Here is a 144179-nt window from a genome sequence, read left to right on the forward strand (position 1 = left end):
AGCCAGGTGTGGTGGTGGGTGCCTATAATCCCAGCTACTTGGGAGGCTGAGGCAGGAGAATTGTTTGAACCTGAGAGGTAGAGGTGCCAGTGAGCTGAGACCATGCCACTGCACTCCAGCCTGGGTGACAGAACAAGACTCCATCTCAAAAAAAAAGAAAAAAATAGTTTTATCTGAGATTTCTCCTATGGAACAAAGTTCCATCAAAGCCAATTTAAAAGCCTATGTAAAAATAATTATTCTTGCTGAACTGTATACAAATAATTAGGCCAAGTATAATAAAGCAAACTAGTCCGACCATGATTTGTCTTTAGTATGAGACAGAGAGAGAGAGAAATGAGAGAGAAAAATTATGTCTCAAAACTATGCATCTATTGTAGATTCTAGTCTTGCCTAATGATTGTCTTCTACAATTTGGACCAATTCTAGATTTTTTTGGCTACAAGTCTTCAAAATAATGTTTTCAATTTTTTTCCTTGTTTTTTTCTTATTTTTCCTAATTTGGAGTCACTGAAAACTAAGCTATGTTTTCTTAAAGTCCTGTGAACCGAAGCCAGACAACTTAAACTTCAGAAGAAAATAACAACAACCTATTTACATGCATAAGCCACTTTCATACCTGCCCACTAATGTCTGGACTTCAGAGTAATGTGACCTATATCAATTATTCCAGGATTGTTCTTTTGTTTGTTGTTGTTTTTCTCCCTTCCTCCCCTATTGCGGGATCTGGCCAGCAGCCCACAATGCAATGGGGCTCTCTCTGTTCCCAGGTGGATCGGCAGGTTGAGAAATAATAGACACACAGAAGATAGTGAAAGCTGGGTCCAGGGGGGTCACCACCTTCTGGTCCCACAGTGCCAACAATGCACTGGATATACCAGCATTTATTATTAAATTTAGTGAGGGCAGGGGTAGGTTAGTGAGGGATTTAGGGTCATTTGATTATGAGGTGAGACGGTCACATGGGGATAAAGTAATTCTTTAACATAACATTTGTATGTAGAAGTACAGTACATTTGTATGTAGAAGTACAGTATACAGAGATAAGAATTTACAATATAATGTGTGCATCATTAATTTCTAACAGAGCCTTAAAACAGAAACACAATCTTTCTGTAACCTACGATTAGCAAGATATTAATCAGCAGTAACAATTGCAACAAAAGCTGGTTACAAACAATCCATGGAAACAGGAGGTGAAGCTAGACAACCGGTTAGACCAGAAATTCTCAGAAGGGAGTATGCCTTAACCCTAAAGTGGCCTAGAATAGCCGTGGCAAGATGAGGGCATTTATAGCCCTATCTTATCCATATGGACAGGACCCCTGCACCATGCATCCGTTTATAGGCTCTCCACAAGGGTCGCATTCCATTCCAAGATATGAACATCTGCTTTTCTGGGACAGGAATCTTGGTGATGTGAAACCTTCCTGACTGCACGTCCATTCATAGGCTCTCTGCAGGGGGAAGCACATTGCACGCTGTTGGCTTGTTCTGGCAGTCCAACCTGGCATTCTCTTTACACAATCCTGTGTACAATTTTGTATTTACAATAATCAGGAGCATTTCATCTTTATTCCATAGCAATAGTTTCAGGGGGTCTCCCTACACTCCCCCTATTTTCTCTTCATAGGACATGAAACTTCACAGACTGCTAAAAATGAGCTTTCGGGACCTAACCCATCTATGAATGATTTCTTTATCCACTCGTTGAGTGATGGGCATTTGGGTTGGTTCCACGATTTTGCTGTTGTGAATTGTGCCACTCTAAACATGCGTGTGCAAGTATCTTTTTTGAAGAATGACTTCTTTTCTTCTGGGTAGATACCCGGTAGTAGGATTGCTGGATCAAATGGTAGCTCTACTTTTAGTTATTTAAGGAATCTCCACACTGTTTTCCATAGTGGCTGTACTAATTTACATGCCCAGCAGCAGTGTAGAAGTTTTCCTTGTTCACTGCATCCATGCCAACATCTACTGTTTTTTGATTTATTGATTATGTCTATTCTTGCAGGAGTAAGGGTATTGCATTGTGGTTTCGATTTGAATTTCCCTGATCATTAGTGATTTTGATCATTTTTCCATATTTTTGTTGGCCATTTGTATATCTTCTTTTGAGAATTGTCTGGTCACCTCCTTAGCCCACTTTTTGATGGGATTTTCGTTTGTTTGTTTGTTTTTTCTTACTGCTTTGTTTGAGTTCATTGTAGATTGTGGATATTAGTCCCCTGTCAGATGCAGAGTTTATGAATATTTTCCCCCACTTTGTGGATTGTTCGTTTAGTTTGATGACTGTTCCTTTTGCCATGTGAAAGCTCTTTAGTTTAACTAGGTGCCAGGTATTCATCTTTGTTTTATTGCATTTGCTTGTAGATTGCTTTTAGCAGTATGGTGATTTGAAGTCAGGTAGTGTGATGCCTCCAGATCTGACCTTTTTGCTTAGTTTTGCTTTGGCTATGCAGGATCTTTTTTGGTTCCATACGAATTACAGAATTGTTTTTTCTAATTCTGTGAAGAATGCTGATGGTATTTTGATGGGGATTGTGTTTAATTTATAGATTGCTTTGGCAGTATGGCCATTTTCACAGTATTGATTCTACCCATCCATGAGCATGGGATGTGTTTCCATTTGTTTGTCTACGATTTCTTTCAAAAGCATTTTTTTTCAGCTATTGTAAAAGAGGTTGAGTTCTTGTTTTGATTCTCTCCTTGGTTGCTGTTGGTGTATACAAGAGCTACTGATTTGTGTACATTAATCTTGTATCTGGAAACTTTGCTGAATTCTTTTATGAGTTCAAGGAGCCTTCTGGAGGAGTCCTTAGGGTTTTCAAAATAAAGGACCATATCGTCAGTGAACAGTGACAGTTTGGCTTCCTCTATACCAATTTGGATGCCCTCTATTTCTTTCTCTTGTCTGATTGCTCTAGCTAGGACTTACAATATTATGTTGAAGAGGAGTTGTGAGAGTGGGCATCCTTGTCTTGTTCCAGTTCTTAGAGGGAATGCTTTCAGCTATTCCCCGTTCAATATTATTTTGGCTGTGGGCTTGTCATAGATGGCTTTTATTATATTAAGGTAAGTCCCTTGTGTGCTGATTTTGCTGAGAGTTTTAATCATAAAGCGATGCTGGATTTTGTCGAATGCTTTTTCTGCACCTATTGAGATGATCATGTGATTTTTGTTTTGAATTCTATTTATGTGGTGTATCACATTTATAGACTTCCATATGTTAAACCATACATGCATCCCTGGTATGAAACCCACTTGATCATGGTGAAGTATCTTTTTCTTTTTTTTTTTGAGACAGAGTATCACTCTGTCACCCAGGCTGGAGTGTAGTGGCGCTATCTCTGTTCACTGAAAGCTCTGACTCCCAGGTTCATGCCATTCTCCTGCCTCAGCCTGGCAAATAGCTGGGACTACAGGCACCCGCCACCATGCCCGGCTAGTTTTTCCTATGTTTTAGTAGAGACAGGGTTACACCGTGTTAGCCAGGATAGTCTTGATCCCCTGACCTCGTGATCTGCCCGCCTCAGCCATCCCAAAGTGGTAGGATTACAGGTGTGAGCCACTGCACCTGGCCTGGAGTATCTTTTTGTATGTTGTTAGATTCGGTTAGCTAGTATTTTGTCAGGGATTTTAGCATCAATGTTCATCAAGGATACCGGTCGGTAGTTTTCTTTTTTGGTTATGTCCTTTCCTGATTTTGGTATTAGGGTGATGCTGGCTTCATAAAATGAGTTAGGGAGGGTTCCTTCTTTATCTTGTGGAATAGCGTCAAATGGTTGGTACCAATTCTTCTTTGAAGGTCTGGTAGAATTCTGCTGTGAATCCATCTGGCCTTGGACTTTTGTGTTGATAATTTTTTAATTACCATTTCTATCTCACTGCTTGTTATTGGTCTTTTCAGGTTATCTAATTCTTCTTGATTTACGCTAGGAAGGTTGTATTTTTCAAGGAATTTATCCGTCTCTTCTAGGTTTTCTAGTGCCTAAAGGTATTCATAGTAGCCTTGAATGAACTTTTGTATTTCAGCAGTGTCACTTGTGATATCTCCTGTTTCATTTCTCAGTGAAGTTATTTGGATTTTCTCCCTTCTTTTCTTGGTTAATCTTCCTAATGGTCTATCGATTTAACGTATCTTTCCAACAAACAAGCTTTTTGTTTTATTTATGTTTTGTATATTTTTGTTTCAATTTCATTTAGTTCTGCTCTGATCTTGATAATTTCCTTTCTTCTGCTGGGCTTGGGTTTGGTTTGTTCTTGTTTCTCTAGTTCCTTGAGGTGTGACCTTAGAATGTTAGTTTATGCTCTCTGTTTTTTCTTTAAGCTATCTATTCCCTTGAATATTTCTCCTATCACTTCTCGTATCATTTTTTTGGATTTCCTTGCATTGGGCTTCTCTTTTCTCTGGTACCTTCCTGATTAGCTTAATAACTAACCTCCTAAATTCCTTTTCCAGTAAATCAGGGATTTCTTCTTGGTTTAGATCCATTGCTGGTGAACTAGTGTGATTTTTCCGAGGTGTTAAAGAGCCTTGTTTTGTCATATTACCAGGCCTGGTTTAATGGTTCCTTCTCATTTGTGTAGGCCCTGTCAGAGGGAAGGCCGAGGGCTGAAGGCTGTTATTTAGATTCTTTTGTCTCACGGGGTGTTCCCTCAATGAAGTACTCTCCCCCTTTTTTATGGATGTGGCTTCCTGTGGACCAAACTGCAGTGATTGTTGTCTCTCTTCTGGGTCTAGCCACCCAGTGAGTCTACCTGGCTCCGGGCTGGTACTGGGGTTTGTCTGCACAGAGTCTGGTGATGTGAACCGTCTATGGATCTCTCAGCCGTGGATAACAGCACTTGTTCTGGTGGGGGTGGAGTATTTAGGGTGTCTCCCAGGTCCTGCAGGAGCAGTCCCCTTCCTTCATAGGGTCTGTGGGTTCTCTCGAGATTGCTGGTTTGTTCTTACAGTTGATCTGGAGCTAAAATTCACAATGCAAGCTTCCGCAAGCTGCTGTGTCCAGACCTGCAATCTAGTCCTGCCTCCCATCTGCCATGATGATCCCCTCCCAAACTCAGTTTTTCAAAAAATGACTTTAATCAGTTGAGTCACTGACAAGTAAATGATCTTAATCACCAACATCCCACACAGCAAACAGTAAGAAAGTGAAGGGAAGGTAAGAGGAATGAAGGGGAGATAAGGTAAGGTAAGATAATGTAAGGTAAAAAGTAAAGTTAAAGTACAGAAAAGTGATTTTTCCTTTATTTTTTAGAGATGGTCAACAGAAAAGGGAATACTTTGCTTTACTTTGCATTTTCATGAAGGGATAGTCACGTATTTTCTATTAAAAATTTATTTTTCTAAGACTTTGTTAGCTTGATATATTTCCTGTAGTTGAGAAATTAGAGCACATTCAATCAAACAAAACAATGAATAGAAAAGTAGTAAAATCACGAAATACTAAATTAGCGAAGTGATTAATGAAATGGTAGATCACCCTTTCCCCTCTAGTACAACCTTCTTAAAGAGAAATCTTTTAAAAATAAATGCTAGAGACTTCTGAAATAGCCTTTAAACTGGTAAATATTATAACATTTAACACAACAAAATTAATAAGCATGAGTAGGATCCTATAATACTACAAAATGTTATTATAAACAGTAATAATTAAAGATTAAATAACAAATGCTGTGATGTGGTCAGAATCTATAATTAAAATTATAATTAACTAGACATGATGATATTATAAGTCTTCTCAACCTCTATATATTAACCATGAAGAAAACAATGTGAATGCTATTGGATTCATTAAAAAAAAAAGGACGCATTTTAAAAGCAGGTTTAGGTGCACAAAAAAATGAAGTAGGAAATATAGAGTTTTCCTGTGTCCCTTTATTTACCTTGCCCTCACACTGCAGTGTTCTCCATTAATAACATTGTGTGTTAGGATGGTACTTTTTTTATACAATTGATAAGCCAATACTGATACATTATTATCAACTATAGTCCATAGTTTACATTATGGTTCACTCTTTGTGTGAAGTTAACAACAGTGCTAACTATGTGCATATATTCTATGGGTTTTAACAAATATGGAGTGACATGTACCCACTATTCCAGTATCATATAGGACAGTTTGACCTCCCTCAACCTGGAACCTTAGCAACCACTGATCATTTCACTGTCTTCGTACTTTAGCCTCTTCCAGAAAGTCACATAATTAAAATTATACAGTATGTAGCACTTACAGATCAGTTTATATCACTTAGCAATGTGCATTTAAGGTTTTCCCATGTCTTTCCAGGCTAGAGAACTTTTTTTTTTTTTTTTAATACTTTAAGTTCTGGGCTACATGCGCAGAACATGCAGTTTCATTACATAAGTATACATGTGCCATGGTGGTTTGCTACATCCATCAACCCGTCATCTACATTCGGTATTTCTCCTAATGCTATCTCTCCTCCAGGCCCCCACCCCCCAAGAGGCCATGGTGTGTGATGCCCGCCACCCCCCACAGTGTCCATGTGTTCTCATTTTTCAGCTGTCACTTATGAATGAGAACATGCAGTGTTTGGTTTTCTGTTCTTGTGTTAGTTTGCTGAGAATGATGGTTTCCAGCTTCATCCATGTCCCTGCAAAGGACATGAACTTATCCTTTTTTATGGATGCATAGTAATCCATGGTGTATATGTGCCACGTTTTCTTATCCAGTCTATCATTGATGGGTATTTGGGTTGGTTGCAAGTTTTTGCTATTGTGAATAGTGCCTCAATAAACATACTGTGCATGTGTCTTTATGGTAGAATGGTTTATAATCCTTTGGGTATATACCCTGTAATGCGATCGCTGGGTCAAATGGTATTTCTAGTTCTAGATACTTGGGGAATTGCCACACTGTCTTCCACAATGGTTGAACTAATTTACACTACCATCAACAGTGTAAAAGTGTCCCTATTTCTCAACATCCTCTCCAGCATCTGTTGTTTCCTGACTTTTTAATGATCACCATTCTCACTGGCATGAGATGGTATCTCACTGTGGTTTTGATTTGCATTTCTCTAATGACCAGTGATGATGAGGTTTTTTCATATGTTTGTTGGCTGCATAAATGTCTTCTCTTCAGAAGTGTCTGTTCATATACTTTGCCCACTTTTTGATGGGGTTGTTTGTTTTTTTCTTGTACATTTGTTTAAGTTCTTTGTAGATTCTGGATATTAGCCCTGCCAGATGCCAGCCAGAGCTCTCCTGTAAGAGGTGTTTGTCATCCCCTTCTGGGAGGTGTCTCCCAGTCAGGATACGTGGGGTCAGGGACCCACTTGAAGAGGCAGCCTGTCCCTTATTAGGGCTTGAATGCTGTGCTGGGAGAACCACTGCTCTCTTCAGATCTGTCAGGCAGGTATGTTTAAGTCTTCAGGTATGTTTAAGTCTACTGGAGCTGTGCCCACAGCCACCCTTTCCCCCAGGTGCTCTGTCCCAGAGACATGGCAGTTTTATCTATAAGTCATTGACTGGGGTTGCTGCCTTTTGTAAAGAGATGCCCTGCCCAGAAAGGAGGAATCTAGAGGAGCAGTCTGACTGCAGAGGCCTTGCTAAGCTGCAATGGGCTCCGTCCAGTTCAAACTTCCAGGGGGCTTTGTTTACACTGAGAGGGTAAAACCGTCTACTCAAGCCTCAGCAATGGCGGTTGCCCCTCCCTCCACTAAGCTTGAGCATCCCAGGTTGACCTCAGACTGCTGTGCTAGCGGCAAGAACTTCAAGGCAGTGGATCTTAGCTTGCTGGGCTTTGTGGGGGTGGGATCTGCAGAGCCAGACCACTTGGCTCCCTGGCTTCAGCCCCTTTTCTACAGGAGTAAATGGTTCTGTCTCGCTGGCATTTCAGGTGCCACTGGGGTATGAAAAAATAAAGTTCTGCAGCTAGCTTGGTATCTGACCAAATGGCCACCCAGTTTTGTGCTTGAAACCCAGGGCCCTGGTGGCATAGGCACCAGAGAGAATCTCCTGTTCTGCCAGTTGTGAAGACTGTGGGAAAAGTGCAGTATCTGGGCTGGAGTGCACCACTCCTCCCAGTACAGTCTCTCATGGCTTCTCTTGGCTAGGTGAGGGAAAGCCCCTGACCCCTTGGGTTTCCCAGGTGAGGCGACACCCCACCCTGGTTTGGCTCACCCTCCGTGGGCCGCACCCACTCTCCAACCATTCCCAATGAGATGAATGGGGTACCACAGTTGGAAATGCAGAGATCACCTACCTTCTGCATCAGTCTCACTGGGAGCTGCAGACTGAAGCTGTTTGGCCATCTTGCCAGCAAGAACTTGTTTCTTTTAACTGCTAAACAATATTATAATATTTAAACGTATGGATTACTAGGCTGTCTATTTATGTATTAGAAGATATCTTAATTGCTTTCTGGTTTGTGTAATTAAACATAAAGCTTCTGTAAGCATTCCTGTGCAGGTTTCTGTATGAACATAGGTTTTAAAATCATTTGGGTAAATACCAAGGAGCACAACTGCCAGATCATTTGGTACAAGGATGTTTAGTTTTATAAGAAGGTGCTAAAGTGTCTTCCAAAGTGGCAACACCATTTTGCAATTGGCTTTACTTTTTAGTGTAATTTAAAATATTTTCTTGTTATGTGATCATACCATCAGTGAACGGTGACAGTTTGACTTCGTCTTTAGCAATTTGGATGCCCATTACTTTTTTCTCTTATCTGCTTGTTCTGGCTATGATTTGCAGTACTGTGTTGAATAGAAATTATGAAAGTGGACATCCTTGTCTTATTCCAGTTTTCAGGGTGGAATGCTTTCAACTTCTCCCTGTTCAGTATAATGTTGGCTGTGGGATTGTCATATATGGCTCTTATTTCCTTAAGGTATTTTTCTTCTATGTTGATTTTGCTGAGGGTTTTAATCATAAAGAAATGCAGGATTTTGTCTAATGTTTTTTTCTGTACCTATTGAGATGATCATACAGTTTTTGTTTTCAATTCTGTTTATGTGGTGGTGTGTCACGTTTATTGACTCATGTGTGTTATACCAACCCTGCATCCCTGGAATGAAACCCACTTAATTATGATGTATTATCTATTTGATGTGTTGTTGGATTTGGTCATCTAGTATTTTGTTGAGGATTTTTGCATCTATGTTCATCAGAGATATTGGTCTGTAAAGACTCCTAAAAAGCTCCTAGATCTGATAAATGAATTCAGTAAAGTTTCAGAATACAAAATCAATGTACACAAATCAATAGCATTGCTATGCACCAACAACATCCAAGCTGAGAATCCAATCAAGAACTCAATCACTTTTACAACAGCTGCAAAAACAAACAAAAATACTTAGAAATATACCTAACTAAGGGGGTAAAAGGCCTTAAAAATGAAAACTACAAAACACTCCTGAAAAAAAAAATCATAGGTGACACAAACACATAGAAACAAATCCCATGCTCATGGATGGATAGAATCAATATTGTAAAAATGATCATACTGCTGAAAGCAATCTACACATTCAATGCAATTCCAATCAAAATACCACCAGCATTCTCCACAGAACTAGAAACATCAGTCCTAAAATTCATGGAAAACAAAAAAAGAGCTCGCATAGCAAAAGCAGGACTAAGAAAAAAAGTTGGAGGCATCACATTACCCAACTTCAAACTATACTATAAGCCTATAGTTATTGAAACAGCATGGTACTAGTATAAAAATAAGCACATAGACCAATGGACCAGAATAGAGAATGCAGAAATATAGCTAAATACATACAGCCAACTGATCTTTGACAAAGCAGACAAAAACATAAAGTGGGGGAAAGGACACTGTATTATACAAATGGTGCTGAGATAATTGTCAAAGCACATGTAGAAGAATAAAACTGGATCTTTATCTCTCACCTTGTACAAAAATCAACTCAAGTTGGATCAAAGATTTACACCTAAGACCTGAAGCCATAAAAATATTCTAGAAGATGACATCAGAAAAACCCTCTAGACTTTGGCTTAGGCAAAGGCAAAGACTTCATGACCAAGAACCCAAAAGCAAATACAACAAAAGCAAAGATAAATTGATGTGACTTAATTAAACTAAAAGACTTCTGCACAGCAAAACAAACAATCAGCAGAGTAAACAGACAACCCACAGAGTGGGAGAGAATATTCATAAACTATGCATCTGACATGGGACTAACATCCAGCATCTACATGGAACTCAAACAAATCGGCAAGAAAAAAAACAAATAATCCCATCAAAAAGTGGGCAAAGGAAATGAATAGACAATTGTCAGAAGAAGATATACAAATGGTCAACAAACATATAAAAAGGTGCTCAATATCACTAATTATCAGGAAAATGCAAATCAGAACCACAATGGGATATAACCTTACTCCTACAAGAATGGACACAATTTAAAAATAAGAAAATAACAGATGTTGGCATGGATATGGTGAAAAGGGAACGCTTTTACACTGCTGGTGAAAATGTAAACTTGTACAACCATTTTAAAAAATAGTAGGGAGATTCCTTAAATAACTGAAAAGTCGATCTACCATTTGATCCAGCAATTCCACTATTGGGTGTCTACCCAGAGGAAAAGAAGTCATTACATGAAAAAGACACTTGCACAGGCATGTTTATAGCAGCATAATTTGCGATTGCAAACGTATGGAACAAGCCCAAATGCCCATCAACCAAAGAAAATGTTTATATATATATATAAACATTTATATATATATAAACATTTATATATATAAAATATAACATTTATATATAATATTTATATTATATGTAATATATAATAAATATATAAATTTATATATAAATGTTATATATACATACACACACACACACATACACACACACATATATATATATATTATATATAGAGAGAGTTCCCTGTAACTTGCACAGCTTGCTTACTTTCTTGTGGTCTCTGCTTCTTATTCTTCATGTGTTCGTGGTTTATTCTGAGGGAGACATCTAATATTAAGTTATATGCAACTCTATTTTATAGATAGATGTATATATAATGGAATACTAAGCCATAAAAAGAAACAAAATAATGGCATTCACAGCAACCTGGACAGAGTTGGAGACCATTATTTTAAATGAAGTATTTCAGGAATGGCAAACTAAACATCGTATGTTCTTACTTATAAGTGGGAACTAAGCTATGAGGATGCAAAGGTATTAGCATGATAAAATGAACTCTGAGTATTCAGGGAGAAGGGTGGCAGAGAAGTGAGGGATAAAAAGATTACATACTGGGTACAGTGTACACTGCTCAGATGATTGGTATATCAAAATCTTAGAAATCACCACCAAACACCACCTGTTCCCTGAAACTATTGAGATTTTTTTTTTTTTTAAAAAAAGAAAGAACCATCAAATAAAAAAATAAAAAAATAAGTTATTTTCTTAACGTGAATTGGATTGAATTAGCCGGCGGGCACCTGTAATCCCAGCTACTCGGGAGGCTGAGGAAGGAGAATCGCTTGATCCCGGGAGGCAGAGGTTGCAGTGAGCTGAGATTACGCCACTGTACTGCAGCCTGGGCGACAGGGACTCTGGCTTAAAAAAAAAAAAAAGGGAAAGGATGTTACAGAAACTCAAGATACTATTACCCTCCAGTGGTCTGAGTTGCGCGGCGCTTTCCCGCCTGTCCGGTAGGGGGCGCCGCGCAGAAAGCCGCAGTCCCTCTGCGGAAGGCGCCGCTGTTGGCTTCGGCGGCGCCGCTGTAGCTTGGAGGCGGTACTTCCCCCAGCATTTGCCGCGAGTTATTGGCAGGTTCCCCCGCAGTCGTTTGGGCTGTCGCTGTGGCTGGTTCTGTGGTGTGCGGCCAGCCATGGAGCGCTCTGGGCCCAGCGAAGGTGGGTTTCATGAAGCGAGTCCGGGCGGGGTGGGCCGTGTCGGGGGAGCTGGGGCGCTGCACTAACTAGGCCGCCTCTCTTTTCCTCTTGCTCCAGTGCCAGGCTCAGACGCATCGGGACCGGACCCGCGGCTTGCGGTCACCATGGGCTTCACGGGGTTCGGTGAGTAACTGCCCCAGGCAGAGACCCTCTTCCTTTTGCAGAGGTTTGAAGAGCCGCAGAGTTGGAGGGGAGATCGAGCTGTCAACTCGGAATTACTGTAGCTCGGGTGCATACCTTGCAGTTTGTCAATATTCTTCTCCCATTTGTCTTCTATTTTGCGTATCCGTTGGAACCAACTCAGGTGACAGTTATGAGAGTCCTGGAGAGAGAGGAAGAGAAAGGATTTTTCTAATTTTAAGTGACCAATAATGCTAAAATGAACATTTTTGTAAATAACAGCATTTGTACGAGGATTTTTAAAAATATGTAATTCTGTAGGGTAGATTTCTAAGAGAGCCTAGTTTATTCAGAAGTATAAATACTTAAAAAGCTGAAAAATTGGGTATGTGCCTTTTAAAGCTTCTTGATGCTTACTGCCGTAACACCCATCAAAAAACTTGTTTCAGGTTATACCAAAGTTAACAGAATTTAAGAATGCCATTTTTACCATATCCCTACCAACACAGAGTAGGTATTATTATTTAAAAAGAAAATTATCTAAAAAATGAAAACAAAACTTTAGTAGACTGATACATGAAAAATGATTTCTCTTTATTTTGCATTTTAAAATTATAAATGCTGTTCGTCCAAACATTGGGATTCTAACTTCCCTGAACCTTTACTCAAGGTCTTGTTCTCTTTTGAGCAGCATGTATTAATTCTATGATAGTAATTAAACAGTAGACTTACACATATTGGCCTTGGGTTGTGTTCACACATACTAGTTCTGTAGTTTTTCTATTCATTCTTTTTTTCTTGGGAGACGGAGTCTCGCTCAGTCGCCCAGGCTGGAGTGCAGTGGCAAGATCTCGGCTCACTGCGGGCTCTGCCTCCTGGATTCACGCCATTTTCCCGCTTCAGCCTCCCGAGTAGCTGGGACTACAGGTGCCCGCCACCTCGCCTGGCTAATTTTTTTTGTATTTTTAGTAGAGACGGGGTTTCACCGTGTTAGCCAGGATGATCTCGATCTCCTGACCTCGTGATCCGCCCGTCTCGGCCTCCGAAAGTGCTGGGATTACAGGCGTGAGCCACCGCGCCCAGCCTTTTCTATTTTTTTATTTTTTGAGATGGAGTCTCGCTCTGTCACCCAGGCTGGAGTGTACTAGTGCGATCTTGGCTCACTGCAGCCTCCTCCTCCCAGGCTTAAGCCATCCTCCCACCTTAGTCTCCTGAGTAGCTGGGACCACAGATATGTGCCACCACACCTGGCTAATTTTTTATACTTTTGGTAGAGACGAGGTTTCACCATGTTGCCCAGGCTGATCGATCTCCTGAGCTCAAGCAATCCGCTCACCTGAGCCTCTCAAAGTGATTACAGGCATGAGCCACCCCACCGGGTATAAATCCTTCATTTTAGTACATCATTCCTTTACTCAGGAGTGAGAAAGGTGTCCATATGTTTGTGCCAAATAGGGGGAAATTTTAAGAGTTTTGATAAAGTTACTGGGGGAGGAGGAGAATGTTTCCATGCTCATACAGTTCCTTGTTATAGGGCTGAGATTTCTGTTTCCCTCTTAGCTCCTTAAAGTACCTGCATTACTTCTCATGTTGCCCCTTTCGTCTTCAAGCCAACTATAATGCCTCAAATTCTTCTCAAACATTGGATCTCTCTGACTTCTTCTGCCATAGCTGTTGTGCATCTTTGCCTTTAAGGGCCAACTAGGATAGTTTCCCTATTTAAAAGTCCATAACCTTAATTATATTTGCAAAGGGTAACTTTTGGGACATTCTCCATTCTGCCTCCCACATTAGTGTTGTTGTTTCATAGGGTAGGGATCTAGAGGAGGATGGGAAAGTTGCCTGGTTAATAGTACTTAGTGAAGGGATTGTCATCAGAAGTTTTCTGTGACTCAAACTCCTTCTGTGATATTTTATGGTTATATTGGAGCCATGCTATAAACTAGACAAAGTAAGTGTTTATTGATCAGTATTGATCACCTAAAGTTTGGCCAACTTACTGCAAGACAATCACAGTCTCCCATTTGTTCATGTTTTAGGTAAAAAAGCTCGCACATTTGACTTGGAAGCAATGTTTGAACAAACTCGAAGAACAGCTGTGGAAAGAAGTCGCAAAACACTGGGTAAGAAGTTCAGATATTTGTCGTTTTATTGGTTTAAGTACTATGTATACCTCATGCAAGTATATTAAAAAAGAGAAAAGAATGTTGGCTGGGCGCCGTGGCTCACGCCTGTAATCCCAGCACTTAGGGAGGCCAAGGCGGGCAGATCACCTGAGGTCAGAAGTTTGAGACCAGCCTGGCCAACATGGTGAAACCCCATCTCAACTAAAAATACAATAATTAGCTGGGCATGGTGCAGGGGCCTGTAATCCCAGCTAGTCGTGTGGCTGAGGCAGTAGCTTCGGTTGAAGTCGGGAGGTAGAGGTTGCAGTGAGCTGATATCCCCCCATTGCACTCCAGCCTGGGGGACAAGAGTGAAATTCCATCTCAGAGAACAAAGAAAAAAAAGAATGTTGTTATGCTACTTGTCACTGTTGGTTTTTTTTTTTTTTTTTGAGATGGAGTCTCGCCCTGTTGCCCAGGCTGGAGTGCAATGGCATGATCTCGGCTCACTGCAGCCTCCACCTCCCCAGTTGAAGCGATTCTCCTGCCTCTGCCTCCCGAATAGCTGGGACTACAGGCACATGCCACCACGCCCGGCTAATTTTTTGTATTTTTAGTAGAGATGGGGTTTCACTGTGTTGGCCAGGCTGGTTTTGAACTCCTGACCTTGTGATCCGCCTACCTTGGCCTCCCAAAGTGCTGGGATTACAAACGTGAACCACCGTGCCCTGCTTTTTTTTTTTTTTTTTTTTTTTTTTTTTTTTTGGAGATGGAGTCTCGCTTTATTGCTGGGCTGGAGTGCAGGGGTGCCATCTTAGCTCACTGCAACTTCTACCTCCCCGGTTCAAGCAATTTTCCTGCCTCAGCCCCCCAAGTAGCTGGGACGACAGGTGTACGCCACCACGCCCAGCTAATTTTTGTCTTTTTAGTAGAGATGGGGTTTCACCATGTTGGCCAGGATGGTCTTGATCTCTTGATCTTGTGATCTGCCTGCCTCCTAAAGTGCTGGGATTACAGGTGTGAGCCACCACACCCGGCCCAGTTTATCATTTTAAGACCAACAATGGGCCAAGTGTAGTGGCTCATGCCTGTAATCCCAGCACTTTGGGAGGCTGAGGCGGGTGAATCACCTAAGGTCAGGAGTTCGTGACCAGCCTGGCCAACATGGTGAAACCCCGTCTTGACTGAAAATAGAAAAACTATCCGGGTGTGGTGTTGGGCCCCTGTAATCCCAGCTAGTAGGGAGGCTGAGGCAGGAGAATCGCTTGAACCTGGGAGGCAGAGGTTGTGGTGAGCTGAGATCGCACCATTGCACTCTAGCCTGGGCGACAAAAGCAAAACTCCATCTCAAAATAAAAAAAAAAAATAAAATAAAATGGGCAACAAGAGCAAAACTACATCTTAAAATAAGAAAATAAAATATAAAATATAAAACAAAATAACTAAAATAAAAAATAAAATGTTGTACAGCAGCAATATCCAGTATTTGGCAGTGTGCCTGACAAAAAATATTTTCAGTCTTTGGAAGAAAACTTTTTGTGGTGAAAAGAAAGCCATCTACATGTACTATTTTTTGAAAAAACCTTTCATTATTTGTTTTATTTGAGATGGAGGCCTGCTCTGTCACCCAGGCTGGAGTGCAATGGCGTGATCTCAGCTCACTGTGACCTCCGCCTCTTGGGTTCAAGTGATTCTCTTGCCTCAGCCTCCTGAGTAGCTGGGGTTACAGGTGACCACCACCACGCCTGGCTAATTTTTTTGTATTTTTAGTGGAGACGGGGTTTCGCCATGTTGGCCAGGCTGGTCTCCAACTTGTGACCTCAGGTGATCCGCCCGCCTCGGCCTCCCAGAGTGCTGGGATTACAGGTGTGAACCACCATGCCAGGCCAAAACCCATCATTATTATTATTATTGTTATTTTTTTGAGATGGCGTCTCGCTCTGTCGCCCTGGCTGGAGTGCAGTGGTGCGATCTTGGCTCACTGCAAGCTCTGCCTCCCGGGTTCATGCCATTCTCCCGCCTCAGGCTCTGGAGTACCTGGGACTACAGGTGCCTGCCAACACGCCTGGCTAATTTTGTTTTTGTATTTTTAGTAGAGATGGGGTTTCACCGTGTTAGGCAGGATGGTCTCGATCTCCTGACCTCGTGATCCACTCGCCTTGGCCTCCCAAAGTGCTGGGATTACAGGTGTGAGCCACTGCACCCAGCAAAACCCTTCATTATTATGTGAAATTTCAAACACGGAAGTATAGTCATGAACTACCATGTACCTATCAATCAGATTTAACTACTGTAACAGTTCATGGCTAGCGTTACTTCTGTTTCCCCTTTCAGATGATTTCGAAGCAAATCTTGGACATCATTTTACTCATAAATATTTTTGTATATACCTTAAAACAGTAAGGATTGTTTTAAAAAAAGCTTAACCAAGATACCTGTAAGAGATAGGAAAAACCAAGTTGTTTCCTATCCTCTAACACTCCTCTCAGTACTTTCCCCTTTTTTTTTTTTTTTTTTTATTTGAGACAGGGTCTCACTGCTATTGCTTAGACAGGTGTGCAGTGGCATGACCTTGCCTCACTGCAGACTCCACTTCCCAGGCTCAGGTAATCCTGCCATCTCAGCCTCCCAAATAGTTGGGACTATAGGTTGGTGCTACCACACCCCACTAATTTTTTGTAGTTTTAGTTGAGATAGATTTCACCATGTTGGCCAGGCGTGGTGGATCACGCCTGTAATCCCAGCACTTTGGGAGGGGCGGATCACGAGGTCAGGAGATTGAGACCATCCTGGCTAGCATGGTGAAACCCCGTCTCTACTAAAAATACAAAAAATTAGCTGGGCGTGGTGGCGGGCACCTGTAGTCCCAGCTATTTGGGAGGCTGAGGCAGGAGAATGGCGTGAACCCTGGAGGCTGAGCTTGCAGTGAGCCGAGATCTTGCCACTGCACTCCCGCCTGGGCGACAGAGTGAGACTCTTGTCTCAAAAAAAAAAAAAAAAAAAAATTTCACCATGTTGTCCAGGCCAGTCTTGAATTCCTGGGCTCAAGTGATCCACCTGTCTTGGCCTCCCAGAGTGCTAGGATTACAGGTGTGAACCAGTACTTTATTTCTGACACCAGATATGTAGGAGTTTTCCCCCACACATCAACCAGTTCTCCAACTGGGTATCCGGTAACTCAGTTTAATTCTGACACCGTCTGCCTGGAGACTACCACAAGACTGCCTTCTCTCAGACACTAATCTCAATTCACAGGTTGTGACCAGTGCTTCTAATCTACTGGCTATAAATCAGGGTTCCCATGACCGCTCTTTTTGGTTTGATAATTAGCTAGGACGGCTCACAGGGAAACACTTTACTTACGTTTAACAGTTTATTATAAAGAATATTATAAATGATACAGATGAACAGCCAGATGAAGTAATGCATTGGGCAAGGTATGGGGTGGGAGAGGTGCAGAGCTTCTGTGCCCTCTCTGGGTGCACCAACTCCCCAGCATACCCCTGTGTTCAGCTACCCTGAAGCTAATCACATCTAGTGGTTCAGGAGTGTCTAGGCTGGGTGCAGTGGCTCACACCTATAATCCCAGCACTTTGGGGGACCTAGGTAGGAGGATCACTTGAGCCCAGGAGTTTGAGATAAACCTGGGCTAACACAGTGAGATCCCATTCAAAAAATCTTATAAAAATTAGCTGGGCATGGTGGCGCACACCTGTAGTCCCAACTACTTGGGAGGCTGAGGTGAGAGGGTCAGTTGAGCCCAGAGGTTGAGGCTGCAGTGAGCTATGATCATGCCACTGCATCACAGCCTGAGTAAAAAAGCGAGAGCCTGTCTCAAAAAAAAAAAAAAAAAATTTCTATAGATCTTAATTTTCAGCTTCTCCAGAGATTGGTGGGTGGGGATTGAAAGTTCCAGTTATCTAACCCGTCAGTTTTTTAAGTGAGCAGCAGTCCCATCCTGAGGCCTAGGGGTCCAGCACTAAGTCACTTCAATAGCATAAACTTAGGTGGGATCCAAAGGGGCTTCTAATGAATAACAAGAGACAGCTCCTATCACTTAGGAAATTCCAAGGGTTTCAGAAGCTCTGTGGCAGGAACCTGAAACAAAGACCAAATATATATATATTTTTTTGAGACAGAGTCTCGCTCTGTCGCCCAGACTGGAGTGCAGTGGTGCGATCTCGACTCACTGCAAGCTCCACCTCCCGGGTTCACGCCATTCTCCTGCCTCAGCCTCCTGAGTAGCTGGGACTATAGGTACCAGACACCATGCCTGGCTAATTTTTTTTTTTTTTTTTGTATTTTTAGTAGAGACAGGGTTTCACCCTGTTAGCCAGGATGGTCTCAATCTCCTGCCCTCATGATCCGCCCCCCTCAGCCTCCCAAAGTCCTGGGATTACAGGAGTGAGCCACTGCACCTGGCCAAATATATTTCATATTATACCACAATATCATCACATCAAAAAACAATTTTAATATCCTCAAACGATAGACAAAGACATGCTATCTGAGGCATTTACAAATGTTTTAAACAATTTAGTGAATGTTTGTACTATCACAGTATAGGTACCTTGTATTTACCATTTTAAGCATATAATACAACATGTTTTGAACAAGGATTGTCTTATTTGGCTATGTCAGCTTTTTGTTGTTATTTACTTATTTATTTTTTTGAGTTGCCCAGGCTGGAGGGCAATGGTGCAATCTAGGCTCACTGCAACCTCTGCCTCCTGGTTCAAGCAATTCTCCTGCCTCAGCCTCCCCAGTAGCTGGGATTATAGGCACGTGCCACCACCACCTGACTGACTTTTGTATTTTTAGTAGAGACAGGGTTTCACCATGTTGGCCAGGCTTATCTGAAACCCCTGAAGTCAAGTGATCTGCCTGCCTCAACCTCCCAAAGTGAAGCTTTTTATTTTTAATTTTTTTATTTTTAATTTTTGTGGGTACATAGTAGATGTATATATTTGTGGGTATGTAAGTTTTATAGCCCCTAGTACTTTGCTTTGTAAAATAGGTTCTCAGTAATATCTTGAGAATATTAAATTGAATTTAGACCTGTAATACTGTCTTGTTAAAAAATGAAATCTTGCTGCTTTGGAGAATGTTTTAAAATGGCACAATCTGGGCTGGGCACGGTGGCTCACGCCTGTAATCCCAGCACTTTGGGAGCCTGAGGTGGGTGGGTCACCTGCAATCAGGAGTTTGAGATCAGCCTGGCCAACGTGATGAAACCCTGTCTCTACTAAAGATACAAAAATTAACCGGGTGTGGGTGGCGGGCACCTGTAGTGCCAGTTACTCGGGAGTCTGAGAGGCAGGAGAATCGCTTGAACCTGGGAGGCGGAGGTTGCAGTGAGCCTAGATCGTGCCATTGCACTCCAGCCTGGGCGACGAGAGCAAAACTCCGTCAAAAAAAAAAAAAAATTTGCACAATCTGTTGGAAAGAGCTTGGGATTTGGAATTGGGGGACCTAGGTTTAAGGCCCAGCCCCACAGTCTACTAGATGAGTAACATTGGATGGATTTTCCAATTTCTGATCCTTCATAACCCTGTTGTGTGTGTATCATCTACCTTGGAAGTTTCTTGAAGAGATTAAGATGTTGGGTGTAGTAGCTTATAAACAGCAAAGTACTTTATAAATATTATTTTAAATTCTTGTAATTTTTCTTAGTAAAGCATGTATACATTTTACCTAAGAGGAACTTGGGGGGTTATTAAATTTTTAAATTTTTGAAAAATTGTCTCAAGACTATGATCTCCTTTGATTTTTGTGGACAAATTATTGAACTTTCTTGATTTACATCTTTGGACTGCAATTTCTACCTCTGATCTAAACACATGAATCTAAACTGATTATCTCTTTGAAAGATCTACTTAGCTTTAGCATGTAAATAGAAAATACCATTGGGATAATTTATGGAAGTAGTATTCATCATTACATGGGAAGTTATTCATAAGAGTTTTTTTTTTTTTAGTGTTCTTCCAGACTTGGCAATTAGATTACATTTAGACTGTGGAATTAAAAGTGATTCCCTGTGAGCTGTCCTAGCAAATTATGAAATTGAAGAGAGGGGTTGTGGGAACCCTAGTTTCCTACCATGAGACAGTTTGACTTACTTTTCTTTAAAAGTTGAAAATTCTCATATGGGCATTATTTATCTCATGCTTGGTATTGGAGTCTTTCCCTGGGTATTGATAGTACACTTGAGGAAACTAAGACTTTGACCCTTTTAATAACAAGTTTGTCTGTATATGGGGGTATGAGCTGTCTTGGTTGCTAAGTGCACTAGTGGAAAGGATGAATTACTGTAAAACCCCAATAAAATATGTGCTGTGAAGGGTCTGGAAATGATAATGGTACACATTTTTTTAAATGTTTTTTATGTTCTCGAAAGCTATAAGTATGTGTAGGACATATGAAATACAATTTTTTTTTTTCTTTTTCTTGAGACAGAGTCTCTCTCTGTCGCCCAGGCTAGAGTGCAATGGGACGATCTCGGCTCACTGCAACCTCCTCCTCCCAAGTTCAAGGAATTCTTCTTCCTCAGCCCCCTGAGTAGCTGGGATTACAGGTGTGCACCACCATGCCCGGCTAATTTTTTGTATTTTTAGTAGAGACGGGGTTTCACCATGCTGGTCAGGCCGGTCTCGAACTCCTGACCTCGTGATCTGCCTGCCGCAGCCTCCCAAAGTGTTGGGATTACAGGCGTGAGCCACCACGCCCAGCTGAAATACAGACTTTTTTTTTTTTTTTTAGAAGTGTTACACTAGGCTGGGGACAGTGGCTCATGTCTGTAATCCTAGTACACTTTGTGAGGCTGAGGCAGGTGGATTGCTTGAGGCCAGGAGTTTGAGACCAGCCTGGCCAACATGGTGAAACCCCGTCTCTACTAAAAATACAAAAATTAGGTGGGCATGGTGACTGGCGTCTATAATCCCAGCTGCTCGGGAGGCTTAGGCAGGAGAATTGCTTGAACCTAGGAGGTGAAGGTTGCAGTGAGCTGAGATTGTGCCACTGCACTGACGCCTGGTGACAGTGAGACTCCATCTCAAAACAAAAACAAAAAGAAAAACTAAGGAAAAAGAGGGAGGACTGGCATGGTGTGGTGGCTCACATTTGTAAATCTTGAGGCAGGAGGATTGCTTGAGCCCAGGAGTTCAAGACCAGCCTGGGCAACATGGTGAGACCCCCGTCTCTATTAAAAAAAAATAGTAAAAAAGGGGGAAATGGCAGCTGAGTAGGCAGCCTCAATATCTTTTCCTGATTAGTAATGTAATTGACTGTAAGACCTGAGGGAGAAGATGAGCCTAGAGTACAAATGCTGCTGCTGCCACCCCCCGAGGTCTGGAGGGATTGGCTGAAAAAACAGGGTGAACTAGGAGCTAAGCAGGCCCATTCTTTTTTTTTTTTTTTTTTTTTCGTGGAGATGGAGTCTCACTCTGTGGCCCAGGCTGGAGTGTGGTGGTACTATCTCGGCTTACTGCAACCTCCGCCTCCCGGGTTCAAGCGATTCTCCTGCCTCAGTGTCCCGAGTAGCTGGGACTACAGGTGCACACCGCCACGCCTGGCTAACTTTTTGTATTTTAGTAGAGACAGGGTTTCACCATATTGCCCAGGCTGGTCTCGAACTCCTGAGCTCATGCAAGCCACCCGCCTCGGCCTCTCAAAGTGCAAGGATTACAGGTGTGAACCATCACGCCCGGCTTCAGGCCCATTCTTTTTTATTTATTTATTTTTTTTGAGACGGAGTCTTGCTCTGTTGCCCAGTCTGGAGTGCAGTGGTGCCATCTCCGCTCAGTGCAAGCTCTGCCTCCCGGGTTCACGCCATTCTCCTGCCTCAGCCTCCAGAGTAAGCTGGGACTACAGGCGGCTGCCACTACGCCTGGCTAATTTTTTTGTATTTTTAGTAGAGACGGGATTTCCCCGTGTTCGCCAAGATGGTCTCAATCTCCTGACCTCGTGATCCGCCTGCCTGGGCCTCCCAAAGTGCTGGGATTACAGGCGTGAGCCACCGTGCCCGACAGGCCCATTCTTAAATCTGGACACTATGCTTCTTTTTAATTTTTTTCCAGTTTCTAGCCTCAGAGTGCAGAATTGTTGACTCTTGACCCGCCTCAGCCCAGAAGACACAAAAAAGTCAACATGATCTAGCACCGTAATATTTGCCTTACCTCTTCCTGGAGGGTTTTGTCTTCCATATTTGACATGAAAGACTATGTAGTTCCTTGTTGATGTTTGCTGGGTAAGCTTCTTCCTCATCCTCCATGTCCCAGCAACTAAAGACCCTAAAGAATACAACATTCCACTTGATAAGTGTCCTTTGCTGCTGCTCAACTTGGATTGTATTGTATTTCATTATTAAGTGAAGGAAAAAAATGTTAAAGATTATCTCAGGTTATTGAGGATGGTGGCAATTGAGAACCAAACTATTCATACATAGTCCTTTTTCTTCCTAGTGCCCCCACAAGTATAGAGTGAGATTATCAGAGGGAAAAAAGTTAATATTTTAAATATTTTTTTGTCTTTCTAGAGTAAACAACTCTAGAAAATTAATGTAGTAGTTTTTTTTTTTTAAATATAGTGAAAACAAGTTTATTAGGAAAGTAGAGGAATAAAAGAATGGCTACTTTATAGACAGAGCAGCCTATAATATAAATTTTTTTTTTTTTTTTGGAGACCGAGTCTCACTCAGTCGCCCAGGCTAGAAGGCAGTGGCACGATCTTGGTTCACTGCAAGCTCTGCCTCCCGGGTTCACGCCATTCTCTTGCCTTAGCCTCCTGTGTAGCTGGGACTACAGGCGCCCGCCACTACGCCTGGCTAATTTTTTTGTATTTTTAGTAGAGACGGGGTTTCACCATGTTAGCCAGGATGGTCTCGATCTCCTGACCTCGTGATCTGCCTATCTCGACCTCCCAAAGTGCTGGGATTACAGGCGTGAGCCACCACACCTGGGTAGTATAAATTTTATTATGATTTTGATAGCTAGTCTCTGACCAAAATTCTAGTGTAGGAAATTCAGAAAAAAAGTGCTGTTATTTTTTTTTTTTTTTTTTTTTTGAGATGATGTTTTGCTCTTGCTGCCCAGGCTGGAGTGCAATGGCGCAATCTCGGCTCACCACAACCTCGGCTCACCACAACCTCCACCTCTCGGGTTCAAGAGATTCTCCTGCCTCAGCCTCCCGAGTAGCTGGGATTAAAGGCATGCGCTACCATGCCTGGCTAATTTTTTATTTTTAGTAGGGATGAGGTTTCTCCATGTTGGTCAGGCTGGTCTCGAACTCCTGACCTCTGGTGATCTGCCCACCTTGGCCTCCCAAAGTGCTGGGATTACAAGCATGAGCCACTGCGCCTGGCCAAGAAGTGCTAAATTTATGTTTTAAAACATTAGAAAGTTAATTACCTAAAATCTCACCTTCGAATACTTTTTAAAAAATATATCACCATCTACATTATGCTAATTTTGCTTAGCATATCTGTTAATATTTTCCCAGATTTCTGTTTTCTATCACTATTTTTATTATCTGCAGTTAATATTATATTGCTATGCAGTAATTTCATTCAATTCTTTTACCACATTGGCCATTTAGGTTGATAAATTTTTTTTCTAATTTTAAAAATTGTTATAAAATACACATAAAATGTGCCATCTTAATATTTAAGTGCATAGTGTTGTGCATCCATCACTACCATCCATCTCTATAACACTGTTCATCTTGTAAGACTGAAACTCTATACATATTAAACAATTCTTCATTCCCCCTCCCTCTAGCCTCTGGTAACCACCATTCTACTTTTTGTCTCTGACTTTGACTACTCTAGATTACCTCATGTAAGTGGCATTATACAATATTTGTCTTTTTGTTTTTCTGTGAGTGGTCTATCTCACTTAGCATAGTGTCCTCAAGGTTTATCCAAGTTGTAGCATATTGCAGAATCTCCTTCCTTTTTGGGTGAACAATATTTCATTATGAGGATATACCACATTTTGCTAATGCAGTTATCTACAGATGGATACTTTGGTTGCTTCTACATTTTAGCTGTTGTGAATGATGTTCTTATGAACATGGGTATACAAGTATCTTTTTTAGACTGTGCTTTCAGTTTCTTTGGATATATACCAGAAGTGGAATTGCTGGATCACGTGATAATTCTATGTTTAACTTTTTGAGGAACCACCATACTGTTTTCCAGTGGCTGTGGTTGATAATTTTTTGCTATTACTGCTAACACTCTAAGTTATATCTTTGTGACTATGTTAATTTTTAGCCTTTCTAATACTAACATATTTTGAATTGTAACCGTTGGAATTTTTTTGTTAATCTTTTTTTAATCTTTTCAGAAGCAAGAGAAAAAGAGGAAGAAATGAACAGAGAGAAAGAATTAAGAAGACAAAATGAAGATATTGAGCCAACATCCTCAAGATCAAATGTGGTCAGAGATTGCTCCAAATCATCTTCCAGGTGCCTGATTTTCAGAAGGACTTCTATTAAACTATCAGTTTCTAGGTGTTTATAGAGTTTTTTTTTTTTTTTAATTTTTTTGAGACGGAGTCTTGCTCTATCGCCCTTTGCAGTGCAGTGGCGTGATCTTGGCTGACTGTAACCTCCACCTCCTGGGTTCAGATGATTCTCCTGCCTCAGCCTCCCAAGTAGCTGGCATTACAGGCATGCGCTACCACCCCTGGCTAATTTTTGTATTTTTAGTAGAGATGGAGTTTCACCATATCGGCCAGAGTGGTCTCGAACTCCCGACCTCAGGTGATCCACCTGCCTCAGCCTCCCAAAGTGCTGGGATTCTAGGCGTGAGCATCCTGAGTAGCTGGGACTACAGACGTGCACTACCACGGCCGGCTAATTCTTGTATTTTTAGTAGAGACAGGTTTTACCATGTTGGCCAGGCTGGTCTCAAACTCCTGACATGATCTGTCCGCCTCATTCTTCCAAAGTCCTGGGATAACAGGTGTCAGCTACTGGGCCTGGCCTCCAGTTATTACTTTTTTTGAGATGGAATCTCGCTCTTTCGCCCAGGCTGGAGTGCAGTGGCTTGATCTGGGCTCACTATTAATAATATGAATGATAAGTGCCACCCCCTCCACTCATAAGAATATTAGGAGTATAAAATGAGACTATACATTTGAAAATTTACTTTAAGTATTATTGATATATGAAATAATTTTGCCATCTGAAATTATAAAATCAAAGGAGTAGATGAAATTCTACACTTCACTGGAGGACTTTCAGTTTTTTTTAGTAATGTTTAGACTTAAATAGTTTGAGGTAACTGAGTTAGCCATATTATTTTTAAGGAAATTTTTCCTTAAATTTGCTTAATATTTTTAAGGGAAATATTTCAGGGAAGGAAATTGCCTCAATCAGAAGGGATAGGATGCTTTCAGCCCAGGTGGCCAACACCTGTTCTCTTACTGAGGGAACTAAGGATCTGTGTTCTGCCCTAAGAATCATGTTGAGAAGAAACATTTAAAAGGAATTGTGGTTGGGCAGTTAAGGTGTCCGCCCAACAGGTTTCATAACAGCTAAAAGTGTTTAGAAAAAGTTCCCAGTTTTTGTGTGGTAAAACAAAAAAGGACAGTCTTGCTTATTACACATGGTATTAGGGGAGCTGAGCAGGCAGATGCAAGAGAGAAACAAGAAATCCTAAATTTTGTTGTATATCAGTGGCTTGGAGTTTTTGTTGACTTTGTATTCCTAAAATCTGACCCATTAGAGGACTATTTCTTTTACCCACAGAAAAATCATTCATGTTCTTTTATAGTGAAATTTCTGTGGACACATTTTGATCTCTTCTAATACAAATTTTCCCTTTTGATATTAATTTTTTTTTATCTCATAGTAGAAATGTTCCACTCTTGAAAACACTTAGAAATCATTTAGTCCCACTCCCTCGTTTGAAATGTAGGTAATTGAGGCACACAAAATATACATGACTTAATCATTGGAGAGAATTTTTCATGTCAATTCTAAGATCAGTTTTAGTGATTACATGATCTCTAATTTTGTCTTATTTTATTTTTTTGCTGTAGAAATGCTCCAAATCACATGGAATTAACATCGATTCGTAAGCCAACTGATAAAAAGAAAATGTGTAATCAGAAAGAAAATCCTACAAAGAAAGAAGATCATGAAAAGTTATCACAAAATACACTTCCTGTAATAGGTGTTTGGGAATTTGAACGTGATGATGATGAATATATTAAATTCCTTGATCTGTTTTTGAGTTACATTCTTGAAAGAGACCTACCTTATTCCAGGGATGCTGGCATTCCATTTCTAACTAGTTTTTCTGGAAAGCTTAGAGAACATGAACTTAATTCTTTACTTTTTGATGTACATACAACATTAAAATGACGTCAGAGCAAAACTAAAAGCCAGAATGTGTTTAGAGCTGGTTCTTGCTTTGTTGTTGCTCCTGAGTCCTATGAATCAGAAAAATCATCCTCTTTAAATGATGAATATGGCATGCATTTAGAAAACCAGGAACTTTCATCATCAGTACTGGTTAATCAAGGGATCAAACCTTTTTTACAATATCCTTCGAATGAAGTCAATAAGAATGAAGGAATGAGTGGATTATTTGGTTTAAAACAAAAGTCAATTTACAAAATACAAGATGACACTAGAGAGAAATGTCTAATCCAGAGATCATCAAACCACATTTTTTGGACTCCCAAGTCCATTAAAACTAGAAGATGTATTTTCAAAGCTATTCAGTGCAATGATATTAACCCTCAAGAAGATCTTCCTTTAGCACTAAACACATTTGGCAGTATAGGAAGACTGCTGGAATGGATGATAAGGTGGTCTAATAGAAGGCTACTCTGTGATTCTGGTATAACTGAGTCATCCTCTGAGTACAGTCCAGTAATTCGTGTAAAGACCTCTGCAGCTGCCATTCTTACATCATTATGGCTTTTGGAACAACCCTATTTTGCTACATATAAGGCAAAAAATGCCATTATTAAGGTAAGCATATCAATTGTTTATTACTTACAAATGAGAATTCTCATTTTAGATTAAAACTATGTTTACATTTCCCATCTATTAAAGAATCATTAAATAATAGAAAATTAATGACAATGTTGATTATAATCAGTATCTCCTATTTTTTTCTTCCAGTGGTTCCTTTAATTCTTAACAATAAAGTGCTTTCAGAGAGGCTGTGAGGTTTTGAAGTTTTATGTGTATTTATAAAAAAGAAAAAAGGGAAGGAGATAATTTTTAGTGATATTACAAGTGGTATTACACGTATATTATTTCTCCTTTCAGTTTCAGGTTTTGGTTCAGGTGAAGAAGGACTAGGTGGCTCTGTAGTTTTAATTACTGATGTCTCATCAAGTCCATTAGGGGATAGTTTTTCTTACACTCTCAGGCCAGAAGAGGTTGGAGAACCAAACACAGAAAGGCAGATGGGGGAGTCAGTAGAGGAGTTAGTGTTTAATTAACTATTCTTTCTTCCCTAGTCAATGGCAAGTGCTTTTATTCTGAAGTAGTTTATTCTAGGCTGAAGGATGTGAATGTGTGTGTGTATGCGTGTGTGTGTGTATGTGAATATGTGAATTTGTTTTATTTTTTACTTATTCATTTTTTGAGACAGAGTCTTGCTTTTTGTTTTGTTTTGTTTTGTTTTTTGTTTTTTTTGAGATGGAGTCTCACTCTGTCACCCAGGCTGGAGTGCAGTGGCGTGATCTCAACTCACTGCAACCTCCGCCTCCTGGATTCAAGCGATTCTCCTGCCTCAGCCTTGTGAGTAGCTGGGACTACAGGCGCGCGCCACCACGCCTGACTAATTTTTGTATTTTTTAGTAGAGATGGGGTTTCACCATATTGGCTAGGGTGGTCTCAAACTCCTGACCTTGTGATCTGCCTGCCTCGGCCTCCCAAAGTGCTGGGATTACAGGTGTGAGCCACTGCGCCTGGTCCAGAGTCTTGCTTTATCACCCAGGCTGGAGTGCAGTCTTAGGATCACAGCTGTCTGTAGCGTTGACCTCCTGGGCTCAAGTGATCCTTCCACTTGAATCTTCCAAGCAGCTGGGACCACAGGCTCATGCCACTATGCCTGGCTAATTTTTAAATTTTTTATAGAGACAGGGTTTCCCTTTGTTACCCAAGCTGGTCTCAAACTCCTGGGCTCAAGTGACCTTCCCGCCTTGGCCTCTCAAAATGTTGGGATTACAGGTGGGAGCCACCACACTAGTCCTTTTTTTTCCTTGAGATTGGTTTCTGTTATCATAAGGTATACAGTTTATGTGATACTGTGATATTGGTCATCCTTGAAATGTGTATTTCTAGGTAATGTATATGGAAATTTTAAGTGAGACAAAAAGGATGTACCTTGTGTTTTTAGCTGCATGTATTTTTGTCTACTATGTCATTTTGAAATAACTACTGAATGTCTTTATGATATAGCAAAGGGAATGAAATGAGAATATTATAATTTTTTTGCCACTGTTTTGTGGCCTGAAAACAATGACAATATGCCTTACAAATTTGTAAGGCTGATTTCTTTTGAATACTATTTAGGTAGTCAGATTGGCTTTTTCCAGTTAGAATAAAGACTTGATCATTGCTTCAGCAACAAATATTGAGTTGTAGAAATGCAGTAAATATTTGATAAATGAATAAGAGGATTATTCAGAATTCCTGTAGAAAGAATGAATAATTTTAAAATATGGTGAAAAATAAAGGGTTCAAAAATACTAAATACTTTAAATGGTTTGCTTTAGATGGTAGAGAATCGTGACACTGGGTGTCAGATTGGACCCAATATTGAGAGGGAGAGCAAATCAGATGCTGGCGGTTCAGTTGCAGTAGCAACTCCAGGTGGAACTGAGGAAAGAAATGGTCAGAATAAATCTTGTCAAAATATCTTGAAGTAAGTTCCTGATTATACTCTTCTTTTCAATATAAGACACGTGGTTTGATGGCATTTCGGCTTAAAGGGAAGATCAAACCCTTGAAAGTTAAAGGAATGAGCATTTTTTGAAGTAGAGGAGCAGGCAGTGAGCTTTCTGAGGTGCTTTAACAATTCATTGCAAATTGTATTTCTTCCCTCTTGGTCTAGCTTATATCTTCTGAGAGAGCAATTAATTCATCCTGAGGGATTCCTTTATCAATTTATTTCCCATATCAGAAGTTGGACTAATCCTTTCATCCATTTTTATATATGAAGCAATGCTAGGAGTAACATAGCTTTGAATACCAAGGCAAAAGCCATTATAGCATGAAGAGTCCTTTGTGAGAATGATAATTTTAGATAAGTTGAAATTATTCCAATCATTCGAGTAAATAAAAACTATGATGTTTAGTTATTTACTGAACAATCTTTACCTGAGCTTCTGTGTATCAGAATTTTTTAAAGAAAGATTTTATAAATATGAAACCGAAGTTTGTTCTTTGCTTTTAAAAAACTGAATTAAGCCGAGATTGCGCCATTGCACTCCAGCCTGGGCGAGACTCCATCTTAAAAAAAAAAAAAAAAAAAAAAAAAACCCGAAAACTGAATTAGCTCTTTATCTCCAAGAATAGTTGTAATTTTAGTTGCTGCATTTTTTTCAGTAGAATGCCAACTGAAGCAAAAAATCCTGATATAAAAGAAATCAATGATGATATTATTTCCGTCACTCATAATACTAAAAAAGAATTTATAGATATTGATGAGAATCTTTTAGAAGTAGAAGCATTTACAGAAGAGGAAATGGATATGCACATATCAGACTATGAAGGTCAGTTCATTTAGATAATCTATTTTTTTGGCTTTATTAATTTGAAATTGGTAAATAATATTATCTGAGGTAACTTATTTAGTCTTATACCTAAGTTAGTATGTTTACAGTAGCCTAAAATAAAAAATTAAGAGAATTAAATATTTATGAAATATTGAGCATATTAACTCTAGTTTTGGTTTTAATAAAACCAAGAAGATCTAAGGTATTTTTATGTTGGTGCTCTTTTACAATTGTTGGGCCTCTTGTGCTGCTTATATAATAATTATGGTCTGTTAATTTCTGTGAAGCAACTCTATAAACCTCTCCCCAGCAGTCTTCCTTAAGACAGAAACTCTCAGAGCACTATGTGGAGTTAAACATACTGAATAATAAGGCCTCTCAAGGCTCATCTGGGATTTACCTGATGAAGATGGAATAGACTCCAGGTGTTTTCAAAGACTGTCTTTATAAAAAGGATAGAAAATATTTCTGTCATTGTATTGTTTCTGGTAATATTCCCTGAGCCCCCTAAAAAGTCAATAGCTTATTTTTTAAATGATCAGTTTTCTCTTCATCTTCACTTATCGCTAGAAGACATTGAAGAATCTGTTGGAGGTTTCAGAAGTCCCAGTCTTGCCATTTGCATGATGACTTCACCACAGCAGTTAGAAGAAGTAAGTCAATAAATAGTGGATACAATTATTCTTCTTTCATTTTGTATAGTGTTTAAATTATACATGTTTTTATTCATTGGTATTAAATATATCAAAGCAGGGCTAGCTCTTAAAAATGCACTATGGGTTGTAGAATATAGCCATGCTGTGTGGCATTTTTCTTTCCCTGAAATTCTAGTACAGGGTAGTAACCTGTCCAATAATTTCAGGCAATGAAATTTTCACGTCATGAACTGCTTTAGCAAATTTATTTAATCAAGAGTAGCAAATGTGTCCTTTATTTAAAAAGTATGGAAGTATGGCCAAGCATGGCAACTGATACCTGTAATCCCAGCACTTTGGGAGGCTGAGGCGGGAGGATTGCTTGAGGCCAGGAGTTTTAGACCAGCCTGGTCAAGAGAACAAGACTCCATCTCTACAAAAAATTAAAAAATAGCCAGGCATGGTGGCATGCACCTGTAGTAGTCTCAGCTACTTAGAAGGCTGAGGTGAGAGGATCATTTGACTCCAGGAGTTTGAGGCTGTAGTGAGCTGTAATGTGCTACTACATTCCAGCCTGGGCAACAGAGTGAGACCCTGTCTTTTAAAAAAAAAAATTAAAAAGTATAATTCAGCTGTAGTATACTTTTTATACATATATATACTTTTTGATAATATTTTTCTCGAAACTCTATACACTGAATTTCCAGGGGGAACATAGACATTTCCAATTATTGTAACAATTCTGTGTTTTTGTTTTTGTTTTTTTTTTTGAGATGAGGGTCTTGCTCTTTTGCCCAAGCTGGAGTGCAGTGGCACGATCATGGCTCACTGCAGCCTGGAATTCCTGGAATAAAGTCATCCTCTTGCCTCAGCCTCCCAAGTAGCTGGGTCTTACTATAGGTGCACACCACTATGCCCAGCTAATTTAAAAAAAAAAACATTTTTGTGTAGAGACTGGGCCTTGCTATGTTGCTTAGGCTGGTCTTGAACTCCTAGCCTCAACCTCTCAAAGTGCTGAAATTACAGGTGTGAGCCACCATGCCCTATCTGTTGTAACAATTCTTTTTTATTTTTATTTTTGAGACAGTCTTGCTCTGTTGCCCAGGCTGGAGTGCAGTGGTGTGATCTTGGCTAACTGCAGCTTCCACCTCCCAGGTTCAAGCAATTCTGCCTCAGCCTCCCAAGTAGCTGGGACTACAGGTATGCGTCACCATGCCTGACTAATTTTTTGTATTTTTTTGTAGAGACAGAGTTTCACCATGTTGGCCAGGCTGATCTTGAACTCCTGACCTCAAGTGGATCTGCCTGCCTTGTAACAATTCTTTTAAAAAAGATTCATTTTTCCTGGTTTTATAGTTGTTTTTACAGGGAAATGAGTAATCATATAGTGTTAGGTGTATATAATTTACAGTGTGTTAGTCTACTGACACAATCTTGTCTTTGTAACTTAGCATGCTCAATAGCCCAGTGTGACAGACTGGAGGCAATTCACACAGTATAAAGATTAGGTCAGAGCAGGACTGGGAGTACATTTTACTGTTTGATTTCTCACTTGCTTGTAGACTGTTGTTACTCTGGCTAAGTGGCTAATATGGGACTCAAAATACTCAAGACAGTAATACCTGTTTGTTTTACCTGTTTTCTTTTTGGGTACTATTCATTTTAACAGGAGTTCACAGAAGAGGTTCAGTGTCAAAGGGAAGAACCACTGGAGACAATTATGGAGGAAAAATCGACTGAACAAAAAGGGTAAGGGGAAAAAAGTGTGACAGTGATTGTCACTGGTTACCTCAGTGAAGCTTTCAGCTTTTTTCCTTCATAATTTACAATACATGATTTAGGGTGGTATTGTGTTTCTAGTGAAACTGTAACTTCAGTTTATAGTTATGGTAAAATGATTTTTGGTAAATGTTATACTTCTATGTATTGATAGAGTGAAATAAATAATGATATCTAAAATGCCTTTTGTTCTCTCATCACTATCAGCCTTATCAAAATAAAGCTGTAAATAGGCCAAAGCTTATTTAGCTGCTAAGTAGGGAACCACTTTTCATACTTATTCCATTTTTATTGAATCAAATAAAGAATGATTATAAATTATTTTATGTATGTATAAAATCTTTCACTGTTGTGATGATTACTATACACTATTCATTAGGGCTATGATGTACATATACACTGCCGGCTAGCTTATTGCTTCAAGGAGAGCTGAAGGCAGTTTTCATGTGTTGCAGTTTGGACATGATTTCTAAATCTTTAGAATTTTAGAAGTTCTAAATTTTAGAATTCCCTTAGATAAGAAAGGCAACATGGCCAGGCGTGGTGGCTCATGCCTGTAATCCCAGCATTCTGGGAGGCCGAGGCGGGTGGATCATGAGGTCAAGAGATCAAGACCATCCTGGCTAACGCAGTGAAACCCTGTCTCTACTAAAAATACAAAAAATTAACCGGGTGTGGTGGCAGGCGCTTGTAGTTACAGCTACTCGGGAGGCTGAGGCAGGAGAATGGTGTGACCTGGGGAGGCAGAGCTTGCAGTGAGCCGAGATCGGGCCACTGCACTCCAGCCTGGGCAACAGAGCAAGACTCCGTCTCAAAAAAAAAAAAAAAAAAGGCAACATAATTAGATTTTCTTTTTCTTTTCAGTATGCAAATTTTGTTAGTTTTTCTATGGACAGTTAAAAAGAATATATTTAATACTATGGGCCTTTACAAGTAATTTAGATACTTCTATTCATAAAAATGATTCCTTCGGAAAATTACCCAAGAAGAGAGAGAGAGAAGACAAACACTAATCTTTACAGTTTCTTTTTTCTTTTCTTTCTTTTCTTTTTTTTTTTTTTTTGGAAACAGGGTCTTGCTCTGTTGCCCAGGTGTGCACCACCATGCCTAGCTAATTTTTTCGTATTTTTTTTAGAGATGGGATTCGCCATGTCGCCCAGGCTGGTCTCGAACTCCTGAGCTCAGGTGATCCGCCTGCCTTGGCCTCCCACAGTGCTGGGATTACAGTCGTGAGCCATCGTGCCCAGCCTCTTTACAGTTTCAAATGTGACAATGGGCTCTAGGGTTCTGAGCATAGTGTCTCCCTCTTCTATAGGTGAAATTTGGGTCTTAACTAACCTCATGTCCCCTCATTTTGGGTTCTGTTGTTTTCATTGCTGAGCAGTCAGCAGTATTTAAGTGGTGTTTTAAGTCATCCAGACATATTTTTTTGCTTTTGCTTAGATCTGTTACTAATTGTTATGGAGACAAATGTAAACATTGTAATTATGAGCTAAACATTATAGAAGATTAGAGGATGTTTAGACTCTTAGATGGCTGAGCATAGATCACTCATACCTCAGATAATGCAAAGAATATCTTGCTTACTAATCACCTGTTAATTTTTATTGATAGTATGATCGAAGCCTTTTCACATCCTGAGCATACCACTCCTCAATCAATGCAAGTAGATACAAGTTCAGAAATTTCTAGGTAAGAAGTTTTGCCTACTATACCATTTAAAAATCGTTGTGTTTTACAAATCACAGAGTGAAAGTATGCCGACTGTACCATTTTTGAAACAATTGCTACATTTTGACTAAAAACTAAGAAAATAAATGAAAGCAACATAAAACATTGAAAGAGCAGCATAAGCACACAGATCTGACATCTTTCATTACTGAGTTTCCACTAGCAATTGTATTTTAAAGTTATACAGGAACTATGTTAGAACAGTCTTTTCTGAAAAAAAGTAGTAATATATTATTGAAAGATGAAGTTGTTGCTCATTTTCAGCTTCTAACTGATTTCTTGTAGTGTTTGAAATGCTTTTAATTCTCTCATGGAACAGACTCATCCGGTTCTTTTGAACAGAGTGCTTAGTGTTTAGAAATCTTGCCGAAATAGGAAAATATAGCGCAGCTTTACCTCAGAAAAAAATTTTCATAGTTAGAATCGATCTCCTTGAGACCTGTTGAAAGCAAAGCCCAATAAAGTTGTTTTAAAATGGGCAGATCTGTTTGTGCAAGGAGACCTTCTTCACAAAATGTTGTTGCGTCTGCATGAGTCCTCATACCCAGATCCGGCCCTTTTGCTACACTCAGTTTAAAGAGCTTCTGAGACTGGCCTGGACTGTGCACATCCAGCTGTCCCTACAGCTCAGTTTACCCCTACACCTGCCCCTACTGTCCCAAGGCCTTCTTGAGTGCCAGTCACTTGTGCAAGCATGAATGCACCCACCCTGTGCCCAAGGGGACCTCTACAGCCCTGGAGCCCCTTGTGGCTTTACTAGGAATGCCTGAAGAGGGGTCAGCCTGAAACCCATTCCCCCTTCCATCACACTTCAGGAAGCCAGTCGCCAGAGGGTGCCTCCTAAACCTTCTTTGGCTCCGCTCACTCTTTAGATTCCAGATCCCTGTCACTGGGCAACTAACTCCCTTGTCACCCAGCTAAGAAAGCTGGGGACAGTGGAGGCTGGCAGCAGCTGTGAGAAACATGATTCTCAAGGAGCAACACTCAAAGCTTTCACTTTGGCAGAAAAGGAAAAGGTAGATCAGTTGTAATGCCTATTTTTTGTGAATTTGCCAAATAAAGTTTTTTTATTGGGTGTGTTAAGATGCTCGATAAAAGGCAAATATTATTGCCAAATGGGAATGAGTGTAAACCTAAATAAGTCTATATGAAATTTAATATGTTCTTTTCTTTTTTGGAAACAGTGATCTGTTTGAATCTGATAACTGCCTGCTCCCTTGCTTAGTTTATAAAATGTAGAAAACTTTGAGTATCTGCTATGTTTGAGGAGTCATCCCCCAACAGTCATTTTGTTTTTAAAAAAAAAAAAACCTAAACACCTTGCTTTGATCCTTAATTTTTATTTGTAAATAAGCATTTTTTATTAGGGTTTATGGTACATTTAAACTCTGAGGTTTGCTTGGAAATGAAATGTTCACAGTACTATTGTTTCACATTTAATGATGATAAACAGTAGTTTTCTCTACTGATCCTAGAATTAAGTTTTTTAAACCCAGTTTTTCCCTAGTTTTCTTAACTCTATGCTGGATCATTAATTTTAGTCAAAAACATATTTCTAAGCCAAATTACAAATTGTGAAGTCTGTACAGCTAATCAGAATGATTCCACAGGTCTCAAATTCAGATGTCCACAGGGACCAGGCAAGTAAAATATATGTCAGCTCTTGGGTTTGCAACACCCTATGAAGCAGCCCATCACTGACTAGACAATCCCTTAATAAAGATGAAAATTGAGCTGATGACGAAAGTGTCTTGGGGGCTGACGGGCACTAGAGAGAAAGGCTTTAGGGTTTAAATTTCTAGAAAACTACTAGAATAACCTTTAAATTGGAAGACAAAAGTGGGATCAAATATTCTGATCATAGACATTCAATTTGTTTTTTGTCAATTTAATGCATGTTTTTTATTTAAATGCTTTCCACGCAGTGCACAGATTTCTACATATAAAGACAAATCTTCCTCAGTTCCACTTCTGATATCAAATGGAGTCAATGTTGCTTCACAACCACCTGTTCCAACACCTCAGAAGACCCAGAGAAATGAATGCACGGCTCAGTTACCAGATTGTTCGGAGTCTGTTAGGCAGATGCTGCAAGATGAAATGTTTAAATTAGTTCAGGTAAGCACATCTCTGTATAAGTAAGTAAATCTACACATAGTGTACATGTAGGGTTTTAAAATATTAATAGATTTCCAGAAGTTGACAAGGTAAAATTATATCGCAAGCATTTCTCTGCTTTGGGTACTTTTCATTCAAGTGTTTATAACTGGTTGGGCGCAGTGGCTCACGTTTGTAATCCCAGCACTTTGGGAGGTCAAGGTAGGAGGATTGCTTGAGGCCAGGAGTTTGAAACCAGTGAGACTGAGTTGGCCAACATAGTGAGACTCTGCTAGGAAACTCTACTAGGAAAAAAAAATTCTACTAGGAAAAAAAAGACCTCTGGGGCCCAGAGGTCTAGGCTAAGCTACCTACTTCTCACAGTGACCTATTTTTACTGAGCTCTTTGGGATGCAGCTGCTCACAAAAGTGAGGTGGGGAGTAATCAAACCAGATTAGTGGGCTCCTACTCAAAAGTATCCAAGGTTTATTTTCCAGCTGACACTATCACATATTTCTTATCCATATTTCTTGTGCTTGAGTTGAAACTGTCAGCTGCATTTCAAATTACTGTTCACTTTGACTTTCATCATACCTGGCTATCCTTTTTTTCTGTTTACCAACAATGGTTAATTATTTACCTTTTTAGAAACATTAGTTTCCTTCAGATCTAAACCTCTGCTCATTTGTCCTACATTCACTTCCATATCCTTTTATGTGATGTAATATATACCATTTCCATATTGATGATTCTCGGCACTAATTTTCTTTTTAAAAAATTTTTTTATATTTTTATTTTTTGAGATGGAGTCTCACTCTGTTGCCCAGGCTGGAGTGCAGTGGCGCGATCTCGGCTCACTGCAACCTCTGCCTCCCAGGTTCAAGCGTCTTCTGCCTCAGCCTCCTGAGTAGCTGGGATTATAGGCATGTACCACCTTGCCTGGCTAATTTTTATATTTTTAGTAAAGATGGAGTTTCACCATGTTGGCCAGGCTGGTCTCAAACTCCTGACCTCAGGTGATCTGCCTGCCTTGTCCTCCCAAAGTGCTAGGATTACAGGCGTGAGCTGCTGTGCCCAGCTGCACTAATTTTCTCTTTGAACTTAGGGGCCTTGATGAGAATAGTTGTTCAGCGTGTCCCCCTGTCCCATGAAACTTACTGAAACTAATTTTATTCTTGTTCTCCCTAGTCCCTTCTTTCCTTTTTCTGTTTAGTAGCACCACTGATTCTACCAGCTTAATGTTTTAGAGACATCTCTCAAACCGTTAGATGGATTACTTGGGGACTTCACTGGTCACTGTCCTATATATTTAACACATTATCCAGATAATTCTGATACACACAAAAGATTAAGAATCACTATCTTCAAAAGTCATCTTTGCCTTCTTTCACAACCCTTACCCAGTGTTTTACTATGCCCTCTTGAATTTTTTGCCCATACTATATGTCGGTAATAGCCACTTGCTATTTCTATAGCAGTGGCTAACCTTAGCTTCTTAGTTTCATTCTTCCATCGTCTTCTATATTCTAGGACACTTTCTTCAGGTATTATTTTAATGATAATAATCTGAATGTAAGAATCAGCTTTGGTGCAATTAAAAAGTATGCATGCTTAGGTCCTGTACTCTGGAGATTGATTCAGTATAACTGTAGTGGAACTTGCCTTAACTCCTGCAATTTGTATTATTTATAATAAAAGGCTCCACAGGTAATTCTAATGGATTTCTTCACAGTCTAGTTGTGCTGTTTACTTAATCACAGTTGGGGTCATAGGGTAACTTAGGGTACCTCTGCAGATTATGATCTGTATCATGTCTCATGGATACCTAAGGATATGGGATATTGCTTATAAAATATCTTATTAAAAAAAGGGAATGAAATTATTGCTTTTTTATGATAGTGAAGCCACTTTAAAGGTTTCATATACCCTTTCATATAGCTCAGAGTTAATATATTTTGATCAGTATTTTATGAAAAAATATTTTTTCTATAATATGTGCATGTTAATGTCTCTGAAGCATTAGTGTTTAATTTCTTTTGAAGATGGCATGGCAGAGGCCATAAGCTCGTGGTTTTTTGAATCTTGTTCATTTTTATATCCTTGTAGTGCCTGAATTAACTATACCTATTAAATCATAATCATATTCTCAGAAGGGCCATGAACATGTAGATATTCTGGAAACTGAGCCTGTAGCTCTGACAGTTTTTTTTTTTAATCAAATTTAATTAATTTATTTTTCAATCCTGTTCCTTCTGTAAGTTATTGCTTTTATTATTGAAACTTTATTATTTAGTATCAGGAGCCTTGAAAATGTTCATTTCCTTTACACTCAATAGCCTTTTAAGGATTCTATCCAGAGGAAGTAATGAAAGATTTGGACAAAGCTTTATGCACAAAAATAATTATCACATTAGTACTTATAATTGTGGTTTTCTGAATGTGTTGGGATTACTGCTGGGGGTGTGGTATGGTGAGATGGGGTCCCTCCTATCAGTTTTTGGCCAGGTCAGCTCTGTTTTTATGTTAGGCTTCCTCAGAGCTTTCTCTTGATGAAAGAGTTCCAAGTCTGAAAATGTTTGAAAATACCAACGTATGTAAAATATTAGAATAATTAGGAAGAATATAAATACCTAGTAATAGGGAGAAGGACAAGTAAATTGTGTTGTGGTCATGTAGAATGTTATGAAGTCACTAAACATGTTTAATAAGGGTTTTTAGTAGCACTAGGAAAGGATGTAAAACTGAATAGACAGTATGATTTCAGTAATTTAAACAATAGATATGTGTGGAACAAAGTACTCCCATTGCTTGCTTCTAGATTGTGGGAATGAGGATAATATATATTTTTTTGCCTTATACTTTTTTTTTTTTTTGAGACAGACCCTCACTCTTGTTGCCCAGGCTGGAGTGCAATGGTGCGATTTTGGCTCGCTGCAACCTCCGCCTCCCAGGTTCAAGCGATTCTCCTGCCTCAGCCTCCCGAGTAGCTGGGATTACAGGTGTGAGCCGCTGTGCCTGGCCCTGACTCATACTTTTTTATATGTTTCCAGTTTCCACATTGACCATAACTGTGCCCATAATCAGAAACAATTATTGGTGCTATAAACAGTTAATTGTCCCTCATTATAAAGCAATTATGACCTCAATTCAAAAATCTAGAACAGATTAAAAAAACCCAAAGGAAACAATATTGAACATGAATATAGAATAAGTCTTAAGTACTAGTAAATAAGCTTATTTTTATTTTACGTCATCTCAAAAAGGATTTAACGGACTGGTCGCAGTGGCTCACGCCTGTAATCTCAGCACTTTAGGAGCTTCAGGCAAGAGGATCACTTGAGCCCGGGAGTTCGAGACCATCCTTGCCAATGTAGTGAGACCCCCATCTCCACAAAAAATAAAAAAGCCAAGTGTGGTGGTGTGCATCTGTAATTCCAGCTACTCAGGAGAATGAGGTGGGAGGATCACTTGAGCCTGGGAAGTCAAAGTTGGAGTGAGCCATGGTTGCACCACTGTACTCCAGCCTGAGTGACAGAGTGAGACTCTGTCTCAAAAACAAAAAAGAATTTAATGAAGTGAAATGCATAGATTAGGAAGAAAGAAGGGAAACTGGAAAACTAAGGAAAACAAATTAAGTTAATTAATATAAAACATGAGAAACAGAGTCTTAAATACCAGGCTATGGGTAGGCCAAAAAACCTAGTTGCCATCATTCCTCTCTTTCCCTCATACCTCACATCCAATCTCCAATCCATTAAGTCTTACTAGCTCTGTCTTGAAGGCATATTACCAGATCTCTCCAATTCTCTGTCTCCATTACTACCACTTTAGTCTAATCCTATATCACTTCAGTGTTAGTAGCCACTAAAGTCTCCCAGCTTCCATTCCATTCTTGACTGGACTACTATAGTAGAAAAAGGAGCAAAATATAGATACAGGGATGCAATATAGAATCGTGATTAAGAGAGTGAGTTCTGGAGCCAGATAGGGCTCCTTCACTTTAAAGCTGTGTGATTTTGGGCACATTATTTAACCTCTCTGTGTCTGTCTTTCCTCCTCTATAAAATGGGACTGATAAAATTCTCCACTCAGATTATGTGGATGGATTAAATGAGTGAATGAATGTATAAAGAACCCTTAGAATAGTATCTGGTATTTAAAGTGTTCAGTGTTAGCTATTATCATTAAGGTCATTTATTTCAATAGGATAGCAAAAGAGGAATTGAAAAACAAATTTAACATGATATCTAATAAAAAACTTAAACTAAAAGGAAACTTTCATATCATTTGAAGGAATTCACTCATGCATCATACCAACAGTCAGTGTTGTACATAATTAAGGAGCAACAGAGGTAACAATCATATTATTATTTAATATTATCCTAGACATTTTTGCCAGTTAAACTAAAATGATCAAGACTGCATTATAAGGAAGAGGTGGGAATATTGGTGTAGTTTATATGACTCTACCTGAAACAAAAGGAACTAACCAAAACTGTTAGATTCATTTAATAATGTTCAGTTTAAAGTGTTAAATGTGAAAGATAACTTTTTCACAATAGGAATAACAACAAATAATTAGGTGTAGTCCAGGAGTTTGAGATTGCAGTGAGCCAGCCATGATCTTGCCACTGTACTCCAGCCTGGGGACAGAGTGAGACTGTCTCAAAAGTAATAAAGTTAGGGAGAGATGGGCCTGAATATAAAGAATAGTATAAAGCTTTTCAAGACATAACATTTAAGTAAGTCAGGCCGGTGTAGTGCTTACACCTGTAATCCCAGCACTTGGGGAGGTCAAGGGGGGCTGGATCACCTGAGCTCAGGAGTTCAAGAACAGCCTGATCAACATGGCGAAACCCCATCTTTACCAAAAATACAAAAAATAATTAGCCGGGTATAGTGGTGAGCACCTGTGGTCCCAGTTACTCAGGAGGCTAAGGCAGGAGGATCACTTGAGCCTGGGAGGCGGAGGTTGCAATGAGCTAAAAATCATACCACTGTACTCCAGGCTGGGTGACAGTGAGATTCCATCTTAAAAAAAATTGAAATAAGTCAGAACCACTAAATAATTGGTAAATATTTCTCAAATTTTTCCCACAGAGGTTAAATAATTAGTCCAATTTATTTATTTGCCTACTTTAGCTATTAAGTGACAGAGTTGTTATGCACACGTAGGCTATCTGTGCTTTTTTTTTTTTCCTTTTACGCTTTTTGTCTGTTTTTGTAGAAATGGGGTCTCGCCATGTTGCCTAGGCTGGTTTCAAACTTCTGGCCTTACGAGATCCTCCTACCTTGGCCTCCCCAAGTGCTAAGATTAAAGGTGTGAGCCACAGGCAGGTGAGCCACCGTGCCCAGCCTAACCATGCTTTTACAGTATGATGCTGCCTCCCATACTTAGAAGCCTGTGGAATTGAGTGTGGAGCCTGTTTTAAGTGTATATTAGTTAGTGTATTATTAATTTGGCTGCCAGTGACAGAAAATGCAAAACAACAGTGGCTTAAACAAGATAGAAGTCTTTTCTCTCCTTCACATTAATGAATAAGGAGTTAAATGGAATAGAACTAGTTTGCAGGTCCAGGATATCTCAGATCTCGTCTGCGTCTGTCTTTTTTTCTGCCATCTTTAGTACACAGGCTTCAAGTTAGATGCTGTAGCTGTAGCCATTAATTTTGCATTTTTGTCAGTAAGAAGGTAGAGGGACAAGGTCAAGCGCAGTGGCTCATGCCTGTAATCCCAGCACTTTGGAAGCCTGAGGTGGGTGGATCACCTAAGGTCAGGAGTTTGAGACCAGCCTGGCCAACATAGTGAAACCCCATCTCTACTAAAAATATAAAAAAATTAGCCAGGTGTCGTGGCACGCGCCTGTAATCCCAGCTACTCAGGAGACTGAGGCAGGAGAATCACTTGAACCTGGGAGGTGGAGGTTCCAGTGAGCCGATATCGCACCACTGCACTCCAGCTTGGGAGACAGAGCGAGACACTTGGCTCAAAAAATTGAAAAAAGAAGGTAGAGGGATAAGGATAAAGAAGCCTCCTCATTTTGAACTTTGTATCTTTGTTTAACTTGAGAAGTGTAATAGTTTCTCTTTTTTGGAGGCCAGGAGTCTACCTAAAATTTAATGCTTCCAATACAAAGAATGGATGATAAGGGGCAACTAGCAACTAAGCAGTGAGTATCTATATTCAATATTTGTTGCTTTCAGTTATAGCAATGAGAAGTTATTTATTTACTTTGGATTTTTTTTGGGTCTTTTTAGCCATTGTGAATGGTTCTTTAATATTATGTGTGTGTGTTTGTGTGTGTGTGTGTGTGTATTATATATAATATATATAGCATGTGTGCTTATTTGATTTTATTTCATACTCGTGAACATTAGCTACCTTTCTCCAAAGGAATAAAAAGTGTAAAGTTTATTGGTACTAATGCAATCTTTAAACTCTTAAGATTTGGTCAGAGTATTAACATGCATGAATTTCATTTTTATTATTTTTTTTTAGATGGAGTTTCATCTTGTTGCCCAGGCTGGAGTGCAATGGTGTGATCTTGGCTCGCTGCAACCTCCGCCTCCTGGGTTGAAGTGATTCTCCTGCCTGAGCCTCCCGAGTAGCTGGGATTACAGGCACCTGCCACCATGCCCAGCTAATTTTTGTATTTTTAGTAGAGATGGGGTTTCACCATGTTGGTCAGGCTGGTCTCGAACTCCTGACCTCAGGTGATCCACCCGCCTCGGCCTCCTAAAGTGCTGGGATTACAGGCGTGAGCCACCATGCCTGGCCGAATTTCATTTGAATTCTTTTGTGTCTGGTTCTGCTGTGTAGTTATTCTACTGTTTCTCTTCGGAAATGAGATGTTATCTTTTTGGTTTATTTATTAAGGGAAGATTCCAAAAAACTAGCCTCAGCCGAGATTTTTGTCAAGCTTGACTGTGTATCTGTCAGGTTTGTTTATACTGAGGATCACTGAAGCACTCATAAGGAAAATGAAGGTATAGAAACTGCCTTTTTCCTTGCTCCCACTAACAAATGTGAGAAACTGGCCTTACTTTTTTTTTTTTTTGGAGATGGAGTTTTGCTCTTGTTGCCCAGGCTGGAGTGCAGTGGTGCGATCTCGTCCCCCTGCAACCTCTGACTTCTGGGTTCAAGCGATTCTCCCGCCTCAGCTTCCCGAGTAACTGGGATTACAGGTGTGCGCCAGGATGCCCGGCTAATTTTTGTATTTTTAGTAGAGACGGGTGTTCACCATGCTGGCCAGGCTGGTCACGAACTCCTGAACATCAGGTGATCCACCCACCTCGGCCTCCCAAAGTGCTGGGATTACAGGCGTGAGCCACCATGCCCGGCCGAGAAACTGGCTTTTTTTAAGAGAATGTTTTAGTTATTCACTCTTTCCCGTTATTTTTCAGAACTATTATAATTCGTTCCTCAGTTAGCAGTGGCTTTATCAGTAATTCAGAATATTTTTTCAAAGACATGTCAAATCTTTCATCACAATAGGCAAATATATAGAAGACCTGATGCATAAATGTTTCAGACTTCACCAATCTCTATTTTGCCCATTCATTTTCTCTGAGAAAGGGGTCCACTAGTGTTTTTTTTTTTTTTTAAGGGATAGGGTTTTGCTATGATGCACAGGCTGGTCTAAAACTCTTAGGCTCAAGCAGTGCTTCTGCCTAAGCCTCCTGAGTAGCTAGGACTACAGGCGAATGTGAGTCCACCCAGCTTGGAGTTTGTTAGGTTTTTTTTTTGTTTTGTTTTTTCTATTTTAGAGACAAGGTCTTCCCATGTTGCCAAGGGTGGTCTCGAACTCCTGGGCTCAAGAAATCTGCCTGCCATGGCCTCCCAAAGTGCTGGGATTATAGTTGTCAGCCACTGTGCCTGGCCTGAGTCTGCTAGTTTTGACTTGAGTACTGATGAAAACTTTAATGCTACTTTCTCATTCCTCCAGTTTCTGCTTGTTAAAATTCTGTGTACCCTTTAGGGACCATTTGAAATATAATTTCCTCTAAGCAACCTCTCCAGATGCTAGCTGCATTTGCTACTTCCCAGGCTTGGTTTCTGGCTTCTTGTTGTTAAATCGTTATTTGTGTGCTTGTCCTAACTCCCTTACCTTTCTTTTCCAATCATATATTAAGACCTCAAGTACAGGAACTTTTGTATGAAAGGTATGGTGGTTTTTTAAAAGTCCTGTGTCTTCTAATGCAATACCTTATAAATGGTATGTGCAGAGTACATATTTGTTAAATGGAATTGAACATTTTTGGTTTTTATAAATGAAAAGCTTGTGACATTCAAATGTGTTTTTTCTTTATGACACATAGCCCTTAGTTTCTATATGGAAAATGGAAGTAGGTATGGAAGTGTGAACAAAGGAAATGTGAGCATAGAACTGTAAATAAACATCTATTTCCATAAGAACCGTTATACATGCCTTGCCCTAACCTTACAATTTAGATACATTATAGTTTAATAATTGTAAGAGCTGCCTCAAGATAGAGATGACTTAGTTAATTAAATTTATAGATTAAAACTTTATTCTCGCTTTAGTTTGATAACTTATGAACCTACCTGGCAAATGAATCAGAAAAAGTTGTAGTTTTCTTTCCTTAAAACAGTTACACAATACTTTCTAAAAAGTGTGATTGTTTTTATTAAGGTGTAACTATTTGTTTTTTTGTTTTTTATTTTTATTTTGTGGAAATAAGGTCTTGCTGTGTTGCCCAGGTTGGTCTCAAACTCCTGGCCTCAAGCAGCTTTCCTGTCTCGGCCTCCCAAAGTGCTGGATAACAGGTGTAAGCCACCATACCTTGCTTTTAAGGTGTTATTTAATATAATAATGTGCACAGATCTTAAAGGTTCAGTTTGGTGAGTTTTGACAGTTGTATATATTATGTGTAACCACCATCCCAAATAAGGTACAGAACATTTCTGTCATCTCTATCGTTCCTTGTGCCCCTCCTAGTTACAATACTGTTTAAAAATGATTTTTTTTTTTTGGCCAGATGCAGTGGCTCACACGTGTAATTCTAGCACTTTGGGAGGCCAGGGCGGGTGGATCAGTTGAGGTCATGAGTTCAAGACCAACCTGGCCAACATGGCCAAACCCCGTCTCTACTAAAAATACAAAAATTATCCGGGTGTGTTGGCACACACCTGTAATTCCAGCTACTCGGGAGGCTGAGACATGAGAATCGCTTGAACCTGGGAGGTGGAGGTTGTAGTGAGCTGATATCATGCCACTGTACTCCTGCCTGGGGTACAGAATGAGACTCCGTCTTGATTTGAAAAAAACAAAAAAGATTTTTTGATAGCTCTAAAATTGGAAGCAAAATTACCAGAGTACTTACTAGTAGGTACGTTATAAACCACACTGTCCCAACTGTGATTAATTTTTTTGTTTCTTATATGTATTTTACTTCAGTTACTAGTTAGTAGTTGGATTTAGTTTTACTGCTAAAGGCACTATATTAAAAATATTAATTATATTATAATTTCTTTTTGATAAACTTTTTTTTACTTATTTTATTCCATTTTGTTTATAATGGTAATAAAATTGTTCTTTCCAGTAGAATTTGAAGGATTATGATTATTTTTCTTAGAACTAAGTAAAAAAAAATTCAAGTGGGAAGTATCAGAGAAAACAGGTGAAAAATCATCTTTTGGCTGGATGCTATGGCACATGTCTGTAATCCCAGCACTTTGGGAGGCTGAGGCGAGCGGATCATCTGAGGTCAGGAGTTCGAGACCAGCCTGGCCAACATGGTGAAACTCTGTCTCTACTCAAAATAGAAACATTATCCGGGTGTGGTGGAGCACGCCTGTAATCCCAGCTACTTGGGAAGCTGAGGCAGGAGAATTGCTTGAACCCGGGAGGTGGAGGTTGCAGTGAGCCGAGATCTTGCCATTGCACTCCAGCCTGGGTGACAAGAGTGAGACTCCATCTCAAAGCAAAACAAAACAAAACATCTTTTAACCATTTCTATTATCATGATTCTAATTTTTTTTTTTTTTAGGGATGAAGGAGGTTCTAACTCATAATTAAATGGAAACTTTAGGATTACTGAGGATTTTCATTATCTTTGCTATCCTGTTTCCCATTACTACAGAAAATAGAAAGTTGGATTTTTATGACTGTAACTAAGGGCTGGATGTAACAGCAGCTTTCTAGTTGTGAGCACCTGTTCTCCATGAACTCTGTCTGACTCCCTGGCTGGCACGTTCTGTGGTGGGGAGTCCAAGTTTGGGCCACCACTGTGTTGCTTTGTCTTCTGGTCTGAGGCATCTCATCCCCTTGGCCTTGATCATTGCCAGCCACCTGTATCAGTCAGTCTCTTTCCCTGATACATGGGGAGAGGCTGAAGAATTCAAAGCGGGAGAAAACTATCTTTTAGTTCTCAGGAGTTGATGTAAGAATAAGATGATTCATGTAAACATGCAACATAGGACTCATACTAGGCACTCAGAATTGCTGGGTTTTATCGTTGTTTTCATCATCAATACCAATATTTGATCAATAACCAATTTAAATTTAATTGAAGTTGACTTCAATTAAAGAAGAAAAGTTTTAAAAAATTGGTATGAGAAAACTTAACTATTTTAACTTCAAAGTAGAATTAATGTCCTTTAAAACAGAGTAATTTAATTACACCTGCAAGGTTATGTCAGCAGAGGATGCTAGAAGCTGTGTTCCAAAACCCAGTGACTATGTTCCTTAGGGTTTTGAAACTGCTAATGTGTGAAAATGGGCACTAGGGGGCAATAGAAGCTCTTTGGCAAGCATCCAGTTTTTCGCTTTGCCTGTCTATAGTGGAAGGAAAAAAAAGAATCTTTTATAAATAATGTCTTCTACAGACTGGAACAAGTGAGTTTGAGATTGAGATTAGTGTTGGAATAATTACTTTTTATTCTCTGAAGAAGAATGCAGAAAAATTCTCTCAAATATATTTAAAATTTTATCTTGAGCTTTTTAGGTAAGTAACAGAGATTCCTGACTGGGCGCTGTGGCTCACACCTGTAATCCCAGCACTTTGGGAGGCTGAGGTGGGCAGATCATGAGGTCAGGAGATGGAGACCATCCTGGCGAATATGGTGAATCCCTGTCTCTACTAAAAATAGAAAAATTACCTGGGCATGGTGGTGTGTGCCTGTGATCCCAGCTACTTGGGAGGCTGAGGCAGGAGAATCATTTTGAACCAGGGAGGCAGAGGTTGCAGTGAGCCGAGATCGCACCACTGCACTCCAGCCTGGCGACAGAGCAAGACTCTGTCTCAAAAAAAAAAAAAAAAAAAAAAAAAAGAAAGATTCCTATGTGGGAGTTTTAAGGATAGCTTCCTCATACTTTAATATTGAAGTCTATAAAGTTGAATAAGGTTTATTTCTGTGATCATTAGTCTAATCCAAACTTTTGAAAATATATATCAGATCTTGCTGGGCACAGTGGCTCACGTCTGTAATCCCAGCACTTTGGGAGGCCAAGGCGGATGGATCACCTGAGGTTGGTAGTTCAAGACCAGCCTGACCAACATGGAGAAACCCTGTCTCTACTAAAAATACAAAATTAGCCAGGCGTGGTAGTGCATGCTTGTAATCCCAGCTATTTGGAAGGCTGAGGCAGGAGAATCGCTTGAACTCAGGAGGCGGAGGTTGCGGTGAGCCTTGATTGCGCATTGCACTCCAGCCTGGGCAACAGGAGCAAAACTCTGTCTCAAAAAAAAAAAAAAAAAAAAGAAAATATATATCAGATCTTGTCTGATATATATATATATAAACCTCCGGTTTCTTCCTATCACTTCAGGTTCTTTGCCTTGGCCTGTGCAAATCACACTGACTTTATCCCCTTCTACCCCCTGGCTTGCTCACTCCTCTCTAGCCACATTGATCTTTCTGGTTTTCTTTGGAGACCTCTATTCTTATTCCCACACGGAAACTTTCTATTTACTCTTTCTTCCGCATGGAATAATACCCAGAACTTCACATGGCTCCCTTATTTTGCTTGGATCTGTGCTCAAGTGTTACCTTCTCTGTCCATCTTATATAGGTCCCCCTTGCTCCCCATCCCACCTCTTTTCCTATCACTGCTTTATGGTACTTATCATTATCTGATATTTTTGTGTATTGGTTTATTGTCTTTCTTCACATAAGAATGTAAGTTCTATGAGGACAGTCTGTTTTTTTTTTTTTTTTTTTTTTTTTTACTGCTGTATCCTCAGTGGCTTGACAGATACCTAGCACATAGTAGGTACTCAAGAAATATTAGTTGAATGAATGGAATGGCCATCCTTGGCTGTGGGCATGGCTACTTTCTTCCTAAACATTTCATTGAATCAAAGTTAGCTTCTGAACTGGTCACAATTATTCTTTTTTTTTTTTTTTTTTTTTTTTTGAGATAGTTTCCCTGTGTCACCCAGGCTGGAGTGCAATGGGGTGATACCGGCTCACTGCAAGCCCCACCTCCCAGGCTCAAGCGATTTTCGTGCCTCAGCCCCCTGAGTAACTGAGATTACAGGCATGTGCCACCATGCCTGGCTAATTTTTGTAATTTTAGTAGAGTCAGGGTTTTGCCATCTTGGCCAGGCTGATCTCAAACTCCTCAAGTGATCTGCCAGCCTTGGCCTCCTAAAGTGCTGGGATTACAGGCATTAGCCACCGTGCCCAGCCACAGTTACTCTTTAGAAGCTGAGAAGCTAATATTCCACTTACACATTTCTAGGCTAGTCCTCCACAGTTATGTCAAAAGTGTGCAGTCTTTTTAAAGCTCCCTTTCCAGGTAAGCTTTTGTATCCTCTCAAGGGTTGTTTCTGCCTCTGAGCAGTGGTTTTTATTTTGCTCAACAAATATTTTGTGCATCTGCTATGTGAATGGACACTGCTAGTATGGATCAAAATGAGGATACTTTAAGGAAGATGGACTAAGTTATGCAGATAATCCAAAGCATACTTTAAGTGCAGTGACAAATATGGGGGTACTTTTTATCTGACTTTGATTATAGTCTCTTTACTTACAAGTTTTTGTTTTTTTCTTTTTTTGAGACAGGGTCTTGCTCTGTCACTCAGACTAGAGTGCAGTGGCATGCTCACTACTCAACTGCAGCTTTGATCTTCCAGGCTCAAGCAATCCTCCCATCTCAGCCTCCCTAGTAGCTGGAACTACAGTGGGCGCCACCATGCCCGGCTAATTTTTCTGTGTTTTCTAGAGATGGGGTTTCCTCATATTGCCCAGGCTGGTCTCGAACTCCTGGGCTCAGGTGATCTGCCTGTCTCAGCCTCCCAAAGTGCTAGGATTACAGGTATGAGTCACTGTACCCGGCCACCACCCCCCCCCCCCCCCCGACTTTTTTTTTTTTTTTTTTTTAAGAGACAGCGTATTGCTCTGTTGCCCAGCCTGGAGTGCAGTGGCACAATCATAGCTCACTGTGACCTCAAATTCCTGGGCTTAAGTGATTCTCCTGTCTCAGCCTTCTGAGTAGCTGAGACTGCAGGCGTGCATCACCATGCCGAGCTAATTATTTTATTACTTTATTCTTTGTAGAGGTGGAGTCTTGCTATGTTGCCCAAGCTGGTCTTGAGCTCCTTGGCTCAAGTGATCCTCTTGCCTTGGCCTCGCAAAGTCCTGGGATTATAGACATGAACCACTGTGCCCAACACAAGTTATTTTAATATCCAGGTATTCAGCATTAAACTCTGGTAAACATCTGTCAATTTAGTGTATACATAGCAAATTGCAAAACTTGCAGATTTAAGTAAGTGTGCCATTAAGTAAGTGGAAATGATGTTAAAGAAGTTCTCCACTCCACCCAAAGCATTGTAAAGTGAGGAACTGGTTGAACTAGAGCAGTTAGTTCCTGATTGGAAAAGAGAAAATTGACAAGAATGATACGTGATTTGAATATCATAGGATTTTGAAAAAATTGAAGAAGTTTCTATAAAATAATACTTGATTCATTCTTTGTGGATTCTAACATTTACTATGAGATTTGTTATGACTTAAATTTTGAATTATGAATTTTATTTTATTTTATTTTATTCAGGATTAAATAAACCTTGACCTAAAAATTTTAATTTTATTTTAAGATATTTTAGTGTAATCTTTTTATACCCCCTCTTCAGTGAAAATTTGAATCTCCTGTTTTTTTGAGATGGAGTCTCGCTCTGTCGCCCAGGCTGGAGTGCAGTGGCGTGATCTCGGCTCACTGCCAGCTCCGCCTCCCGGGTTCATGCCATTCTCCTGCCTTAGCCTCCCGAGTAGCTGGGACTAGAGGCAACCGCCACCACGCCTGGCTAATTTTTTCTATTTTTTAGTAGAGACGGGGTTTCACCGTGTTAGCCAGGATGGTAATCTCCTTTTCTCCTTTTTAGTTGACTACTTCTCTTATAATCATGAAAAAAGTTGGGATGTTCTCCTTTGTATCATTTATCATTTCTTATAGCCATATACCTTCTTCTATATTCACAGAACTCTTGTTCAGTTTTCAAAAATCTCTTGGCATATCTAGTACTTTCTAAAAACTTTTTTTCTGTTACCCAAGGATATTTACTATCATCAGTAATTTTTCTTCTTCTTTTTTTTCCTTTTGAAATGGAGTCTCTTTGTCACTCAGGCTGGAGTGCAGTGGTGTGATCTTGGCTCTGCTCACTGCAACCTCCGCCTCCTAGGTTCAAGCAATTCTCCTGCCTCAGCCTCCTGGGTAGCTGGTATTACAGGCACCTGCCAACTCGCCTGGCTAATATTTGTACTTTTGGTAGAGACAGGGTTTCACCATGTTGGCCAGGCTGGTCTCGGACTTCTGGCCTCAAGGGATCTGCCCGCCTTGGCCTCCCAAAGTGCTGGGATTACAGGTGTGAGCCACCATGTTGGGCCCAGTAATTTCTGTGAAGTAATGGAATACTCATTTTTAAAAATCTTTCACTTTCATTTCTCTTTTCCTATTTTACTTCCTTATGTCTTCCTGTATAAGCCCCCACCTCTTTGCTGTTTAACTCATGTTTCATTTTACGTTAAAGCGTTTCTTTTTTTTGTCGAGACAGAATCTCACTCTGTCTTCCAGGTTGGAGTGCAGTGGCGCAATCTTGGCTCTCTGCAACTTCCGTCCTGGGGTTCAAGCGATTCTCCTGCCTCAGCCTCCTGAGTAGCTGGGTTTATAGGCGCCTGCCACTGTGCCCAGCTAATTTTTGTATTTTTAGTAGAGACGGGGTTTCACCATCTTGGCCAGGCTGGTCTTGAACTCCTGACCTTGTGATCCACCTGCCTCAGCCTCCCAAAGTGCTGGGATTACAGGTGTGAGTCACCGCGCCCAGCTGCTTTTCTTTTTTTAAAAACTGAATTTAGGCTGGGCATGGTGGCTCATGCCTGTAATCCCAGCACTTTGGGAGGCCAAGGTGGGTGGATCACCTGAAATCAGAAGTTCGAGACCAGCCAGGCCAACATGGTGAAACTCCATCTCTACTAAAAATACAAAAAATTAACCGGGTGCGGTGGCAGGTGCCTGTAATCCCTGCTACTTGGGAGGCTGAGGCAGGAGAATTGCTTGAACCTGGGAGGTGGAGGTTACAGTGAGCAGCGCCATTGCACTCCAGTCTGGGTGACAGAACAAGACTCTGTCTCAAAAACAAAAACTGAATTTAGTGCAATTATATTTTTCGCTTTGTTTGTTTCTCTCAGTTTACTATTTATTAAATTTATTTTGGGCTACTTTATTTATTGATTACATTTTTTTTTTTGAGATGGGGTCTCACTGTGTTGCCCAGGCCAGTCTTGAATTCCTGGGGTCAAGTGATCTGCCCCCCTCAGCCTTCCAAAGTGCTGGGATTACAGGCGTGAGCCACCATGCCTGGCCCATATTTTGTTTTCTACCTTAACAGCTAAAGAAAGTATTCTTGGTCGGCCACAGTGGCTCTCATCTCTAATCCCAGTGCTTTGGGAGGCCGAGGTGGGAGGATTACTTGAGGCTGGGAGTTCAAGACCAGCCTGGGCAACACAGACCCAGTCTCTACAAAATAAATTAATAAATAACTAAAAAGAGAAAAAAGTAAATAACTAAAAAGAGAAGTAAGAATCAGGTAATTATTTTGTGACTCCTCTAAATATTAATGAAGACAGCCAGAGGAACAGACCAATCAATTTGCACGTTAGTAGTTGTAACACAGTGTTTGAAAGTAAAATAGTTTCCTTGATCTTTCACCTCTTGTTGACGTGTATACAAGTAGATTTGCCTGTGCCAATCTTGAAAAAGATTTGTTTTTTTCTTTTTTCTTTTTTAGACACAGATTCTTGCTCTGTTGCCCAGGCTAGAATATAGTGGTATGATCATAACTCACTGCAACCTTGAACTCCTGGGCTTAAGTGATCTTTCTGCTCTAGCCTCCTGAGCAGCTAGGAACAAAGGTGCATGCCACCATGCCCAGCTATTTTTTGTAGAGATGGGGTCTTCATATGTTCCTCAGGCTGTTCCCGAACTCATGGCTTTAAATGATCCTCTCACTTTGGGAGGATGACATGAGGTTGAGAGTTTGAGACCAGCCTGGCCAACATGGTGAAACCCCGTCTCTACTAAAAATACAAAAAAATTAGCCAAGTGTGCTGATATGTGCCTGTAGTCCCAGCTACTCGGGAGGCTAAGGCAGGAGAATCACTTGAACCCAGGAGGCGGAGGTTGCAGTGAGCCGAGATCACGCCACCACTTCAGCCTGGGCAACAGAGTAAGACTCTGTCTCAAAAACAAAAAATAAAAGAATTATGATATGAAATAAGCATATGCACTATAGCACCAACAGTTCAACAGTTAGCGGGTCCTTCTTTTGTGCAATTTTCTAAACAATTAAGATGAATTAACTCATATAATCCTCCTACTGCTCCAGTGAAGTGGAGGTACAGTTATCCATCCCCTTTCGACAGGTGAGGAAACTAGTATTCGGAAGTGCTAAGTTCTCTAAGGCCACGCAGTGGTAAATGGCGGAGTCAGGTTTCAAATTTAGGGAAGCTACTCCAGAATCCATGTGCTTAACCATTATGCCCTACTACACTACTGGTTGTGACCTGTTCTGCTTCTCAGGGTCATCTCGACTCTCCTACATTTGCCTCATGCCCTATCTGTATAAACTGAACAGTCTTTGGTTCTGACTGTTTCATGCATTCCAGAATACTTTTTCTTCTCTCTGGATGCTGATCAATACTTAGTACACCTCTATTCAGTGGCATTCTACGTAAGCTGTGACCCTTGTAAGGTACTTTGTGACAGACCTATCTCTTTCATCAAGGAAGACCTTTTTCATTTTTCAGAATTATTTTTCCGTGTGAAAACAGAGCATTTTCTCCTTGTGAAAATCTTCACTGACTCACAAAAGTGGTGTTGAATACCTTCTCTTTTGTGCTACCTCTGATTTGTTATATTCCTGTCTTACATTTTTAGTAACAGAACTGTGGAGATATCAGGGTGAAGTGTATATTAATCTTTATTCTACTTCTAAAAAGATGCTTTGTTTCCTAAATGAATCAATCAACAAATATTCTTTGTAGAGAGAAGGCTAAGGATTTGAGGCTTTGAGAAGACGGTTCAGGTTGTTAATTTGTGTGCATGAGAATGGGGTATACATGAGGTTGGTATTGCCACTGACATCCTAGATGAGGGACTTTTTCAGGAATAGGAAAAATGGTGCAACTCAGACCCAGCTCAGCAGGTGAAATTCTCCCTCTCTCTTGGTGGTTGTAAAAGAAAGTCTTCTCGGCCGGGCGTGGTGGCTCACGCCTGTAATCCCAGCACTTTGGGAGGCCAAGGTGGGTGGGGCTCACTTGAGCCCAGGAGTTCAAGAATAGCCTGTGCAACATGGCAAAACCCTGTCTCTACAAAAAATAGAAAAATTAGCTGTGCGTGGTCATGCAAGCCTGTGGTCCCAGCTACTCAGGCGGCTAAGGTGGAAGGATCATCTAAGTCTGGGGCAGTTGAGACTGCAGTGAGTGAGCCATGATTGTGCCTCTGCACTCCAGCTTGGGTGACAGAGTGAGACCCTGTCTCAAAAAAACAACAAAAAAGATAAATATAAACAATAGAAAGCTGTAAGTGCTATAGGGAAAGGGAACATGTAGAGCACGATAACATGGATCAGAAGTGTTAACTGGGAGACAGGTTGTAATTTAAACTAGGGCGGTCAAGTTAGGCCTCCTTCAGAAGATGACCTTTGAGAAGACTTGAAAGAGATTAGGAAGTTGACCATGTAGATATCTGGGAGAACGGTGCAGGCATAAGGAACAGCTAGCGTAAAGGCCCTAAGGCAGTAATGTGCCTGGCACGTTCATGAAAAAAGCTCTTAGGCGAGTATGGCTGGAACAGAATGAACAAGAGGGAGAGAAGGAGGAGATGACTGACATCAGAACACTAACAGGAGGACCTGTAGGCAATTGTAAAGGCTTTTCCTTTTATGCTGTTTTTTTTCTTTTTTCCCCCTAAGCCTTAGTTTGTCTGTAATTATAATGATTTTGAGCATGATTTTTGAGTAATGGCATAATTTGAAAGATGCTTTTTAGGAAGAATGGAAATGACTTGGTAATTGATTATATAAGTGTGGTGAGAGGGACTCATCAAGATTATTAGTTTTGTAGCTGGTAGATAGTGGCAGTAGTTGCTGAGATAGAAAGCAGGATGAGCAGAATTTGGAGGCTGAGTGATAGGGAAGATTGTAAATTCAATTTTGGACAATTAAGTTGAGGTATTTCTGAGACATCCAGGCAAAGCATCCTGATGACTGCTAGAAATATAGGTTTGTTGTTGAGAGACATCTAGCCTGGGATTATAGATTTTAGAGTCATCAGCATATGTTTGGCTATTGAAGCTCTGAGAATGAACAAGATGAGCAGAAAGCCTAGGACAGAACCCCGAGGGACAGATAGAGAAGGAAGATCCTGCACAGGTGGCCAAGAAGGAGGTAGAAGGTAAATCAGGGTAATAAGTGTCATGGAAACCAAAAGGAAGATTGTGATAGGAAAAAAATGTGTGGTCAATTGTGTCAGAATTAGATGAAGTAAAATGAGAAGCATCTTTATTATATTTAATGACAAAGTGTAATTATTTTAACATTAAGCAGTAATTCAGATTATATGAGATTATGTCACAGTTTGTTTTTTTGCCAAATCAAAACATCTTTACTGTTTTAGTTATCTACTTCTATGTAACAAACCACCTTAAACTTAGTGATTGAAAAGAATAGCCAGTATAATTTTTCTCATGACTATAAGTTGACTGGAGGTTAGCTGCTTCTTCTGGTCTTACTTTGAATCTCTCGTGTAGCTGCAGTTAGCGTATAGCATGTTCACCATGGCCTTACTTACATAGCTGGTGCCTTGGTGGGACAGCTGGAAGGCTGGCTCCGTTGAAACTTGGGGAAAGCACCTTCCCTTTCTCTAGTCTTTCCAACAGTGTATCCAGACTTCTTACTTGATGATTCTGCATGGAAGAAGACAACAAGGGTGTGAATATTGAGAGATGTGATTTCTTGAGGCCATTTTTGGAGACTAATTAACATATCCACCTAAAAGTAGTTGCCTTAAAGCCTAATCTAGGTTCTTTTTTTTTTTTTTTTGAGATGGGGTCTCTCTTGCCAGACTGGAATACAGTCACGGCTCACTGTAGCCTTGACCTTCCAGGCTCAAATGATCCCACCTCAGTCTCCCGAGTAGCTGGGAATACGGGTGTGCACAACCATGCCCAGCTAATTTTTAAATTTTTTTAGAGATGGGGTTTCGCTGTATTGCCCAGGTTGGTCTCAAACTCATGGGCTCAAGTGATATTCCTGCCTTGGTCTCTGAAAGTTTTAGAATTACAGGCATGAGCTACCACGCTCAGCTTTATCTAGATTTTTGAACTCTTTAAAAAGAAACACGTTGGCTGGGCGCGGTGGCTCACGCCTGTAATCCCAACACTTTGGGAGGCTGAGGCGGGTGGATCACGAGGTCAGGAGATCGAGACCATCTTGGCTAACACGGTGAAACCCCGTCTCTACTAAAAATACAAAAAATTAGCTGGGCGTGGTGGCGGGCGCCTGTAATCCTAGCTACTCAGGAGGCTGAGGGAGGAGAATGGCATGAACCCGGGAGGCGGAGCGGAGATAGCTCCACTGCAGTCCGGCCTGGGCGAAAGAGCGAGACTCCATCTCAAAAATAAAAAATAAAAAAAAAAGAAACACGTCATTTCATTGATTCATATACACATGCACACATAGATGTGTATATGTACATACATGTGCATGTACACACACATGCATAAACACATGCACACATGCATGCACACATACATTTCTCTTTTTATTCCTAATAGGATTCTCAGTATGTAACTGTTCAGGATAAAAGATACATTTCCCAACTGGGCATGGTGGCTCACACCAGTAATCCATGCACTTTGGGAGGGCGAGGTGAGTGGATCGCCTGAGGATCACCTGAGGTCAGGAGTTCGAGACCAGCCTGGCCAACCTGATGAAACTCCGTCTCTGCTAAAAATACAAAAAATAGCTGGGCATGGTGGCACGCGCCTGTAATCCCAGCTACTCAGGAGACTGAGGCAGGAGAGTCGCTTGAACCTGGGAGGTGGAGGTTTCAGTGAGCTGAGATCGTGCCACTGCACTCCAGTCTGGGCAACAAGAGTGAAACTCCGTCTCATAAAAGAAAAAGATACATTTCCGAGCTTTTCCTGTTGCTAGGTATGGTGGCTCTGTGGCTTAGTTCTGGGCAGTGAAATGTAAGTGCAAGAATATGGACAACTTTTGAGAGGAAAATTAATGGGAAGAGATGTATCCTCCTTTTTTTTTTTCCCCCCCCTGCTGTCTGGAAACCACAGCAGCCTTTTGGACCATCACCTAGACTTGTTGAATTTATGAGGGCAACAAGCTGTGGTCCTGATTGTCTTAGACATATGTCAGTCCTGACTTTATTTTGGGTTTTTGTTACAGCCAAAACTAATTCTATCAGGCTTTTGTTTTGTTGTTGTTGTTTTTTTTGTTTTTTCATTAAAAAAAATACCAGTTTTGCTTTTCTGCAGATATCAGCAAAAAAAGTAAAAATTAGTTTTATCGAGGTATAGTTTACACACAGTAAAATGCAACCAATTTATGAGTATAGTTTGTGAAATTTTAAAAATGTAAGCATCTGAGTAATCACTACTACAATCAAGATTTAGAACATTTCCAAAAATGTTTCTTTCAAGCCACCTTGCTGTCAATCCATTTTTCCCTCTATTTACCCCTAAACCCAGGCAAATCTGTTTTATGTCACTATAGGTTAATTTAGCCCATTCTAGAATTTTATATAAATGGAAACACTGTACAAACTCTTCTGTGTTTGACTTACTTTGCACAGCATAATGCTTTTGAGACTTGCCCATCTTGTCTCGTGTTAGTGCTTTGTTCATTTTTATTGCTAAGTAGTAGTATGTTTATGAATCTACCATAGATTATTCATCTTTTGATAGACAAATAGCTTGTTCTCGGTTTTTGGCTATTCTGTATAAAGCTACTGTGATCATTCTTGTACAGGTCTTTTTGTAGATATACGTTTTTATTTCTCTTGGAAGCAAAATTGCTAGATCACGTGGTAAGTGTATATTTATAAGAAACTAGCAAACTGTTTTTTAGAGTGATTATTGCCATTTTACACTCTCACCTGCAAAATTGGAGAATTCTGCCTCCTCCATATCCTTGCCTACACTTGGTATTGTTGATAATTTTAATGTTAGCTATTCCAGTAAGTGTGTAGTGCTGTTTAATTGTGGCTTTAGTTTGCATTTGCTTGTTGACTGACATTAAACCTCTTTTCTTGTGATGAGGTCTCACTGTGTTGCCTAGGCTGGACTCAAACACCTGGGCTCAAGCAATTCCTTCTGCCTTAGGCTCCTGAGTGGCTGGGACTGCAATGTGCATCGCTATGCCTGGCTAATGTGTACATCATTTGTGAAGTGTCTGTTCAAATTTTTTGTCCATTTGAAAAATTCGGTTGCCTTTCTATTGAGTTTTAGAGTTTAGAGTTTATTTTGAGCTTAAATATTTTGGATAGAGGTATTTTGTCACATAAATGTATTGTAAATATCTTTGTCCAGTCTGAGTCTGCCTTTTATTTTCCTGATCATGTCTGTTGAGGATAGAAATTTTAAATTTTGATAAAATATGTCAGTTTTTTTTTCTTTTTGGTGTGTATTTTTTGTATTCTAAGAAATCTTTCCTTACCAATGATTGCAAAAAATTTTCCTATACTTTCTCATTGTTTTATAGGTTTAGTTTTTACGTTTATTATCTGTTTCAAGTTAATTTTTATGTATGGTGTAAGGAAAGGATTGGAGTTCCTTTTTTATTTTTTCCAAATTGATACCCAATTGTTTGAGTATTGTTTGTTTAAAAGGTCTTCTCATTTTGATTATCTTGGCATTTTTCTTGAAAACAAATTTATATATGTGTGGGTTAATTTCTGATTTGTTTATTTCATTGATATGCCTGGCCATTCTTACTCTACTATCACAATGTCTCAGTTACTGTCTTAGTTACTATAGCTCTATACATGAAATCATGTAGTGTACAGTTCTCTGACTTGTTTGTTTTGAAAACTGATTTGGTTACTCTGAGTCTTCAAATTTACATATACATTTTAGAATTAGCTTGTAAATTTGTAGAGAACTGCCTGCTGAGATTTTGGTTGAGATTGTATTGAATCTGTAGATTAGTTTTGAGAGCCTTACTTTCCTAACAATATTAAGTTTTCCAATCCATAAACACTATATATCTTTCTATTTATTTTAAGTTCTCCTTAATTTTTCTCAGTAACATAGTGTTAAGTGTACAGGTCTTGCACATATTTTAAAAAATTATTTCTAAGTTTTAATGTTTTTTGTTATTATCTTAAATGGCGTGAACCACTGCACCCAGCCTGTTTTGAAGTTTTATTTGTGAACTTTCCAATGTCATAACTAATATATCTCTTAGAGGTAAACCTAGTTCCAATACACCTTTTTATAAAATATCTTTATTGGGATGTAAGGTCAGAGAAAGGGAGTGATAAGATGAAAGTGAAGTGGTCTACTAATAAGGTAGAAAACAGTGTGACTGAGTGTGATCTGAAGAGAGAACTGTTGTAGTTAAAGATTTGGATATCTTGGTTTGTGGTTTTAGAATCAAAGCAGCACTGGGTGTCAATTAATTCTAGAATTGGACATGAGGGTAAATGGCTGAATAATGGTAAAGAAAATGAAAGACTAGTGTATTGAATGCGTTTTCCGCATTGATTAAAATCACCCTGTACTAATGAAGTTTTTACTGTTGTAATTAATTAATACTTTGTGTATAGATTTTTTTCTTTTCTTTTTTTCTTTTTTTTGATATGGAGTCTCGCTCTGTTGCCCAGGCTGGAGTGCAGTGGCATGATCTCAGCTCACTGCAACCTCCACTTCCTGGGTTTAAGCGATTCTCCCACCTCAGGCTCCCAAGTAGCTGAGATTACAAGCCTGCGCCACCACACCCAGCTAATTTTTGTATCTTTAGTAGTGACGGGGTTTCACCATATTGGCCAGGCTGGTCTCAAATTCCTGACCTCAAGTGATCCACCTGCCTCGGCCTCCCAACTGCTGGGATTACAGATGCAAGCCACCGTGCCCAGCATGTGTATGTATACAGTTTTTTTTTCCTTCTATCGTCCAGGTTGGAGTGCAGTGGCGCAATCTTGGCTGACTGCAACCTCTGCCTCCCGGGTTCAGGCCATCCTCCTTCCTCAACCTCCTGGGTAGCTGGGACTACAGGCTTGTGCCACCATGTCTGGCTAATTTTTGTATTTTTACTAGTGATGGGGTTTCACTATATTGGCTAGGCTGGTCTGGAACTCCTGACCTTAGGTGATCAGGCTGCCTTGGCCTCCCAAAGTGTTGGGATTGCAGGCATGAGCCCCTGTGCCTGGCCATATATATTTAAAGTTCTGACTGTCATTGGATTGCAAGATTCGTGAAGGCAGGAACCTTCTTTCTTTAAAACCAGAATATCATCAGTGCTAGGCATAGTCAGTACTCAATAAATATTTATTGAGTAGTTAATTATAAGAGTGACATCAGGGCTTTGGGTGGAGAGTAACAGAGCTATCTTTATTTCTTCACATCTTAAGTCCTTAAGATCTCTTATATAATTCCTCTTTTTTTTTCTTTTTTCCATTCCCACTGTATTATGTCAATTCAGGTCCTCTCTGGATTATTGCAAGAATATTTTAATAGGCTTCCCTGTGCTTACACTGGCATTTACCTTATACTGGTAATTTCCTAGTTCAGCCTCCACACCACAGCCTTGATGATTTTTTAATTATTAATTTTATTGTGCTAAAAACACATAACATAAAGTTTACCATCTTAACCATTTTTAAGTGTACAATTCAGTATTGTTACATATATTCACATTATTGTACAATCAATCCCCAGAACTTTTTCATTTTGCTAACTGAAACTCTGTATCCATTAAATAGCAACTCCCAGTTTCCTCCTGCCCCCAGCCCCTGGCAGCAACCATTCTGCTTTCTATCTCTATTAATCGGGCTGCTCTAGCACATATAAGTGGAACCATATAGTATTTGTCTTTTTGTAACCGATGTATTTTACTTAACATAATGTCTTCAAGGTTCATCTGTGTTGTAGCATGTGTCAGAATTTTCTTTCTTTTTAAGATGGAAAAATATTCTGTTTTATGTTTATGTCACGTTTTGTTGATTAATTCATCCATCAGTGGATACTTGGGTTGCTTTTCACCTCTTGGTTGTTGTGAATACTACTGTGAACGTGGATGTACAAATAGCTCTTCAAGATTCTGCTTTCAATTCTTTTGGGTATATACCCAGAATTGGAATTGCTGGATCATACAGTAATTATATTTTTAATTTTCTGAGGAACTACCAAGCTGTTTTCCATAGTAGCTATACCATTTTACATTCCTACCAACATTGCACAAGGATTCCAGTTTCTTTACCTCCTTACCAACACTTGTTATTTTCTGTTTATTTGATAGTAAAAGTTTTTTGATCCTAGTGTGAAGTGATATTTCATTGTGCTTTTAATTTGCATTTCCTTAATTATTAGTGATGCTGAGCATCTTTTCATGTGCTTATTGGCCATTTGTTTACCTTCTTTGGAGAAATGCCTATTCAAGTCTTTTGCTCATTTTATTTTTATCTTTGAGACGTAGTCTCGCCCTGTGGCCCAGGCTGGAGTGCAGTGGCGTGATCTCGGCTCACTGCAACCTCCACCTCCCGAGTTCAAGCGATTCTCCTGCCTCAGCCTCCTGAGTAGCTGGGACTACAGGCGTGTGCCACCACGCCCGGCTAATTTTTGTATTTTTTTTTTTTTTTTTACTAGAGATGGGGTTTCACCGTGTTAGCCAGGATGGTCTCGATCTCCTGACCTTGTGATCTGCCCACCTCAGCCTCCCAAAGTGCTGGGATTACAGGCATGAGCCACCGCGCCCAGCATTTGAGCCACCGCGCCCAGCATTTGAACCACCGCGCCCGGCCTTTGAGCCACCGCGCCCGGCCTTTCTGGCTAACTTTTTGTATTTTAGTAGAGACAGGATTTTGCCATGTTGGCCAGGGTGGTCTTGATCTCCTGACCTTCCTCGTGATCTGCCTGCCTTGGCCTCCGAAAGTGCTGGGATTATAGGCATGAGCCACCGCACCCGGCCTTTTGCTCATTTTAAAATGAGGTGGTTTGTTTTTTTCTGTGTTGAGCTGTAGAAATTAAAAAACATATATAATCTGGATTTTAATCCCTTATATATATGATTTGCGCAAATTTTCTCCCATTTCTCTGTAGATTGTCTTTTTACTGTATTGATTATCTCTTTTGATGCCCAGAACACCTTGGCGATATTTTAAAATCTCAGATTTTTTTTTGTTGTTGTTGAACAGAGTCTCAGTCACCTGGGCTGGAGCACAGTGGCACGATCTCGGCTCATTGCAACCCTCACCTCCTAGGTTCAAGCAATTCATGTGCCTCAGCCTCCCAAGTAGTTAGAATTACAGGCGTGTGCTACCACACCTGGCTAATTTTTGTATTTTTAGTAGAGATGGGGTTTCACCATGTTGGTCAGGCTGGTCTCAAACTCCTGGCCTCAAGTGATCCGCCTACCTTGGCATTCCAAAGTACTGGGATTACAGGTGTGAGCCACCGTGCCTGGCCTAAAATCTCAGACTTTATCAAATTACTTTCTATGACTCAGAGCTTAAACTTCTGTTTTTTGGAATCGTATACAGCCTGATTTGGAACTCTCTGTCTGGCTTTTATGTATACAGTTGGCCCTTTGAGAGGAATTGGCTCCAGGACTCTCCTGCTGATCCCCAAATGCAAGGATGCTGAAGTCCCTTATATAAAATGGCATAGTGCTGTATATGTATAACACATACACCCTTGCTCTATTTTCTGCCTAGCAATTCAAACTCTAGTAAGGGAAAAATACTTGAAGTTCAGAAAGTGTCAAGATTTATAGTATTCTCTCCTGAATGTTCATCATATTCATCTAGATAACCTCCATTTTTTGAAAGATACCAGAAATCTCTTTTCTAACCACCTACTTTCTTAGGCAGAATGGAATTGAGCACTGAATCCTGTGTATACTTCTGTTACAGCAACTGAAACATTTTCATTTGCCCATTTGTTTACCTGTCTTATTTTGCTTTTCTGGACTGACAGTTCTGTGTAAGCAGAGTCTTTGTTAATAGTTCTTTTATCATTAATCTAACCCAGTTTGTGGTATGTAATTAAATAATAAATGTTTGTTAAGTGAATGTTTAGTGAGTAAATGAAGGTATTAGTTCATTCTCACACTGCTATGAAGAAATACACAAGACTGGACAATTTATAAAGGAAAGAGGTTTAATTGACTCACAGTTTCACATTTCTGGGGAGGCCTCAGGACACTTACAATCACGGCAGAAGGCAAAGGAGAAACACCTTCTTCATAGGGTGGCAAGACAGAGTGCGACATGCAAGCAGGGGAAATGTCAAATGCTTATAAAACCATCAGATCTTGTGAGACTCACTCTCAGGAGAACAGCATGAGGAAACTGCCCCCATGATCCAGTTACCTCCACCTGGTCCTGGGAATGTGGGGATTACAATTCAAGATGAGATTTTGGGTGGGGTCACAGCCGAACCATATCAATGAAGAAATGAATTAATGTTAAGTTAGTGTTATTAGATCTCCGTAGTTGCACTAGAATAGACTTTAATTCTGGTTGCCTGCACTGGTAACTGTACTTCAGTGATTTCTGGGAGAAAATAGCACTCATTTTCAAGCTTCTTTTTGGCAGTCCTTAGTGTCTTCCCCCAGCACCCAGCAACTTTGTAGCAGATCTTTGTTATTGGGTAGAGGTTTTATTATGGCTTATAGTTGTATGTGACCTTAGCCTAGAAGGGTTGTTTCTGATTTGTAAGTCATTTGAAATCTCTGTAAGGATGTTCATCAGATAGAATTGCTCATATTATTTTAGATATATTTACCATCATTGTTGTTATTGGGGGTAGACCACAGAGCCTGGGAAATAATCCTTTGGTTGGTTTTCAAAATTAAGCCAAAACAAAAAATGGTATATTTTCCTCTCTTGCATTAGGACTGTAGCTCTTGTTATGAATTCTGGTAATAAATTACTTCATCGAAGTCAAATAGTTTATGATGTTCCTTGGCAGGAAAATCTTGAAAATATTTTACTGTTATAGCAAATTTCACACTAAGCTATATTTCAAAAAGTCATTAGTAAAAGTTCTGGAAAAAGAACAGTCACCATCAAGTGATGTGCTACCAAAAGATGGATTGCTACTATTTTAGATGATTTAGCTGTGCCAATTATATGGGATTTTTATGAGTTATGCCATGCATGACTTCCAGTAAAACTTTGATTTTAAATGTAAACATTTATTTAAATGGTTAATTCACTCCTAATATAAATACTAAGTTGTATGTCCTTGTAAATTTTTTTAAGTGTTAGAAATTGTCTATATATAGGCACATTCTGCATTGAAATAAATGAAATAATTTTCATCCTATCTTTTTGGTGACAGTATTTCTATTTGCTGAGTGATGAAAAAGTAGTTATGAAATGAGGTACAAACTATGATAGATTCTTCTGTAAGTAGAACATTTCAAGTATTATCTTGGTTCTTGCAAGAATATTTAGCACTTACAAATGAGTTTTCATTATGTTCAAACGTGGTCAGCTGCAAAGAGAGTAGTGACTCAGATTATTCAGTGTAGGAATAGTCCAGAATTTGACCTTTAAATTGTTTTGGAATTTGTGTTTGAATATTGATATCTCTGAAAGAGGTATGTGCAGCACTTTCCACAGTATAGTAAACAAAACAGTAATGTCTTTGTCTTGAAAAAAACTGCAAATTCCCCAACTGTTTCTTTACAATCTAAAACAAAACTACCTTTATTTCTGTATTGTTGCAATCTTCAATCTGCTTTTAGTCTGGGATATAATAATTTGGTCTTAAAAGGTTTTCAGCTTTTGAAAATCTTAGTTATCTCTTGCCTCTCACTTACCAGGCTGGCCTGATGTGATAGCACCTGCTTTTCTTTATGGACATAATCATTACTCTAAAATTTGAGAGTTAATTAAAAATTACAATCTAGTGTGATGAACAAGGTAGACAGTGGGCCATTTATTCATTTCTAAAACCTCTGTGTGTGTGTATGTATGTCTGCCATATACCAGCTTTTTTGTGCATAGGGGATCCAGAGATGATAAACAGATATAGTCTTTGAGAAGCTTATATTTTGCAGTTTGATAAGGGGGTGGTGGTGGGGGAGATAGGTAAAAAATCACAATGTATTATCATAAGTTCTGTGACTGAGATAAGGAAATGCCATAGAAATGCATAAGAGGGTCATTTAACCCAGTGTTTGAAATGTTGAGAAGTGCTTTGAGCAGCTGGTCACATCTGAATTGAGTTTTGAGGGATGAATAAAAATTAGCCAGGTAAAGAGGAAAAGAAGCCTGGAAAAACACTCTAAGATGATGTGACCAATATAGGAGGTAAGCCTTGGAATAAATAGTGGCTATCATTTATTGAGCTCTACCATGTGCCAAACTCTGTTAGGAGTTTGAAACCACTTCACTGTAACCTGTGGGGCAGGTGCTATTATTCATAGTTTGCAAATGAAACTGAGAGTCATAACTTCGCTGAAGTCATCACATGGTTAATTAATGGCATTGCTAGTTTAAAAAACTCTAGCATTTCTGGCTTTTTCTGCAGGCTATTTCCTCCCAGCAAAGGACAGTTTCAAGATGGAGGAGATAAATAGTTACCATGCTGTTGAAAGTTCGTGTATGTAGATTAAGTTCTGTAAAGTGTGCAGAGGGATTTATAGTGACTTGTTTGTTCATTTAGAACTATTTACTGAGAGCGTCTTATGTGCCAAGAACTGTGCTAAGAATTAGGAATAAAATGATAAATGCCAAAATTGAGGTAGAGGGTGAAAGAAAGTGGGGACACTGAGTGAAGCCATAGTTTGAAAAAGTGGGATTGCAGAAGAAAAGATAACGATTGAGCAATAAATTTTAGGGGAAGTCAGTAGTCTTAGTTTTTGTTTTTTTACTATGGTAAGTATTAATACTTTGTTTATATGCTGAAGAGAAAGAGCCATAGCAGGGGAAAGATTGAAGATAGAAAAAGCTGTTAGGTCACATGTTTAATTAAGTAGATGGTGAGATGATTCTTGAATTTGTAATAGACATATAATATTAGTAGGATTAGCCTGCTCTTGAGTAATGAGACTTGAATAAATAATGAAAACTCTGATTTAAATGATCACTGTTACCTCTTATGTCTGATTTATGCATTCCTCTTTACTGTCCCTCAGTTGTTCTGCCCATACTCCTGTCTATCATAGCATTCATTATACTGAAGTAGAGCCGTTGATATCTCCCTGTCAGACCATATGCTTCTTGTGTGGGAGGGATGAGAAGAGACCGTGTCTGCTGTCACCTAACAACTGGTATAATCCCACTTCAGTAAATGCTTATTGAACCAGTGAATCAGTGAATGATTTGGAGTTTCTTATTTTTACCATTTTTGAACAATTTTCTTTTTAACTTTGAAGGGTTAAAAGGTATATAGTTAACCTGTGAAGGTTTTGTTGTTTGTTAGAAATTAAGTACTTAACACTTTAAGGTATGCCCCAGAATAGATAAATAGAGAACTTTAAAAATTTTTGATGTTGAAAGGACCTTGTTGGTTATTTTTTAGGAAAATCTGTAATTATTATTTTATACATAGGTTACAATATGCTTAAAAATAATTTTTGATATTAAAGCATGGTAAGCAGATATCAACCTTTTTGCTCCTCTTGATAAACTGATTTAAAGGAAAAATAAATTTCTAGTTTTTCTTTATGAATTATACTATTAACAACTACTGACTTATTTTTACATTTGGATTAAATTAAAATTTCAATTTATGTTGACAATAAGAGATAATTTTATAGAACCTAATGAGTTTCTTAGGTTTATCCTTTTAGAGATTTAAAATCAGTTTATCATCAGAGACCCATTGTAGTGTATCTAGAAGTGTAGAAAAAAGATACTCTCACACTTTTTTGCTGTTTTTTTTAAGCTTTGTGTTTAAAAACCAATGATACAATTTTAAAAAATTGTATTTCCTATGAAATGCGTTGTGTAGTTCCCCACAAATATGTTATTTTACCGTTAATGTCATGGGGTTTTCTTGTTTCAGAATCCTGTTCACAAGATTCCTGACTCGCATGAGATAACGCTGAAGCATGGCACTAAAACAGTAAGTTTAAAAATCTAGTTTTTTCCTCTCTCAAATCACAGGGCTGTCATGGAAAAGTGAACTGATAAGATACATTTGTATTAAGGCTAATTATACAATCAACTGATGACATAAAAGCTATAGACATTAAGGAAAAATAGATTACTTTTATGTTCAGTCAAAATAGCCATTTCCTTTTAGTTAAAATAGGAACACTTATTGTCACTGTTATTGTTGGCTTTAAAAATCTCTTATTTTTTAATATAGGAACATTATAAGTGGAAGAAAGAAATGAAACTCAAACACAATTTTGCTTTTTATGGTGTGGGAAAATTTCTTACTACCTTTAGCTTTACTTCTGTATCAGTAAAAGGCATGAATTTGTTCATTTTTCAGATGAATGTTGAGATAAGAAATGAACTTTCAGTAGTTACTGTATGGGTCTAAGTATTTATTAATACTTAGTTTACAGATTGCATGTTTATATTGTTATATTTACTTATGTTTGAGTAATCTAAACTATTTAAAGATGAATAATATAAAATATTTGAGATGTAAGGTGAAATCATTGTATCTTATTGCAAAGCCACTAAAAAGTAGTAGTTAAATGAGTGAAACATTCACATGAAATGAAAAAAATTATCTTTCCCTTTTCAGTGAAACTACTTTTTTCTAATTGACATGTAAAGAAGTAAGAAAATACATCCCATAATAAGAGGGAAATATCAATCAATAGAGGTAGACCCAGAAATGATATAAACAGGGTCATTCTTACAGTTTTTCTTTTGAAAATATTGTTTTCATAAAAATATTTATGTTAAATATAATGGGTTTATTGTTATTTTAAATGAAATGGAAAAGATGTAAAAATCTCTTAGTTTTAATTTCTAGTGGAAATAGTGATACATATAACTCACATAAACAAAACCTCTTTGGAGTCCTCATTCGTTTTTTGTTTTTTTTTGTTGTTGTTGTTGTTTTTTTTGAGACAGAGTCTCACTCTGTCACCCAGGCTGGAGTGCAGTGGTGTGATCTTGGCTCACTGCAAGCTCCAACTCCCGGGTTCATGCCATTCTCCTGCCTCAGCCTCCTGAGTAGCTGGGACTACAGGTGCCCGCCACCACACCTGGCTAATTTTTTTGTATTTTTGGTAGAGATGGGGTTTCACCGTGTTAGCCAGGATGGTCTCGATCTCCTGACCTCATGATCTGCCTGCCTCGGCCTCCCAAAGTGCTGGGATTACAGGTGTGAGCCACCGTGCCCGGCCTGGAGTCCTCAGTAGATTTTAAGAGTGTAAAGAGTCTTGAAATGAAACTATGTGGGAATTGCTGCCTTAAGACATCATTTCCATCTAATTCTTAATATATTTATTTTTTCTTAAATCAGGTTTTTTATATTTTTGTTTTGAAATTATGATGGAATTCTACTTTTTGTGTTTTTAAGTAAATAAGGAAAAATTGTAGACTGAGTATTTAAAAGGAAGCTTTTCTGTCATCTAGTCTGGAGAATTTTACAACTGAGAGATGGGTCATGAGTTTCACAAGTTTGATTTAAATATTCCTTTTTTTGTAAATCAAGTTTTATCTTACAGAGAAACATAACTTAAAAAATACTCCAGTATGTTTTACACATTGAAAATCAGTTAGAGTGTCTAATTATACTCTTGGCTTAACTCTTTTTTTTTTTTTTTTTTTTTTTTTTTTTTTTGCAATCCTGCCTTTGTTCTACATGCAAATAAATTTATTTTTAAATAAATGTTGGATTAGAAGGTGACTTTTCTATCTGATCTTTTTTTCTTTTAAATGAGTTATTTTAAAAAGGTCCATAAGGCCAATCTTATTTCTTTCCTATATACTTTACATTTTAGTCCCCCCGTCCCCACCTTACAGGATTATTTAAAAGCAAATACCTGACTTCATATGATTTCATCTGTGAATATTTCAGTATGAATCTCTAAGAGATAATATTGGGCTGTTTCTGAATGTGCACACATATACTCTTTCTGAATGTGCACACATACACTCTTTCCTACATAATACCATCTTTATATATCTATTTTTTCAATAATTAATTAATCTAATATCTCATTAGTGTTCAAATTTCCCCAGTTTTCTCATACATCTTTTTAGAGTCAGTTTGTTCAAATCAGTCTCTTAATGATGTCTGATGTACTCTTAGGAGAATTATCATCATGTTTATTTTTTATATCTCTATAAGATTTTGTGCTTTTTCTCCTTTTAGTGAATATTTAGTGAATATACTTACTATGGCATAATAGTCAACTGAACCCTTCTCACTGAATGTGATGATAAAGTCTAAAGCTTTTTGAAAGGAGGAGAGGGTGATACACACTCATTCTTTTAATATAAATGTTAAAACTGAAAATTTGTGCTCATTCTCAAGTTGGAACAAGACACTTTTTTTTTTTTTTGAGACAAAGTCTTGCTCTGTCACTCAGGCTGGAGTGCAGTGGTGCCATCTCGGCTCACTGCAGCCTCCACCTCCCAGGGTTAAGCGATTCTCCTGCCTCAGCCTCCCGAGTAGCTGGGATTACTGGCGCTCGCCACAACACCGGGTAATTTTTGTATTTTTAGTAGAGATGGGGTTTTGCCATGTTGGCCAGGCTGGTCTTGAACTCCTGACCTCAGGTGATCCGCCTACCTCGGCCTCCCAAAGTGCTGGGATTACAGGCGTCAGCCACTGCGCCCAGCCTCTGAGCTCTGTTTTCTATTTTTCTAATTACCTCCTTCATATCCTTTTGGTAAATGATGAATCATATATACAGTCAGCAGCAGAGATCCTGATACTTCAGTGAATGGTAGCATTGAAAGCTTCATTTTGTAATTTTGCTTTTTAATTTGTCATCTTTCTTCTTAGTTAGGAGAACAGTCAAGTTTGCAATTTATTCTGTTCTTCCTTGATAAAAAGGAATTTGTCTCATATTTGTCAGACTGCATGTTTGTTTTACATAAGATTTAACAATTTTTAGTTCTCCTTTCTTTTAAACAAATATTTAGTAGAGTTTGTATTTTGTGCCAGGTTCAGTGCTGGGCACAGACAAGGTCTCTGTCCATATGGTGCTTATACTCTTGAGGGAAGGACAGATACAGAATAGAGGAACCGCAAATGAAGTTGTAATTTTATATTGTGTTGTAGTGAGATGAACACTGGTGGGGTTAGCTTTATTAGGAGGAGAAATAACTTTTAAATTGTAATAGGAGGGAAGAAGGATAGCATAATGAACGTAGAGGCAAGTGAGTTTGTAGGTGGTGGTAGCAGAAGTCACTTCTAGATTTTTAAAACTACTATTCATTTATTTTTGTTTTTGATTGTTTTTTAAGACATTATTGTTCGGGCATAAAAAATGACTTTGTTTTCACTTGTATATTTTCCTTGACATCTTTAGAGTTCATGTCTAATTTTAACATAAGTATTATTATTTATGTATGATTCCCTTATATTATGAAATCAGTATTTGCAAGTGCTAATTGAAATGAATATGTTATTTTGTCAGTATCTGACTTATGTAATTATAATTATATTAATTACATTTCAAGTCTATTTATTAGGAGAACTGATTTATAGAAACTTCCTTTATGTAAAACGTTGACTCTGGCCAGGTGCCGTGGCTCACACTTCTAATCCCAGCTTTGCGAGTCTGAGGCGGGCAAATCACCTGAGATCAGGAGTTTGAGACCAGCCTGGTCAACAAGTGAAACCCCTTCTCTACTAAAAAATACAAAAATAAGCTGGGCGCGGTGCTACGCGCCTGTCATCCCAGCTACTTAGGAGGCTGAGGCAGGAGAATCGCTTGATCCCAGCAGGCAGAAGTTGCAGTGAGCCGAGATTGCACCACTGCACTCCAGCCTGGGTGACAGAGTGAGACTCTGTCTCAAAAAAAACAAAACAAAAAAAACCTTTGATTCTTTTACTGTGTCCAATGTATGGTAATCGCATTAAATATTCCTAATGCAGTTCTTTTCTTCTTAGAGGGCAGTAGATCTAGGGACTTTCTGCTTTGAGAGAAAGCTACATATAGCTTAGGAACAATGAGTTACACATTGGATATTGACGTGTGAATTGGACCTAGGAAAGTTCACAGGGAAAGCAAGTGTTTTTTTTGTTTTGTTTTTTTTTTTTGAGACAGGGTTTCACCTTGTTGCCCAGTTGGAGTGCAGAGCCGCGATCGCAGCTCATTGCAACCTCTGCCTCCCGAGTTCAAGCAATTCTCCTGCCTCAGCCTCTCAAATAGCTGGGATTACAGGCATGTGCCACCATGCCTGGCTAATTTTGTATTTTTAGTAGAGATGGGGTTTCTCCATGTTGGTCAGGCTGATCTCAAACTCCCAATCTCAGGTGATCCGCCCGCCTTAGCCTCCCAAAGCACTGGGATTACAGGCATGAGCTACAGTGCCTGGCCTGCAAATTTTTTTTTTTTTTTAAGACAGAGTCTCGTTCTGTCACCCAGGGTGGAATGCAGTGGCACGATCTTGGCTCACTGCAACCTCCGCCTCCCAAGTTCAAGCAATTTTTGTGCCTCAGCACTACAGGTGCATGCCTCCACACCCAGTTAATTTTTGTATTTTTAGTAAAGATGGGGTTTCTCCATGCTGGCCAGGCTGTTCTCAAACTCCTGACCTCAAGTGATCTCCCTGCCTTGGCCTCCCAAAGTGCTGGGATTACAGGCATGAGCCACCGTGCCCGGCCGAAAGCAAATATTTTATGGAACCAATATAAGTACTATTATAATGTGATTAGTCACTTAAAAATTCAGCTTTAAAAATAATTGTTTAAGGTGAATATACCGAGCCATTTGACCATAAGGGACAGATAATTCTGCTTTGTTCTACTTTGTTAAATAGATTTCTTAAAGCTCCCTTGGTGTTACTCATTTTGGTAATTTGAGATTCATATGGTTTTCATTCAGTTATGATTATCTTAAAAGTTTTCCTCAGATTGTGTGTTGAAAATGCTGAATTATTGTAATTATTTGTAAGATTTTTACTTGTACACTAAAGCAACTTAGTTTATCTTATGGAATTGCAGTGATAGCTATTCTGAGTACATGGTTGATGTTTTGGGACAAAATTGTCAAATAGATTTAAATTATTTTTCTTTATTGCAAAAGAATTAATATAGTAACAAAGTCTAATAGTATGGAAGGCAACCATCCATTCCCGCTTTTCAGAAGTAACAATAGTTGGTGGTTTGTGCTTCCAAGTCCTATAACATAGGGGGTGGGATTAAAGAACAGAAATGGGAGGTTATAATTGACCATATGTCATTTTGCTCTAGTCATTTTATTTTATTTTTTTAAAACCAGGTGTCTGCTTTGGATCTGGATGCCTCAGGTGCCCGTTTGGTGACAGGTGGATATGACTATGATGTTAAGTTTTGGGATTTTGCTGGAATGGATGCTTCTTTTAAGGCATTTCAATCCCTTCAGCCCTGTGAGTGGTATGTATTCACTTACTTAATATCTTCATATTTGACTTAATATCTTCACATTGGAAGACAGTGCTGTTGGCTTTGGAATCCCATCTACAATGATTTGTATCAAAATACATTACATTTATATGACTGTATACTGCCTTCATAATGTAAATGAAGTAAAATGAGCCTTACATTTCTTTTGTTTCATAAACTTATATTTTAGGCTGGGCGCGGTGGCTCACACTTGTAATTCCAGAACTTTAGAAAGCCGAGGCAGGCGGATCACCTGAGGCCTGGAGTTTGAGACCAGAATGGACAACATGGCAAAAGCCCGTTGGAAATGGCCATCTTCTCTCAGTATCCTCACATGGTAGGGAGAAAAGCAGCTCTAGTGTCTCTTCTTATAAAGGAAGTAATGCCACCATAGGGGCTCTATTCTCATGACCTCATCTAAACCTAATTCTCTCCTAAAGGCCACGCCTCCCAATATCCTCACCTTGGGGGTTAGGGCTTTATCATATGAATTTTTTTTTTTTTTTTTTGAGACAGAGTCTCGCTCTGTCTGTCACCCAGGCTGGAGTGCAGTGGCACAATCTCGGCTCTCTACAAGCTCCGCCTCCTGGGTTCATGCCATTCTCCTGCCTCAGCCTCCTCAGTAGCTGGGACTAAGGCGCCCGCCGCTGCGCCCGGCTAATTTTTTGTATTTTTAGTAGAGACGGGGTTTTACCATGTTACCCAGGATGATCTCGATCTCCTGACCTCGTGATCCACCCGCCTCGGCCTCCCAAAGTGCTGGGATTGCAGGCATGAGCCACCGCGCCCGGCCTATCATATGAATTTTGAGGGAACACAAACATGCAGTCTGTAGCAGATGGTAATAGGCTGATATATTGCACTTGTTGATGTAAATCTGATAGGTTTCTTTCTCTCCAAGGACAGCTTTTTAAATATTTAACAATACCAATAATTTTTCAGGTTCTGTGACAATTTTGTAATTTATAAGTTGCAAACTTAAAATAATCTATAATCTATTTTGTCCTAACAATTACAAATATATTTTTTATTTCAGATTATATATATTCCTACCAGATGGAGATAATTACAGCTTTAAAAATTTTTATTTTTTCATTTTATTTCACATATTGACATTAAATTTTTATTGACACATAATAATTGTACATATGTATGGGGTACAATGCGATGTTTTAATACATGTACTCAATGTGTAATGATCAAATCAGGGTAATTTGCATGATGATTTTTCTGTAGGGAGAAAATTCAAAATCTACTCTTCTGGCTATTTTCAAATATATAATATGTTATTGTTAACTATACTCATCCTACTATGCAATAGGACACCAGAACTTATTCCTGGGTTCTACATCTGTTTATGAAGCCAACCAAGGATTGGAAATATTGGGGGAAAAAATTGCGTCTGTACTGAACATGTACAGACTTTTTTCTTGTCCTTATTCCTTACACAATATAGTACGATAACTATTTGCGTGACATTTACATTGGATATTATGAGTGATCTAGAGTTGATATGAAGTATATGGGAGGATGTGCAAAGGTGATGTGCAAATACTATGTCATTTTATATCAGGGACTTGAGTATCCTTTGTTATCCTCAGGAGATCCTGAAACTAGTCCCCCATGGATACTGAGGGCTGACTGTATAGTCCTATCCTCACGGAACTTTCATTCTAATGAGGGAAGACTGACTATAAACAAAATATATATAATAGGTGGTGGTAAGTACCGTGGAGAAGTAACAAATGGGGCAAAGTGAGTTCTACAGCTCCATTCTTAGAAACCTTGGAGTACTTTTCTTAGTTTATACTCGTGGTGGTTTCCTTTTGTCTCCTTTATTACATGGGACTCTGACATGTGCCCATAGCTAGGGTGGCAGTAGGATCTACCCGAAAAGCATCCTGCTGATACAGGACCAAAGCATCCTGTTGTTCTCCAGCCTATAAAAAGAGCTAATGGTCTTGCTTCTCTTAACTGTGGCCTCCTACACTGTGTTTTGGACGATTGGTGATGTCTTGGATATTCTGTTTCTTTGGAACTTTGAATATACAACACTTTACTAGGGAATTAGCAATGGAAGCAGAGCAAAGATGTACAGAGGAAACAATGCATAACTCTGATGGAACTGAAGTCATGAGGCAGCAGAGAGCTTAAATTACAGCTTTAAAAATCTTTATTTTTTAGAGGGAGTTTAATTGGGAGTAACAGCAGTAATAGTTAACGGAGCCAGAATGCTTGAGTCATATAATTGGAAAGCAGAGTTGGGAGCAACAGATGCTAAAGAGTAGTTGCTGTAGTTCCTCTTTGGGTCGTAGGAGCAGTTGTCATATTACTATATAGCTACCGAATGAAGAAGAGTTCTTAGTGAGGCCTGGGTGAACAGCTCTTCTTCGTATTCAGTGTGACCCCATTTGACCTTTTAACAAATCTCTAAGTAAATAAATAGCCCCTAAGGTAAACTAAGTTTTTCTCTGCTATTTTTTTGCTTGAGAGAGCTATAACTGTAATAGACTTATATTTCTGAACATTTTAGTGCTTGCCAATATTGGGTAATATTTATGTTTCCTATATTTGTAATGAACATTCTTCTTCCGGTACATTTTTTGTTAAGTTATTGTTTCATGCATAAAAGTTCACGTCTTATTGTATAAAATTGACTCAGATTAATTTATACACATTGACAATGGGTAAATAGAATTTTTCAGATTATTAAAAGCTGAAGGATGCCCATGTAAGCAAAACAAACAAACAAAAAAAAACCAACAAAAATAAACCCAAACCCCTCAAACAATTTCGAACACAAAACATTCTTCTCATGCCGGCATCCCTGCTTGCAGGTGTGAAGGGGGCAGGAATCAGCGAGGTGACCTGGGCTGAGTCCCGGGAGTGGGAAGAGGTGGCAGGAAGGGGATCTGAGGAGGAGAACAGGGGTCCTGCTGGTCTGTGCTTCTTCCCAGACACGGGAGCTGTAGAGGGGACCTCTGCAGCAGATGCTAGGGGGGCCACTAGGCCCAGGCAGTCTTGGGACTTGGGTCTGTCCTGCTGTGCATCCATAGTGGATGCTTTAGAAACGGGAGGCCCACCCGAAGCCCCTGTTGCAAGTGAGGACAAAGTGTGGGAAGGCCGTGAGGGTCTGCAGTCCGAGATGGCCTTGTCCTCAACGTGCGGTGCACTGTCGATGCGGGGCCTAGAGGCCTGGGATCTGGGGGAGCCACCCCTTGGGGCGAGTGTCTGCCCTGGTGCTGTATCTGCCTTCTTTTCATAGCGGTTGTGACCCGAAGAGACATCCTGAGGTCCGTCCTCAATCACTGTCTTTGAGGAACTGTGTGCCAGCTGGCAGCGGGATGAGGCTGGCCCCCTCCTCCGCGTTAGTTCCGGGAGGCCTTCCGTAGAGCTGTGGGAGCTCGAGCTGGCATTTCGTTTGCGGCACGATCTGGTCCGGGAGGTCTGGGATCTCTGCTTATATCTCACTTCTGACCTCCGGGCACCTGCTGCAGCTGTGGCTGAGGCCCAGAAATATGAGGGGCTTCCATCCACTGCATTTAGTAACCTCACCCTGGCGATCCATGTGGAGGGGGGAGGGGCTGCTGCGGCAGCTGCAGGAGCCGACGTGCCAGGCCTTGTTCTTCTCATGCCGGCATCCCTGCTTGCAGCTGTGAAGGGGGCAGAAATCAGCGAGGTGACCTGGGCTGAGTCCCCGTAGTGGGTAGAGGTGGCAGGAAGGGGATCTGAGGAGGAGAACAGGGGTCCTCCTGGTCTGTGCTTCTTCCCAGACACGGGCGCTGTAGAGGGGACCTCTGCAGCAGATGCTAGGGGGGCCACTAGGCCCAGGCAGTCTTGGGACTTGGGTCTGTCCTGCTGTGCATCCATAGTGGGTGCTTTAGAAACGGGAGGCCCACCCGAAGCCCCTGTTGCAAGTGAGGACAAAGTGTGGGAAGGCCGTGAGGGTCTGCAGTCCGAGATGGCCTTGTCCTCAACGTGCGGTGCACTGTTGATTCGCTGAAATGCCGCCTCTTTTTCCAGGTGCAAGTCTTCAGCCATGACCCGATACCCCAGCTCTAAGGGAGGTGGCAGCATCAAAGGCTCCCCTCGCCTGCGTGGCAGCAGGGGAATCTTGCGTCTACGGGGCCTAGAGTCCTGGGATCTGGGGGAGCCACCCCTTGGGGCGAGTGTCTGCCCTGGTGCTGTATCTGCCACCTTCTCACACCGTGTGTGACCCGAAGAGACAGCCTGAGGCCTGTCCTCACTCACTTTCTTTGGGTAACTGAGGGTCAGCTGGCAGCGGGATGAGGCTGGCCCCCTCCTCTGCTTTAGCCCCGGCAAGCCTCCCGTGGAGCTGTAGGAGCTGGAGATGGCATTTCGTTTGTTGCTCGAGCTCCTCCAGGAGGTCTGGGATGTCTGATTATATCTGATTTGTGAGCTCTGGGCATGGAGGTCTGTCTGCTGAGGCCTGGGCCTGAGCATAAAGGGAGAGAGGCCTCCATTGTCCCGCAGGGGCCGAAATGCAGACCGTGCATCCCCGGTGACCTCGGGGACCGTTCTCTGATCATCAGGATTTTCTTGGACTCTGGGGTCCTTGTCCTGCTCAGGCATCCCTGTCCCACTCTCCTTGAGGGCCCTCAACACTATCTTCCCTGGACACAAGTCTGGGCACAGCTGAGTGTTGTGGACCCCAAAGGGGTGACTACCTGCTCCTGGGCCCCACGGAGTCCTTGTGCTCAGTGTAGTGGCTGAGCTGGGGGATTTCCTGGAACTTGGAGCACACAGCACTGGCTTACTGTGGTACCTGTGCAGTGAAATTGAAGGCAGAATCACCAGGATGGAACACAGGTCTTGCAGGATCAGGGAAAAGCTTCTTAGAGTTGTCTTGATGCCACTGATGTCGAGTGTCCGGGTGCTTGTAGGATGGCCTGCCACTCAGTCCAGGGGCAGGAGCAACGGGGAGATCCCACAAGCAAAGTGAACTGGGGGATGGGCTGAAGGGGCTCCAGGCAACTGAGGCCTACTCGCAGGTCCTCGGCCTTGGCCCAAAAAGGAATGAGGGGCACAGAGTGCCCGGGTAACCGCTCCTGGGAGCAGTGGGGAACCGTCGGATGCTTGAACTCTCGAGAGCTGGGCTCTGAGCGTCCTCATCCAGCTGCCAACTCGGCCAAAGGCTAAGCCAGCAGACTCTTCTGTTGCCGGGCAACGCGCCTTCTAAACCTGAGGGAGTGGGCACGTGAGCACATAATGGTACCAGTGACAGAGCGACCATAATGGATTAATAAGCACAGCCAGGTACCCGCACAAGGCACTTGCTGGCAATGGCAGGAGGCGGACGTGGGGGGTCGTGCAATAGGTACTGGAGGGAGAGACGCGGGCACAAAGGTCGCGGGAGGAGCAGGTGCCCACGATGGCTGCAGATCTGCCCGTGGATCACTGAAGATTCCTGCTCTCCTGCTGAGGTGGAGACTGCAGTGAGCTGAGATCGCACCATGGCACTCCAGCCTGGGCAACAAGTGCAAAACTCAGTCTCCAGATAAAAAAAAAGAAAAAGAAAAAAAAGAGGCTGGGTGTGGTGGCTTCTGCCTATAATCCTAGCACTTTGGGAGGTCGGGGTGGACGGATCACGAGATCAGGAGTTGGAGACCAGCCTGGCCAACATAGTGAAACCCCGTCTCTAGTAAAAATACAAAATTTAGTCAGACATGGTGGGCAGGAGAGAGCATGTGCAGGGGAACTCCCATTGATAAAACCGTCAGATCTCATGAGACTTATTCACTACCATGAGAACAGCATGGGGGAAACTGCCTCCATGATTCAATTATCTCCACCTGGCCCCACCCTCGACACATGGCAATTGTTACAATTCCAGATGAGATCTGGGTGGGGACAGAGCCAAACCATATAATTCTTCCCCGGCCCCTCCCAAATCTCATGTCCTCACATTTCAAAAGCAATCATGCCTTCCCCAAAGTCCCCCAAACTCTTATTTCAGCATTAACTCAAAATTCCATAGTCCAAAGTCTCATCTGAGACAAGGCAAGTCCCTTCCACCTATGAGCCTGCAAAATCAAAAGCAAGTTAGTTATTTTCTAGATACACAGGGATACAGGCATTGGGTAAATACACTCGTTTCAAATGGGAGAAATTGGCCAAAGCGAAAGAGCTACAGGCCCCATGCAAGTCCAAAACCCAGCAGGCAAATCTTAAAGCTCCAAAATGACCTCCTTTGACTCCATGTATCACATCTAGGTGATGCAAGAAGTGGGTTCCCAGGGTCTTGGGCAGCCCCGCCCCTGTGGCTTTGCAGGGTACAGCCCCCCTTCTGGCTGCATTGAGTGTGTGCAGCTTTTCCAGGCACACAGTGCAAGCTGTCAGTGGATCTACCATTCTGGGGTCTGGAGGATGATGGCCCTTTTCTCACAGCTCTGCTTGGCAGTACCCCAGTGGGAACTCTGTGTGGGGGCTCCAACCCCATAATTTCCCTTTGACACTGCCCTACCAGAGGTTATCCATGAGGGCCCCCCTCCCCCCTCCCCCTCCCCCCTCCCCCTCCCCCCTCCCCCTCCCCCCTCCCCCTCCCCCCTCCCCCTCCCCCTCCCCCCTCCCCCTCCCCCTCCCCCCTTCCCCCCCCCCGCAGCAAACTTTTGCCTGGATTTCCAGGCATTTTCATACATCTTCCGAAATCTAGGCGGAGGTTCATGAACCTTAATTCTTGACTTCGGAGCATCTGCAGGCTTAACACCACCTAGAACCTGAAAGGCTTGGAACTTGCACCCTCTGAAGCCATGGCCTGAGGTGTACCTTGGCCCCTTTTACCTATGGCAGGAGCAGCTGGGATGCAGGGCACCAAGTTCCTAGGTTGCACACAGCAGGGGGTTCTGGACCCACAAAACCATTTTTCCTTCTAAGCCTCCTGGCCTGTGATGGGAGGGTCTGCTGTGAGGGTCTCTAACATGCCCTGGAGACGTTTGCCCCATTGTCTTGGTGATTAACATTTGGCTCCTCATTACTTATGCAAATTTCTACAACCCAGTCTCCTGAGAAAATAGATTTTTCTTTTCTGTTGCATCATCAGGCTACAAATTTTCTGAACTTTTATGCTCTGCTTCCTCTCGAATGCTTTGCTGCTTAGAAATTTCTTCTGTCAGATACCTTAAATCATCTCTCTCAAGTTCAAAGTTCCACAGATCTCTAGGGAACTCTAGAAAAAAATTCTTATTTTCCCTCTTTCCCGCCTATCTTATGCCCGTTTCTAATACAGGTGCACAATGCCTGCAGTGTCTTTGCATAGTAAGAGTGACTTTACTCCATTTCCCAACAAATTCCTCATCTCCCTCTGAGACCACCTCCGCCTGGACCTTGTCATCCATATCACTATTAACATTTTGGTCAAAGCCATTCAACAAGTCTCTAGGAAGTTCCAAACTTTCCCACATTTTCCTATCCTCTTCTGAGCCTTCCAAAGTGTTCCAGCCTCTCCCTGTTACCCATTTCCAAAGTTGCTTCCGCATTTTCGGGTATCTTTACAGCAGCACCCCACTCTACTGGTATCAACTTATTGTATTAGTCTGTTCTCACACTGCAAATAAAGACATACCTGAGACTGGGTAATTTATAAAGGAAAGAGGTTGAATTGACTCACAGTTCTGTATGGCTGGGGAGGCCTCACAATCACGGTGGAAGGCAAGGAGGTGCAAAAGCATGTCTCACATAGTGGCAGGCAGGGGAGAGCATGTGCAGGAGAACTCCCATTTATAAAACCATCAGATCTCATGAGACTTATTCACTACCACGAGAACAGTATGGGGGGAACCATCCCCATGATTCAGTTATCTGCACCTGGCCCCACCCTTGACACGTGGGAATTATTACAATGCAAGGTGAGATTTGGGTGGGGACCCATCCAAACTCTATCGGTATGTTTTGACTTCTTGCTTGATTGCTAGGTTGCATAGAGGACAAACATGGAAATTAATGAAGTACCTTAATATCTGGCTTCAGATCTTAGACAGGATCAGAGGGCCAGCTGAAATTTGCAAGGAGGAGAGGTAGATCCCACCATTTTATGGGTGAATGGCAAAATCAAACAGAAATTATGTGGGATGGGAGATACTGATGCAGGCATCTTTGGAAACATTCTACTTAGCTAATTTTATGCTAGGCTTTAGGTCAAGAAGGAGAGAGAGAGCTGACATGCTGTGGTACACACTTATAGTCCCAGCTACTTGGAAAGCTGAGGCAGGAGGATTGCTTGATCCCAGGAGTTTGAGGTAATGTGCGATGATCGTTCTTGTGAATAGCCACTAGCCACTGAACTCCAGCTTGGGCAACATTGAGACACCCTGTGTCTTAATTTAAAAAAAAAAAAAAAAAAAGGAGGAAAGAAAGTGGTCTCAGTTTTTAATGTAAATATTTTTAATGGGATAATGATATTTTAAGATTAATGTATATTGTATATCAGTTAACTATAGGTCAATAATTATATAAAACTTAAGGTACGAAAAACATTTATTTTTGCTAACATATCTGTGAGTTGACTGTTCTTGGCTTGGTGAGGCTGCAAGCTGCAGATAGAGTCTAGGTATGTTTTCTGTGTGTTTGTTCCCCCTTGGATCAGTGGACTACCTGAGAATGTGTTTTTGTCACAGTGATAGAATCACAAGGAAACTCCAGTTCTGGAAGTACATTTTAAGCCATTGCTTCTATCATGTCCACTAACATTCAGTCAGCCAAAGCACATACCTTGTCCATGGCTAACATTGATAGTATAGATAAATATACCTGATCTCTAGCAGGAGGAACTGCATTGTCTTGGGGAAAGGTTGTAGATGTAGGGAGGGGTGATGAGTTGGGAACAATAATGTAGTCTGCCACAAACATATTAAAGTGTAACTGGATATGGTTGATGCAGAATTTTGAACCTTTGTTTTAATTCTGATTTTTACTCTTTTCCCCCTGTCTAGTGCCCTTTTGTAATACGGTAATTCTCATGATTTTTGTCTGAATTGAAATCGTCTATGAGATTAGATTGTCTACGAAAATACAGTCGATCCTCCTTGCTTTCAGCTTTTGTATTTGTGAACTCACCTACTATTTTTTGTAACCCCCACATCAGTACTCGCAGCACTTTCATAGTCATGTGTTTGCATAGAGTGTCAAAGAATTTGAGTTTGAACACGATGATATTCTGCCTTCTTTTTCAGCTCTCATACAATAGTCAGGTATCCTTTTTGTGGTCTATTTAATGCCATGCTTTTCCTATTTTTGTACCGTTTGTTGGTTGTTTTGCCGTTTAAATTAACCCCCAAGCATAGTGCTGAAGTGCTGCTTAGCATTCACAAGTCCAAGAAGTCTGTGATGTGCCTTACAGAGAAAATACATGCATTAAATAAACTCCACTCAGGCGTGAGTGCTGTAGTGCCATTGGCTGTGAGTTCAATGTTAATGAATGAACAATGTATATTATTTATTTATTCTTCATTTAATTAATTATTATTATTTTTGAGATAGAGTCTCACTCTGTTGCTCAGGCTGGAGTGCAGTGGTGCAGTCTTGGCTCACTGCAACCTCTGCCTCCTGGGTTCAAGCGATTCCCCTGCCTTAGCCTCCCAGGTAGCTAAGACTACAGGCATGCGCCACCATGCCTGGCTAATTTTTTTTTTTTTTTTTTTTGTAGTTTTAGTAGAGACGGGGTTTCACCACGTTGGCCAGGCTGGTCTCGAACTCCAGACCTTAAATGATCTGCCCGCCTTGGCTTTCCAAAGTGCTGGGATTACAGGCGTTAGCCACTGTGCCTGGCCAACAATATATATTAAATAAGCACACATACAACAAAAGTAGGTGTTGGTAAGCTTACAAAAATGTGACCAGTAGCTTGCTGAAACCTAACTTTTTATTTGTTCATGGAACTTTCTAGACCGTAACTACACTGAATAATGAGAATCTGCTGTAATCTTTTTAGGTGCTGTAGATGAGCCATTGGATTAAATTATTACAGTATGTATCAGACTGCTCTATGTTGAACCCTAGTGAAATGCCTCTCAAACCCTCATAAGGATCACAATCTCATGTCCTTTTTTTTGTTATTAAATGCCCAGTATGTGTTAGCGATTTAAACAAAATTCAAATATTTTTTTTTTTTTGAGACAGAGTCTCGCTCTGTCACCTAAGCTGGAGAGTGCAGTGGCATGATCTCGGCTCACTACAACCTCTGCCTCCCGGGTTCAAGCGATTCTCCTGCCTCAGCATCCTGAATAGCTGGGATTACAGGCGCCCGCCACCACGCTGGGCTAATTTTTGTATTTTTAGTAGAGACGGGGTTTCGCCAGGTTGTCCAGGCTGGTCTGGAACTCCTGACCTCATGCGATCTGCCTGCCTTGGCCTCCTAAAGTGCTGGGATTATAGGCGTGAGCCACCATGCCCGGCCTTGACTTTTTAATAATAACCATTCTGACTGGTGTGAGATGGTATGCCACTGTGGTTTTGATTTGCATTTCTCTAATGATCAGTGATATTGAGCTTTTTTTCATATGCTTGTTGGCCGCATGTGTGTCTTCTTTTGAAGTGTCTGTTTATGTCCTTTGCCCACTTTCTAATGAGATTTTTTTTTTCTTGTAAATTTGTTTAAGTTCCTTATCAGTGTTGGACATTAGATCTTTGTCACATGCATTGTTGCAAAAATTTTCTCCTATTCTGTAGGTTGTCTGTTCACTCTGTTGAGAGTTTCTTTTGCTGTGCAGAAGCTTCCAGAAGAAAGGAATCCGATTGGTTCTGTGTCTGTCTCTTTTGGTATTCTCAGACTTATGTAGTCATCCATATAGAAAGATGTTTAGGAAAATAGGACAAGAATAGCAGAAATCTACATAAAAGTGTAGGAAATTAAAATTAGTTACCGGCATACAAAAAACTACTATATGTTATAATTACATACTATAACTCACCCCTCCTTGCCAAATATTCTCTCTCTTTTGACTTCAAAATCATGGCTTATATGTACTTTCTCTATTTCCCAGATGCAAATATAATTAATTGACTTTATTTATCTAGGAAATGTTACTGATATCTTAATTGTAGTCATTGGCTTGAGTGATGGGTTTTGGTAATTCAACTACTATTACTTGAAAGTAGTAGATTTCATAGGATACTGTTATAAAATCTTTTTAACCTCTTTTCTGATTTCAGGAGTAATTAGTAATTGTGGTTTACTGGAAAATTCAATGAATAGGGTGTTAAAGGAAGCAATTCATCAATAATATATCTAATCTATTGGGAGACTGAGGCGGGTGGATCACCTGAGTTCAGGAGTTCGAGACCAGCCTGGCCAACATGGCAAAACTCCGTCTCTACTAAAAATACAAAAATTCGCCGGGCATGGTGGTGCATTCCTGTATTCCCAGGTACTCGGAAGGCTGAGGCAGGAGAATCACCTGAACTCCAGAGGTGGAGGTTGCAGTGAGTCAGGATCTCAGCACTACACTCCAGCCTGGGTGACAGAGTGAGACTCCATCTGAAAAAAAAAAAAAAAAAAAAAATTAAAAAAAGTGGGCCGGGCGCATTGGTTCAGGGCCGGGCACGGTGGCTCAAGCCTGTAATCCCAGCACTTTGGGAGGCTGAGGCAGGTGGATCACGAGGTCAGGAGATCAAGACCATCCTGGCTAATGTGGTGAAACCCGGTCTCTACTAACAATACAAAAATTAGCTGGATGTGGTGGCAGGTGCCTGTAATCCCAGCTATTCCAGAGGCTGAGGCAGGACAATCACTTGAACCTGGGAGGCAGAGGTTTCAGTGAGTCCAGATCATGCCACTGCACTCCAGCCTGGGTGACAGAGCGAGATTCTATCTCAAAAAAAAAAAAAAAAAAAAAAACAAAAGCAACAGAAGCAAATGAGAGTGCCTGGGAGTGGTCATTGTGGGGCATTCCCGTTTGTGTGACCCAGGTCATGTCCCTCCCTAAGCCCTGGTCTCTCTTGCCTCCTGCAGGGCTGGTGAATTACCAGATCTCCGTCAAGTGCAGTAACCAGTTCAAGTTGGAAGTGTGTCTTTTGAATGCAGAAAACAAAGTCGTGGACAACCAGGCTGGGACCCAGGGCCAGCTGAAGGTGCTGGGTGCCAACCTCTGGTGGCCGTACCTGATGCACGAACACCCCGCCTACCTGTACTCGTGGGAGGTAATGGTGGTTTGGGACTTGATTAAGGGAGGTCTTTTGCCCCCATCTGGTAGCCCTGGCTTCAGCAGGAGCCCAGGACAGGTGAACGGGCAGGTGTGGTCCTCTGAGCTTTCTGATGTTTCCCACCCTTGCTGGGAGGCCCAGATTTTTTATTTATTTATTTATTTATTTATTTATTTATTTATTTATTTGTGATGGTCTCACTCTGTCACCCAGGCTGGAATGCAATGGCCTGATCACAGCTCACTGCAGCTTTGAGCTGCAATCCTCCTACCTTGGCCTCATGAGTAGCTGGGGCTACAGGCACATGCCACCATGCCTGGCTAATTAAAAAAATTTTTTTTGTAGGCCGGGCATGGTGGCTCACGCCTGTAATCCCAGCACTTCAGGAGGCTGACGCAGGCAGATCACTTTAGGCCAGGAGTTGGAGACCAGCCTGGCCAACATGGTGAAACCCCGTCTGTACTAAAATGTGAAAATTTGCAGGGCATGATTGTGCACGTCTGTAATCCCAGCTACTCGGGAGGCTGAGGCAGGGGAATTGCTTGAACCCAGGAGGCAGGGGCTGCGGTGAATTGAGATCATGCCACTGCACTCTATCCTGGGTGACAGAGTGAGACTGTCTCAAAAAAAAAATCCTTTTTATAGAGTTGGGGTCTTACTAGGTTGCCCAGGCTGTTCTTGAACTCCTGGACTCAGGTGATCCTCCTGCCTTAGCCTCCCAAAGTGTAGGGATTCCAGGCATGAGCCACCTCGTCTGGTCAAGGAGAAGGCCTATTTTGAAGGGCAGGTCCCAGGGTCAGCCAGTGAAGGGCAGAGCCTCTGATTGCTACTTCTCTGCAGGCCCAGAGGCGACTTCTGGGGTGCATGCACGAGGGGTCTTCCTGCTGTAGGGCAGGCCAGATGGGGCTCAGGGTGTCGGGGCGCTCACACCTGGCGCTTTGGCTGTCATAGGTGCGGCTGACTGCACAGAAGTCACTGGGGCCTTTGACTTCTACACACTCCCTGTGGGGCTCCGCACTGTGCCCGTCACCGAGAGCCAGTGGGTGAGAGCCACTTTCATTTGCGGTAGAGGCAGCAGAGGTTGTAGAAATGCTGCTTGAGGCAGATGCCACACCCCAATTTCATGGAGTGATTTGGGCTGAGCCGAGTCTGCAGCAGGCAGAAGGCTCTGAGATGTTGTCCTAGCCTGGGCAAAGGACAATTCAGAGCTCGGGGGAATAGGGGTGTGCTCAGCACGACTGGGTGGACAGGCCCTTTGTTGTGAATCGTACAGGCTTCCAGGAGCGGGTGCCTGAGGCTTCCAGACAGGCTTTGGGAGGTGGCCAGAGGAGATGCCTGTTTCCGGGGCAGGAAATGGAGGGAGCGCCCAGGCTGAAGAGGTTCAGCCAGGCTGTCACAAGGCTTTGAAGCTTCCCATCTGAGAGCCTGGCTATTGGAGAGTGTGGGTTTGGAACTTGAGGCTAGGAGGTTCTGTTCTGTCCTGTGCCAGCCACAGCCTTCGGATGGGCAGAGCAATGATGGGGGGAAGATGTAAAAGAAAAGAACTGAGGAAAGAAGAAGAAAACCAGCTTCAAAACAGTCTAGGCCAGATGCGGTGGGTCACGCCTGTAATCCCAGCAGTTTGGGAGGCTGAGGTGGGTGGATCACCTGAGGTCAGGAGTTCGAGACCAGCCTGGTCAACAGGTAGTGAATCCTGTCTCTACTAAAAATACAAAAATTAGCTGGGCATGGTGGTGGACGTCTGTAATCCCAGCTACTAGGTAGGCTGAGGCAGGAGAATCGCCTCAGGTGAACCAGGAGGCAGAGATTGCAATGAGCTGAGATAATGCCACTGCATTCCAGCCTGGGTTACAGAATGAGACTCTGTATCTCAAAAAAACAAAACAAAACAAAAACACAACAGTCTGTTCTGTGGAGGCCTTGGGCAGATGCTGGGAGCTCTGAGCACGGACTGGTCCCTCTGTTGGGAGCCTCTTCCCTTCATCCCTCCTGGTTAACTTGACTCAGCATAAAGGCCATTTCTTCTAAGAGCCTGTCCCTGACTCTCCAATCGGGGATGTGTCTGTACGGTCTCATAGAGTGCCCAATTCCTGCCACCACTTGTCATTTCCATTCGCAACATTTCTTTCATTGTTTGTTTTTCAGAGTCAGGGTCTCACTCTGTTGCCCAGGCTGGAGTGCAGTGGTGCAATCATAGCTCGTTGCCATCTCGACCTCCTGGGCTTAAGCGATCCTCCCCACTCAGCCTCCCAAATAGCTGGGACCACAGACATGCGCTGCCTTGCCAGGCTAAATTTTAATATTTTTTTTCCCCACGAGTCAGAGTCTTGCTCTGTCTCCCAGGCTGGAGAGCAGTGTTGCGATCTTGGCTCACTGCATCCTCTACCTCCTGGGTACAAACAGTTCTCCTGCCTCACCCTCCCGAGTAGCTGGGATTACAGGCTCACGCCACCATGCCCAGCTAGTTTTCTTCTTAATTTTTTGTTGAGATGGGGTTTCACCATGTTGGCCAGGCTCTTGAGCTGGCCAACTCTTGAGCTCGTGATCCACCTGCCTTGGCCTCCCAAAGTGCTCACAGGCTTGAGCCACCATGCCCGGCCCTAATTTTTAAATTTGTTGTAGAAACAAGGTCTTGCTATGTTGCCCAGGCTGGTCTCAAGCGCCTGGTCTCAAGTAAGCCTCCCAAAGTGCTGGGGTTCTAGGCGTGAACCACCTCGCCTGGCACTTGCACCGTTTTTCTGTGCATGCATCTCCACTCCCACTGCCCAGGACCTGTGGACTTAGATTTGAGTCATTACTGAGCACCTAGCACCCAGCCCCATGCCTACCTCCCACCTCGCACTACCTGTTTGCTTGATGCATTAATAAATATTCCACCTGAATCCACAGCCCATTCACTCCTGTGTTCAAGAGCTATTTCAGGAAGTGAACCTCATTTTTGGCAGTGTTCAGTCCAGTGACCTCAGCTCTGTGTACCTGGCAGGGTGGCTACGCCTCTGGGGGAATTGGATTCAGGGGTGGGGGAGAAAGAGTGTTGTTAAAGAGCTCGGTCTAGGACTAGAGGAACGTGCCCTTATGTAAAATACATCTCAAGTTAGGGAAGAAAGCAGCGGCTCTGTGCTTTGTTTTTTTTTCTTTTCTTTTCTTTCTTTCTTTCTTTTTTTGTTTGTTTGTTTGTTTGTTTGTTTTGGGGCAGGGTCTTGCTCTGTGGCCCAGGCTGGAGTGCAGTAGTGTGATTTCGGCTCACTGTAACCTCCACCTCCCGGGTTCAAGCAATTCTTGTGCCTCAGCCTCCCGAGTAGCTGGAGTTACAGATGCGTGCCACTATGCCTGGCCAATTTTTGTATATTTAGTAGAAATGGGGTTTTGCCATGTTGGCCAGGCTGTTCTTGAACTCCTGACCTCAGTGATCTGCCTGCCTCAGCCTCCTGAAGTGCTGGGATTACAGATGTGAGCCATCATGCCTGGCCCCCAGTTGTGTTCTGGCAGGGGAAGATGGGACAGAGAGGATAGGAGGGTGTCTGAGCCTTTCCCGGACTGACGGAACCTGTGTCTTCTCTCTTTTGTGGACAGGATGGTGATTGCTCACACCAAAGCCTTGGACCCCTCCCAGCCTGTGACCTTTGTGACCAACTCCACCTACGCAGCAGACAAGGGGGTGAGCCTGGGGGTCCCCACCCCATTTCTCCCTGCCTTTGCCTGGGCTTGTCCTGAAGCCTGCTCATGGGAACAGCTGGAAAGAACCATGTGCTGCCAGTCTGAGCTTTTTATTTTGTTTTACTTAGAAAGATAGAGACAGGGTCTTGCCATGTTGCCCAGGCTGGTCTCGAACTCCTGGGCTCAAGTGATCCTCCTGCCTCGGCCTTCCAAAGGGCTGGGGTTACAGGCGTGTGCCACCGCACTCAGCCGCAGCCAGTCTGTTTTCAAAGATGGTCTTTGGGTTAATGACAATTCTCTCTCTGCTTACTCTCCAGGCAGTGTGGCTTTCTGAATCCAAGGAGGCTGGGCATAGGGAGATGGGATTTGTTTGCTCAGTTTGGACTCAGCATTTTTTGTACTCGATTTAATAGACTCATAAAATGTCAAAGGTTTAAGTGAGCTTAGAGTTCATCTGGCTCAAACCTGGCTGATCAGAATCTCCAGGGGAAGTTTTATTGAAATGCCAGATCTCTGCATTCTGAGATCCTGATTTAGTAACTCCAGGGTTGGAACCTGAGTTTTTTTGTTGTTGTTTTTGTTGTTTGTGTGTGTGAAGGCAAGGTCTTACTCTGTTGCTCTGGCTGGAGTGCAGTGGTGTGATCACAGCTCACTGCAGCCTTGAATTCCTGGGCCTAAGCAACCCTCTTGCCTCAGCCTTCCAAGTAGCTGGGACTCCGGGTGTACACCACTGTGCCCGGCTAATTTTAAATGTTTTTGTAGAGATGGGATCTCACTATGTTGCCCAGGCCAGTCTCAAACTCTTCAGCTCAAGTGATCCTCCTGCCTTAGCCTCCTAAAGTGCTGGGATTACAGGCATGAGCCACCGTGCCTGGCTGATACTAGCATTCTTTTTTTTTTTTTTTTAAAGATAGAGTCTTGCTCTGTTGCCCAGGCTGGAGTGCAGTGGCACAGTCTCAGCTCACTGCAACCTCCGCCTCCCAGGTTCAAGCAATTCTCCTGCCTCAGCCTCCCAAGTAGCTGGGATAACAGGCACATGCCACCACGCCTGCGCTTGATCGTGGGAGGCAGAGGTTGCACTATTGTGCCACTCCATTCTAGCCTGGGCAACAGAGCGAGACTCTGTCTTCCAAACAAAGCGAAAAAAGATTATCTGCGAGAATGACTGCATTGGCCCCTTGGGTGGGAGCGCTTCTCCAGGGCAAGGTGAGGGGATGCCCAGTGCTGGGAGTGCTGCCTGGAGAGGAGTCAGTTCCAGTGGCGGGGGCCCTGGGTTTTGGCTGAGGACTGCGTGTTGGCAGCTGCTCTGCCTCTCACAGCCCTTCCCAGCTGCACACGTCATGAGCGTCAGTGTGCAATCACAGGCCTGCCTCCTTTGGGCCACTTTGTGACCATGTTTTTTGCTTGTGGGGCAGGGTAATTTCAGGATCTAAATTGGTGCAGTTGGATGTTCTCAGCCCCGAGAGGTAGCTCTTCCCGTTCTAGGCTTTTTGTTCTGTTTTGTAGAAATGGAGTCCTACGATGTTGCCCAGGCTGGTCTCAAACTCCTGGGCTCAAGTGATCCTCCCACCTTGGCCTCCCAGTGTGCTGGGATTACAGGCATGAGCCACTGTGCCGTGCTAATTTTCTTGATACTATTTTTTGTAGAGCTGGGATCTTGCTGTGTTGCCCAGGCTGGTCTCAAACTCCTGGCCACAAGCCACCCTCCTGCCTCAGCCTCCCAGAGTGCTGGGATTGCATCCCCTTCTTACCTTCTCTGTCAGAGGAGCCCCCACAGCATGTGAGTACTGAGTCATGCGGTCTTGTGGTTGCTGAACGGGCTCTGCTGCTCTGGTCCTAGGCTCTGTATGTGGATGTGATCCGTGTGAACAGCTACTACTCTTGGTATCACAACTATGGGCACCTGGAGTTGATTCAGCTGCAGCTGGCCGCCCAGTTTGAGAATTGGTGTAAGACATCACAATCCCATTATTCAGAGCGAGTATGGAGTGGAAACGCTTGTAGGGTTTCACCAGGTAAGCGGTGTTGTACTTTCTGCTTGTGTATTCTCTCTGGGCAGAGATGCCACTTGCCTCCCCCACCCTGCCCTGCGCCCACTGCAGTGCTCCCCTCGCTTCAGCTTTGGGCTCACCTCCCGCTACCCTGTCCATGTTCCCTTCTCACCAGCAGCCAGGCCTCTGCTCCACTCGCTTGGTCCTCAAAGGTGGACTCCTTACTGGCCTTGTTTCCAGACAGCCTCCTATCACCCGTGCCCAAGTGGTCTTTCTAACAAATCCACATTTTTGTTTGTTTTTGAGACCGCCTCTCTCTCTGTCACCCAAGCTGGAGTGCGGTGGTGCGATCACTGCTCACTGCAGCCTTAACCTCCTGGGCCCAAGTGATCTTCCCACCTCAGCCCCCTGAGTAGCTGGGACCATAGGCACAGGCCAACATGCCTGGCTAATTTTTTTACTTTTGTAGAGATGGGGCCTTGTTGTGTTCCCCGGGCTGGTCTTGAATTCCTGGGATCAAGTGATCCTCCTGCCTCAGGCTCACAAAGCGCTGGGATTACAGGTGTGAGCCACTGTGCCCGGCCACAAATCAAAATTTTTGAGTCCTATCATTGGCTCCCCCAGGCCCATAGGACAAAGTCCTAACCCCTAGTCAGGACACTCAGTGTCCTCTGCTCTCTCCTGGGTTTTCATCCTCTTCTCTTCTCACTCCTGGCCACTGATCTGTTTCCACTGCCCTCATTTGCTCTCCTGCTCTTGCTTGAGCTATTCTTTCTGCCTGGAATGCCCATGTTGGCACCATAATCACCAACTAAAAGATCCTTTTCTTTTTATTTTTTTAGAGATAGGGTCTTGCTGTGTTGCCCAGGCTGGTCTCAAACTCCAGGACTCAATTGATCTTTTTGCCTTGGCCTCCCAAAGTGCTGGGATTAACAGGTGTGATCCACTGTGCTAGCCTTTTTTTTATTTTTTATTTTTTTCCTGACAGGGTCTTGTTCTGTTGCCCAGGCTGGAGTGTGGTGGTGTCATCATAGCTCACTGCAGCCTCGAACTCCTGGGCTGAAGCGATTCCCCTGCCTCAGCCTCCTGAGTAGCTGGGACTACAGGCGTGCACCAGCATGTGCAGCCTAGTTTTAAAATATTTTGTAGAGATGCAGTCTCGCTATGAGGCTGACCTTCACCTCCTGTCTTGAACTCCCAAAGTACTGGGAATACAGGCATGAGTCACGACACGTGGCTGAAAAGATTCCTGTTTGGCGTCTGAGTCTCCTCATAGCTGTCCCTTCTGTGGGGAGGTTTACCCTGCCTGCCCCAGGCGGAGGGAACCTTCCCCATGCTCTGCCCTGTTGCAGCCGGAACCTGGCTCTCCCAGCATTCTCGCCAGGCACCGTTGTTATTTCTTTGGCTCTCTCTTTGATCGGACTGTGGGCTCAGGAGACAGGAGTCCTATTTATTGTTGTTTCCCAGGTACTCTGCAATAGCTGACACAGCACATGCTAAATAATACCTATTGAGGGCATGGGTGAGATCTTAGAGCCATGTTTAATCACTCACTTTGTCTTTTTTTTTTTTTTTTTTTTGAGATGGAGTCTCACTCTGTCACCCAGGCTGAAGTGCAATGGTGTGATCTCAGCTCACTGCAACCTCCACGTCCTGGACTCAAGCGATTGTCCTGCCTCAACCTCCCAAGTAGCTGGGATTACAGGCACCCGCCACCATGCCCAGCTAATTTTTGTATTTTTGTAGAGGTGGGGTTTTGCCATGTTGGCCAGGTTGGTCTCGAGCTCCTGACATCAAGTGATTTGCCTGCTTCGGCGTCCCAAAATCCTGGGATTACAGGCCTGAGCCACCATGCCTGGCCTGTCCTCATTTGTTTATCCATCTCATTTTTTGTCCTTCTCACCAAAGATATGTTGCTTTGTCTTGTGGGTTTTTTTTCATGTGGATTCCTGAACCCCATCCAGCCCCTTGTCCCCTCCCCAGCCAGCTCACACTCTTTTGTCACAGCTCCTGGGACTCCCGTTGACACACAGGGAACAGCCACCCTCAGTGGACTGCACTGTTCTGTTTGCACCCTTAAATTTATCGTGCTTACAGAATGACACTTCTGCAAACTAGTCAAGAAGGGGGAAATGGTTTGCGGATATGCATCCTTGTTCATTCTCTTTGAAAAGGTAACCAGCTCTGAATTCTTTCTCCTTTGAGGAGGAGTTTCACTTGTCGCCCAGGCTGGAGTGTAGTGGTGCAATCTTGACTCACTGCTACCTCCGCCTCCCAGGTTCAAGCAGTTCTCCTGCATCAGCCTCCCAAGTAGCTTGGATTACAAGCATGCACCACCATGCTCACCTAATTTTTTTTTTTTTTTTTTTTTTAGTAGAGATGAGGTTTCACCATGTTGGTCAGGCTGGTCTTGAACTTTTGACCTCAAGCGATCCACCTGCCTTGGCCTCCCAAAGTGCTGGAATTACAGGCATGAGCCACCATGCCCAGCCCCAGTTCTGAATTCTTAAGAAACTCGAGAGGGTCTAGGTGAGCATTGATAGAACCTCTGCAGTGCTGGGTGTGGTGGCTCACACCTGGAATGCTAGCCCTTTGGGAGACCGAAGTCAGAGGATCTCTTGAGCCCAGGAGTTTGAGACCAGTCTGCACAACATGGACCCCATCTCTACAAAATATTTAAGATGAGTTGTGGCTGGGTGCAGTGGCCGAGGCCTGTAATCCCAGCACTTTGGGAGGCTGAGGTGAGTGGATCACGAGGCCAAGAGTTCAAGTCCAGCCTGACCAACATGGTGAAACCCCGTCTCTACTAAGAAAACACAGAAATTAGCTGGGTGTGGTGGCATGTACCTGTAATCCCAGCTACTCAGGAGGCTAAAGCAGGAGAATCGCTTGAACTGGGGAGGTGGAGGTTGCAGTGAGCCGAGATTGTGCCACTGCACTCCAGCCTGGGCGACAGAGCAAGACTCCGTCTCAAAAAAAAAAAAAAAAAAAAAAGTTGGGTATGGTCATGCTTGCCATACCAGTAGCTGCCAGGGCTACTAATGGGAGAAAAGGAATAAGCTAGGAAATTGCAGCATCATTTTGCTCTTTTGCTTTGGGGCCAGCTGAAATTTGCCCAAAGTTTCCAAAATATCCTAAGGATAAATATTTGCATTTTTATGTAATTGAAATAGTTGCAGAAGGACTCGGGATTTGTACCAAAACACAAATATTTAACAAATAACTGTACAGATACCTACACCATAATAATGGTGGTAACTATCATGAAGCAAACTCTGGACTCATGAGTGTATACAATTCAAGTCCTGAAACAGTATGATTCAAAACTCAAGATACAAGGTTATAAAAGTGATTTTATGCAAGGAAATTATCAGGCGGATTATCTTGAGAAAAGAAGGACCTGGCCATTTTGATAAAAAAACTGTAGTGCCTTTTGGCAGGTGCATATTAAGAAAGGTGTGTAGGCCAGTGAGAACTCTCTTGAGGGTGGGATAGCTTCAGTCCTTTGTAGATAACATTGAGGATTTTGAAATATGTTCAAGTAAAAAAAAGTAGAGAAGAAAAAAGTGAATAAAACCTTGAGCATCTTTCCTACAGACATATTAAGGATAATTTGCCTTTATACTTTAGCATACTACATGGAAAATGATAATACAAATGTAGCGTTTTTTAAAAATCATTTTTATAACAATATGTTTTGGGGTAATGACGAATACTTATTTTTTACATCAAATTCAGGTGAGTCGCAAAAGAAAAATCCGAAATAATTCTCACTGCAGAAAAATATTGACATCTTTAATAAAAGACAGTTTTTTTGTTTACTTGCTTTGTTTTTTCCTTGTTTAATATTTCTGATGTATTTAAGTGGGTTGTTTACCTGCGTCCCGGCAAATTTTGTGTTCTTCTAATTAAAAAAATTACTGTCTTTATATTGATTTTTAGGATTAAAAAACACTATATATTAAGGCTTTGCTGGTTATACATGTTGCAAATGCCTTCTCCTGTACTGAGCTTACAAATTAACTCTCATAATGCTGTATTTTATTGAGCAAAACTAACTTTATTATAACAAGATGAAATACTCTTTTTTTTACTATCCATTCTGTTTTCAAAATATTCACTATGCACAAGATAGCAAAATACTCTTCTATATTATAATCTAGAATATTTTTCCTCTTTCTTTGCCTGGGACAATTTGAGTAGAATTGATCTATATACATGAATGTGAGATATAAAATATATTTTATTTTTTCTAAGTAGACATCCAGTTTACCTAGCAGCATTTACTAAAAAGACAATTTTATTATTTTTCTAGGAAGAAATGTTATCAATTCTGTTGATGGACCCCTTAATCTCTTCTACTGATTATCTTCTACTTGAACCAGTGCCAAATTAATGTTGCAAGCTTTGTCGTGAAATATGTAAGACTTATAACTTTGTTGTTATTCCACTCGATTGTGATGAATATGGGTATTCTGGGTTTCTATTTAAACTTTACATACTGTTTTTAAATTTCTCCAAAAAACCTGATAGAATTTTGACTGAAATTGATTTCAATCTATAGATCAATTTGGATAATTAATACATGTAAATGTGGTAGCTATTTATAATTATTTTCTGATATTTATACATTTCATTAATTTTAATTGTGTGATTGGATTCACATCAATCTCTTTAGTACAATGTTGAATACAGGTGAGATTAAATTTTATCCCTATATTATTCTCTACATTTGAAAAATAGTTTTTAATATTTCACCATTAAGTGTTATATTGGCTGTATAATATTTGCAATAGTATTTTGGAAAAGTAATATATTCAAATATAATTTTTTATCCTAAATTTAGTACGAATTATTATAAATTGAGTTTTTAAGTGCATGCAAGTTTATTAGAAAATAAAGGAATAAAGAATGGCTACTCCACAGGCAGAGCAGCTTCAAGGGCTGCTGGTTGCCCATTTTTATGGCTATTTCTTGATTATATGCTAAGCAATGGGTAGATTATTCGTGAGTTTTCTGGAAAAGGGGTGGGCAATTCCCAGAACTGAGGGTTACTCCCATTTTTAGAATATAGAGAAACTTCCTGATGTTGCCGTGGCATTTGTAAACTCTCATGCTGCTGGTGGGAATATGGCAGTGAGGATGACTAGCTGTCACTCTCGTCGCCATCTTGATTTTTGTAGGTTTTAGCCAGCTTCTTTACTACAAACTGTTTTACCAGCAGGGTCTTTATGACCTGTATCTTTTGATGACCTCCTACCTCATCCTGTGACTTAGAATGCTTAGCCCTCTGAGAATGAAGCCCAGTACGTTTCAGCCTTATTTTACTTAGCCCCTTTTCAAGATGGAGTTGCTCTGGTTCAGAAGTCTCTGAAATTTCCCCTATTTTCTTTGTAAGATAACCCTTCATTCTAAGGATTGTAGAGGGACAAAAATCCATCTTCTGTGACTTCTTTAAGCTGAATAGGGGTGATGATATTTCTGCCTAACTATGAAGGTCCCTTGTGTTCAGGATAGAGGGGAGCTAAGTCAGAAAGCATCAATATGCTGAGGGCCATTTATAACTCCACATTCTGACAAAACTGGAAGATTAATGAGTGCACAATGTAAGAAAACATTCTGAGAAAACTGGATATCGGACGATTAATAAGTGTACAATTTAAGGAAACATTCAGTAAGCTTATCCTGCATTCTGATGCAGAGTACAACAGCAATATATTCCACAACACTGAAGCAAAATAAGTAAAATTATCCCAAGTAAAATAAATAAGAAGGCTTTCTATGAACTAGGCAAATATTGCAACCAAGCTGATAGGGGATTGCTAACTGATTCCAATATGTGTCCAGAATTAGAATACTGATACAGATTTTTACAATACTTTCCCTTTAGTTTCTTCTGAGCAGCAGCCAGAGATCACTGATTAATTCACAGGAATAAGCAGGGTTACTCTAAACTGCTTGAAAAGGAAACCTCAAAAACAACTGATGAGACTAGAATTTAATAACAAGTATACCATAATTCTTGAAGCATAATTTTTCTCTCTCCAGTCTTTCATTTTTACCAAAGACAAATCATGGTAAGTTCAACTTGCTTTATTATACTTGGCCTGATTATTTGTATAATATGCAGCAAGAATAATTATTTTTCACATAGACTTTTTAAGTTGACTTTGATGGAAATTTGTTGCATAGAAAGATTCTCAGATAAGACTTTTTTAAAGATGATCCCAGCCATGGCTTTGTACCCTCAAATACCTATGAGTTAGGTAAATTCCTCTCCTCTTGAGGTCCCACGACAACTTGGAGCTCCTGAGCCTTTCAGAAAGTGACATTCTTTACTTACTGAGGTGAAGAACCCTGCACAAGGCCTTTGTAGACAAGTATGAGGCCAGTTTTCTTAAGGGAATTTTATTGACTCTGTAAGTCAAATTTAATTCCTTAAAGAAAAGCATATCATTTCAGTAAAGCCTTGATAAAAATAACAAGTTTCTCCAGTTGTGTCATGTTCCAAAAAAAAAAAAAAAATCTTATTGCACTTATGCAAATAACAATATGGCCATAAGTTAAGAATACTAATAAAGAGTTTCCAAATTCTGGATAAATCAGGAAGAGAGAAACAAATATGTTCCAACTTTTGTTCATAGGAGGATACTTAATTGTTAAAAGTTGTCAATAGCTCAAAAGAATAAGTTTTCTTGACTCTGAAAATCAAAACAAAGGATCAGCAATGTTTTAAGCAAAATGTCAAAAAAATTACTTCAGTCTTTTATTAGTTCAGTCCATGCAGTTAACTCCTGTTCTGCTTGATATTCATGAACTTTTCAGCTCTCCATGAGAGTCCTGAAGGATTTTCCTCTATTCTAATGTCACAATATCCAAAGTTATCAGAAGCCTGCATTCAAGAACACCTGTTAGAGTCCTATGGCTGATTATAAACCACATTTTAAAGTGGATCAAAACAAGACAACAATTGTTGATGGATGACAAAATGCCTTAGGGCAGTCACTGTTAACGCCACAATTGACTAGGAAATTTTGGCTACTTTTGTGGCACACAAAAATTTTACATAACAATCATAATTATTAATAACATACAGTAAGTCATATTAGAAGTATAGGTGTTTCCCATAATTTTGGAACACATACCAATAACATATTTATACAAATACAACTCAAAGAAAGCCAAACACCATTTCATATCTGACAGTGCTTCCCGTGTGATTTTTATACCAAATAAACCAAATGCCATTTCTACATTAGTGTACTATTAATGTTAAACCCTGTGTTTATTAAAACCTTATAGGCAAATATATCCAATTTTTATGTCTGATCATAAGGTAAGATTTTTATTAACCATTTATAATCCTTTAAATTTTTGTTAAAGAGAAGATTAGTGTTCTAAGAAAAACTTGCTTTTTTTATTGCGGTGATAAATTTATGGAAAAATTGAATAAAACTCCTTTAACTGTATGTTCACACATAGAATTTATCTTACAAGATCTGACATAAAATCCTTTAACCCTCTAAACTTAGGCAAGAAATCCACATTACCATGCTTCTTACAATCTTTTACCAAAAGTATATTCTACTTTTCTTGCATGCCTTGAATGTAGAGCTGTTTCTTTAGTAGTCTCAAATACATATTACACTGTTAACTCTTCATTTTGAATTATATGCTCTGTCTTTTTCTGCATATACTGAAATGATCAAACTATTTTCTACATTTTTCTCTTAATGTGGTAGAATGTAATGAATTTCAAAGTTAAATAAAATTTTTAATTTCTGCACTTAAACTCATCTTACATTGAAATATATATCTTCCTTATATTGCAAAATTCATTTGACTAATGCATTGTTGAATACTTGGCATTTATGTTTTAGACATAAACTCTAGCTTTAAAAATGATTATTATAATACTTAAAGTATAATAATAATAAAAGAAAGAAAAGAAAAAAAGGAAAACATGGATAAGCAGATATGAAAATATTTTTTTCCAAAAATGGAGATTATATTACAGATTATTGCATGCCAAACTCTTTGTAAACATAGAAAATGATACAGAGGCCAGGCGCGGTGGCTCACGCCTGTAATCCCAGCACTTTGGGAGGCCGAGACGGGCGGATCACGAGGTCAGGAGATCGAGACCAAGGTGAAACCCCGTCTCTACTAAAAATACAAAAAGTTAGCCGGGCGTAGTGGCGGGCGCCTGTAGTCCCAGCTACTCGGGAGGCTGAGGCAGGAGAATGGCGTGAACCCGGGAGGCGGAGCTTGCAGTGAGCCGAGATCGCGCCACTGCAGTCCAGCCTGGGTGACAGAGCGAGACTCCGTCTCAAAAAAAAAAAAAAAAAAGAAAAAAGAAAATGATACAGAATTACTGTCAAAAACAATTTAGACTTGTCGGCTTTGTTGGCATTTTGAATGTGAATACTCTAAGATGTGAATCTGACTGAATAAGTGATATTTATTTCAAAAAACTGTAGTACATCAATTCCTAGAACCTTTTATGAATGAATACTTTATGAAATGAATTTTATGACTGGCTTGAATAAAGTTGTTGTAAATTATTGCCTGATAAAGCAGAATGGTATCTAACTTTAGTTACCTTTAGCTTCTAATTTAGTGAAAATAAAAGACTTCTTGAAATGTCAAAAAAAAAAAAATGATGTGGGAATTACGCCATTTTTAGTCTGTACCCTGGAAAAGATTTTTGGACAGAATATTCTCTTCTTCTTAATTATTTGGTAGAATTTGATAAGAGGAAGAGATTTTTCAAGTTTTTCGTTTAAATGTTTGCATCCTTCATAACATTGATTTCAGAACTTGATGAGGTTATGAAAAGAAAAGAAAATTGCAGACTGATCATTCTTTTTTTTTTTTTTTTCTTGAGAGGTAGTGTCACTCTGTCACCCAGGCTGGAGTGCAGTGGCATGATCTCTTCTCATTGCAACCTCTGCCACCTGGGCTCAATTGATTCTCCTGCATCAGCTTCCCAAGCAGCTGTGATTACAGGCTCCCACCACCATGCCCAGCTAATTTTTGTATTTGTAGTAGAGATGGGATTTTGCCATGTTGGCCAGGCTGGTCATGAACTCCTCACCTCAGGTGATCTGCCTGCGTTGGCCTCCCAAAGTGCTGAGATGACAGGTGTCAGCCACCACACCTGGCCTGGATCATTCTTATGTAGACAAATGCAGATATATTGCATCATCGTAAGCTTAATCCACAAAAAACACATCAAGGCAGAGCATAGTTTATTTCAGAAATAAAAGATTGGTTTTGCAGCCATAAATTGCTCTAATTCAGCATATGAACCGAATTAAATAAAATATATACATACATATACATACATATCACTCCAGATGAATGTTTAAATCACTGATTTTTCTAACTTTTCATTATTTCATATAAAGTCCTTGAACAGTTTTCCTTAAAGTACAGCTATAGCTATATTCTGCCTATTTTCCAGTGTCATATTTCCATGCTGTTTCTTAAATTCATATACTAATTACATGCTATGTTACATCATCTCACACATGTGTTTAGAAATGTACAGTATAATTTGGAAATATTCAGAAATTTTTAAAACTTTTTGTTAATTATTTCTAGATAATTCTAAAGTAGTCAGTCTACATACACTATACATTTAGCCCTTTGACATTTGATGATACATACCATGTATCTCTTTTATTTACACCTATATATGCATCTCTCTATAGTTTTACTATCTTTTCATCATTTGTATAATTTTATAATTTATTAATCATTTTTAAATCTTTTGAATAGTTACCATTTTAAACTGTTTTATCAGTTATGAGAGAGGCATTGTAAAATATTCAACCATAATTGTAAATGTGTTTACATATCTTTTGGCTTCTGTCATTTTTTAAATTTGAATATGCAAAATTTTATGTGCACAAAACGTTAGAGTTGCTATATCTTAAGATGTTGCCATTGTATTAAATGCTTTTCTTCTCTCTAGAAATACTTCTTGACTAATGTGGTTGATTATTGTATATGCACACAAGTTTCTCATTTTTAGTATTTGAATGATATATATGTATAGGTGATAAATACGTTATATACTGTCTTATTTTGAGCATATTTTTATGATATTTGTAAGGTATGTCTCTTTTAAGCCACATATTAGTTATTTTTTTACTTGACATCAGTCTTTAACTAGAATATCTATTTAGATTTTATGTAACTCATTGTCTAATCTGTATTCAATTCTTTAAGCATATTTGTTTTCTATTTGTCCTGTGTCTTTTACATTTTCTTTTTTTATTTTGTATTAATTAACAAAGTTTATTATTCTTTTTTAACCACATTAACTTAGCAGCTATATGGTCTTTGTATAGTGTTTTAGCAGCTACCATAGATATTAAAACCTGAATCCCTGGTTTATATTTAAGTTAGTCATTTGTTTCCTATACAATGCAAGGGTCCTAGGCCATTTAAAGTTTATTTATACTCCTGCCATTGTATAGAGCCAATTATTATCTGTATTTACATTCATTTGTATTTGCCTTTTCCAATCCTCTCTGTTTCTTTTTGCAAGCCTATTGTTTGCTCTGTGTTTATGTTCATCTGCTGAACACTCTTTAGGAATTCCTCAATGCAGGTCAGCTTAGTATTGATTGTCTTTTATTCTGATCAGCATATCTTTTCTCTTAGTAAATATAATTTTTTTTATATTCTCACTTCTGTTACTATTCTTGTGATTCCTACTCTTAGCCTTTCTACTACATAAAGCAGTAAACTTTACCTATTTTTGTAGTTTTTAAAAGATAATTCTCTGTAAGTTTGTCTTTTCTATTTTAAAGTGATGGACCTGAGTATAATTTTCTTTCTATTTAACTTGAATACGTGACTTATGGTCTTTCATCAATTTTGGACATTTTTGTCATTATTTCTTCAAAATTTTCTTTTTTTCCTGTTTTCTTTCTTTCTAGTTAAACTTCAGTTATACATCAATTACACGTTTTGCTCCCACTGCATCTCTGTTTGTTAAAATATTTATATTTTATTGTTTTATCTCTCCTTACTTCAGTGTCTTTTTTCTGGTTCATTAATTTTCTTTTATCTCTGTCTAGTCTTCTAGTACACGCACAATTGAGTTGTGCTAATGAATTAAATCCTTCATACAATCAAGCGAAAAAATTTAACTGGGCAATTTGTCTTTCTTGACTCAAATGTCTTTCTTGACTCAACCCTCATTCAGTAATACATCCAAATTTTCAAAAAATCCCAATATTTTAACCTCAATAATGATAGATTGTTTTTCATGTGATTGATTTATATGTAAATGTGAACATATTGTAGATACTCATTATTCTGATTTACTTAATGTTTGTGAGATTCAACCAAAGATATGATGACTATTAAATGTCCTTTTCATTGTTGTGCATTGTGCATTGACCTTATATGCATAACCCCAAATTAAGTTATCTATTTTCTTGATGTAAATTTCAGTTAACTTTAGTTTCTTATTCTAAGGATAATTACAGATGTGCATCCTTACATCTTTCTTATGGAATTAAGGAACTCATTTGGTTCAATATGGTAAGGACTTACATTGCTACATTAACGCTATAGAATATCTCATCTCTCTTTCTCCCCATCTCTTTCTCTCTTTCTACTTAATTAATCTATGAAAAAAATTATTTAGAATAAGCAAATTTTGAATTCCAACAACTATCCTTTTAAAAAAATTCTTTGCTGGAATTTTGCTTCAGATTTATTGTTAATAGATGGTCCCGCTTACAATTTTATTAAATATCAACATCTTGGTCACGTAGATTATAGGCTATAGCAATATTTAAAAAATCATTTTACATGAAGTACAAATGAAAATTTTTATCTATCTGTGGTAGGCTGTCTGTGACAAATATGTAGATACTTTGGTTTTAAAATTAAACAGATGATGAAGCAGCTTACCGAGGTGAAATTCTTGCCCAAGCTCATGTAGTAGACGAGGCAGAGGGAGCTGGGATTAGAACTCAAGAAAATTTTACTCCAGATTCCATGCGTTGAAAGTTAGGTTCTATAGAACCTTAATTAGATTATTTTCTGTTTTACAAAGAAGAATTTTTAACAACACAGTTGTCACTATCTTTCATATTAGAGTAAAAATTTATAGTGACTACACACAGATTAATTCATACTCTCTACGCATGACTTTGACAGAGCAGGTCATTTTTGTTCCAGCGTGCGAACATGTCATTGAGTTTTGTGGTTTGTTTGGGCGATTTCTACCCTTTAAAAGTGGTCCTTTCTGGCCGGGTGCGGTGGCTCACGCCTGTAATCCCAGCACTTTGGGAGGCCGAGGCGGGTGGATCATGAGGTCAGGAGATCAAGACCATCCTGGCTAACAAGGAGAAACCCCGTCTCTACTAAAAATACAAACATGAGCCGGGCGTGGTGGTGGGCGGCTGTAGTCCCAGCTACTCGGGAGGCTGAGGCAGGAGAATGGCGTGAACCCAGGAGGCGGAGCTTGCGGTGAGCCGAGATCCTGCCACTGCACTCCAGCCTGGGTGACAGAGTGAGACTCCGTCTCAAACAAACAAACAAGCAAACAAAAATGGTCTCTTGCTAATTCTATTGGCATTTCTGTTATTTCACATAGGTGAAAAAACAAAAAGCTGGCTGGATGTGGTGGCTCATGCCTGTAATCCCAGCACTCTGGGAGGTGGAGGCAGGAGGATCCCTTGAGCCCAGGAGGTCAAGGCTGCAGTAAGCGGTGATAGCACCAGGGCACTCCAGCCTGGGTGACAAAGCAAAACCCTGTCTCAAAAAAAAAAAAATTCCTTTCAAAATATCTCTCTTAGTCCCTTCCACCTCTTCACAGCCATTTCTGCAGCTTTACTTTAGACCTCTAGGGCCTCAGTCCACGTGTCCACTACTAATTCTAAATAAATTCTACATCTCCTCTCTCCCTGCTGCAATCCACATTCCAGGTGATCCCAGAAGGCTTTATTCCTACACCTCCACTTTGAAAAAGGCTGTCACTGCTCAGGTGGAGGACAAAAGGCTTACGATTAGGCCTGTAACAGGTTAAACAGAAATTTAATCATGAGGCCATTAGGCTGAGATAGCTCTCCCACCTTGGGTTCCTACCAAAGCAGACTAAATCCCAATGCAAATGGGAAAACAAAACTTAAGCTCAACCCTTCAGAAACCACCCACTAACCACTAAATAGGGACTGGGCACTTTAGCTCGTCAAATACATTTTCTTTTTGTTGCTCTTTTGAACACCTTATCAAAGTAGTCCTCTCCCCTCCCCATCCAGGGGGAGCACTGTTACTTGTGGTTTGGAGCTGGCCAATTTGTGAATTACTGTCTGCTTAAATAAACTCTTCAGAAGTTTAATGTGCCTAAGTTTATCTTTTAATGACATGATGGCCAAATGAGGTTGTGCGTTGCTTGACAACACATGCTGGATTCAAGTAAGAAGACTACGTCTTAAACTTATCCTGTACCTGCTATGCCTACACCTACTCTGTACTGAGTTAATAATGATTTACGAATGATTTAGTTATGATATTAACAGTACAATTTTGTTGCATTGCACTTTTCCTATTACAAGCATTTCATTTGTAAAAGGTAAATATTTAAACTGCAGCATGGTATTCATAACCGCATTTTTGCATTTCTGTCCATTTCTAATATACCTATATATATATGTATATATATATATTTTATTATAAGTTCTGTGGTACATGTGCAGAATGTGCAATTTTGTTACATAGATATACATGTGCCATGGTGGTTTGCTGCACCCATCAGCCCATCACCTACGTTAGGTATTTCTCCTATTGTTATCCCTATCCTAGCCCGCCACCCCCTAACAGGCCCCAGTGTGTGATGTTCCCCTCCCTATATCCATGTGTTCTCATTGTTCAATTCCCACTTATGAGTGAGAACATGTGGTGTTTGGTTTTCTGTTCTTGTGATAGTTTGCTGAGAATGATGCTTTCCGGCTTCATCCATGTTCCTTTCCTGCAAAAGACATGAACTCATCATTTTTAATGGCTGCATAGTATTCCCTGGTGTATATGTGCCACATTTTCTTTATCCAGTCTATCATTGATGGGCATTTGGGTTGTTCCAAGTCTTTGATATTGTGAATAGTGCTGCAATAAACATACGTGTGCATTTGTCCCTATAACAGAATGATTTATAATCCTCTGGGTATATACCCAGTAATGGGATCGCTGGGTCAAATGTTATTTCTGGTTCTAGATCCTTGAGGAATCATCACACTGTCTTCCACAACGGTTGAACTAATTTACACTCCCACCAACAGTGTAAAGCATTCCTGTTTCTCCACATCCTCTCTAGTTTCTGTTGTTTCCTGACTTTTTAATGATCACCATTCTAACTGGTGTGAGATGGTATCCCATTGTGGTTTTGATGTGCATTTCTCTAATGACCAGTGATGATGAGCATTTTTGCATATGTCTGTTGGCTGCATAAATGTCTTCTTTTGAGAAGTGTCTGTTAATATTCTTGGCCCACTTTTTGATGGGTTTTTTTTTTTCTTGCAAGTTTATTTAAGTTCTTTGTAGATTCTGGATATTAGCCCTTTGTCAGATGGATAGATTGCGAAAATTTTCTCCCATTCTGTAGGTTGCCTGTTCACTCTGATGATAGTTTCTTTTGCTGTGCAGAAGCTCTTTAGTTTAATTAGATCCCATTTGTCAATTTTGGCTCTTGTTGCCATTGCTTTTGGTATTTTAGACATGAAGTCTTTGTCCATACCTATGTCTTGAATGGTATTGCCCAGGTTTTCTTGTAGGATTTTTATGGTCCTAGGTCTTATGTTTAAGTCTTTGATACATGTTGAGTTGATTTTTGTATAAGGTGTAAGGAAGGGGTCCAGTTTCAGTTTTCTGCATATGGTTAGCCAGTTTTCGCAGCAACATTTATTAAATAGGGAATCTTTTCCCCATTGCTTGTTTGTGTCAAGTTTGTCAAAGATCAGATGGTTGTAGATGTGTGGCGTTATTTCTGAGGCCTCTGTTCTGTTCCATTGATCTATATATCTGTTTTGGTACCAGTACCAGTTGCTGTTTTGGTTACTGTAGCCTTGTAGTATAGTTTGAAGTAAAGTAGTGTGATGCCTCCAGCTTTGTTCTTGCCCAGGATTGTCTTGGCTATACAGGCTCTTTTTTGGTTCCATATGAAGTTTAAAGTAGTTTTTCCCAATTTTGTGAAGAAAGTCAGTGGTAGTTTCATCAGGATAACTTTGTATAAATTACTTTGGGCAGTATGGCCATTTTCTTTCTTTTCTTTTTTTTTTTTTTTTTTTGAGATGGAGTCTTGCTCTGTCACTCAGGCTGGAGTGCAGTGGCGCGATCTGGGCTCACTGCAAGCTCCGCCTCCTGGGTTCACACCATTCTCCTGCCTCAGCCTACCAAGTAGCTGGGACTACAGGCACCATTTTCATGATATTAATTCTTCCTATCCATGAGCATGGAATGTTTTTCCATTTGTTTGTGTCTTCTTTTATTTCCTTGAGCAGTGGTTTGTAGTTCTCCTTGAAGAAGTCCTTCACATCCCTTGTAAGTTGTATTCCTAGGTATTTTATTATCTTAGTAGTGATTGTGAATGGGAGTTCACTCATGATTTGGTTATTTGTCTGTTATTGGTGTATAAGAATGCTTGTGATTTTTGCACATTCATGTTGTATCCTGAGACTTTTCTGAAGTTGCTTATCAGCTTAAGGAGACTTTGGGCTGAGACGATGGGGTTTTTTAAATATACAATCAAGTCATCTGCAAACAGAGACAATGTGACTTGCTGTTTTCCTATCTGAATACCCTTTATTTCTTTCTCTTGCCTGATTGCCCTGGCCAGAACTTCCAATACTATGTTGAATAGGAGTGGTGAGAGAGAGCATCCTTGTCTTGTGCCAGTTTTCAAAGGGAATGCTTCCAGTTTTTGCCCATTCGGTATGATATTGGCTGTGGGTTTGTCACGAATAGCTCTTACTATTTTGAGATACAGTCCATCAATACCCAGTTTATTGAGAGTTTTTAGCATGAAGGGCTGTTGAATTTTGTTGAAGGCCTTTTCTGTATCTATTGAGATAATCATGTGGTTTTTGTCATTGGTTCTGTTTATGTGATGGATTACATTTATTGATTTGCCTATGTTGAACCAGCCTTGCATCCCAGGGATGAAGCCCACTTGATCGTGGTGGATAAGCTTTTCAATGTGCTGCTGGATTCGGTTTGCCAGTATTTTATTGAGGACTTTCACATCGACGTTCATCAGGGATATTGGTCTAAAATTCTCTTTTTTTGTTGTGTCTCTGCCAGGCTTTGGTATCAGGATGACGCTGGCCTCATAAAATGAGTTAGGGAGGATTCCCTCTTTTTCTATTGTTTGAAATAGTTTCAGAAGGAATGGTACCAGCTCCTCTTTGTACCTCTGGTAGAATTCGGCTGTGAATCTGTCTGGTCCTGGACGTTTTTTGGCTGGTAGGCTATTAACTACTGCCTCAATTTCAGAACTTGTTATTGGTTTATCCAGGGATTTGACTTCTTCCTGGTTTAGACTTGGGAGGGTGTACGTATCCAGGAATTTATCCATTTCTTCTAGATTTTCTAGTCTATTTGCATAGAGGTGTTTATAGTATTCTCTGATGGTAGTTTGTATTTCTGTGGGATCAGTGGTGATATCCCCTTTATCATTTTTTATTGTGTCTATTTGATTCTTCTCTATTTTATTCTTTATTAGTCTTGCTACCTGTCTATCAATTTTGTTGATCTTTTCAGAAAACCAGCTCCTGGATTAATTGATTTTTTGAAGGGTTTTTCTTGTCTCTATCTCCTTCAGTTCTGCTCTGATCTTAGTTATTTCTTGTCTTCTGGTAGATTTTGAATTTGTTTGCTGTTGCTTCTCTAGTTCTTTCAGTTTTGATGTTAGGGTGTCAATTTTAGATCTTTCCTGCTTTCTCTCATGGTTATTTAGTACTATAAATTTCCCTCTACACACCGCTTTAAAGATGTCCCAGAGATTCGGGTCCATTGTGTCTTCATTCTCATTGGTTTCAAAGAACATCTTTATTTCTGGCTTCATTTCGTTGTTTACCCAGTAGTCACTTAGGAACAGGTTGTTCAGTTTCCATGTAGTTGTGTGGTTTTGACTGAGTTTCTTAATCCTGAGTTCTAGTTTGATTGCACTGTGGTCTGAGAGACTGTTATGATTTTTGTTCTTTTGCATTTGCTGAGGAGTGTTTTACTTTCAATTATGCAGTCAATTTTAGAATACATGCGATGAGGTGCTAAGAAGACTGTATATTCTGTTGACTTGGCATGGAGAGTTCTGTAGATGGTTATTAGGTCAGCTTGGTCCAGAGCTGAGTTCTAGTCCTGAATATCCTTGTTAATTTTCTGTCTTATTGATCAGTCTAGTATTGAAATTGGGGTATTAAAGTCTCCTACTATTATTGTGTGGGAGTCTAAGTCTATTTGTAAGTCTCTAAGGACTTGCTTTATGCATCTGGGTGCTCCTGTATTGGGTGCATATATATTTAGGATAGTTAGCTATTCTTGCTGCATTGATTCCTTTACCATTATGTAATGGCCTTCTTTGTCTCTTTTGATCTTGTTGGTTTAAAGTCTGTTTTATCAGAGATTAGGATAGTAACTCCTGCTTTTTTTTTTTTTTTTGCTTGGTAAATATTCCTCCATCCCTTTATTTTGAGCCCATGTGTGTCTTTGCACATGAGATGGGTCTCCTGAATACAGCACACTGATGGGTCTTGACTCTGTATCCAATTTGCCAGTCTGTGTCTTTTAATTGGGGCATTTAGCCCATTTACATTTAAGGTTAATATTGTTATTTGTGAATTTTATCCTGTCATTATGATGCTAGCTGGTTGTTTTGCCCATTAGTTGGTGCAGTTTCATCATAGTATTGACGGTCTTCACAATTTGGCATGTTTTTGCCGTGGCTGTTACTGTTTGTTCCTTTCCATATTTAGTGCTTCCTTCAGGAGCTCTTGTAAGGCAGGCCTGGAGGTGACAAAAATCTCTCAGCATTTGCTTTTCTGTAAAGCATTTTATTTCTCCTTCACTTATGAAGCTTAGTTTGGCTGGATATGAAATTCTGGGTTGAAAATTATTTTCTTTAAGAATGTTCATTATTGACCTTCACTCTCTTCTGGTATGTAGGGTTTCTGCAGAGAGATCCACTGTTAGTCTGCTGGGCTTCCCTTTGTGGGTAACCTGACCTTTCTCTCTGGCTGCCCTTAACATTTTTTCCTTCATTTCAACCTTGGTGAATCTGATGATTATTTGTCTTGGGGTTGCTTTTTTCGAGGAGTATCTTTGTGGTGTTTTCTGTATTTCTGAATTTGAATGTTGGCCTGTCTTGCTAGGTTGGGGAAGTTCTCCTGGATAATATCCTGAAGAGTATTTTCCAACTTGGTTCCATTCTCCGCATCACTTTCAGGTACACCAATCACACATAGATTTGGTCTTTCACATAGTCCCATATTTCTTGGAGGCTTTGTTCGTTCCTTTTTATTCTTTTTTCTCTAATCTTGTCTTCATGCTTTATTTCATTAAGTTGATCTTCAATGACTGATATCCTTTCTTCCGCTTTATCAGTTCAGCTATTGATACTTGTGTATGCTTTGCGAAGTTCTTGTGCTCTGTTTTTCAGCTCCGTCAGATCATTTATGTTCTCCTCTAAACTGGTTATTCTAGTTAGCAATTTGTCTAACCTTTTTTTCAAGGTTCTTAGCTTCCTTGCATTGGGTAAGAACATTCTCCTTTAGCTCAGAGGAGTTTGTTTCTACCCACCTTGTGAACCCTACTTCTGTCAATTCATCAAACTCATTCTCTGTCCAATTTTGTTCCCTTGCTGGTGAGGAGTTGTGATCCTTTGGAGAAGAGGCATTCTGGTTTTTGGTATTTTCAGCCTTTTTGTACGGGTTTCTCCCCATCTTTGTGAATTTATCTGCCTTTGGTCTTTGATGTTGGTGACCTTCGGGTGGGGTCTTTGAATGGACGTGCTATTCCTTTCTGTTTGTTAGTTTTCCTTCTGACAACCAGGCCCCTCTGCTGCTGGTCTGCTGGAGTTTGCTGGAGGTCCACTCCCAACCCTGTTTGCCTGGGTGTCACCAGCAGAGCCTGCAGAACAGCAAAGATTGCTGCCTGATCTTTTCTCCAGAAGCTTTGCCCCAGAGGGGCACCTGCCAGATGCCAGCCAGAGCTCTCCTGTATAAGGTGTCTATCAGCCCCTACTGGGAGGTGTTTCTCAGTCAAGATACACAGGGGTCAGGGACCCACTTGAGGAGGCAGTTTGACCCTTAGCAGAGCTCGAATGCTGTGCTGGGAGGTCCACTGTTCTCTTCAGAGCCGTCAGGCAGGGATGTTTAAGTCTTCTGTAGCTGTGCCCACAGCTGCCCCTTTCCCCAGGTGCTCTGTCCCAGGGAGATGGGGGTTTTATCTATAAGTCCCTGACTGGAGCTGCTGCCTTATTTCCAGAGATGCCCTGCCCAGAGCAGGGAAATCTGGCAGTCTGGCCACAGCAGCCTTGCTGAGCTGCAGTGGGCTCCACCCAGTTAAAACTTCCCAGCAGCTTTGTTTACACTGTGAGCACACTGTGAGCGTAAAACCACCTAATGAAGCCTCAGCAATGGTGGACTCCCCTTCCCCACCAAGCTCCAGCATCCCAGATCGATGTCAGACTGCTGCTGTGCTGGCAGTGAGAATTTCAAGCCAGTGGATCTTAGTTTGCTGAGCCCACAGGGGTGCGACCTGCTGAGCCAGACCACTTGGCTCGCTGGTTTCGGCACCCCTTTCCAGGGGAGTGAATGGTTCTGTCTCACTGGTATTCCAGGCGACACTGGGGTATTGAAAAAAAGAACTCCTGCAGTTAGTTCGGTGTCTGCCCAAACGGCCACCCGGTTTTGTGCTTGAAACCCAGGGCCTTGGTCAGGTAGGCACCAAAGGGAATCTCCTGGTTTGCAGGTTGCGAAAACCAAGGGACAAGCGCAGTATCCGTGCCAGAGTTCCCCAGGCTCAGTCCCTCATGGCTTCCCTTGGGTAGGGGAGAAAATTTCCCCACCCCTTGTGCTTCCCAGGTGAGGTGACACCCTACCCTGCTTTGGCTCACCCTCCGTGGGCTGCACCCACTGTCCAAGCAGTCCCAGTGAGATGAACTGGGTACCTCAGTTGGAAATGCAGAAATCACCCACCTTCTGAGTTGATCTTGCTGGGAGCTGCAGACCAGAACTCTTGCTATTTGGCCATCTTGCCTTCTCTCTCTAATATACCCATTTTTTAAGTTGATTAATTTTTTTTGAGACAGGATGTCGCTCTGTCACCCAAGCTGGAGTGCAGTGGCTCAATCTTGGCTCACTGCAACCTTCACCTCCCAGGTCCAAGCAATTCTCATGCCTCAGGCTCCAGAGTAGCTGGGATTACAGACGCCTGCCACAACACCCAGCTAATTTTTGTATTTTTAGTAGAGATGAGGTTTCCCCATGTTGGCCAGGCTGGTCTTGAACTCCTGGCCTCAAGAGATCTGCCTGCCCCGGCCTCCCAACATGCTGGATTACAGGCATGAGCCACCACACCTGGCCAGAATATATCATTTTGTAATTGATCATTTACAGGTATATCTGTAGGTTAAAGTATTAGAAATAGTATCAGAGTAAAAATATCCATAATTTTGATCAGTTTTGCCTAATTGCCCAGCTGTATACAAGTTTCTCATAACTTCTAAGATACCCTGCCCAAAATGCTCAGAAGTGCACAGATTAAAGGGCCTGATTTGTAATGGCACTCAATGCCATTTTGTCAAACTAGCAAGGCTGAGAAATCTCCTCTTGCCTCTTGCTCCTCCCCAGGTCAGTGGTGAGCTGTGCTGGCCACAGCCCTCTGGTCAGGGGCCTTGGTTCAGGAAGTTTCTGGCTGGATCTGAGGCTGTCCTGCCCCTTGGACAGCACCTCAGATCCAGCCTCTGTGGGCAGCTGGCATTAATCTCATTTGTTTTCTCCACCTTTGGTCCTTCTTCACTTTCACTTTGGTATCACCCTTGGCAGTCTGCAAAGTGCTTGCCGAGCTCTTCCCCCTTTTTTATTCTAGAAACAGCCCTGAAAAGGCTGAAACTGACACTCAGAGAAGTTAACTGACTTGCTCGCACTCCCATCGGTGGTAAGCCGCAAAGTAGATTGGAATCAAGTGTCCTAGCTCCAAGCTCAGTGCTCAGTTATTAATAACAATGGCAATTATTTGTTGAGTACAGTCATGTATCTCCTAACAATGGGGATACCACCTAAGAAATGTGCTGTTTGGCACAGAGCACATACACAAACCTAGATGCTACAGCGACTGCACACCCAGGCTATATGATACAGCCTATTGCTCCCGGGCTGCAAACCTGTCCAGCATGTGATGTGGTGGAATACTGAATTGAATACCGAATACTGTAGGCAATTGTAACACAGTGGTAAGTCTTTGTGTATCTAAACATAGCTAAATACCAAAAGGTATAGTAAGAATATGGTATTATAATCTTATGGAACTATCATTGTATATGTGGTTTGTCAACCAGAATGTAGTTATACAGCACAGGACTGTACTTATGATGTGCCAAGCACAGCTCTCAGCACTAACTCCTTTAATCTTCATATCAACCCTAGAAGGTAAGTTCTTAGGTTATCATGGGTTCCCCAGGAGAAGACCTTGAGACGAGGGTCCAAGTGCAAGTTGTTTCTTTGGAACACAATCTTAGAAACCAGCCTAGAGAGTGGGGAAATGAGAGGGGGAAGGGGGAGCTAACAGGTGGTGCCAGTTACCCCACTGCGGTCATCAGAGCTTATCTCTGCTGAGGAAACTCTAGAACCAGTGTAGAAAACACACCTCAGATCTACTCACCAGAGAGGCTGGACAGCCAGGGCTCTTACACATCAGCCTCATCCAGCATTGTTTGCGGGGAGGCACTGTGGTGTTAGGGGGGTGTAGTGAGGGCAATTGGACAGCTGGCTTTCACACCCAGGAGAGCTTTGAACCCAGAAGTTGGGCAGGAGTGTGCAGAAGGGATTAAGACACCAAATGCAGGTCGTTGCTGATTATGTCTACTACAGCATTACTATAAGACGTGTTATATTTTTAGAATTGAAGAAACAGAGACTAGACAGTTTATGCCTCTTGCCCATGGTCATGCAGGTAATAAGTGGCAGAGCTGACTTAAGCAGTCGCATCAAGAGCCTGTGCTCCTGGCCGCCATGCTGCACCACCCCAGACCTCACTACCTCACATTGCCTCTTCTTACACCCCAGGCATCCCATGAGATTTTTGTTTCCCATCCTGAAGCTCCTCCCTGAGCCCACTCCTCTGGACTTGGGTGCACCAAACTCCACTTGATCCTCAGTATATTGGCACCCCCTCTTCCCACTACACAGTTCCACTACACCAGCGGCTCCATTCTGCATGCATCAGAATCCCCTGTGGGTCTGCTAGATCAGACTGCTGGGCCCCTGTCAAAGCATCTGTCTCACAAAACAAGACACTCTGGTTACCAGCCCCAGGGGAGAACTCCAAACACTTGTGCCTATTGACCTTGGCATCAGAGTCACCAAGGAAAACAGTGCAGTCAAGCACTGAAAGGGACGATGCTTTGCTTAGGTAGAGAAGACACAGAGCAAGACCAGCTCCAATAGTGTGGTCAGTGTAGATAGGGTATTTTACCTATGCACACTCCTCTTGCACCCTAGAGGAATAACCCCATATTTCTATCTCGAGTCTGAAATACTGAAAGCTGTCGGGGGGTGTCTAGGGCCCTTGACAGACATCCATTGAGTCTGAAAGCTCTCCCCATGCAATGCATGAGGTGATAGGCACGGCACAGGCTTTCTCTCTCTGTAAGGAAGTACCCAAGGCCCCTTCTCATGTGGCCCCGCGTGGGTGGAAAGACCATTTTCCCCTTTCCCGACAGTTTATCCTTTCCTTTCTCCCTCCCTTCCTTCCTTCTTCCTTCCTTCCTTCCTTCTTCCTTCCTTCCTTCTTCCTTCCTTCTTTCCTTCCTTCCTTCCTTCCTTCCTTCCTTCCTTCCTTCCTTCCTTCCTTCCTTCCTTCATGTTTTTTAGAGAGTGAGTCATGCTATGTTGTCTAGGCTGCTCTTGAACTCCTGGGCTCAAGCAATCTTCCTGCCTCAGCCTCCTTAGTAGCAGCAATTAAAGGGGTATAATCCCTGAGCAGGTTAACAGTTTCTCATTCCATGTGTCTAGGGAGAGACAGAGAATCTACATTTCTACAGGTACCCGGGCGGTGCTGTGCAGGTGCATGATAAGGAGCATGACCTGATGTCTGATTCACACCAGGGTGTGGGAATCTCAGAGGCAGAGAGCCCTGGAGATGAAGGGGACAGAGTCCTGGATTCAGATCTCATTTTACAATGAAGACCCCAATGCAGAAAGTCATGTCTGAAATTCTGAGCTTACTCTGCTGCCTGCTGGGACCTGCTCTGGATGAGAGAAGGGAGGAAAAGGACTAATCAGAGGAGCCAATGAAGTCACTCCATGAGGTGAGGACAACCCAGCCCTGCACACATCAGGGAGATGCTGGCTATGGTCTCAGCCAGGGCAAGGCTCGCATTCACTGGCCTTCAAGGGTACCTATAAGGAAGAGAGTTGAATGAGAAGAATGGGAGGCTTTCAGGAAAGCTGAGGTGAAGCAGGCAATGTTTCGTCATTATATTTATTGATGTTTTTCCTATATTTACACGATCTTCAAACAAAGAGCCAATTCATTTAGCTTAGTTTTTTTAAGGCAGTTAAAACAGCTAAACATTACTCAGTGCTGCATAAGCTAAACAGCCAGTTGATTAAATTTTCTCAGTTTTTCGTAAATCTTGATATTGAACATATCAGTTACAATCAAAAGGTATTCATGGGCACCTACTCTGTGGCAGGCACAGATGTCAGGTGCTGAAGAAGCAGTCAGCAGTGAACCAAAGTCCCTGCCCATTCTGACCAATCTAAAATCCCAGTGTGTGTGAGTGTGTGTGCGCGTGGGTGTGCATGTGTTTATGTATGTGTATATGTGCACACACACACTCCCTTTGTTATCCTACAATGCACGACCTTCACGCTTCTATTTCCCCACTATCCAAATTCCCTTTACATCCTGAACCTGTTTGCGTATTTGGACTCCTGAACACAAGAACCACGTGCATTTCGTGTGCAACATAATAATGCTGCCAAAACCATCATCTTAAGGTGTTTCTTTGGGCTCAAGTGGGACCTTGAATTACCCTATCCATACAGCATATGCTCAGCAGAGAGCCTGTTGTAAACATCTCCACCACCGCTGATCAGGAGGTTAAAAATCAGTCTGGGATCCCTCAAAAAGCTGAATTTTTATAGACCGGGGTGGGAAGGGGGAGAATTACCCAGTGAGAAGCTGGTTTAGCAGGATTTGGATGTAGTACGACAGCGCCCTCTCTTGGTTCCTTTAAAGAAAACAGGCAGCATTTTCATTGAGAACAAGGTCCCAGTGGGAAAATACCACTAGTTTCTTTTCAGGCATTTGTCAAGGAGTTTCCAGGGTGCCTTCTTATTTATCCCAACACCTGTGACAGCCACCTCATCACTGAGAGCCTGCCTTTCCGCCTTCCCAAGCCTGTGACTATCAGGCTGCTCAGAATTCCCATCAGTCCAGGGCGTTCCCTCCTCACCTTCCCATCCAGGGCTGCCTCCTTATGCTTCTACCTTCCATCCATATGATACCTTGCTTCCTACTGAAAACCATCTGTACCTCACCTTCTCAAGACTTTGGTCCAAGGCCTTGGGCTTCTGTGAGATCACTGAAGAAACTAATCTGTGCGGGACTAATGGAAATAAATAAGACTAAACAGCCTTTCCCCCAACCCCATAATCCTTCAAAGACATTGTGGCAGGTCAGGCTTCCATTTGCAACCAGTACAGTTCATTTTTACTGGCCTTTTGCCATAATTCTGATGAATGTATAAGTTAAGCATTAAAGAACTGGAGAAACTAGTGCCTGAGTGCAAGGGCTGGAATGCCCAAACAAACCCATTAATACCCCACCCAGGTTTTCTCCGACATTAAAGTCTGGTCAAATAATAAAAGCATTCTTACACATACACCTGGTACCAGGGCCCACTTAAGATAAACTTTCCAAGACTCTAGAGAAAGCTTTCCAGACCCCAGACCCTAGTTAAAGATTAGAGAGAGACTGAATTAAACACCCCTGCTTGTAGGTGCACTCCCATGCGCAGCATGGAGCTTAAAATGTATATAAGCACTAGAAAAAAACTTGAAACTTTGAGTTGGTCTGGTGAGTGACTCCGACCTTCTGCCTGTAACTAGTTGCAGAAATAAACTTCCTTATTTCCCAGGCTGTCTGCATCTTGTTATTGGACCGTGAGATCAAGCAGCCAGACCTCGTTCTGTCTGGGAACAACATTACTGCACATCTTTTTAAGACAACCACCCAGCCTTTGCTTTCTGGCCAGACACTCTGAATAAGTAAGGGATTGGGGGCCACAATGAAGGGAAGAAGGTATCACACATCTTAGGCCAAAGGAAGAAACACTTGCGAAAGGTTTTCTCATGTTAAAACCAGTAAGTAGCTATGACTTTAGAGTGATAGGGCCTGAACATTTTCAGGAAAACATCATTATGGGTCAGAGACTTGTCTTTCCTAAAATGTTTGTGGTGCCGCTCTTGGAGAGTTCACAGTGCTCTTACATGCATCATGATGACATTATAGTATGTCTTCAGGAATTACATAAAGCTAGATTTACCAAATTCCTTCTCTAATTCATAGCTCAGCTAAACTGCAGATGAAATGACTGAGCGTCGAGCGTGAATTAGAAGATGAAGCTTTGGGCTGGGCACGGTAGCTCACGCCTGTAATCCCAGCACTTTGGAAGGCCAAGGTGGTTGGATCACCTGAGGTCAGGAGTTTGAGACCAGCCTGGCCAACATGGCAAAACCCTGTCTCTACTAAAAATACAAAAATTAGCCAGGCATGGTGGCGCATGTCTGTAATCCCTGCTACTTGGGAGGCTGAGGCAGGAGAATCACTTGAACCTGGGAAGTGGAGGTTGCAGTGAGCCAAGATCACGCCATTGCACTCCAGCCTAGGCAACAGAGCAAGACTCCATCTCAAAAAAAAAAAAAAACTGACGTTTTGAAAGATTAAAGACTTGCTCATAAAAATTTCCTTTTAATCTCAAGTTTCCTGAACCCTGCCCAGCTAGAGATTAATGTCTGACCATCAACACAGGACACTGTGCAGATGGCTACTTGCTGGGGTACATGAAGACCAAAGCCAGGACACAAGCCCCAGCCCTGCTAAACACGCAGAGACTCTGCCTCAGGCCACCTGCTGTGAGATTCTGCTTCGCTCCACAGCTGACCCCAGCATCTTCATGTGAGGACCATGAATGGACATAGTTTCCAGGTTTTTTTGTGACCCAGGAAACCCGAACTCTCATCAAAAATGAATAAATAAAAGGAGGGATGGGTAAGAAAATGCTAAAAATCTACTTTTTGAGTCATTAACATTCACTTGAAATTTGTCTCCACTATTTCCTACTACCCTAGCAAACTCCAACCTGAATAGCATGGGTGATGGCACTAAGCCCTATAACAGAAAAAGTGCACTTAAGCTCTGTATTAGTCCGTTCTCTCACTGCTAATAAAGATATACCTGAGGCTGGCTAATTTATAAAGGAAAGAAGTTTAATTGACTCACAGTTCTGCATGGCTGGGGAGGCCTCAGGAAACCTACAATCATGGTGGAAGGGGAAGGGGAAGCAAGGCAACTTCACAAGGCGGCAGGAAGAAGTGCTGAGCAAAGGGGGAAAAGCACCTTATAAAACCATCAGATCTCATGAGAACTCACTCACTATCATGATGACAGCATGGAGATAACCACCTCCATGATTCAATTACCTCCCACCGGGTCTTTCCCATGACACGTGGGGACTATGGAAACTACAATTCAAGATGAGATTTGGGTGGGGACACTGTCGAACTATATCAAGCTCCATTCTGATTTGTGGTGAGTGTTGAGCCTGCTTAATAATATCCCATTTTTCTACAGCTTTTCTCATTCCCCAAATGGCTCTCACCAATGTTTGCTCATTGAATATTAGCAAGTTCCCCAGACAGGAATTGGATTTAATATTATCATTCCCCATTCACAGTTGATGGGAGGGAGGTTCAGAGAGATTAAAGGCTCTACTCAAACTTGGTAGACTGATGTGATAATAGAGGCATTTTTCTCTTCCCATTAAACAGTGCTGTCATTCTCAGTTTACAGATTAAGGCCAATCAGGGCAAAGCAATTTGTTCGAGAGTACCGAGTCAGAGTTCCATCTTTGCTCCAGTGACTTAAGATGCCACCTCTATTATTCACTACATTTTCATATGCATTTGATTCTATTTCTGGACTTTCTATTCTATTTTATTGGTCTGTCTATGCACTATATCTCATTGTTTTTATTATAGAAGCTCGATTAGATGTCTTAATGTCTGGTAGAACCCTCTACCACCACTATCGTTATTATTTTTTCTTTTAGTATTCTCTGGTTATTCTTGCACATTTATTTTTCCACATAAACTTCAGTACTAACTTGCCAAGCTCTAAAACAAAAATCTGGCCAGGAACAGTGGCTCACGCCTGTAATCCCAGCACTTTGGGAGGCCAAGGCGGGTAAATCACTTGAGGTCAGGAGTTCGAGACCAGCCTGACATGGATAAACCCTGTCTCTACTAAAAACACAAAATTAGCCAGGCACAGTGGCGCATGCCTGCAATCCCGGCTACTTGGGAGGCTGAGGCAGGAGAATCACTTGAAGCTGGGAGGTGGAGGCTGCAGTGAGCTGAGATCGTGCCATTGCACTCCAGCCTGGGCAACAAGAGTGAAACTCCATCTCAAAAACAAACAAACAAAGAAAAACCTTCTGGTATTTTTATTGGGATTGAGATAACTTCATAATTTTACTTATAGAGAATTGTGAGAACCCTGAATATTTGAGACATGTCTCAGTTAATTTAGAAAGTTTATTTTGCCTAGTTTGAGGATGCACGTCTGTGACACAGTCTCAGGAAGTCCTGATGATATGTGCCCAAGGTGGTTGGAGCACAGCTTGGTTTTATACATCTTAGGGAGTCATGAGACATCAATCCATATATGTAAGATATACATTGGTTCCACCCAGAAAGGTAGGACAACTCGAGTAGGAAGGGGGCTTCCAGGTTACAGGTAGGGGAGAGACAAATGGTTGCATTCTTTTGAGTTTCTGATTAGCCTTTCCAAAGGAGGCAATCAGATATGACCTTATCTCAGTGAGCAGAGGGACAACTTTGAATAGAATGGGAGGCAGGTTTGCCCTGAACAGTTCCCAGCTTGATTTTTCCCTTTAGCTTAGGTATTTGAGGGCCCCAAAATTTATCTTCCTTTTGCATTTCCCCCCTTTTCTTTTTTAAAATCTTTTGGACAATATATGCTTTCACTTATTAGTGGGAGCTGAACAATGAGAACACATGCACACAGGGAGGGGAACAACACACACTGGGGCCTGTTGGGGGAGAGTGGTGGTGGGGACAGTATTAGAGAAAATAGCTAATTCATGCTGGGCTTAATACCTAGGTGATGGATTGATAGGTACAGCAAACCACCATGGCACATGTTTACCTATGTGTCAAACCTGCACATCTTGCACGTGTACCCTGGAACATAAAAAAATACAATTAAAAATAAATAAATAAATATACTCTTTTGGAGGAAGCATTTTAGAAGAAAATGAGTCTCTGGTCTCAGGTTTCATCTGATCTCTCACAGCTAAGATGGTTTATTCCTAGACAGGTAGGTCATGAGTTATTAGGAAAGCTCATTTTTAGTAGGTTGAGAAGTTTCATGTCCTGTGAAGAAAAAATAGGGGGAGGCTGGCTGGCTGGCTGCAATGGCTTACACCTGTAATCCCAGCACTTTGGGAGGCTGAGGCAGTTGGATCACCTGAGGTCAGGAGTTCAAGACCAGCCTGGCCAACATGGTGAAACCCCGTCTCTACTAAAAATACAAAAATTAGCCAGGAGCAGTGCATGGCATCTATAATCCCAGCTACTTGGGAGGTTGAGGCAGGAGAATTGCTTGAACCCAGGAGGTGGAGGTTGCAGTGAGCCAAGATCATGCCACCGCATTCCAGCCTGGGCAACAAGAGTGAAAACTCCATCTCAAAGCAAGCAAGCAAGCAAGCAAAGGCAAAGAAAAAAATAGGGGGAAGAAGGGAGAAAAAGAACAACAAACAAAAGAACAATCCTGGAAAATTGATACAGGCCACATTACTCTGAAGTCCACACATCAGTAGGTAGTTTGAACATGGCTTACATATGTAAATAGGTTACTGTTATTTTCTTCTGAAGTTTAAGTTGTCTAGATTCAGTTCACAGGGCTTTAAGAAAGCACAACTTAGTTTTCAGTGATTTCAAATTAGGAAAAATGGAAGAAAAAAAGGAAGAAAGAAAAAAATTGAAAACATTATTTTGGAAACATTTTAGCCAGGAAATATTAAAATTCAGTCCAAATTGTAGAAAATAGTAAAAATTGAAAAACATTAGGCAAGACTGGACTCTAACAACTGGTGTACTATATAGCTTTTTGAAACATAATTTTTCTCTCTCCAGTTTCCCATTTTTACTAAAGACAAATCATGGTAGGACCAATTTGCTTTATTATACTTGGCCAGATTATTTTTATAAAGTGCAGCAAGAGTAATTATTTTTCACATAGGCTTTTAAAATTGGCTTTGATGGAACATTGTTCTACAGAAGGAATCTCAGATAAGACTTTTTTAAGCCAAGCCCAGCCGTGAATTTGTACAATCGAATACGTATAAGTTGGATGAATTCTTCTACTCTTGAGGTCCCAAGATAACTTGGGGTTCTGGACTTGCCAGGAAGTGACATTCTGTACATTCTGTGACATTTTGACCCTGTACAGAGACTGTGTAGACAAGGTATGGGGCCAGTTTTCCCAAGTGGCTTTTATTGGCTAAGTCAATTTCAATTCCTTAAAGGAAAGCATACCATTCCAGCCAAAGCTTTGGTAAAATAACCAGTTTCTCCAATTGTATCCTACTACAATTCAAAACAGATTCTTATTGCACTTATGTAAAAAACTATATTGCCATAAGTTAAGAATACTCACAGTTTCCAAATTCCAGAGAAATCAGGTAGAGAGAAACAAATATGCTCTGAATTTTGTCCATAGGAGTATATTAAATTGTTAAAAGCTGTCAATAGCTCAAAAGAAAAGCTTCCTTGACTCCAAAAGATAAAGGATCAGCAACATTTTAAGCAAAAAGTCAAAAAGATTCCTTTAGTCTTCTATTAGTTCAGTCCATGAAGATAACTTTGTTATCTTCTGTTCTGCTTGATATTAACGAACATTTCAACTCTCCATGAGTCCTGAAAGTTTTTCCTTTATTCTGAAGTCACAATCTCCAAAGTTATCAGAATCTTGCATTCAAGAGCACCTGTTAGAGTTTTATAGCTGATTATAAAACCACCTTCTAAAGAGGACCAAAACAAGACAGTAATTGCCCATGGATGACAAAAAGTTTTAGGGCAGCCATAGTCACAGACACAACTGACAAGAAAATTTGTTACCTATGTAGTACACAATAATTTAATGTAACAATTATAATTATTACTGATAATGTAAACTAAGTCATATCAGAATTATAGGAGTTTTCCATAATTTTGGAACACATACGAATAACATATGTATACAAATACAGCCCAAAGAAAACCAAATACTATTTCTTATTTGACAATGCTTCCTGTATAATTTTTATACCAAATAAGCCAAATGTGTCATTTTTGGACTTTAGGAATCTAATATCTTAAATGACTAATTAGGTCAGAAAAATACATAATTTATAATTTGATTTTGGAAAGGTTGTCAAATATAAAAGGTTTAAAACACTTGATATCACAAAAGAGGATCACAGTCACAAAGTGATAACTCAATGATTTCAAAAAAGGTGAAACCTTCATTCTTTGAGAGAGGAGACTTAATTTTCCTAACAATAAGCCCTAATAAAAACAGCACAAAGCCAATTAAATATGTTTTCCAAAATTTTATAAACAATCTATAAAATTTTAACCTTGACTATAAGATATAACTTCCATAAAACTTTTAACCTTTATTGAGGAGTCCATTAATGCTTCAAGAAAACTTTGTTAATCTGACACAGGGGCCCATATGCTGGTCTTGTATTGCTGTATCTTTGACATTAATGGTTAATTCACAGAAAAACTGAACTTATTTTATTTCTCAAAATTGGTTCTTTAAATGTCACATGACCACCTCTTCCATGATAGTCTCTGGGCCTTGAGAAGTTGAATAGCTTTAATTTCCTGCCCTGTGTCTCAGAAATGCAGTTTATTTTATTGGCATCTTCTACCAGGCCTGATAGTAAGGCTTTAATTGCTGTCAGTGTTTAAGATTTAACAGGACTTGGTGTTGTTTTTAGACCCAGAGTCAAAGCCCTGTAACTCAATGTCACAAGGACTTTAAAAGCACATACAGAAAGATACACAGATGTAACAACCTCAATTTAAAAAAAAATTTAATATCTTTTTTCTAAGCAAACCAAAACTTAATAATAATGACAATAGAATTATTTCAATAAAATATAAAATCTGTTGGGCCAGTTAGCAAAAGGCAAAAGAAAAGACCTTCTGCAGTGCACAGAATATTATGTTGGAAGAAAACATTTCCTTTAGCCTTTAAGAAAACATTATTAGCATCAGGCCACAGTGAACAGAGCTTTAGGGGGGAAAAAATCTTATATGAGCTGAAAATGAGTTGAAGGAAAATGTTATTATTTCATGCCTTTTAAAGAGGGGAGAGAAAACTGAAAAGAGTGAGATGCAATAAAAATTGAACTTTGGGTTAAAAAATTAAAATCTATTATAATTTATTAAGAGTAAATCAGTCCCTTAAGAAGATTTCATTGCTCTAACCAATTCTTTAGTGTATAAGCGTTTTTTTATGTCAAACCCAGTCTCCAGAAGGACCATTATAATTTCTCTTTAATAATAGACTTGATCTATTATTAAACTTGATTACATATTGATATTATTAAACTATTATTAAACTTGATCACATAAAAATCTGTTTTAGTAAATCCTCTTATTGTGACTTACACAGAACATTCATGACATGTTTGGACTTTCTGGTTCGTCCTGAACATTTCTCTTTCTTAAAAAACCAGGCATTTTATTCTAGGACTAAATTTACCATACAAGATTCTTTCTCATATAAAATTATTTCTCTTTAAGCTTTCTTACTCAAAAATGTCTCTTTATTTCTATAACTTGCTTTACATCTCTCTTATTTCCTGGTTCTTTTTACCTTGTTTTATATATAACCTTTAAATAAGCTTTAAATTAGATAAAATTGTTCACCTTTTTAAAAAGGACACTTTTTTAGAAAAAAGGTTTTCCTACAATATATTTTTATTGGAAAATACCCAAATAATGAAATATTTATTATTTAATTTACTATAACTTTAGATTCTAAATTATGAAGAGCTCATCTACAAGTATTTATTCCATTACATTTACCTAATTATTTTATTTTAATCACTTACCTAGATTATGAAATCTGTGATAGTCATCATTTAAAGTTATGAAACTCACCATTGCAAAGTTATAACTGAGACCATGAGATAGATATGACCTAAATGTCTCCATCTTGCTTCTAACTTCCAAGCTGTCCTTGCTCATTCCTGGGCATAAGCCAAACTAACTTTGGGAGGAATTTAGTTTATAGTTTAGCTTTGAAACAAAAATGATAACACTCCCTTCCCAAAACAAACCCCCTTACTGCCTGTGGACTAGGCTGCCTAAAGCCACAAGACTAGAAGTTACAGTAATTTTACTAAATAATTCAAGATGTAGCTATTTTTATTAAACCAATCAATGTCTTACTCACTAAAGATTATGCAAGTAAAGATCATTCTGTTTTGGACTTGGTTTATAGTTTTGTAACCCCCATGCCTATTGCAGGATCTGGCCAGCAACAATGGGGCTCTTTCTTTGTTCCCAGGTGGATTGGGAGGTCAAGAAATAAAAGACACACACAAGATACTGAAAGCTGAGTCCAGGGGGATCACCGCTGAGATGCCGCCAATGCACTGGATATACCAGCATTTATTAAGTTTAGTGAGGGTGGGGGTAGGTTAGTGAGGGATTTAAGGTCATTTGATTATGAGGTGAGGTGGTCACATGGGGATGAAGTAATTCTTTAACATAACATCGGTGTGCAGAAGTACAGTATGCAGAGATAAGAATTTACAATATAGTGTGTGCATCAGCAATTTCTAACAGAGCCTTAAAACAGAAACACAGTCTATCCATAACCTATGTTTAGTAAGATACTAATCAGTAGTAATAATTGCAGCAAAAGCTGGTTGCAAACAATCAATAGAAGTAGGATGTGAAACTAGACAACTGGTTAGACTGCAGATTCTCAGAAGGGAGTATGTCTCAACCCTAAAGAGACCTAGAACAGCCATGGCAACTTAAGGGCATTTATAGCCCTATCTTATCCATATGAACAGGCACCCCTCATGTGTCCGTTTATAGGCTCTCCACAAGGGTCGCATTGCATTCCCAGAGATATGAACATCTGCTTTTCTGGGATAGGAATCTTGGTGATGTGAAACGTCCCTGACTGCATGTCCATTTATAGGCTCTCTGCAAGGGGAAGCACATCACCTGCTGTTGGCTCATTTTGGCAGCCCAACCTGGCATTGTCTTTACACAATCCTCCATGCAATTTTGTATTTACAATAATCAGGAGCATTTCATCTTTTATTCCATAGCAATAGTTTCAGGAGGTCTCCCTACATCTCCCCCTTTTCTCTGATTTAAATGAACCATAGCAATCATAGCTTGGCACTGATTGCAATTGGATTGAAGAATATTTTTTCAAATTTTACACATGAACAATAAACCAATAGCACAAATTATACACAGAACAAAATTAATGATAGTGGATCCTCCCAAAGATTTTACCCATTGAATGGGGTTGAGATTAGATAACCCCTCAAAGATACTGTCTAAAACTTCAGCACTGGGTAAAGCAGTTAAGTGTGCTTGAGAGGACTCAAAAATCTGTTCTTTTAGCTTGCTTACGTCTAAACTTAAATTATCTTCACTTCCTTGTAAATGGCGTTTTACTGATTCCCAATTGTGAACAGACTCATTATATTGGAACGGAGTTATACAAAAATCAGAAGTATTCCAATCACATTGCATTTGTAATCTATGTTCTAAACTCATAATTCTATCTCCCATCCATATAACAGTTTGTCTTAGATCGTTAATTTGATTAGCCAATTTTTGATCAGTACCTGACTGAGAATTCCACACCCAAGTAGAATTATTTTGCCATTGATTCACCAAATGAACAGTCTGAATAGATTGATGTAATGCAACTCCAGCAGTAGCAGCAGTTGCAGTAACGGCAATCAAGCCCATTATTACTGCAATTAATGTAAAAATAAATTGTTTACTCCTTTTAAGAATTTTTTGTAGAATATTGTTAATAACATGGATAGAAGGGGAAGATTCCCAAGGCCTATGTAAAGCTATGGGGAGCCAAATATCTTCTCTGGCTCTGACTATTAAAATACTATGATAATTGATTAAAGGATGAGTCAATACAAGTATACAAGTAACAATTAACGCAGGTAATTATGTTGGTTTTTGAACTAATATGCCTCTTTCCTACTAATAACATATGTGGTGGTTTAACACAACTTTTAAGTGGTATAGTTTTGTTAGACTCCATGTAGATAGTATATATATTTTGGGATGGTACTCTTTTTTGTGAATGTGGAGTGGGGGGAATGGGTTGTATGGGAGGTGGTGGGGGGACATTAGCAACAGGGGGGTATAAGTCCTCATAATGTTTACTGTCCCATCTTTGAATTGACCTTTTGATGATTGCCATAGTGATATTTTTGGCTGTGTGGGAATAGTAATGTGAATCAATCTGTTGTCTTAGTTTTTGAGGTGACAAGGTGGATTTACTTATAACACTTTCCCCAGCCCAAACTCTCATATCAGTCATAGCTATGGTTAATCTCCATAATTCTGAATGTTCAGATCCTAAGTGGGGAACGATGAGCCTTGGCTTTGGAGAAGCAACCCCTGCCCCTTTCCACTTAAAAGGAAAAAAGGAGTTAAATCTATGATATAATAGGGGAGAGTTGTCACTACTTTCTTGATAAGTAATATCACAGGGAAAATGTTGACAATCTCTGTGACCTTGAGAGCAATCATTAGTAATATGACTTTTAGAAGCCCAACCAACAATGGTGTAGAGAGAAAAACTAAATAACACAGTTCTTTCTGTACTAACACAATCCTTCCATATTAATCCGTCAGTATTTGAAGACAAGTTCAGAGGACATGCAGGTCCTAAAGGCTTATTTTGGGATGTGTGAATATAGTCAGCGATTCCTATTTTGATCTGCCTTAGAGGTTTTAATGAGGGTCCTGATACCAAGTGTCCCAAAGGAGGGACAGAGTGACCAGATGGTAGTGTGTCCACCCATGTTTGAATATCTAATGAGAGACATCCATTAGTGAGTCCTAGGCACAAAGGTGGATACCTAAAACCTAAAGTAATATTGAAAGGGGTTCCTTCTTCTGAAGGTTGGGCAGGACAACGATCATCTACAGAACCAGGCATCCAAATACTATCATTAACATAGACCTCGATAGGAGCATCCATCCATGTCATGGCTTGAATAAGAGGAGGAAAAGGAGGCCTGGCGTGGTGGCTCAAGCCTGTAATCCCAGCACTTTGGGAGGCTGAGGTGGGCAGATCACGAGGTCGGGAGATCGAGACCATCCTGGCTAACAAGGTGAAACCCCCATCTCTACTAAAAATACAAAAATTAGCTGGTCGTGATGCTGGGCACCTGTAGTCCCAGCTACTTGGGAGGCTGAGGCAGGAGAATGGCATGAACCCGGGAGGCGGAGCTTGCAGTGAACCGAGATTGCGCCACTGCACTCCAGCCTGGGCAACAGAGCAAGACTCCATCTGAAAAAAAAAAAAAAAAAGGAGGAAAAGGAATATAGGCTCAATATGTGTAGTTTTTAACAGTCTGTGGAGTCACAGGGTAGAAGGATCAGTGTCATTAGGAGGAGGCAGAGGTTGAGCCAGACCTGGATCACTGGAGATGAGTTGTTCAGGATGGCTGACTGGATTGTCTGTTGTAAAGGAGTTAGCGGGGTTATTTGTTTTTCTTTGATGACTGGATGTGTTAGTTGTTTCCTGCTGTGGTGTTTTCTCAGTAAATTTCTCTGTCTCATTGTCGCATGCATCTTCAGGACACAATTTCAGGTGTCTAGTAGGAATCCAAACAGGAGACTGATGTTCACCTGGGGAAACACAAGCATAGCCTCTTCCCCACGTTAAAATAGAAACTTTTGACCATATATTAGATTGAACATCTTTTCACCATACTTCCTGTCCTTGGGTTACCATAGGGCGGTTACCAGAGAAATGTTTTTTGGCAGCAATAACAGAACTAGATTTAGGAATATTAAGAAAATTTAACGTGAGCAATGCCAAGTTTAGTTGTATGTGAGGTGTAGACAACTCCTTATCCCCCTCTTTTTGTTTAAGTATTGTAATTTTAAAGTTCTGTTACTTCTTTCTATAATAGCTTGACCTTGTGGGTTATAAAGAATACCAGTAATATGTTTAATATGCCACTGATCAAGAAAATTTTTAAAAGCTTTACTGCTATATGCTGGACCATTGTCTGTTTTGAGCTCATTAGGAATTCCCATAACCACAAAACATGAAAACATATGTTTTTTAATGTGAGAAGTGGCTTCTCTTGTTTGACAGGTAGCCCAGATGAAATTGGAAAAGGTGTCAACGGTGACATGTACATAAGCTAATTTTCCAAAAGAAGGAAAATGAGTAACATCCATTTGCCAAACAATATTAGGAGAAAGGCCTCATGGATTAACTCAGGAAGATTGTGTGGGTAAGACAAGAACCTGACATTGAGAACAGTGTTGTACAACTTGTTTAGCCTGTTTCCAACTGAGACAATATTTATGTTTAAGACTTGAGGCATTAGTGTGAGTGAGTTGATGAAATTGTTCTGCATCTGCAATGGCTAGAGAAACTAGAGTATCAACTTTATGATTACCACTAGATAAAGGTCCAGGCAAATTAGTATGAGAATGAATGTGAGTGATGAAAAAAGGGTGGTTTCGCTTTCTGTCAGTTTTTTATAATAAAGAGAACAAGGAAAACAGATTACTGTCAGCAATATTTTTGATGGTAGCTGTTTCTATTGCCTTAGTGGCATGGACTACATAAGCTGAGTCAGAGACAATATTAAGAGGCTGATCAAAATCCTGTAATGCAGAGATAACAGCAAACAACTCGGCTTTTTGAGCAGAAGTGTATGGAGTAGAAATGACTTTATCTTTTGGTCCTACATATCCTGCCTTTCCATTACTAGATCCATCAGTAAAAATGGTAACGGCTCCCTCTAGTGGTGATGAACGAGTAAGTTTTAGTAGAATCCAGGAAGTATTTCATAGCAATTGAAAGAATTTTGACTTAGGCAAATGATTATCAATAGTGCCAATGAAGTCAGCCAGATTAGTCTGCCAGCACAAAGATGTAGAAAAGGCATTTTTAACTTCATTTTTTGACAAAGGGACCACAATAATGTTTGGATCAAAGCCGGAAATTTTAGTGATATGTTGACATCCTAACTGAATTAAAGTGGCCGTTTGATCAAGATACATTGAAAGAGTTTTACAGGCTGAATTAGGAAGAAATACCCATTCAACTAGAGAGTCATTTTGTACTATAAGTCCCCTAGGAGAGTGGATGGAAGGAAAAACTAAAAATTGTAAAGGCAAATTTGGGGTCAATACGAGAGACTTGTGCCTCTCTCGCTCATTGTTCTACAGAAGACAACTCTTGTGTTACTGGTTCAGATAGAGAGTGAAGACTGCTTAAATCTGTATCTCCTGATAAAGTGGCAAATAGATGAGATAATGCATAAGTAGGGATGCCTAGAGTTGGTCTGAGATAATTGATGTTACCCAGTAAATTTCAAAAAATCATTTAAGGTGTTTAAATTGTGAGTACGAAGTTGGACTTTTGGAGGCTTAATGGAGTGAGCTTCTAGCTGCATTCCTAAGTACAGAAAAGGAGTGGCTTTTTGAATTTTATCAGGAGTGATGTGGAGTCCTGCATTGGCAACAGCTAATTTTAAAGAGGTAAAACATTGAATTAATTCATCTTTAGTGGGAGCAGCAATCAGTATATCATCCATATAATGAAGAATGTAATTATTTTTTAAAGTCTGTCAGATAGGTTGTAACACAGTACCAACAAACAACTGACAAATAGTAGGACTGTTAATCATTCCTTGAGGTAAAACTTTCCGTTGATATCTAGCTGTGGGAGCTGAATTGTTAATGGAAGGTATAGTGAAAGCAAATTTTTCACAGTCTGACTTGTCTAAAGGAATATGAAAAAAGCAGTTTTAAAGTCAATGATAAAGGCCATTCCTTAGGAATCATGGAGGGGGAAGGCATGCCGGATTGTAATGCCCCCATAGGTTAATAACTGCATTAACAGCTCTTAAGTCTGTTACCATCCTCCATTTTCCTGACTTTTTTTGTAGAACAAACATGGGCGAGTTCCATGGAGACAAGGAGGGCACAATAGTGTTTGCTTGTAGTAAATCATTAACAATTTCAGTTAAAGCCTCCAACTTGTGTTTGGAAAGTGGCCACTGCTCTACCCAAACAGGTGACTCACACATCCATTGTGCAGGGGCAGAGGAAGAGGAGAGTGAGGGCACTGGGATGTGGACTGGGGGGAAGCAGGATTCCAAACCTCTGAAAGAAGGGGTCCCGGAGCATCAAAAGAAACAGTAGGCTTAGAAGAGGGGAGAAGTCCAAAAGGACGAGAGGAACAAGAAACAAGCCATTCAGGTGAATGCCACACGTCCTCCTCTGGCAGAGGGGGCAACAGCTTAGTAGAAGAGTTAATACATACAGGTTCCAAGATAGGAGGCAGAGGGAGGGGATCATCACCAGGTTCCTCCTTTTGGGGAGAAAACAAGGAGAGATCAAATTCCTCCTCATCATCAGAAGGAGGACTAGTAGGGGGGTCAGGTACCCAAGGTAAAGGGAGTGGCTCACCATCTGTGTTAATTTGTGGCAGTTGAAGAGGATCACCAGACTGAAAAGGAAGTAAAGCAACACGAATAAGAGCCCGGTCAGTCCAAACAGAAATAGGAAGTAAAACACCATCTCTCATGAGTTGGCAGAGCATGGCGCCAACTCTATCCCAGTCTAACAGGTCCATAGAAGTTTTGTCAGGGAACCAAGGACAAGGGTTTTCAATAGTCTGAAATAAGAGAATAAGGTTACTGGAATCAGCCTTGATTCCACCCTGTTTAAGAAGAAGTTTAATGAAAGACAGATAAGCCTGGTGTTTAGACTGTGATTGTCCCATACTAACCCTGGAATAATACTGGTCGACAAACCCAAAAACAGGAGAGAGTTGGAAAATGTGTACCCAGAGACCTTACCATCGAGACTGAAGACTAGTCATCACAAACCCGCACTCGGAGTGCACTGAGCTGAGGAACAAAGAAGGCCACGTTGGGCGCCAGATATTGCAGGATCTGGCCAACAGCCCACAATGCAATGGGGCTCTTTCTTTGTTCCCAGGCAGATTGGCAGGTTAAGAAATAAAAGACACACACAAGATAGTGAAAGCTGGGTCCAGGGGGTTTACTGCCTTCTGGTCGTGCAATGCCGCCAATGCACTGGATATACCAGCATTTATTATTAAGTTAATGAGGGTGGGGGTAGGTTAGTGAGGGATTTAGGGTCGTTTGATTATGAGGTGAGATGGTCACATGGGGATGAAGTAATTCTTTAACATAACATCAGTATGCAGAAGTACATATACAGAGATATGTACTTATACAGAGATAAGAATTTACAATATAGTGTGTGCATCAGCAATTTCTAACAGCCTTAAAACAGAAACACAGTCTATCCATAACCTATGTTTAGTAAGATACTAATCAGTAGTAGTAATTGCAGCAAAAGCTGGTTGCAAACAATCAATAGAAGCAGAATGTGAAACTAGACAACCAGTTAGACCACAAATTCTCAGAAGGGAGTATGTCTTAACACTAAAGAGACCTAGAAGAGCCATGGCAACTTAAGGGCATTTATAGCCCTATCTTATCCATATGAACAGGCACCCCTCATGCGTCTGTTTATAGGCTCTCCACAAGGGTCGCATTGCATTCCCAGAGATATGAACATCTGCTTTTCTGGGATAGGAATCTTGGTGATGTGAAACCTCCCTGACTGCATGTCCGTTTACAGGCTCTCTGTAGGGGGAAGCATATCATGTGCTGTTGGCTCATTCTGGCAGCCCAACCTGGCATTGTCTTTACACAATCCTCCATGCAATTTTGTATTTACAATAATCAGGAGCATTTCATCTTTTATTCCATAGCAATAGTTTCAGGGGGTCTCCCTACATATGCCAAATTTCAACACCTTATAATATTAGGAAGGGATAAGTATGAAATTAAAGATGGATGCCAAATCAAACATAAAATTACAGAAAACAATCTTAGTGTTGTATGAAGAGACCAATTTTATTTAGATAGGAGCTACTTATCTTTTACTGGACCTCTGAGATCTGGGCAGAGCTCACACTGAATCCTGGGTCTCCAAAGGGAGAACTATTATGAGGCTTTTGTGATGCTTTTATAGGGCACTTAAACAAAAAAACTGGGCAAGGGGATCCACCAAGATGGCCAAATAGGAACAGCTCTGGTCTGCAGCTCCCAGTGAGACCAACACAGAAGGTGGGTGATTTCTGCATTTCCAACTGAGGTACCCTGTTCATCTCATTGGGACTGGTTAGGCAGTGGGTGCAGTCCATAGATAACAAGCAGAAGCAGGGTGGGGCATTGCCTCACCCCAGAAATGCAAGGAGTTGAGGGGCCTCCCTTTCCCAGAGAAAGGAAGCCGTGAGGGACTGTGCTATCTGGCCCAGAGACTATGCTTTTCCCATGATTTTTGCAATCCGCAAACCTGGAGATCCCTTCATGTTCCTACACCACCAGGACCCTGGGTTCAAGCACAAAACTGGGCAGCTGTTCAGGCAGACACCGAGCTAGCTGCAGGAGTCTTTTTTTGTACCCCAGTGGTGCCTGGAACCCCAGTGAGATAGAATCATTCACTCCCCTGGAAATGGGGCTGAAGCCAGGGATTCAAGTGGTCTCGCTCAGCAGGTCCCACTCCCACAGAGCCCAGCAAGCTAAGAACCCCTGGCTTGAAATTCTCACTGCCAGCACAGCAGTCTGACGTCGACCTGGGATGATTGAGTTTGGTGGGGAAAGGGGCGTCCACCATTACTGAGGCTTGAGTAGGCAGTTTTCCCCTGACAGTGCTAAGGACTGGGCAGAACTCAACACAGCGTGGCAAAGCGACTGTGGCCAAACTGCCTCTCTAGATTCCTCCTCACTGGGCAGAGGATCCCTGAAAGAAAAGCAGCAGCCCCAGTCAGGGTCTTATAGATAAAACTCCCATCTCCCTGGGACAGGTAGCACCTGAGAGAAGGAGGGATTGTGGGCATAGCTACAGTGGACTTAAATGTTCCTGCCTTCTGGCTCTGAAGAGAGCAGTGGATCCTGACAAGGAGGGTTCTCACAGCACTTGAGCTTTGCTAAAGGACAGACTGACTCCTCAAGTGGGTCCCTGACCCCCGTGCCTCCTGACTGGAAGAGACCTCCCAACAGGGATTGACAGACACTTCACACAGGAGAGCTCTGGCTGGCATCAGGCCAGTGCTCCTCTGGGAAGAAACTTCCAGAGGAAGGAGCAGGCGTCTATCTTTGCTGTTCTGCAGCCTCTGCTGGTGATATCCAGGCAAATAGGGTCTGGAGTGGACCTCCAGCATACTGCAGCAGACCTGAAGAAGAGGGGCCTGACTTTTAGAAGAAAAACTTGAAAGCAATAACATCAACATCAACAAAAAGGGCTGACAGACAGAAACTCCATCCAAAGGTCATCAGCCACAATGATCAAAGGTAGATAAATCCACAAGGATGAAGAAAAACCAGTGCAAAAATGCTGAAAATTCCAAAAACCAGAATGCCTCTTCTCCTCGAAGTGATTACAACTCCTCTCTAGCAAGGGCACAAACTGGCCAGAGAATGAGTTTGATGAATTGGTACAAGTAGCCTTCAGAAGGCGGGTAATAACAAACTCCTCTGAGCTAAAGGAGTATGTTCTGACCCAATGCATGGAAGCTACGAACCTTGACAAAAGGTTACAGGAAGTGCTAACTAGAATAACCAGTTTAGAGAAGAACATAAATGACCTAATGGAGCTGAAAAACAGAGCACAAGAACTTCGCAAAGCATACACAAGTATCAATAGCCAAATCAATCAAGCAGAAGAAAGGATATCAGAGATTGAAGATCAACTTATTGAAATAAGACATGAAGACAAGATTAGAGAAAAAGAATGAAAAGGAATGAACAAAGCCTCCAAGAAATACAGGACTATGTGAAAATACCAAACCTATGATTGATTGGGGTCCCTGAAGGTGACAGGGAGAATGGAACCAATTTGGAAACACACTTCAGGATATAATCCAGGAGAACTTCCTCAATATAGCAAGACAGGCCAACATTCAAATTCAGGAAATACAGAGAATACCACAAAGATACTCCTCGAGAAGAGCAACCCTAAGGAACAATATCGTCAGAGTCTCCAAGGTTGAAATGAAGGAAAAAATGTTAAGGGCAGCCAGAGAGAAAGGTCAGGTTGCCTACAAAGGGAAGCCCATCAGACTAACAGTGGATCTCTCTGCAGAAACCCTACAAGCCGGAAGAGAGTGATGGCCAATATTCAACATCCTTAAAGAAAAGAATTTTCAACCCAGAATTTCATATCTAGCCAAATTAAGTTTCATAAGTGAAGAAGAAATAAAATCCTTTAGAGACAAGCAAATGCCAAGGGATTTTGTCACCACCAGGCCTGCCTTACAAGAACTCCTGAAGGAAGTACTAAATATGGAAAGGAAAAACGGTACCAGCCACTGCAAAAACACACCAAAACATAAAGACCAATGACACTATGAAGAAACTGCATCAACTAATGTGCAAAATAACCAGCTGGAATCATGATGACAAGATCAAATTCACACATAAAAATATTAATCTTGAATGTAAATGGACTAACTTCCCCAATTAAAAGACACAGAATGGGAAATTGGATAAACATTTAAGACCCATTGGTGTGCTGTATTCAGGAGACCAATCTGTTGTGCAAAGACACATATAGGCTCAAAATAAAGGGACAGAGGAGTATTTACCAAGCAAAGGGAAAGCAAAAAAAAGCAGGGGTTGCAATCCTAGTCTCTGGTAAACAGACTTTAAACCAACAAAGATCAAAAAAGACAAAGAAGGGCATTACATAATGGTAAAGGGATCAATCCAACAGGAAGAGCTAACTATCCTAAATATACATGCACCCAATACAGGAGCAACCAGAGTGATAAAACAAGTTCTTAGAGACCTACAAAGAAAAGTAGACTCCCACACAATAATAGTGGGAGACTTTAACACCTCACTGTCAATATTAGACAGATCTAGGAGACAGAAAATTAACAAGGATGTTCAGAACTTGAACTCAGCTCTGGACCAAGCAGACCTAATAGATGTCGACAGATATCTACCCCAAATCGACAGAATATACATTCTTCTCAGCATCACATCACACTTATTCTAAAATTGACCACATAATTGGAAGTAAAACACTCCTCAGCAAGTGCAAAAGAATGGAAATCGTAACAACCTCTCAGACCACAGTGCAATCAAATTAGAACTCAGAGGCTAAAGCAGTGTTTAGAGGGAAATTTATAGCACTAAATGCCCACATCAGAAAGTGGGAAAGATCTAAAATTGACACCCTAACATCACAATTAAAAGAACTAGAGAAGCAAGAGCAAAAAATTCAAAAGCCAGCAGAAGACAAGAAATAACTAAGATCAGGGCAGAGCTGAAGGAGATAGAGACAAAAAAAAAAAACCTTCAAAAAATCAACAAATCCAGGAGCTGGTTCTTTGAAAAGATTAGCAAAGTAGATAGACCACTAGGCAGAATAATAAAGAAGAAAAAAGAGAAGAATCAAATAGACACCACAAAAAATGATGAAGGTATTATCACCACTGATCCCACAGAAATACAAACTACCATCAGAGAATACTATAAACACCTCCACACACACACACACACACACAAACAACAACAACTAGAAAATCTAGAAGAAATGGATAAATTCCTGGACACATACACTCTCCCAAGACTAAACCAGGAAGAATTCTAACCCCTGAGTAGACCAATACCAAATTGAGGTAGTAATTAATAGCCCACCAACCAAAAAAAGCCTAGGCCCAGACGGAATCACAGCCGAATTCCACCAGAGATACAAATAAGAGCTGGTAGCTTTCCTTCTGAAACTATTCCAAACAATAGAAAAAGAGGGAATCCTCCCTAACTCATTTTATGAGGCCAGCATCAAAACCTGGCAGAGACACAACAAAAAAAGAAAATTTCAGGCCAATATCCCTGATGAACACGATGCAAAAATCCTCAATAAAATACTGGCAAACCGAATCCAGCAGCACATCAAAAAGCTTATCCACCATGATCAAGTCGGCTTCATCCCTGGGATGCAAGGCTGGTTCAACATATGAAAATCAATAAACATAATCCATCACATAAACAGAACCAATGAAAAAAACACATGATTATCTTAATAGATGCAGAAAAGGCCTTTGACAAAATTCAACACCCCTTCATGCTAAAAACTCTCAATAAATTAGGCACTGATGGAACACATCTTAAAATAATAACAGCTATTTATGACAAACCCACAGCAAATATCATACTGAATGGGCAAAAGCTGGAAGCATTCCCTTTGAAAACCAGCACAAGACAAGGATGCCCTCTCTCACCACCCCTTTTCAACATAGTGTTGGAAGTTCTGGCCAGAGCAGTCAACAGAAAGAAATAAAGCGTATCAAATAGGAAGAGAGGAAGTCAAATTGTCTCCGTTTGCAGATGACATGATTGTATATTTAGAAAACCCCATCTTCTCAGCTTAAAAACTTAAGCTGATGAACAACTTCAGCAAAGTCTCGGGATACAAAATCAATGAGCAAAAATCACAAGCATTCCTATACACCAATAACAGACAAACAGAGAGTCAAATCATGAGTGAACTCCCATTCACAATTGCTTCAAAGAGAATAAAATACCTAGGAATACAACTTACAAGGGATGTGAAGGACCTCTTCAAAGAGAACTACAAACCACTGCTCAACAAAATAAGAGAGGACACAAACAAATGGAAAAAGAATTCCATGTTCACGGATAGGAAGACTCAATATAATGAAAATGGTCATACTGCCCAAAGTAATTTATAGATTCAATGCTATTCCCATCAAGCTACTATTGACTTTCTTCACAGAACTAGATAAAACTGCTTTAAATTTCATATGGAACCAAAAAAGAGCCTGTATAGCCAAGACAATCCTAAGCAAAAAGAACAAAGCTGGAGGCATCATGCTACCTGACTTCAAACTATACTACAAGGCTACAATAGCCAAAACAGCAACTGGTACTGGTACCAAAACAGATATATAGACCAATGGAACAAAACGGAGGCCTCAGAAATAACACCACACATCTACAATTGAGGGACATTCTGGCTATTACTCCTCAAAACTGGCTAAATACCTGGCTATTACTCCTCAAAACTGCCGTCATGAAATCTCTCACAGACTAGAGGAAACTGAGGGAACATGAGGACAGAATGAGATGTGCTGTCCTGAGTGGGATCCTGGAACAGAAAAAGGACATTAGTCGAAAAACTAGTGATATTCAAATACAGTCTGGATTTTGACAATAATGTGGAAATGTTAGTCTCTTAGTTTTGACAAACGTATCATGGTAATGAGAGATTTTAACCTAGAGGAACCTGGGTGAGGTGTGTATGGGAACTCTGTATCACTTTATAGCTTTATTTATTTATTATTCATTTATTAATTTTTTTTTGAGACAGAGTCTCACTCTGTTGCCCAGGCTGGAGTGGAGTGGCATGATCTCGGCTCACTGCAACTTCTGTCTCCCAGGTTCCAGCGATTCTCATGCCTCAGCTTCCCAAGTAGCTGGGATTACAGGCCTGGGCTACCACACCCGGTTAATTTATTGTATTTTTAGTAGAGATGGGGTTTCGCCATGTTGGCCAGGCTCGAACTCCTGACCTCAGGTGATCTGCCCGCCTCGGCCTCCCAAAGTGCTGGGATACAGGCGTGAGCCACTGCGCCTGGCTACTTTACAACTTTAACGTAAATCTAAAATTATTCTGAAATTTAATAAAATTACAATGCTACCCTGTTGCTTCACCTCCCAAATTCTAGCCCGTTTTAGAACTGTTTGTAGGCTGTAGAATCTCTCATATCTGCATTATATTATGTACTATATTTCTGCTATATTGAATTTCTCCGGAGAAGAGCAAAATACAGAATACCAAACCTCTCAAAGCTGTGTGCAAGTGCTGTTACGTAGTGTGACCACTAGATGGAGATCGTGTCCAGGTGGCTAAAACTTATGCTTCCTTGACCAAGCAGTGTCTTGGAGCAGAGTTCACAACCAAATTTCTTTTCTGAAATAATGCAATAGGCATGAATCTCAAGTCTCCAGACTCTAGGATGTAAGAAATACTAAGGGTCTTTGTTTTCTATAAATCCGCTTGTGTACTACTTCAGGAGCCAAAGAAAATGAAACTTCCGTCCTTCTTGGGGCAATTCTCTCTTCCATTCAACCCCAGGAAAATGAAAGGTGTCAATGTTCAGGGTTTTACCAATGAACTAGGAGTCCCTGCTGGTACGGGTTACCTGTTCTCAATGAGGACCACTGAGATGCTGAGACAGGAGATAGAAAGAAATTATTTAGGCAGATAGTGAGGGTAAAAGAGTCCTCAGCAAGGCTTCCCTTTTAACAAAAAGCAGCCCAAGAAAGCATTTTTTCTAACAAAGAGCAGCCTGAAAATCTAGCTGCGAACATAGATAAGCAAGCTGGAAGCTTGCACGGGTGAATGCCAGCAGCTATGCCAATAGAAAAGGGCTACCTGGAAGCCAGGTATGTTCAACATGGAGGCTCCATCTTCCCTTTTCTTTGTCATCACGTGTACGGTAAAGAAATAGGCAACATGGCGCTGGCCAGGTAGAAAATTCATTTGCATAATAAAAGATTAGCGTGGGGTCAGCAAGCTTTTTGCGCCCTATGCAAATGGATACCTAGCCCTAACCAGTTTTTCGCACCTTATGCAAATGACACACCTAGTCCCACCAATCATTCATACCCTATGTAAATCACACACTGTCTCCTCAAGCTCATCTATAAAACCCCCTGCATTTCACCACGGAACCGAAAAACCTGTTCAGGACCCCTATCTTCGCAACAGAGAGAGCTATTCTCTTTCTTTTGCCTACTAAACTTCCGCTAAGCTCACTCTTTATCCCCATCCTAGTTTTCTGCCACTGTGAGACAACAAATCTCAGGTATTTACCCCAGACAATGATGCTAATTCAATGTTCTCTGTTCCTGCTCCCATGACCTCATCTGGCCTACGGCTGTCTTGCTTTAGTGTCAGGTTTGGAACCTGGGCACCTTGGCAAGGTTGGGGACCAAGGAACATAGGACAGGTCTCTCTGCTGTCCTTCTGGGTCCTTTCACATCCTCAGAGCACTCTCAGGACCCAAAGCACAGATGTCTTCTCCTCCCCGCACCCCAGGACTACTCTTTTGTTTATGCTGGCCTGCATCCCTCTCTTCCTCTTCAGGCTGCCCTCCAAGGCCCTCTCTTTCATTCACCTCTGTCCATCTAAAGGAAAAAATGGAGGCAGAATTGACATAAGTAGAGAGTTTATTTGGGCCAAGTTTGAGCACTGCAACCAAGGGGCAGAGACTCAAGTTGCCCTGAATCTATGCTCCCATTAACAGCAGTCACAAGTGGGTTTTTAAAGGAAGTGGGTTTTTAAAGCAGTTCCTAAGTTGCTTACCAAGAACTTACATTAAAATAACATAAGCTATTGATGGGCTGTAGAATGTTCTTTGTGTCACAAATTTCAGAAACATAAAGATAATGGGTGAGGCAGCTCTTTGCTAGTTTTCTTTTCTGACATCATACTCTATTCTCCTCAATGGATTTAAGCATCCATAAACAAATGTTAAGAGGAGATGGTTTGAAAGCAATACCTGCTTTTAACCTGCTATAAACCTTCCCTAAAGCAAGGAAGTACCAGCTGCTCTTTTCCACAAAAGAAATAAAATGTAAACTCAAAATTCTTCAGTAAGTACCCTGTCACACCATGGAGGCACACCTCTGTGACCAGCTCATAATGGATCCCTCTATACCACCATTTCCTATACAAATAGGAAATAATAAAATAATAAAAATATTTAAAAATAATAAAAGCTGCTACTTACTAGAAAATGCCTTCCTTTGTTACTTTCTCTCTGGATACCAATTCTGTGATAGACCTCAATAAGGATGAGGAGCGTCAACTCCCACAGAACAGATTGGTTGGGAAGTAACTGATCCCTGGATCGCTGCCTACGGTGGCCCTGCTTATGCAGACAGGTGGCAAAGTGAACCTTCCACAACCCTTGCTTCAGTTCATCTTAGTGAATAACCATTGAGCTTTTCCATAGGTAGAACAAACAAACGACCACTGTGATCACTGTCTAAGATTTACCCCCTGACCGTAAGGAGCTTATGCTTTCAGGGGAAGATGCATCCCTAATTGTGAGAAGGATCATGGTGTGGGTTCTCCAGTTCCACAATGACAGGTTATGTTATAGGAAGGGAAAGGTGATGCATCCTGTTGTCTTAAGTGTTTCTACCCTTCTCCAAAGGAAACAACAAAGCAGCAAGTGCCAAGTGCCCTTCCACCTGCTTCTAGATCAAGGCTGAGAACATTTAAGCAGGACTATCCCAGAAGGTAACACCAAACTGGTTTTGCCAGCTGCTGTGGATTGAATTGTACCCCCTACCCCTAAATTCAGACTTGGAAGCAGTAACCCTCGATGTGACTGTATTTTAAGATGGGATCTTTAAGAGGTAATTAAGGTTAAATCAGGTCATAAGGCAGGGCCCCGATCTGATAGGATTAGCGTCTTTACCAGAAAAGACGTCAAAGGCCAGAGATTTCATGCATGTGGTTCCCCAGCCCCTCGGAAGAAAGGCTATCCGAGGATAAGGCAGGAAACAGCTCTCACTGGGATCAAGGCTAACACCTCGAGCCCGGACTTACCAGAACTGTGAGAAAGCACATTTCTGTTATTTACGCCACCCTGTCTGGGGTATTTGTGATGGCAGCCGAGCTGACTACCACACCACATTGCTTCATTACTCACCTGACACACACAAAGGGGTTGAGGCCGAGGAGGTCTAGGGGTACATTGATGTGGAGGATTAAGAGGGAAAGTCATGAGAGAACGAACCCTGACTTATGTCACGGGGGCTTAGAGGACACAGGCATCAGTGCCACACCTACCTTCGACATCTCTTTTCAGGGTCTGGTTGGAGCAGGCAGAAGGGGGCAGCGGCTGCGCTGGAGCAAACTCTAGCCCCCAGTGTTGGGCAAGTGTGCGTGCTTGCTGGGGCCAGATGTGGCGCTGTGAAACAGAGCCCCTCTGAGAAGACTCTGTGGGGATCAAAATGCGACCCTGACGGGCCAGGCAACCAAAGCCCAGGGCCTGAGGGAGGAGTCAGAAGAAGCCCACCAGAAGAGAGGCGTGGTTGCTTCAGCTGACCTACAGCGGCAGGTCCCATGGGGATCTGCAAGGGTCTCACACTAGCTGCCTGATATGGTTTGGTTTGTCCCCTCCAAATCTCATGTTGAAATGGGGTCCCCATTGCTGGAGGTGGGGCCTGATGGGAGGTGTTTGGGTCATAAGTGTGGATTCCTCATGGAATGACTTGGTGATCTCCTTGCAGTAATGAGTGAGTTCTTGCTCTGTTCCTTCAGGCAAGAGCTGGTTGTTTAAAGAGCCTGGCACCTCCTCCCCTCTCTCACTCCCTGTCTCATCAGTGGGACACACCTGCTCCCTCTTCACCTTCTGTGATGAGTAAAAGCATCCTAAGACCTCAGCAGAACCAGAGGCTGGCACTATGCTGCCTGTACTATCTGCAGAACTGTAGAGGGAGGTCAATTATGCCCTGTCTCTCTTGGTAAATCTACATCTTACGTAAGGTAAACACATGACAAGAAGGAGTGGGACAAGTCAATGAGGCATTCGTCTTAGGGTGGGCGAAGTGATGATTTCTGGTGTTGTCCTTGTCCTCTACCTGTGAAAATAGGCTGGCAAGTGACACTGTCAGGGAGAGAGTCAACAGAACTGTTTAGGGCAGTTAATCCAGTGCAAATCCGTATCCAGACAGGTCTGCAACAACCTCAATTCTTACCTCCACAGAAGAAAGAATTTGAGGGGCAGAAGGCAGAAGGAGAGAGACTGCATCAAGTGTTAGAGCAGGAGGTTTATTAAAAAGCTTTACAGCAGGAATGAAAGGAAGAAAAGCACACTTAGAAGAGGGTCAAGAGGGCATTTTGAGAGATCAAGTGCCCCGTTCGACCTTTTGACCTCGGGCTTTATGTATCGGCATATTTCTGGGATCCTGTGTTACTTCTCCCCTGATTCTTCCCTTAAGGTGGGCTGTCCATATGTGCTCGCCTGAGCCCACTTGCCCAACTCCTGAGGTCTTATCAGGAAGCTGCTGATCACCAGTTTTAGGTGTTTTCTATCTACTGGGAGACTGCCCTTCCCTGGCACTGGCTGCAACCAATTATTACTTTACAGAGACAGTTAACAACCACCTGACCATCACCACCATCAACATTCCTGGTGGTGAGGGCAGGGAGCCCTTTCCTCCCCTGCTCATGTCTGACTAGCTACCAACTGTAATACTTACAAGAAGAGCAAGAGATACCAGGCAAGCATGCACATAGACGAAAGACCATGTGAGGACATGGTGAGAAGGCAGCATTGGCAAACCATGGACAGAGAAACCAAATCTTCTGACTCCCTCATCTTGGACTTCCAGCCTCCAGAACTTGGTAAAAATCCATTTCTGTTGTTTAAGCCATCCAGCCTGTGGTATTTTGTTATGGCAGCCCAGACCAACTGATTCACTGCCCCTGCACACAACTCTGGTGGGATGAGCCACAGCAAAGCCAGAGAATCAGGCATGCCCCACACCATTGCTGGTTGCCCAGCCAGAGCAAGGCAGGGCAAGGGGAGGCTTCACACTGGTGAGTGTCTAGGATTTTGATAATTACACCAACTGTATCAGAGCTCCATCGTCATGGCCAGGCGCAGTGGGCTCATGCCTGTAATCCCAGCACTTTGGGAGGCCGAGGCAGGCAGATCATGAGCTCAGGAGATGGAGACCATCCTGGCTAATACAGTGAAAGCCTGTGTCTACTAAACATAAAAAAAAAAGCCAGGCGTGGTGGCACGCACCTATAGTCCCAGCTACTTGGGAGGCTGAGTCAGGAGAATCGCTTGAACCTGGGAGGGAGAGGTTGCAGTGAGCTGAGATTGCGCCAGTGCACTCCAGCCTGGGTGACAGAGTGAGACTCTGTGTCAAAAAAAAAAAAAAAAAAAGAGTTCCATCGTCATTAGACTAGACTGGACTTTTTGTGATCTAAAAGTAAGGGGAACTATTACGGGAAATGCTGGACATTCATCAGAGGGATTGGGAAGCGGGAGTCTGCAGAGTGGCTTTGTGGGGACAGACAAAGAACACAGGTGTTCTCTTCTTGTGCCCCAACCAATCCAGCCCATTTAAGGAAACAGCTAAACTAATATTTACTGAGCACTTCCTGATCGCCAGGCACTTTTCTAAGCCTTTGCTGTGGATTAATTCCTCAGTCCTCACAGTGAGGCTCCTCCTCATTTCTCACCAGAAGAAATTGACGTGCAGGAAGGTCAGGCATGTTGCCCTGTCTCACGGTCCTGCTCCCCAGGGAGGGTGGGGAAGCTGGCTCTTTGGGAGTTAGGTTTGACTGGGCCTGGAAGCACAGGAAGGACTCTGACAAGCAGGGATGGGAAGAAACACCTTCGAAGCTTCACAGGGTTAGGCACAGACACGAAGGTGGGAAGAGCAAGGTTTGTCCTAATAATGTCTGGTGAGGGGCATAGAAGTGGGGAACCTAGGGAGGTAGACTGCTGGAAAGAGGGGGGCCGAGTTGTGAAAGACTCCACCTCGCTAGCTAGGAGTCTCTGGACACCAGTTTTCACTCCTCCGCACACTGTGTGCCATGTGCATATTTGCTCTTTTTTTATCCTCACAGGGACCCAGTGGGCTTGAAACCGCCTTTGCAAAATTATGACAGAGACAGTGAAAGAGATCTAACATAACCGACTCCATCTTGCTTCTAACCTCCAAGCTGTCCTTGTTCCTTCCTGGGCGTAGGCTGAACTAACTATGGGAGAAACTTAGTTTATAGTTTAAAACAGACAATAACAGCCCTTTCCCAAAGCAGACCTCCTTCTTCCCTGAGGACTAGATTGCCTTTGTAATACTAACATTAGCCACAAAATTAGAAATTATGGTTTAGGAGTCATGCCGCTGGAGGCTACAAGATTCTGACCCTCCCTAAACTGCTCCTAAGATCAGTGCTTGAGATATTTTGCAGACCCTACACTTGATGTATCAGCTGGCACCACCCAGATCAATAAACTGGTTCATCTGATCTAGTGGCCCCCACCCAGGAACTAACTCAGTGCAAGAAGAAAGCTTTGACTCCCTATGATTTCATCTCTGACCAATCAGCATTCCTGGCTCACCAGCTTCCCCCTACCCACCAAGTTGTCCTTAAAAACTCTGCTCCCTGAATGCTCATTTGGGGAGACTGATTTGAGTAATAACAAAACTCTGGTCTCCCACGCAGTTGTCTCTGCATGAATTACTCTTTCTCTATTGCAATTCCCTTGTCTTGAGAAATCGGCTCTGTCTAGGCAGTGGGCAAGGTGAGCCCACTGGGTTGTTACAGCCTTTTTCAGTCTGTGGTCAGGTCCCCTCATAATGACAATACTGAATCTTAGTGACACGCAGATAGGACCCGAGACTGCGGAAGCAAATAGAATCTCAGGACCCCAAACTCACTATGCCAAAGGGAAAGTTGAGTTTGGGAACTGAGTCACACAACACTTTTTCTTGTTCCCAAACAGATAGCTGTAACTTCACAGCCCATGTCATAGCCTCATCCAGAAGCCAGATTCCTACAACAATAGAAGGCCACATACCTCCCTAGGTGTGCTCCCTCACAAATTGCTCACAAGCACATTTTTTGTGAGCCCCTAAATCTTTTAGATACATATCCCTCCTATAAATGGGCCCTAAATCTGGGTTCTGTTGACTCTCACCGTGACAATATCAATTGCCAGCTTATTTTCACAGGTAGAGGACAACACCAGAAATCACCCTCCACCCACCCTGAGAAGAATGCATCATTGACTTGTCCCATTCCCTCTTTTTACATGTTTACCTTATGTAAGATGTAGATTTACCAAGCGAGACCTTTTCCTTTACTCCCTCTTTTCAGGTATAAAATGTAGATTTACTGAGCGCTAATCAGAGCCTCACAAGAACATGACCATCTGCCTCGCTGTCCACCCTTCCTCCCTTTCCCCTTCCTACTTGCTCTTTCCCCAGTAAATGCTGAAGTTCCCAAAACTTTATTTGGAAAAAGTGCGAGTCACAGAGGCTCCTGTGACTTGTTTCCCTAGGTGTATCCTCAAATTTTGGCTAAAAATCCTCTATCAATGGAGACACTTTACTCAGTCACTTTTTGG

The 144179-nt window shown here is 41.1% G+C and overlaps 3 protein-coding genes and 1 long non-coding RNA gene across 10 annotated transcripts; 3 read left to right on the forward strand and 1 right to left on the reverse strand.

Annotated features, from left to right (window-relative positions):
• The first annotated feature begins 11682 nt into the window (after positions 1 to 11682).
• LOC134757605 (ciliogenesis and planar polarity effector 1-like) lies at positions 11683 to 26487 on the forward strand. 2 transcript variants are annotated; one of them, XM_063700817.1, is made up of 5 exons: positions 11683 to 11854; positions 11951 to 12016; positions 14053 to 14136; positions 24462 to 24582; positions 26163 to 26487. In XM_063700817.1, exons 1-5 carry the CDS (start codon positions 11830 to 11832, stop codon positions 26485 to 26487), a joined length of 621 nt encoding a protein of 206 aa, XP_063556887.1. In that variant the 5' UTR covers positions 11683 to 11829. The 2 variants fall into 2 exon arrangements, with proteins under 2 accessions (XP_063556887.1, XP_063556888.1); XM_063700818.1 differs by having other exon boundaries at positions 11760 to 11854; positions 24465 to 24582.
• A 111-nt stretch (positions 26488 to 26598) lies between these two features.
• Positions 26599 to 84459, forward strand: LOC115933170 (ciliogenesis and planar polarity effector 1-like). 5 transcript variants are annotated; one of them, XR_008673232.2, is made up of 11 exons: positions 26599 to 27102; positions 28863 to 29011; positions 29695 to 29861; positions 30435 to 30517; positions 32169 to 32248; positions 33893 to 33970; positions 35935 to 36127; positions 66826 to 66885; positions 72188 to 72321; positions 72521 to 72667; positions 84296 to 84431. XR_008673232.2 is itself a non-coding variant. In XM_055367556.2 (10 exons), exons 1-10 carry the CDS (start codon positions 26599 to 26601, stop codon positions 84330 to 84332), a joined length of 1485 nt encoding a protein of 494 aa, XP_055223531.2. In that variant the 3' UTR covers positions 84333 to 84459. The 5 variants fall into 5 exon arrangements, 2 of the variants coding, with proteins under 2 accessions (XP_055223531.2, XP_030859413.3); XR_008673233.2 differs by having other exon boundaries at positions 30438 to 30517; XR_008673235.2 differs by having other exon boundaries at positions 29698 to 29861.
• On the reverse strand, positions 74492 to 77461 carry LOC109023877 (putative POM121-like protein 1-like). Its single transcript, XM_019013316.4, is given in 2 exon segments — positions 74492 to 75070; positions 75073 to 77461. Coding segments are annotated over 2 exon segments (1890 nt in total). The 5' UTR covers positions 76924 to 77461; the 3' UTR covers positions 74492 to 75031.
• A 5707-nt stretch (positions 84460 to 90166) lies between the features above and the next one.
• LOC129528054 (uncharacterized) lies at positions 90167 to 120294 on the forward strand. 2 transcript variants are annotated; one of them, XR_010131781.1, is made up of 4 exons: positions 90167 to 91070; positions 94450 to 94555; positions 96025 to 113682; positions 115950 to 120294. It is a non-coding gene; the product is annotated as an uncharacterized lncRNA (long non-coding RNA). The 2 variants fall into 2 exon arrangements; XR_010131780.1 differs by having other exon boundaries at positions 94450 to 113682.
• Positions 120295 to 144179: the final 23885 nt, after the last annotated feature.

This window comes from Gorilla gorilla, chromosome 19, assembly GCF_029281585.2.
Source record: "Gorilla gorilla gorilla isolate KB3781 chromosome 19, NHGRI_mGorGor1-v2.1_pri, whole genome shotgun sequence".
In the NCBI taxonomy this organism is placed as follows: domain Eukaryota; kingdom Metazoa; phylum Chordata; class Mammalia; order Primates; family Hominidae; genus Gorilla; species Gorilla gorilla.

Coding starts and splice junctions, on each gene's coding strand:
- LOC134757605 (XM_063700817.1), top strand. CDS start 11,830: ATGGAGCGCTCTGGGCCCAGCGAAG. Junction 12,017..14,052: donor CATGGGCTTCACGGGGTTCG/GTGAGTAACTGC, acceptor TTCATGTTTTAG/GTAAAAAAGCTCGCACATTT. Junction 24,583..26,162: donor TGCTCCAAATCATCTTCCAG/GTGCCTGATTTT, acceptor TTTTTGCTGTAG/AAATGCTCCAAATCACATGG.
- LOC115933170 (XM_055367556.2), top strand. CDS start 26,599: ATGCATTTAGAAAACCAGGAACTTTCATCATCAGTACTGGTTAATCAA. Junction 29,862..30,434: donor GCACATATCAGACTATGAAG/GTCAGTTCATTT, acceptor ACTTATCGCTAG/AAGACATTGAAGAATCTGTT. Junction 33,971..35,934: donor ACAAGTTCAGAAATTTCTAG/GTAAGAAGTTTT, acceptor CTTTCCACGCAG/TGCACAGATTTCTACATATA.